This window comes from Physella acuta, unplaced genomic scaffold (assembly GCF_028476545.2).
Source record: "Physella acuta isolate Inbredline_101_S28 unplaced genomic scaffold, ASM2847654v3 ptg001317l, whole genome shotgun sequence".
Taxonomy (NCBI): Eukaryota; Metazoa; Mollusca; class Gastropoda; family Physidae; genus Physella; species Physella acuta.
In genome coordinates, this window is record NW_026732832.1 from 1 (window position 1) to 110,979 (window position 110,979).

At 39.0% G+C, this 110,979-nt stretch overlaps 4 protein-coding genes and 1 pseudogene across 6 annotated transcripts; 1 reads left to right on the forward strand and 4 right to left on the reverse strand.

Annotated features, from left to right (window-relative positions):
* Positions 1-5,588: 5,588 nt before the first annotated feature.
* On the reverse strand, positions 5,589-29,103 carry LOC131958320 (uncharacterized; the record flags this gene model as incomplete). The annotated part of the gene is made up of 3 exons (XM_059323287.1): positions 28,146-29,103; positions 8,777-10,233; positions 5,589-5,676 (listed from the first exon to the last, which is right to left on the reverse strand). Coding segments are annotated over exons 1-3 (2,503 nt in total), but the record flags the coding sequence as incomplete, so codon positions are not given.
* An 18,101-nt stretch (positions 29,104-47,204) lies between these two features.
* Positions 47,205-47,727, reverse strand: LOC131958321 (coatomer subunit zeta-1-like; annotated as a pseudogene).
* A 3,256-nt stretch (positions 47,728-50,983) lies between these two features.
* Positions 50,984-52,135, reverse strand: LOC131958322 (mucin-2-like). Its single transcript, XM_059323288.1, has 3 exons — positions 52,120-52,135; positions 51,622-52,031; positions 50,984-51,355 (listed from the first exon to the last, which is right to left on the reverse strand). The coding sequence occupies exons 1-3, from the start codon at positions 52,133-52,135 to the stop codon at positions 50,984-50,986; spliced, it is 798 nt and encodes a 265-aa protein (XP_059179271.1).
* A 13,215-nt stretch (positions 52,136-65,350) lies between these two features.
* On the forward strand, positions 65,351-72,989 carry LOC131958323 (uncharacterized). The gene is made up of 4 exons (XM_059323289.1): positions 65,351-65,359; positions 65,485-67,501; positions 67,729-68,445; positions 72,877-72,989. The coding sequence occupies exons 1-4, from the start codon at positions 65,351-65,353 to the stop codon at positions 72,987-72,989; spliced, it is 2,856 nt and encodes a 951-aa protein (XP_059179272.1).
* Positions 72,990-79,673: 6,684 nt separating this feature from the next.
* Positions 79,674-100,468, reverse strand: LOC131958332 (tyrosine-protein kinase TXK). 3 transcript variants are annotated; one of them, XM_059323299.1, is made up of 20 exons: positions 100,450-100,468; positions 97,597-97,669; positions 96,828-97,020; positions 96,610-96,708; positions 95,804-95,897; positions 95,031-95,153; positions 94,220-94,344; positions 93,284-93,348; positions 92,918-92,977; positions 92,623-92,757; positions 92,389-92,510; positions 91,949-92,017; positions 90,523-90,587; positions 90,249-90,361; positions 89,671-89,759; positions 83,262-83,341; positions 82,554-82,672; positions 82,024-82,145; positions 81,139-81,299; positions 79,674-80,058 (listed from the first exon to the last, which is right to left on the reverse strand). In XM_059323299.1, exons 3-20 carry the CDS (start codon positions 97,011-97,013, stop codon positions 79,966-79,968), a joined length of 1,920 nt encoding a protein of 639 aa, XP_059179282.1. In that variant the 5' UTR covers positions 97,014-97,020; positions 97,597-97,669; positions 100,450-100,468; the 3' UTR covers positions 79,674-79,965. The 3 variants fall into 3 exon arrangements, with proteins under 3 accessions (XP_059179282.1, XP_059179281.1, XP_059179283.1); XM_059323298.1 differs by lacking the exon at positions 100,450-100,468 and adding an exon at positions 100,342-100,443; XM_059323300.1 differs by lacking the exons at positions 97,597-97,669; positions 100,450-100,468 and adding an exon at positions 100,342-100,443.
* Between the last annotated feature and the right edge of the window lie 10,511 nt (positions 100,469-110,979).

The following is a 110,979-nucleotide window of genomic DNA, read 5'->3' on the forward strand; positions in this document are numbered from 1 at the left end:
CTAAAACAAATAAAGTTGGTAATATCTACTATATTTTAAAGGGAAATTTAATATAATTTTTTTTTTAATTTAAAAAAAAAAATTTAATTTTTATTTAAATTTTTAAATTTAATTTATTTTAAATTTATTTTTTATAATTCCTTTATTTGAAATTAAAACAAGTAGGCTACATCAACACCAATTGTTTTTTTTACATAATGCAAATGTACATAATAAATATTTACATGATGTTATGTATGTGATTATAAAAAAATCGAAAGGGATAACAGTAAAAGGGGTGAATTTCAAATGAAAGTGTCAGGACTCTAGGTGGGGAGTGGAAAGGAAATTGTTCAATGAGGGGGGGGGGGGGGGGTCAATGGGACAGTGAAGCTTTTTCTTTGTAGGGGAACAAAATATGTTGACCAGTTGAAAGAGTGTTTATTTGAATACTGGTCGCATTGTGTTTCAAATTTTTTTTTTTTTTTTTTTTTTTGCCTCTGACGCGTAATTTATAGCGCCAGTTGTGTGTTCGCTTTAGTATTACAGTTTTCATCATCGGCTTGTGAGGACTGATACAGATTTACAATAGTAATATTTCATTCTTACTTGTAGCCTGCTTTCATTCATTTAAGATGGTTTACTTATACATAGATACATACAAAACGTCTAAATATAAAGAAAAAAAAAAATAATAATAAAAAAAAAAACCCATCCTGAAACTGAAAATGCAAATGTGTAATTTGAGTTTCAAAAATTTTATATAAATTCTCAGAAACGTGCAACAAGTAGCGGTACAACTGCAACAATGTTAAAAGTAATGGGTGCTTATTTAAAACAAATAATTGTGTAACGTAGAAAATCTTTTCTCTTTTACATACAGTTGTATTTGTTTTCTAAGTAATACGGATTTTATTAAATAGCGTAGATTTGTTGATGATTTTTAATTAGCGAAATATTTTAACTGTTTAAATATGGATAAAAACAACTTTTAGTGTCCTTAAAAATATAGTTCTTGTCATTTTTTAATCGAGTTAGAAATACAATTAAAGTTATATCCCTTGTTTTTAAATGGGAACTAATTTATAATAATAATCCAATTCACCATTTAAAAAAGATAAAAAATTTCTATGCTCGAACTGAAGCTGAAATAATTTAACAATGCGTCGTATTACATTTACAAATACACTAGAAATTTTTAAAATTAAAACGTATGCATTATCCTTTAAAATGAAGTAAATTTGGACCAATTTATATTTTATTACGTATCAATGTACTCAAGCATGTACGTACTCACAGAAATGCATACGCAATGATATATATATATATATATATATATATATATATATATATATATATATATATATATATATATATGCTTTCTTTAAGTTTAACACATTCATTTTATTTTCAATTATTATGCGTAGAAAAGTGAACAAAGCCATATCGACAGTCAATTAAAAAAATTCAAATTAACTAAAATCGTGCATACTATTAACATTTTGCTGTGAGATATTTTTTGTCTGAGATATTTTGTCTGAGATCAATTGTCCGTGGTATCATTTGTCCTGATATTTTTTGTCCTGGTATCTTTTGTCCGTGAGATCATTTGTCCTTGAGATATTTTGTCCTGAAATCATTTGTCCTGAGATCATTTGTCCGTGAGATGTTTTGTCTGAGATATTTTGTCTGAGATCATTTGTCCTGAGATCATTTGTCCTGTCACCATATATATATGTTACGGTCAAAGCCCGAAGTCGGCCAATGCTAGGATTGGCCGGCCAATCCGCGCATTGGCCAATATCGCCTCCCATAGGTCGGTCAAAGTCCGAAACTTTGCTTGATTTCGGTCTTTGGCCGGCCAATCCGCAGACTGGCCATTGTGGACCGGCCAAAGTCTTAATTAGAAGATCATCTGGCTAGGGAAGACCGGCCAAAGTCCGAATTAGAAGATCGTGAGCAGATTTTTTTTTAAAATGCCGTATGGATCATGAAATTAAGTCTTTATTGATTATTAATAAAAGTAAATGACAGAAATATTCAAAGTTTTTATTGTACTATAGTCTCAATCTATCAATATCATCATTTGTTACAACAAGATGAACTTTTATGGCATTTAGAATTACACAGCAGCTTGTTATTTTTACACTTGAAGCGATTTGTTGTGCACTTAGTTGTGCAATTGCAGCGAGTGTAGCCTTGGCCCCCAGTCAATGATTGTGAAGATGCGATGGTTCTTAGAGATTTTTCCTCAGTGCCAACTGACGACTTTAAGAGCAGTTTTTCGTGAAGAATTGAAAACTCACTTCTAGAATATATTTGTTTTAGAACACTACGTTCCGTTCCTAGCTTGTAGAAAGCGATGTCGACGCTCATGACAACTGCAATCACGCTTCGGGGATCACCGTGACCTCTGTTAACATCTGGAAAAAGGATGCGTACATTGTCACCCACTTCACCATCTTTAAATTTTGTATTTGATGTTTTAAGCATCTTAGCACCTCGAGTTTGCAAGCCAGTATGAGCTGCTGATCTGTGTTCCATGATGTCTTGTTTGTTGTGACACAATCTGCAGATAATGTTCCCTCCGTACCCTTCGTCTGCTTCATTGGGTATTCCACACATAACATGGACATCGTTGCCACAGGATCCACAAGAATGAGCTGCACTACAGTGTTTTTCACAAACTATACAGAATCTGTTCTCCACATAATTGTCACGCAACTGGTCTGGACGTTCCGCCACGGCAGTAAATATGTTAGCTGAGGATGTCGTTGCAATTATGGCAACCTCCATTTCTTGTTCAATGTTCTCAAGATCTTCCTCAGTAACTATTTTATCAAGAGCCTGATATGGAAACTAACATGGATTTACATTTGTTTCTTTTGACAGCCATCTGCTATGTCTGTCTCATGGTCTGACGGCCCTTTTGATCCATGTCGCCTTGCATATAGAATGCTATACAAACAAGAGCTAAACAATACGATCTCAATGAAAACGCAACCAGAATAATGAAAATGCGATCACAACTTAGTCTAGATATAACATTGGCCAGGACATCCCGGCCAGTGCGCGCATTGGCCGGCCAATGTACAAAATACGCTGTCAAGTTTAAGCGCTTCGGACTTTGGCCAGTACGTCCTGGCCAGTCCGCGCATTGGCCGGCCAATGCACGAAATACGATCTTAATGCTAAGTTCTTCGGGCTTTGGCCAAGAGAGCCGGCCAATCCGCGGATTGGCCGGCCAATCCGCGCTTTGGCCGCACTTCGGGCTTTGACCGTAACATATACATACACACACACACACACATATATATATATGGTGCCCTGTCAAAACGGCCCGGGACAAATCGGCCCCGTCAAAACGGCCCCGTTAATACGACCCCGTCAAATCGACTCCCGACAAACCGACCCCGTCAAAATAGCCCCGTCAAAAGGGCCCCGACTTATTGGCTCCCGTCAAATAGGCTCCCGTCATATTGACTTGCGACATATAGGCTCCCGACAAATGGGCTCCCGATATTTAGGCTCCAGACAAATGGACTCCCGACATATTAACCCCTGACAAATAGGCTCAGGACATATTGGCTCCCGACAAAGCGGCTCCCGACATATTGGCTCCCGACATAAGGGCTAAAGACAAATGGGCTCCCGGCAAATGGGCTCACGACATTTTGGCTACCGACAAATGGGCTCCCGACATATTGGCTCCCGGCAATTGGGCTCCCGACATATAGGCTTTTGACAAAATGACTCCCGACATATTGGCTCCAGAAAAATGAATGATATGTCCACTATTGGCATAAAAGTAACCATTGTGTCCTACCTCCAATACCACCATAACCTCTTTTTAATGCCCGAATGAAATTATTTTTTTATGAACAAACATTAATTCACAAACAAATCGAGCCCTTAACAGCTAAATTCTACCAATTCTAAAGTTTTGATAATGTTTAATTTACAACAGAAAAGATCTGTTGCTTAAAAGCGAGCACAGAAGTGTAAATGTATGATATACATGATGTTAACATGATAACAGCATTTTGTTTTGATAACCTACAAGCACAGTGGCGTAGCGAGGTCGGGTGTCACCCGGTGCGGCACTTAATGGTGTCACCCCCCCCCCCCCCCCAGAGGCGTTGCGACCCTTCCCGGGGACAAACTTTCAAGTTTTCGATTTGCACCCCCCCCCCCCCCAAACTTTCGATTTGCACCCCCACCCCCTCAACTTTTTCTCTATATATTTTGCTATTTTTTGCCTTTGTGTCACCCCCCTAAATGGTGTCACCTGTTGCGGTCCGCACCCCCCGCCTCGCCTTCGCTACGCCTTTGCGTTAGGCTACAGAGGAGTTAAACGAAGAGATCAACTTCTACTTACGATGGATATTTTTTAATATATAAATATTCTGAAGGCAACATTTTGTATTTTATATGTCCTGATTTTGTATTTATACTATATTATCATGATTGCCTACTACTGCTAAAAAGTTTATTTATAGGCTGATTCTCTCAATGTCTTGCACGACAAAGTGATATAGCCTGTAGTGTTATTATAACGATTGGGCTCTGTTTGACCCGGGGGGGGCTTTTTGGAACTTTTAACCTTTTTCTTTTTTAAAATTATTTATATGTAACAAATATTAAAATTCCATTGTAAATGTTTTAATTTTTTATGAGGGAAAAGGGCCCCTATGTGCCTTGGGCCCCCATGCCTTGCTTACGCTAGCTTTACGGTAGCTACGCCACTGTGTCAGTGGTCCTTTTGTCTGGAGCCAAATTGACAGGAGCCTTTTTGTCGGGAGCCAAAATGACGCTAGCCTATTTGTCGGGAGTCGTAATGACGGGGGCCGTTTTGTGGAGAAACTAAATGGCGGGAGCCTATTTGTCGGTAGTCGTAATGACGGGGGCCGTTTTGTGGAAAAAACTAAATGACGGGAGACTATATGTCGGGAGCCAAAATGACGGGAGCCTATTTGTCAGGAGCCTTATTGACTGGAGCCCTTTTGTCGGGAGCCTATATAACGGGAGCCTATTTGTCGGTAGCCTAAATGACGGGAGCCTATTTGTCGGGAGCCTATATGACGGGGTCCATATGTCGCTGGCCCTTTTGACGGGGCCGATTTGACGGGGTCGTTTTGACGGAGTCGTTTTGTCGGGGTCGTTTTGACGGGGCCGTTTCGTCATTGGCCGAATTGACGCCGCACGATATATATATATATATATATATATATATATATATATATATATATATATATATATATATATATATATATATATATATAAATAATCCAAAATCCACATAATAGTTCATTTGAACTTTTGTTGCTCAATTCGCCCACCACGTAGGCTGGAACTGATTTAATTTCCAACACTTCAACCAAAATAGATGACTAATGAACAGAAAAATGCTATTCTTAACCTAACGATCACGTGAACACAATGACCCGGATTAACCAGCTGACCCACCGGCCACCTGATCACTTCGCGCCATTATTGAGGTCAACCACTTGAACGAGGGTTGGTTTAATGATTTAATTGCTACCCCCCGTTAAAGCTATTCTAGCTCCCGCTCAGCCGCGCACCATACACGCTGGGTAGAAAACACTTACCAAATTTATTGTTGGAGAACTCCAGGCTCAAAAGTGGGTTTTTAATGCCATTACCACTATTGATGAACTCCAGTTTCACATTGGCGTTCTGTCGAGAAAAAAAAGAACATTAAGTAGCGTTTCATTTCATTCTTCTTTTTTTGAATAACTAATTTATAAGACCTGTTATTATTTTTAATACTTCTTTATTAACTAGGGGCCACTTAGGTATAATTAGCAGAGATGTAATTATCTGAGGTGGTCTATACTTTAATTACGTAGTTTTTTTTTTTTGGGTAGACACTTATAACTGTTACTGAACAAAGGTTGTTACTCTAATATTTTGGTTGAGTTGATTGGTAGAACGCAGTTTTATTCGTCCTTATGGGTACACGCTAAAGGTGGGGGACTTTTTTTTTTTAACCCCTAAAGGTAATAGTTGATGGGTATAGAGCAGGGGTCTCCAAACTTTTCAGTCCGAGGGCCGCATTAACTATCAAATTTCAGTTCGGGGGCCAGTTTCTTCCAGGCATGTCGTGACTTTCTGAGCAAGTTCCTCTGCCAACTCCAACAAACGTTTTTTTCAGTGGACAAAAAGATCTCCGCGGGCCGGATGAGAGGACTTCGCGGGCCGCATCCGGCCCGCGGGCCGTAGTTTGGAGACCCCTGGTATAGAGGTTAGATTAGTGTTGGTGTTATGGTATTTTGTGTAGAGGTTTGTATGCTGTAATGTGTAAAGGTTAGTTCTGGTGTCTTTTTGTAGAGATTTTTATTGGTGTCTGGTATTTTGTGTAGAGATTTTTATTGGTGTCTGGTATTTTGTGTAGAGATTTTTATTGGTGTCTGGTATTTTGTGTAGAGATTTTTATTGGTGTCTGGTATTTTGTGTAGAGATTTGAATTGGTGTATGGTGTTTTGTGTAGAGATTTGTATTGGTGTATGGTGTTTTGTGTAGAGATTTGTAGTGGTGTATGGTGTTTTGTGTAGAGATTTGAATTGGTGTATGGTGTTTTGTGTAGAGATTTGAATTGGTGTATGGTGTTTTGTGTAGAGATTTGAATTGGTGTATGGTATTTTGTGTAGAGATTTTTATTGGTGTCTGGTATTTTGTGTAGAGATTTGTATTGGTGTATGGTGTTTTGTGTAGAGATTTGTACTGGTGTCTGGTGTTTTTGTGTAGAGATTTGTATTGGTTTATGGTGTTTTGTGTAGAGATTTGTATTGGTGTATGGTGTTTTGTGTAGAGATTTGTAGTGGTGTATGGTGTTTTGTGTAGAGATTTGAATTGGTGTATGGTGTTTTGTGTAGAGATTTGAATTGGTGTATGGTGTTTTGTGTAGAGATTTGAATTGGTGTATGGTATTTTGTGTAGAGATTTTTATTGGTGTCTGGTATTTTGTGTAGAGATTTGTATTGGTGTATGGTGTTTTGTGTAGAGATTTGTACTGGTGTCTGGTGTTTTTGTGTAGAGATTTGTATTGGTTTATGGTGTTTTGTGTAGAGATTTGTATTGGTGTATGGTGTTTTGTATAGAGATTTGTATTGGTGTCTGGTGTTTTTGTGTAGAGATTTGTATTGGTATATGGTGTTTTGTGTAGATATTTGAATTGGTGAATGGTGTTTTGGCCCACCCCTTTCCCCACACATAAAGTCTGTAGTATTTCTTCAAACAAATTGGGGAAACCACATGTTTTTATCACACAACACAGAAATGGTTCTCACGGGGAAACTTTTTTTTTCAAATAAAAAACTGTTCATGTTTAGTTGACTTAAACACGGAGATTTCTTTTCAAATAAAAAAAAAAGTAATTTTTTTTTTACAAATTACTAGTTAAACTTTATGTGTGTCCCCTTGTCCGTCCCTGCTCATGCTTGAAAATTTCCAACTTTAAGGGTTAATTTTTAAAGAAAGCTATTCAATCTCATTACGCCATCACTCATCTTCGTACATTAAAAAAAAACAATCCGCCTCCCAGTTTGATAAACACTATCGGAATTATACCCTGTTTGAGTAAGATTCATGATTTTAATAAATCTTCTAAAAAAAACAAACATTAAACATCTGATAAAATGAATAATAAACGTAGGCATACCATCAGATAAAGCATACGCCAATTAAAAACCCATTTCTACAATTGCTAACCGCACAAGTCGTTAAAGTAAAACGAACTATATCTCGAATCGGATGAAAACACAAGCGCACACATGCGGAATGATTTTTTTTTTCAAGATGTTATTTGTTTCGATATAAAAAAAGCCCGTCATTTGATTATTGATGCATTATATTGCTCTGATGATGTTTTATACTTCTGTACTTCAAAATAGGTTTTAAATGATATTATTTTTAAGAATTTGACTTGAAAGAACGACGAGGGTGGTCATTTAACATTGACTGCTTTAGTTAGTATGGCTTTATCCTCGGCTAAAGACACCTGGGGGTAGATGAAGTAGAGTTTACCTGTTTTAATGACCTCGGCATACAATGGAAAAGTGTGCTCAACACTATGCCCAATCGACTTTGTTTTCAAACGTGAGTCGGGTACCCATCAGAACTGGGTGGCGTAGCGAGGTCGGGTGTCACCTGGTGCGGAACTTAACGGTGTCACCCCCCCAGAGGCGTAGCGACTCTTCCCGGGGACAAACTTTCAATTTTCGATTTGCACCCCTTTCAAACTTTCGATTTGCACCCCCCCCCCCCCTCAAACTTTCGATTTGCATCACCCCCTCAAATTTTTTTCTCTATATATTTTACTATTTTTTGCCTTGGTGTCGACCCGCTAAATGGTGTCACCCGGTGCGATCCGCACCCCGCCCCCCCCCCCTCGCTACGCCTCTGACTGGGTGCACTATGAGAGCTGGGTGTACTTAGACTCCAGATTTCAGGTTTAGCAGACTTAATTAAGATCTACTGTTCGACCACGTCAAAGATGGCTTAAGAGGATTAAAAAAGCTTTGAACATGAGGAAAGATGGACAACAGCAGAAAGTATAGGTTTCCGCATTTTGCTGAGCATATACGTCCACATTTGACAGGAAAATAAAAGTGGCGAGAAAAATCTAAGGGAATCGTAGATGAAGTAGATTTTTTTTTTTGATGGATTTGATGGATCAGTGTTGAAATTTTGATAATATTGATAGACATTTAGGAAATTCATGTCACGCAAACAATAAAAGTGGGAGTGAAATGAGTTTAAAGCAACACAAAATTACCTCTAAAAATGTTTTAAAACTTTTGCGGTCATCGGTATCGTGTTTTCCGGTTGGTCCCTCGTCTTGGCTGTAGCCTGCAGTGCGCATGTCAGGATATGCTGGGTCAATGGGGTATCTGGGTAAGGGCGGCGACCGGAAGTTATGTTTACACGGGGAGGCGCTGCGGGCGGGGGACAGGGGGGAGGGGACGTTGGATGACGTCGGAGAACACGAGCCTGACATCACGCTGCCCACGTCACTGCCCGGTGACGTCATGCTGTGGCACGGGGCGCCGTGAGGGTCCTCGTAGTTCTCGGTCGGGTAAAACGGGAAAACACCTTTGGTGTAGAATCTCACTGGTGTTGGGTGACACACACCATTGGTGTTGAAGGTGGGGATGGGTCGAAAAGTGGGAATGCCCAGAGCCGGACTGTTGGAGGTGAGTTCCTGAGGAATATTGAGCTGGCAACCTGGCCGGATCAGCGGGTGAGTCATATGGGAAAGTACCGGGTCGTTGATGAAAGGGCGAATGCGAACCAGGGGAGGAAGCGGTTCCGTCTGGTTATTCTGGGGAGGGATGTTTATACCCGGTTCTTTAAGGTTATTTTTGTGGGTAAAAGATTCAGCCGGATCACGGTGTCTGTTTGTGTTCGAATTATGGGGCAAAGTGACGGTCGTCAAAGTGGGAAAATGATTTCCTGAGTTCGTTAAACGGGGCGGAAATAGGATCGGCTCAAGTCGCGTGTGGTCCTGATTGTCCAGCGTTGTATTCTTCGTGTGACCCTGATTGGTCACCGTTGTATTCTTCGTGTGATCCTGATTGGTCAGTTCAATTTCACGCGTGTACTCGTGGTTGGTTAGTTGTGTCCTAATCTCACGAGATCTCGAGGCTGGTTCAAGCGGACGAGACTTCGTATGGACAGTGCCTGTTTCATACGACCTCGCGCCCAATCGATCTTCTAACGTCGACTGATCGCCTCTCGGCAAAATTTCCAGCGGAGAAGTTTGAGGCGTCACCACATTGTCCTCGCCCTCGCTATCACTGCTGTCCTCCATGATACTCGAGATTGTGAACGATTTTTTCCTCCGGGTTTTCCTCGTCTTGTAAGTTTTTCTCGGGAACGGCGTGCCGGCAGTTTCGTTATGCGGCGTGTCGGCATACGTCACTTCCCGGTGCCTGGCGATTTCTGGGAAAATATCTCGAGCGTGCCAGATGGCTCTTGCACAAGAAGGACTTTGAACTTGGGTTTGGTTATGGGGAAGGAATTCAGTTTGTTTCACCGGAAGTGATGAAATTGCGGCGTCGTCTGGAAGATGGGTAAAAGTTGGACGCGTTTTTGGAGACTGGGAAGGTCTCGTAACTGACGGGACTGGGTTCAAATCCTGCTTGGAGGGGTGGGGCCAGTAGACGTTAGGGAACTCTGAAGCAGATGGAATTGTTACGTCATATGGTGTGTGCGACACATCTTGGGAGAGATCTGAAAATATAAACAAGACAATTTTTTAAACGATGGATGTATAAATTAGACGGTATATAGTGGAGGCGTGGTCGAGTCGGCAAAAAAAAGCACATGCTTGATAAATTCGAAAAAAGTCTCGAGTTCAACCCTCTGGCAGATAAGGCTTGATCCCTTCTAACACTAAAAATTAAAAACGAAGATGATGATGATGAGACGGTATATTTTTACAAGCTTTTATTTAACTCACTTCCTCGTCAGTCGTCAGTCGTCAGTCTAGACGGAAACGCAGGAGTGAAAATTCGGACAGTTCTACTTGACCGATACGATTCACAGTTGGCACGTGGGTCAAGACATGAAGACAATGCAATCTGAAACTAAATTTGACTTAATTGGATGCCTAATTAATTTTTTATGAATTAATAAATATTTGGACCGAATTAGTAGGCATGTCTAGCCAACCACACCACACGCGTCATCACCTTCAATAGCTGCGCCATCACGTAATGGCTGCGTTCAAAAACCATTGCGCGCCTACTGAACGTGATGTTCAGTAGGCGCGCAATGGTTTTTAGTCATGTAACTATATTGTAAATAAAACATGTAAAGTGCTGAAAAAAAAATTCATAAAAAACGTTTTAATAACAAGCTTTTATGTAATGATGCACTAAAAAGTAGAAAATAAATTATAGACTACTATTTAAATAACTATAAAGAAAAGCGTGGGTGTCTTCCTTAACATTAGTAAAGGTATCCAATAGATACTAAAGTGACCCACGCTTTTCTTTATAGTTATTTAAATAGTAGTCTATAATTTATTTTCTACTTTTTAGTGCATCATTACATAAAAGCTTGTTATTAAAACGTTTTTTATGAATTTTTTTTTAAAATACTTTATCATACAAACCAGTTGCAAAGAAACACCGGTATAAGATAATTATTGTAACATGCCAGGGAAACGGCGGTTGGAGAGGGGGGGGGGGTGGGGGTGGGGTGAGTAACAATAGGTCGCAGAGTCTACAATGAACTACCAGCTATGATTAGTAGAACGCGAGTCACTTTGAAATTTTGGCTGGCGAAAATCTACGAGCTATTATTAGCAGATCGCGCGTCGCGGAAGCGAGCGTGGGAAAATAAACCTGGGAAAGTTCAAGTTGGACTGTATAAATACAGTGTAATCAACCAATCAAATATTAGGATTAAAATTGTGGATTTTCTAAGAACGTTCCTTAAACACTGCAGTGGTAGAGCGAATTAAACAATTAAAGTCACGATGGAAAATATTGATTCAATAATTTTAACAGAGGCGTAGCGACCCTTCCCGGCGCCCGGGGACAAACTTTTCGATTTGCACCCCCCCTCAAGATTTTGATTTGCATCCCCCCCCCTGAAACTTTAGATTTGCACCCCCCCTCTTGAGATTTCCATTTGCACCCCCCTCAACCCTAAGGTCGGCGCCCGGGGACATATGTCCCCCTCTCCCGCCCCCCCCCCCCCTCGCTACGCTACTGAATTTTAATTACGTTTTTCTTTGAATTATTTGTATAACTTTAAATTTGGAAACAAAAATATGAAAAGTATTAGTAATGAAGACAATAACTCATTTGAATGCTGCCATCAATGACTACTTTTTACGCTTTTGTGCGATAAAAAAATTATATGTGTACAGAAGGGATTATCAGATTATCAACCAAATGTATTGCTTTAGATTTTTAAAAAATTTTGACAGAATATTCGAAAGATGTGTGGGAATCTCCTTCCCTTCCTTATATATATAAGTGTAAGTGCAATAACGTAGTTGCGACAGTGAGATAGTAAATATCTTTACAATCATCAGTGAATAGCCCTCTTTGATAAAGTGCGCTTCTTTTGAGCAGTTCCCCCTAACGGTTCATCGTTCTGCAAATAACAAAAGAGAAAGAAAACAATAACGGCCCAAATGGCGTTTTGTGCGGGCCAAGAACCGACAACAAGCTAAACAAACAGAAGAGTGCCCGCTGGCAGAAAGACTGAATTGAATCGCCGTGTCCCCCCAAGCGACATCCACCAGACGTCTGTCAGTGAAGATTTTCCAGAACTTTCTTACAACCGGCGTTGTGTTTTCTATCCTGACTGTTTGCTTTACCCATATTTAATTAATTCGTCGATAAAGGCGCGATTATCTTCCAAGGCACGCCCAGTATAGTCCCGTTTTTAAAGTTCGTGTTTACAAAAAATTTGTTGAACATAAAAATAATAAAATGTTCGACAACATTTCTCACGCTATGTCGTGTACGTGTTTTCCCCCTTGAAATTTTTGTCGCTAAAGTACTTTGTGTGTAGAGTCTATGTGTCTTTGTGTAGCTGTTTGGTTGATTGATGCGAGGATTTGTCCAATTGTCTGACTCGTTTGTCTGATAGTTAAAAAAAACTGTGAAGAATTCTTTCTAAACAAACTCTATAAATAATCCATTGTTGGTTTCAACACGCGATTGTTAGTTCTCCGTTGTTCTTGTTAGTTCGCCGTTGTTCTTGTTAGTTCGCCGTTGTTCTTGTTAGTTCACCGTTGTTCTTGTTAGTTCTCCGTTGTTCTTGTTAGTTCGCCGTTGTTCTTGTTAGTTCGCCGTTGTTCTTGTTAGTTCGCCGTTGTTCTTGTTAGTTCACCGTTGTTCTTGTTAGTTCTCCGTTGTTCTTGTTAGTTCGCCGTTGTTCTTGTTAGTTCGCCGTTGTTCTTGTTAGTTCACCGTTGTTCTTGTTAGTTCGCCGTTGTTCTTGTTAGTTCGCCGTTGTTCAGGTTTGAAGATCCTCAAACGGTTTTTCATAACGGTCCTCTTGGGGAATTTCTCAAATGTCCTGTGGTGGGTCCTGTTGTACATGTCTTGTGAAAGGCATTACGGGTATTTTCTTGAATGAATGTCCTCTTAAAATGTCCTAGCCTAATCCTGTTGTCTGATATAATGTAAAGCCAAATACAATTGTCTATTACATCGTTTCTTTCGTACCGTTTCTCCATTTAGCTTTTGGAGGGGATTCCCCCCCCCCCCCAACACAATTAAGTACAACGTGTCAACTTGTCATGCGCACTCCATTTAGCAAAAAAATGTAGCTGCTGAAAAAAGTTTCCTTTCGAACCTGACAGTTCATGGGTCAAATGAAATAGAGTTAACCTCTTTATTTTACCACGGTATATTAAGGGATAGTGTGGCCGACACTGTGCCCAGCCGCTTTTACTTTCCATAACATGAGTCAAGTACCCAAAAGTACCCAAAAGTACCATAAAGTACCCAAAAGTACCCAAAAAACCTGGTTGCACTCAGGCACGTACTACGGACTTTGACCCGGATATGAATTCAGAACTTTCGGGTTAGCAGTCTTATGCTCTAACATTTGACCAAGCTGTTCCATATTTTAGCTGCTAGTTAAAAACTTTTTCGTCTTCTAACTGACCACCCCACCCCACGGCCAAAACGTACCACAAAAAAAATAACCTCTACATCATATTTAAACTTTACAAGCGATCAAATCAAAACTAGTTTCTGTACAGATCTAACGTTGGTACATTTTGATTGCCCTGAAATTGGCCCTGGCTAGCTCCACCCAGCGCCCCACTATATACATTGTCCCAGGCTATCTCTACCCCTCGCCCCATACACCCATACAACAAAATTTAACCAAAAACTAGATTAATGTTTTACCAATACATAAGTCTAGCTAAAACTCAGTCAGCCGCCAGCGTTCTCCATAGATCCTGTTATGGATACGACCTAGTGTAACCCATAGTTCACCCCTAGCAATGGAATCTCCTATCAAATTCTCCCGACCCCTGGTGCCGAGTCTAGAACTCTGGTCACACCCGCTCTGCTCATGACGTTTCCCACCGTCTGCTTGACACCAGTCTCCACAACCCCCGGGCTGGAGTGTTGCTAAAAACGGCAACCCCACGACCTACATCCTCTGTTACCTAACAAACGACCACCCCCTGTTGCCTCACCCCCAACACAAGACAGCTGCACCCACGCCTCACCGCTGCACAGTTCATTCGTCACCAGTCCCTAATGTAAGTGGCTGTTGAACGTTTTGAAGCCAATACAGTTATAGAAATCATTTCTTCACACACTCTCACCGGAAGTGCTTTTGAGAAAATGTTCTATTTGTATCTGACGTTTTTGCCCTCAATTTACGCGTCTATTTCTATTTCTTTATCATTTAAAAAAAAATCGAGCAGGATTTTCGGGACAGATAATCCCGTCTCTAACAGCTGAAGGATATTTTCAGACTGTTGATACACTTCAACATAACAAGTGGTTTGGTTATAATAGTATGCAAGTCGAACTTGGTGAACTCTCAGTAGAAAGTTCCAGGGAGTTAAAATAGTGTGTTAATTGGGACATTTTATGAATCTCACCAGTGTAAAAATTTAAACGTTATAGGAATCTCCTCAATGTATGAATTTAAACATTGTAGGAATCTCCTCAGTATATGAATTTAAACATTTTAGGAATCTCCAAATTGTATACATTTAAACAATGTTGTAATCTCCTCAGTGTATAAATGGACACATTTTAGGAATCTCCTCCGTTTATAAATGGAAACATTTTTAGGAATCTTTTCGCAATCGCGAGAATAGTTGAGTTAAACAGTGGTCGAACACATCTTTAAATATTTAACGACAAATTAAGACAAATGTCAACAACCAGTAGCCCCCACAAAGCGGGTTGGGGGGGGGGTGTGGGGTGGGGGGGGGGTGTGGGGTGTGGAAGGAGAAGAAGCTGAGGTAGGCACTAGGCAACTGCTGGCACCCTCCGCCATAGTCTACAGGAGGTCGAGTCATATTAAAGCCAGACTTTATGGAATTTTCTGCGTCTACAAGAAACCATTGAAGTAATCCGCAGAACGGATTTTAGCGAGAAGCCGCCAACGATGTTCGAATGTCAAGTGTGAGGGGAAAAACGGAAGAAACTTGACAGACAGGGACCGTGTCAATCGGATGACTTGACATTTTGGCATCTTTAAATTTGTTGAGTAGGTGCGAACCGTTTTAGAATCTCACTTCTACATGGGTATGTTATAAAATGATTAGGCGGGAGGGAGGGAGGGGGGGGGGATACTGATCACCCCCTGTCAAGTTCTACGTGGGGATGTTAAAAAATTACTGGGGGATACTGGGAGAGACACAAATAAAGATATATTCTTAGACAAGATCTGTTCACGATGCCATATAAGGCAAGGGAAGGTAAATCCCTTGGCTCAGAAATTCTTTTGAGTTAATACAGCATAAGTTACGGTTCCTTAAGTGAACTGGTTTGTCGGGCAGTTCAATCATAAAATAACAAACAATTCGTGTAGAAAAGTTGTCTTAGTGTTTAGCCATCTCGCTGTGTTTAATTAGTTCAAACGGTTAACTCGAGCAGACGGCAGTGACGTAATTTCTGTATCAAAATGTTTAGCAGACGTAAAATCGCATTCTAAACCTGTTGAGTAAAACGTTAAGAAAGTCATTCAATAGCGGGGAGGTAATTCAAGAACAATAACTCTAAATACAACTTTTAAAAAAATCGTTTTCGTTTTTTGACGTGGTTGTGTTTTTTAACAGAGCCGGCAAATATTTCATTCATTTGATAGCACAAAGGTTAACGGCGGGAGATCAAGTAAGGGGTGGGGGGACCTCGGACAAGCGAAGCTGCTAATCAGGTTAGTCGTCAAGCGACTCATGCGGAATGGGAGAAAGTTCCACGCCCTGAGACCTGCTTCAGCTCAACGTTACACTCGATCAAGCAGAAAACCGTTAAACTTTCGATATATGAACACGAATTATGAAGTATGGCTCGAATATAAATTCAATTTGTAATCAATAACCAAATCAAATAACAGCCGAGGTTTATTTTCTTCCAGATACGCTTTCGCTATTGATTTAGACTGCGATCGTCGATAGGATTATCAGACAAGGCGATTCACCGGCTCGTTGCTATTGATAAAATTTTACGGAGCATAACTAATTGGACACCGGTTACCTTCCTAAACTCTATACAGGAGAGCTCGGTGTTGAGAATTAGCGGTTACCGCGCGGACAATCTGCGATAGAAATCGGACAAATAGGCTGCAATTTTGAGAGCGGATAATTTTTTTCAGCTTTACACACAGACCAGTCGACCGTTTGTAATTAGGTCTTTAGATATTAGACAAATTGCACGTGAAAATTAATAAAAATTGTAGCTTTTCTGTTAGGTATTTTTCAGAGTCTAAGCTATATATACATATGAAACAAGTTTTAATTCAAATTACTTAAAAAATAGTTGCTTTATAAAGTTTATGACTGGTGTTTTTGTGTGTGCTTTGATGATACAAATACTTTAAAATACATTTCATGAGCTTTGGAATAAAAAAGATAGCGAAGAGTAAATTTTTTAAAGACTTGAATCTCTGTGATGGGGAGCGTGTTCGGTGAAGTTATACACTTTTCGAGGGTATCATTCAAACCTCGGGTAGGGGATGGCTTTTGTAGCCCCAGTAGAAAGGTCGTTTTTATAGTCAATAAACTCGAGTGTTATGATATTCTAGTAGACCAGGTAAGCGCCGATACAACTGGGAGAGATGGGGAAGGAGGGGTTTTAAGGACACTTAGAAATGTTGAAGAGGAGGGATTGGAAATGTATATAATATATAAAAATTATATTTAAAATAATTTAAAATAGAGAAATAATGTATAGATATTTCATATAGGATATATATATATATATATATATATATATATATATATATATATACATACATATATATATACACATATATATATATATATATATATATATATATATATATATATATATATATATATATATATATATATATAAATATAAATAAATAAATAAATAAATAAATAAATAAATAAATAAATAAATAAATAAATAAATAAATATATATATATATATATATATATATATATATATATATATATATATATATATATATATATATATATATATAGCTTATCTTGTATGATACTGTAACTGATTTTTTAAATAGTTTATCTTGTATGAAACTGTAACTTGGTAGTAATATTTAAATGTTTATTAAATTGCTACCTTTTGTGTTGACGCTATTAAAATAGTTTACCTTGTATGGTAATCGGTTTTATTCACATAGTTTGTTCTATTAAAGTGCTACTTTTTATGTTGGATAAAAATAGCCAGCCACTTAGTCGCTGGATTAAGGGTTCAAATGTGTTTGGCATACCAGTAGTTAATGAACTCATGTTTCAGCTCAAGAACTCAAGACTGGCCTTGCCAGTTGAGATACCACCCCCACCTCGCCATTAGTTAAAATACCACCCACCCCCACATCACACCTCAATCCATCCCACATAAAGGTACACACACTTGCACTGGTGTAATGAATAGATGCAGATAGTTGCTATTGACGCGGCACCATGAAGGATTTTTTTTCTTAGCGACGCTACTGTGTGGAGAGGTTTACTAATACCTGCATGCGCAGTCAACCGGAAAGGCTACTTTTCGCACCTGCTTGGGGCTACCTTTTTTATATCTTTCTAAAGGCTACTGTTACTTGCTAATATCCAGGCTACTTCTCTACTCTACTCGTACTACCCGAATCTACTCATGTAGGATACTGTTGTAGGTTACTGCAGTAGGTTACTGAGGTGGGTTACTGTTGTAGGATACTTTTGTAGGATACTCATGCAGGATACTGTTGTAGGTTACTGCAGTAGGTTACTGCAGTAGGTTACTGAGGTGGGTTACTGTTGTAGGTTACTGTAGTAGGATACTGTTATAGGATACTATTGTAGGATACTATTGTAGGATACTATTGTGGGATACTGTAGTAGGATACTGTTGTAGGATACTGTTGTAGGTTACTGTAGTAGGTTACTGTTGTAGGTTACTGTAGTAGGTTACTGTTGTAGGTTACTGTAGTAGGTTACTGTTGTAGGTTACTGTTGTAGGATACTGTTGTAGGATACTGTTATAGGATACTATTGTAGGATACTGTTGTAGGATACTGTTATAGGATACTATTGTAGGATACTATTGTAGGATACTATTGTGGGATACTGTAGTAGGATACTGTTGTAGGATACTGTTGTAGGTTACTGTTGTAGGATACTGTTGTAGGTTACTGCAGTAGGTTACTGAGGTGGGTTACTGTTGTAGGATACTGTTGTAGGTTTCTGTTGTAGGATACTGTTGTAGGATACTGTTATAGGATACTATTGTAGGATACTATTGTAGGATACTATTGTGGGATACTGTAGTAGGATACTGTTGTAGGATACTGTTGTAGGTTACTGTTGTAGGATACTGTTGTAGGTTACTGCAGTAGGTTACTGAGGTGGGTTACTGTTGTAGGATACTGTTGTAGGATACTGTTGTAGGTTACTGTAGTAGGTTACTGTTGTAGGACATCTCGTAAAGTAACTTTCACAAGGACTCGACCTATACAAACATTCGTGTCTTACCGATTGTGATTAAAAATGCTAAACTAAGAAATCATTTCCTCGCTGTCATAAATGGTTGTTAGAAATACTACATATGTATCTACTGTTCTATAATGTAGAGTCTATGAATGTTTAAAATAAAAAAAAGAACAAAAAAAACCAACACAACTATTGTAGTTCATTAGCAAAGCCTTATCTACTTTCAACAGTTTTTAGCTAACCGTTACATGTCAACGATACGCTGTAACGACACAGTTGTCTCAATGATTTATACCCTACGTGCATTCTGTCTTTCAATTCCGTCCTATTTTATCGACTATTTCAAACTATAAATATCTCCCCACAATAAACTCAAAGGACTTTTTTTTTCAATTCCTCTGGACGATTTTGTTACTGAAACTTTTTTTTATAATAGCCTTAAAAGATCGTTGAAAAAAAATTGTAATAGCCTTATAAGATCGTTGAGAAAAGGCGAATCAAAGCCAAAGCTCATCAATCCTAATTGGACGTGGTACAATGCGAGCTCGCAGTCTACAGACGAGAGAGGAACGAAGGCCCTTTCAAGCGAGATCCCCTTCTGTCTGTCATATAAAGCTTCCCTTCAGCTGAAGACCCTCGCAAGACATATGCCCACAGATAAGAACCATTTAACGTTTGAAGAATAAAAAAAAAGAAAGATATTTTTTTTTTAGAATTCACTTTTATCCTTGTTTCAGTGGGCGCGAATTTCATAGACGATAGAGTCGACCTTTTGCGGGTTGTTGCACATGGGTGATTTCTTTCAGCCCGCTTGTAAACAGCTTGGGCCCAGCAATGCGAAGAATGATTCAAATTGAGTGAAATTAAACGAGTGAAACTTATTTTTTTTTTTATAGCGTTGACATTTTAATACATACAGACATATGTTATTCAGGTTGTTGAAGACGGGGCTTGGGTAAGGTGCGTTGGGGGAAGGGGCGGACACGGGGGGAAAAAAAGGGAAGAAAGCGCCACGCGTTTATGGCGAATTTTTCGACGGAAACGTCTTTGATCGGAATTTGTAGGGGAAACTCTTTAGAAAGAGAAACAGTTAATTTCAATGAACTTACGCATACAAGAGGTAGGGAAGGATAGGGGGCGACTCAAGGAAGCGGTAGGGGGGAGGGGAGGGAGGTGAATGCGCGGCGCTGGAAAAAAGGAGAAGGTGCCCCTCCTAGTGTTATGGCCTTAACAAACTGTCCCTCTCGGAGCCCTTTCAGCAACGTATGGGGCCCGCGGTGTAGAGATTGGCGCTACAAGTTTCATTTAGTTCTCGTCAGTCTGTGGACTCTATGTATTAAATCATAGAAAATAACTGGCTGTGAAAAGGAAACATAATAACGGTCTATGGGCTCGGCTAACATTCGTAACATTTCGCTCAATAATCTTGAGTGAACGCCAGATTTTTTAAAATTTAAAAGCTTTTCAGTCTAAATTTCTCCATATTTTTTTTACAAATATAATCAAGCAGTTTTTTTTGTGGGCAGTTTTAAAATTTTAACGAAATTGTTAAGATGCTTTCCAATCAGATCGCTTAGCTCAAGTTTCCCACGATTAGAGTTCTAACACCCACTTAACGCCCTCAATGGCACTGCGGTGTACAAACACCCACTCCAAGGTTCTCATCACATCAGGTCTCTACAACCCTGGTTCACATGACATCAGGTCTCTACAACCTGGTTCACATGACATCAGGTCTCTACAACCTGGTTCACATGACATCAGGTCTCTACAACCCTGGTTCTCATGACATCAGGTCTCTACAATCTGGTTCTCATGACATCAGGTCTCTACAATCTGGTTCTCATGACATCAGGTCTCTACAACCCTGGTTCACATGACATCAGTTCTCTACAACCCTGGTTCACATGACATCAGGTCTCTACAACCCTGGTTCACATGACATCAGGTCTCTACAACCCTGGTTCTCATGACATCAGATCTCTACAACCCTGGTTCTCATGACATCAGGTCTCTACAGCCCTGGTTCACATGACATCAGGTCTCTACAAGTTCACATGACATCAGATCTCTACAAGTTCACATGACATCAGTTCTCTACAACCCTGGTTCACATGACATCAGATCTCTACAACCCTGGTTCTCATGACATCAGGTCTCTACAACCCAGGTTCACATGACATCAGTTCTCTACAACCCTGGTTCACATGACATCAGTTCTCTACAACCCTGGTTCACATGACATCAGTTCTCTACAACCCTGGTTCACATGACATCAGTTCTCTACAACCCTGGTTCACATGACATCAGATCTCTACAACCCTGGTTCTCATGACATCAGGTCTCTACAACCCAGGTTCACATGACATCAGTTCTCTACAACCCTGGTTCACATGACATCAGTTCTCTACAACCCTGGTTCACATGACATCAGTTCTCTACAACCCTGGTTCACATGACATCAGTTCTCTACAACCCTGGTTCACATGACATCAGTTCTCTACAACCCTGGTTCACATGACATCAGTTCTCTACAACCCAGGTTCACATGACATCAGACCTAACCTCTAAACTATGTCATCTTGTATGAAGCCGACATTACTAGCTACACATATAGGGCCATCTAGATAACTTTATTGGGCCATCTAGCTACACACATAGGGCCATTTAACTACGCAAATAGGGCCATCTAGCTACACGCATAGGGACATCTAGCTAAGTATATAGGGCCATCTAGCTACACACATAGGGCCATCTAGCTAAGTATATAGGGCCATCTAGCTACACACATAGGGCCATCTAGCTAAGTATATAGGGCCATCTAGCTACACACATAGGGCCATCTAGCTAAGTATATAGGTACATCTAGCTACGCACCTTATTTTCACTTGCATACAGTGACCTCGAACCAAACATTTTACACAACTTTTATTTTGTCAGCACTAGTCGTTAAATATAAAACAAATCCATGCCTATGAGTCAAAAGGTTATGACCCCCCTGACTAGCACTTTACCCGTAGCTAGGGTACACCAACTGAAGCGATAAAAACCAAAGTACTCCTAACGGCATTCTTCAAAGTAAATTTTTGAAACATAAACATCCATTAAACGTCTTTTTTTATGGTAGAAGTATATGAGTTTTGTGACGATAATGGAATCGAAAATCATCGTCACTCGGGAACTGGCCTGTATTTAGGTCTAGGTTAGTACTCGTAGGTTCAGAAATTGAAATCGCGTTTCACGACTGTCAGGCAGTCCGAGCAGTAGGAAATACTAGACGGTGTCAACCAAGTACCAAAACGTCACGAAAAGTTCATGATAGCTTGTTACATTTTGTAAAGAGATGGGTGGTCTATTTTTTCTGAATCCCTACAAAAATGTCCTAGATTCTAAATTTATTTTTTGAAAAGAACGCTCCTTCCAGATCTAGCTGACGGCTATACTTAACAAAGCCGTTATTTCTGATGGCGAGGTTCCGCCAGTCTGCGAGGGGTAACTGATACCATGACACCAGCACCGGATGATCCCCACCAAGTGACAGCTCCACTAGCACCCAGCCTTTCTCCGATCGTAACGCGCGGCCAAAATATGGAGTATTAAATTACAACATATCTTCACTAAACAGGAGCCGCTTACTGAAATTGTAAATAACATTTAATGTCAAATGTCATATTTAAAAAAAACGAAACGACCAGGGAAACGTAAACATTGCGTAATTTCGTGTGTTCTGGGGATATAAAGTCTTGTGAGATAAGGCGAACTTTGCTTGATGGAACACTGACAAAACTCGTTGGTCTAAGCGTCAGTACTATTTATTTGTTGTTAAATACGCAGCGCTCACAGCAGCAGCCTTGCCTGCATCCAACTTAACCCATCGCTGTTTTCTTCCATCTCTTCTTCGTTCTTAATTGTAATGTTAAACGGGATTTAATCTAACACAATTAAGTATTACGAGTCAACAAGCTATGTGCCATATAAGACGACTACGATTTTAGTCTGCCTTTGTTTTTTGGATTTACTTCCATGATCTTTGTCAATCCAAGAACTCACAACAAGCCATCAATCAGTTTGATTTTGGAGTTGTCTATCCTAGATGGCCTACTGTTTCCATCTATCGAGCCTCATCTGCCCGACGGTTCGAACTCGGGACTTTTCTGTTTAGCAAACATGAGCTTTACCGACCCGACCAGATTGTTTTCATGCTAAAGACATTTAAGATTTTAAAATTTCAAATGACATTGACACAATTCTCCTATGTATTCCACTACGCCTTATAAGCAGATAAAGTCGTTGGAGTTTAATGAGCTTGCCCAGCTCTTTTGTGTACCCGGCTCTAGTCGGAAAAAGTTGAGGCTGCTTGGCCTAATGCTGACCACAACATCCCAGTACACGTCGATGTCAAAGAAATAGATGCACTCTACTTTACTTCTCTTCATAAGCCGTCATGTATGACATTAAAAAAAAAATTAATTCAGCAATTAATACCCAATTTAGCCTTTGAACTTTATGCAAAGAATATCTCGCGATAATGACAATACAACTTAATCACGCCACTGCTAGATAAGAAAGGGCACTCCAAATACCGAAACGCGGCCAAATTACCCAGCGCTCCCTCAAATTTCAACCCGCATTTAAATCAAGCAGCGGAATTTGAGCGACGTTCCCTCTCAAGGTTATCAGATGTCTATCTTTTGGTAATTTTTAATCATTTTCTTTCACGGTGGGATTATCATTGTTGATTCTTCCCCAGCTCTTCTTATTTCTCTTTTATTCCTGTGATAACATTATCTGCCTTAAGGAAGATGTAAGATGGTTGCGAGCTGGTAATATAAAGATGCCTTCAAAGATGATTTTAATTGGCCGTGATACGAGCTAGCAGTTTTTATGGATTGTTTCCTTGTGTTGCGGCGAAATTGGGCCAGTCGAGAAATTTAAACTTAAACGTCTATCTAAACATAACCTGTGGTTAAAAGATTAACCGATTCTTTTTGCAAGATTTGATTTCAGGCTAGAAATTGATGTTGCATTTTCCCTTTGTTGAGCCGGGGTTGATTCATGGTTGGGAACAAAGCGGCTCATGTTCCAGGCTCAGGCGATGGAGGAAGAGAAACAACAACCTGAGGATTTACCGTTTGGCTTCAAGTGTGAAAACGGATCTGGCCAGGATCAGTGTCTTCAGTCTGAGAGCCGCACAAGGCTAACCATTTGTACTATAGCCATTTATGCTCGCCAACTTGAAAAAAACACACTAGCTTATGTGGCAACCCTGTTCTCGCTAAATTTAGATGACTGACTTTAAAAAAAAAATAACTAAAAGAGAAACAACAAACGTATCTAGTAGATCACACACTGTAACTTTATATCAGTTTTAATAGGGTGGTGGGGTGGGGTGATGCAGAGCTTTGAAGCTGGTTCTAACCACATGTTTGAGTTTGTTTTCTTTTTAACCCCCCCCCCCCCCCCCTTTAACTTTTATAGAGTTGTTTCAAGTTAGGAGCAGAAGTAATAGTTTATTTATAGCTTGACACAGCCACAATACGGCAATAAATAAAAAAAAACAATAAAGATAGTTTCTGCTCAGACCATCATATTTTAAAGCCCTACAGACTCTCATCCTTTGATCTTGAACGATACTTACCTTGTTTAAACGAGAACGGAATAAAATTTCACCTTTCAACAATCACGATACCGTCTTCCACACGACGATGTTAAATCTTACTTTGTTTAAATAAGTAAAAAAGCACCTATACTAATTAAGATATTATCTTTAATAAGGGAGGTAAGTATATGTACACCTCGTTTGAAATAAAAAGTAGATCTTAGAATGTTTAAATAAGTAAAAAAAATCACTGTTTATTAATTAAGGTATTATCTTCTAATGAAGATAGATAAGTATAAGCACACTACGTTTTTAAAAAACAACAACCTAAAAAACAAAAACTGTTGTCTTAATGACTAATTACACCTGTTACATGATTCAGCGGTAGAATAAACGGCTGTATCTGGTGCTAAAATCTTTGACTACCGCTTTGGGGAAATTTTCTCGGTTGATTTTATCGTGATCAAATTTGTTGTTGGTGGCCAAAACTTGCATGCAGTTGTTGCGGTGTTCGTTTCGAGGTACGGCGTAAAATACCACCCAAGTTTGAATTGTGTTTTACCCGTTGTTTGTTCTTTCTCCGGGTAATGATAAAAACTTGCGTGTGTTTACAGGGCGAAATTGGTAGGTGGCACGCCAAGGGCGATAACTCAGAAATCGGCGAATAAAACGGAATCGTTGACAGGCAAGAAACGATGGGTCATTTTTACGGTGTTGTCACATAGTCGGGAGAAGATGTTGGGTGTACTCAGATCGTAGTTATGGGGAGAGTGTCGTGACTATCTTGGGTGGTCGGGGGTTTGTCAATGTTTAATGATGGTGGTAGGAGGAGGGGGGGGGCATTGTTTAATGATGGTAGGAGGGGGGCATTGTTTAATGATGGTAGGATGGGGAGCCATTGTTTATAATGATGGTAGGAGTGGGGCATTGTTTAATGATGGTAGGATGGGTAGCCATTGTTTATAATGATGGTAGGAGGGGGGCATTGTTTAATGATGGTAGGATGGGGAGCCGTTGTTTATAATGATGGTAGGAGGAGGCATTGTTTAATGATGGTAGGATGGTGAGCCGTTGTTTGGTGATGGTAGGAGGGGGGCATTGTTTAATGATGGTAGGATGGGGAGCCATTGTTTATAATGATGGTAGGAGGGGGGTATTGTTTAATGATGGTAGGAGGGGGGCATTGTTTAATGATGGTAGGATGGGGAGCCATTGTTTATAATGATGGTAGGAGGGGGGCATTGTTTAATGATGGTAGGACGGGGAGCCATTGTTTATAATGATGGTAGGAGGGGGGCATTGTTTAATGATGGTAGGATGGGTAGCCATTGTTTATAATGATGGTAGGAGGGGGGCATTGTTTAATGATGGTAGGATGGGGAGCCATTGTTTATAATGATGGTAGGAGGGGGGCATTGTTTAATGATGGTAGGAGGGGGGCATTGTTTAATGATGGTAGGATAGGGAGCCATTATTTATAATGATGGTAGGAGGGGGGCATTGTTTAATGATGGTAGGATGGGGAGCCGTTGTTTAATGATGGTAGGAGGGGGGCATTGTTTAATGATGGTAGGATGGGGTCAATGTTTAACGATGGTAGGAGGAGGGGGCATTTTTTAATAATGGTAGGATGGGGATATCAATTGTTAATGCTGGTAGGGTGTGGGTCAATTTATAATTGTAGATGGGGGTCAGTGTTTAATGATAGTAAGACAAGGTCAATATTTAATGATGGTAGATATGGGTCAATGTTTACTGATGGTATGATTGCAGGTGGGGTGGGGGGGGGGTCAATGTTTAACGATGGCAGGATTGTGGGTGGGGGGGGGGCAATGTTTAATGATTGGGTGGGGTTTGAGATATAAGGCAAAACTTTAAGCGAATGGTAACGATTGTGTAGCATGATATTAAATATTTGTTTTTAATACGTCAAGCGAACATACATTTTTTTAAAGAAGTAAAGGCTACATTTTTGTCTCAATTTTTATATAATATCCAGTTATACGCAGGGCTTTGTTTTCTCTGGGCAATTCCTCAGCCATCACCAACAAACGATTTTTCCTTGGACAAAAAAATCGCGGGCCGGATGAGAGGACTTCGCGGCCGCATCCGGCCCGCGGGCCGTGGTTTCGAGACCCCTGAGTTAGAGCATAGAGGCTGGGTAAGATATTTTGCTTTACAAAACACGAACAGTTTTATTGTTAAGTGAAAACCATATATGCTTATATTACAAACAGGCAGGAAAAGTAAACGAATTTTAAGTTTCGAACGGTGTTGATGCAGTGTTTCTTCCAGACTTTTTTCTCCGGGGGGGCACTTGAAATTTTCGGGGGGGGGGGGGGGGGGGGGGGCGGTAGACTTTCTTCGAGGGGGGGGGGGGCTTCCCGAAGAGATGCCTGGAAGGAACTTTGTGTTGATGTTATCGCTTCTTGCCCAAACGTTTCGGATACGATAAAAAAAAAATCTTTAATGTGTATATACATATACATATATATATATATATATATATATATATATATATATATATATATATATATATATATATATATATATATATATATATATAAACAAATAAAGTATATATAGGTATATGGGCCTTTCCTTTTTAATAAGATCATGCAAAGAAGTTACTAATGACTAAAACTCAGCGCCCCTTTCCCTTCCCTCAAACTATTTGGTGCTTTCGTTCCGACTATTGACATTTTTTAAAGAAACCAGTTTTTAGTAAGACGCAGTTTAGAAATCTCAAGACCTCAGTTTTCAAATTCAAACCAGGACAGTGATTTAAATGACGTACTTTTAAAACGAGATGAACGCTTCAAACTGTGTACGATGCGTCAAAAAAATTAGCGTCAGTAAAAAAAAGGTTTTTTTTTTACACTTATAAGGACTTGAAGAAAAACAAGGGCACTAGATATTTTTGTCTTCACATTGGAGCATTCAAATCTCCACTGTTCTCATGCCTGAGCAGAGATCCCTATCCAAAGTGCACTTGATAAAAATGTCTATATTATATCCGAGGATGTTTCTTTGAATGTAGGCAACATATATTCTACATATCGAAAACTAGGTAAGTGGTAAATATTATTTCAGACATGAAAGTTAAGATAAGTGGAGTACATCTGTTTTAAAAAAAAATCTGAGGGTCTAGAGATTACATGCGCAATCGCCCAATTAGAACCAGGTACATAGACCACACCATCCCGTTTAATTTTGGAACCTTCTCAATAGACATGATGCGGTGGGAAGAAGGAGAGTGATAACTATCATACACGCATGAGTTAACACCACTGTATCAGAAATAACTTTGTGCCGAACATTATTACAACCATGGAGTCACGTAACTACAGTCGTGAATCAATTTGTGACGTTTAAACTAAACAAAAACATCTTCCCACACCCGTTATAAAAATATATGTATGTATGGTTGTGATGAAGGGCATCATATACTCTATATGCATAACTAGTTGATCGATAACAATGTTAAAACTGGTAGGAAAATAAAAAGCCGACGACTAACTAATTAAGTCATGTTTTAAAGGAATAATTCTGTCAACTTAGACTAATTAAGGGCCATCTTCCCCTCCTCTCCCCTGTAAATGCGTAAACTGGAATACAGTATGGAATAACAGTGACCTGTGAACTTTTTCTGTTACATTAAGTTGTGGGATCGGATCCCTGTAGGAAAGGAACACAATTTACAGAACAAATACAAGCCAGTCTTTGGGGAAGAGCTGGGAGGGGGTGGGGTGGGGGGGGGGGGGGAGGTGGGGCAGGAGGGTCAATGTTATAATTTTATCAAGAAATTAAATTATTCACGCAGATTGTCAAACCTGTGTATAATTAATAACCGCCCTCAAAAGGACTGCGGCTAAAAATGCCCACACAGCCAACAGAAAGTGGAGACAACTATTAGCTACTCACCGATAGCTTGGCACCCATTGGCCGCACGCGCCGGTGAGCTGAGACGTGTCTCGCGCGGCTCACGTGGCGCGTGCACTTCCTGCGAGCTCCGGCCGTCCGTCCCGCGCTGTCCACATGACGTCACGCCCGTGAGTACACAACCACCCGCCGCACCAAGTTGGGAACGTCCAAGATCCACACCACCGAATTCACGTGAAATATCGTCCATTTTACCCGGCTTTTTAACAGACAAATCAATGACGTCATTTTTTGTTTTTAAGTCGACGGATCTTTCAACCGGAAGTCCAGACTTGTCTGGGGAACGAGTACAAGCCGCCTGGAGGTAGCGTGAGTCGTATTTCGGCTTCCAGAAAGCGGCATCTGTTTGTAGGTTTTCCTGCGGGTCGGCTCGAGGACACACGGCGGTGCCGGAAGACGGACTGGAGCCGGACAGCTGGTACGGCCGGAAGATGTCTGGCACGGGGAGACAACACGAGGAAGATTTCAAGGCTGAGGTATTTCTGTTTTCGTCCTTACTCTCGCTGTTGTTGTTGTTGTCGTCTGGGCGGTAGCTCACGTGAGTCTCACGTGACCTCGCTTCACGTGAGAAATTTAACTCACGCTTGACACTTTTGTTTCTGTCCGCACTCACGGCATCCCGCGAACATAGGTCAAGGTCGGAGTTCGACGAAAAAGCGGATGACGTCACGCCAAGATTGACGTCACAGTTCCCAGTTTTGGTTGGCTGGTTAGAAGTAAACCGGTTTATCCACGAATTATCCACCACAGAGTTATCCATCTCTCGTCTGATGCTACTTATAAAATCCTGTGATGTAATCCCAACTTTTGCACGCTGATCACTAGTTGGTGCGGGCGGGTTTAGAACCCGCGCTGTCTTGGTCTGTGGGGCTGAAGCTTCCCCCATCATCTCCAGTAAAGCGATTTTCCTCTTGCGGGAAATGAGGAACGATTTAGGCATCTTCAAGGTGCTGTTTGTAAGTCTGTTCGTTTATTTATTTGTTGTTTTAGTCCGTTTGGGTAGTTATCTGATAAAAACAAATAGGAGAATTAATAACTGAATAAAATTATTATGCGTGACAAAAATGATACCATAGCAAAACGACAGTCAATTTACGATACAAGTAAGGATCATAATGTCATTAACCTTTAGTTTTGCTATCCATACCCCACCCCTTAATAATCATCCGTTATAACTCACCTAGACCGTACCCTAATTCTTAACAAAAATTAAATCACACACACACACACACACACACACACACACACACACACATATATATATATATATATATATATATATATATATATATATATATATATATATATATATATATATATATAGGCTATAAAAAGATTATATATGTTATGTATGAATATTTAAATTTGTAAAATTAAAACTTAAAAAAAAATTAATTTAATGCTTTTAAAAAAACTTGCCTCTAGGAATGCCTCCTGTTTGTCCACCAAGTCAAGCCCACATAAAAGCCCACATGAAGCCCACACGAAGCCTACATGAATCCTCCGAATGCGACAAGTCCGCTAGCCATCCCCCCAAATACCAGCGACTAACGGAGGTAACGGTGAGTTCCTGACGGGCACGGATCAACTTTCTTCTGTCACCTCTCAGATGCACGACGGCGTCACGGTTCATGACCCCCCCCCCCCCAACCACCCACTCCCTCCCCCACCCTCTTGCCGCCGATCGCACTACTTTTCCTTTTCACAACCACGTCACGACGGCACCGAAGCGTGTTACGTTACCCATCGTTCAAAGCCTGGCCCCGCCCACATCGCAGCCGACCAATGGGACTGGGGAGGATATTAAAATTTTGGGCATTAGAGTCCCCATGCCACAAGTGGTTAGGGTATCTCTGTCGCGTCGTTTCCCATTAAAAAACCCAGTTAACATTAACAAGGGACACTACTCCGTTTTAAAAATACTTTTTTTTCCGCATCACCGGAGTTATCTTTCTTTAGTAGCTGATTAAATATTCTTAACAGTACGTACCCGGAATTGGGCAATCTCGATTTTCAACAGGGCAGTATCGAAGTATTTTGTGTGTGTTGGTATCGCTGTCGATAACCAACAACCCAAGCGTTAACCATATCTCGAACTTTATATTTACACCTCACCTGTACCCCTACCTTAAATCTTACTCTAACCCCAACGCTCTTGCTAACACAATTGTCGATACCGATATGAAAAAAAGTTGTGACGATTCTTTAAATTGCCCGACCATGTAACCGAATACATGTAACCCCGAATCGCTCAAGTGATGAAACAAGACGGAACTTCTAGCGATTAAATCTAGTTCAAGATCTAAACTTATCATCGGAAATTTTCCATTTTTAGTGGGATTTTTCTCCCGAGTTTTATACAACTAAAAATGGCCAAGAAAGACGGATCAAACACATCATAAAAAAATCTAAAAATAAAATTGAGTTACAAGATTAGTCCCAAAACTAACAGACGTTTTGAACTAAAGAAAGGCTAATAAAAATAAAAGTAGGTTATTAAATTTTCTCAATAAATATTATCATATCTTCATAAAGTATTACTTCCGCATTAAATAAAACCTAAATATTTTTTTTTTCGAAAAAAGAAAGGACATTTATTTTCATGAAAAGATAAACCAAAATCCCACTCATAATGACGTCCGGCGGATGCGTACATAGTGGGTCAAACACTCGTCATCAAGAACCCGGATGTAGGTTGGTTCTATTTTTAGCACAAAATACGTCCGCCAACATTAACATTTTTTTTTAGTTTACACCTCAGTATGAGCAGTTGCAATCAACTAATTAGATCTCAATAAATTAGTATACGTGTGAAAAATTCTCACGTATTTGACTTATCGTGACTGCTGCGTTCCGCTTGATTGAATGCAATGGTCAGGTGATAAAAATAGTTAAAAAAACCCAATTTAAAAAAGCACATTAAAACAGTGTGGCGCGGTAGGGTTCTCATAAATTAATTGTCTTGTAAAAACAACAACAACATCTTTAACAACAAGTAACCCGTGTGGTACCCAACAGGTGTGATGCACCTAATGACACCTGTACCACTGCTTGACTAAACACACTGAGATAAGATCTAAGCTTAAGTCTTCAGGTGATGGTTCATGTCTTCAGGTGATGATTCATGTCTTCAGGTGATGGTTCATGTCTTCAGGTGATGGTTCATGTCTTCAGGTGATGGTTCATGTCTTCAGATGATGTGATGGTTCATGTCTTCAGGTGATGGTTCATGTCTTCAGGTGATGTGATGGTTCATGTCTTCAGGTGATGTGATGGTTCATGTCTTCAGGTGATGGTTCATGTCTTCAGGTGATGGTTCATGTCTTCAGGTGATGGTTCATGTCTTCAGGTGGTGGTTCATGTCTTCAGGTGATGTGATGGTTCACGTCTTCATGTGATGGTTCATGTCTTCAGGTGATGGTTCATGTCTTCAGGTGATGGTTCATGTCTTCAGGTGATGGTTCATGTCTTCAGGTGATGGTTCATGTCTTCAGGTGATGGTTCATGTCTTCATGTGATGGTTCATGTCTTCAGGTGATGGTTCATGTCTTCAGGTGATGTGATGGTTCATGTCTTCAGGTGATGGTTCATGTCTTCAGGTGATGTGATGGTTCATGTCTTCAGGTGATGTGATGGTTCATGTCTTCATGTGATGGTTCATGTCTTCAGGTGATGGTTCATGTCTTCAGGTGATGGTTCATGTCTTCATGTGATGGTTCATGTCTTCAGGTGATGTAATGGTTCATGTCTTCAGGTGATGTGATGGTTCATGTCTTCATGTGATGGTTCATGTCTTCAGGTGATGGTTCATGTCTTCAGGTGATGTAATGGTTCATGTCTTCAGGTGATGTAATGGTTCATGTCTTCAGGTGATGTGATGGTTCATGTCTTCATGTGATGGTTCATGTATTCAGGTGATGGTTCATGTCTTCAGGTGATGGTTCATGTCTTCAGGTGATGGTTCATGTCTTCAGGTGATGGTTCATGTCTTCAGGTGATGGTTCATGTCTTCAGGTGATGGTTCACGTCTTCAGGTGATGTGATGGTTCATGTATTCAGGTGATGGTTCATGTCTTCAGGTGATGGTTCACGTCTTCAGGTGATGGTTCACGTCTTCAGGTGATGTGATGGTTCATGTATTCAGGTGATGGTTCATGTCTTCAGGTGATGGTTCATGTCTTCAGGTGATGGTTCATGTCTTCAGGTGATGGTTCATGTCTTCAGGTGATGGTTCATGTCTTCAGGTGATGGTTCATGTCTTCAGGTGATGGTTGAAGTTGTTGTTTTGGGTCGGGGCTAAGTCAGAACTAGGGTCAGGGACAAGGTTAGGGTTGGGATTAAGGTCAGGATTAGGTTCAGGTTTGGGGTCAGGGTTAGGGTCAAGGTTAGTTAATGTTTAGTGACAGGGTTAAAATCATTGGTAAGGTTAAGACTGTGATAAGAGGCAGGTTTAGAGTTAGGGGCTCAGCAGGGATAGGTTCAGCATGTTGTCAGGATCAAGGTTAGGATCAAGGTTAGAACCAAAGTTAGGACCAAGGTTAGGACCAAGGTTAGGACCAAGGTTAGGACCAAGGTTAGGACCAAGGCTAGGACCAAGGTTAGGACCAAGGTTAGGATCAAGCTTAGGATCAGGGTTAGAACCAAGGTTAGGACCAAGGTTAGGACCAAGGTTAGGACCAAGGTTAGGACCAAGGTTAGGACCAAGGTTAGGACCAAGGTTAGGACCAAGGTTAGGACCAAGGTTAGGATTAAGGTTAAAAAGCTTAAAAACATTTTTTTTCGTATTTGTCTGTTTGTGTGCGAAGATGTGCAGCTTTGCAAAATTTCGACTTATTATATAACAAATCCAGAAATCATATATTCCCACACACAAGGCACCATAAACAACACAAACTTTGTAAGGAATATTTTTAATTTTTTTATTAAAGATTCATTTCTGCTAACGAAAATTTAAAAGATCTGCGTCAACTAAACTTGTATTTAAGCTTCAATTCGTATATTTCAATGTAAGTAGAAAAAAAACCCCGAATCTTTATTGAAGAAAACCCCCCAAAAGGCTGCAGTTTGTTGTGATTGTACTTGCAGACGATACCTAGTTTAATGGTTTCAAGTGGGCCGCGGTGATGGGGGAATGCGTGGCGCGCCCAGGGAGCACGGCGAGGGCGGCACCCCGTGGCGCGTCACTCTTACCCGCGGGGTAGGGTAATGAAAAGACCCGGGTTTCTTTGGCGCGGTGACCCGGAAGGGGGAGTAAAAGTTGTCGTCTGCCGAGGTCTCCGGTTTCATCGGCCGTTTGTTGCCGGTTTAACGGTTGGGGCCGTTCTGGAGTATTGTTGTGTATATGATGTCAATCTTCATACATGGGGTGGGGGTTGGGGGTGGGGAGGGGGGTGTACATTAAAAAAAAATATTGGCTTTCACCATTTCGGGATTCCCCTCTGGTTTGCTATAATATCTTTTTTTTAAAGCATTCAGGAAAATAGAAATGTGGTTATAATAGTGACACTAGCGTTACCGTCAGTTACCGATGGCAGATGATCGCACTGACTGACATAGACACGAACAACATTAATGTTTATGTGTTTTATCACATTTATCAAGTAGAGAAGCTTATTTTCATTTTAAACTAGCAGAGCGCAACCCTTTCTTTAAAAACTTATGTAGCGTTTAAGGCTGATGTATTTTAAAGGTAGCAGCCTTTGACGAGATGTAGCATAAGACTAGCTAATATATGCAGCTGTGACGTACTGCATACTTGTGAAGCTTCATTTGTTCATAAGTTTGATGTAACCTCATATGGAGTGATAATTTACAACATATAAAAATGATTTTGATATAAAATAAAACCAAAGCCAAATATCTTGTCTAATATTCACAGTTTTTCGTCCCACCAATAAACGCTAGTCTATGTGATATACTGGAGTTTTCTTTTACGTCTTATAGAACTGTAAACACTTGGGTTTGGCAGAAATCGTTTACACCTATGTATGGGAGCTCTGGATGGTAGAACACGTCTACGACTATTATAATACGAGCAAGGCCTTTGAATGCAAATACATAATAGCAGAAGTAATGTTCCGACAAGGTCGAAATTCTTTAACGTTTTTCATAATTCTCAACTAGTCTAAAAAGTATTATACTTTAAAGAGAGCTAAACATAATTCTCAACTAGTCTATAGATTATTATACTTTAAAGAGAAGTAAACATAATCCCCAACTAGCTTATATATTATTATATTTTAAAGAGAAGTAAACATACTTCTGTAATATAATATGTAACTAATCCCCCCTCCTCATTTTGGTTTAAACAAGATTTAAATATACGTAAATGTTTTTTTTTTTATCACAGCTAACAGTTACACATTTTTAGCAACATTCAGACGTCATTAGAAACAGCGACTTGCACAGCTATGCCATGTTGAAGCAAGCGGCGAGATGTTCCCATCCAACTTTTTCACAAGCTGTCGTGGAAATGTTTTCCGCTGTCATCTCCTGAGTGGATTAGGTTACCATCATAACAAGAACACAGATAACGGGTACACCCCTCCCCCCCTCAACTGTACTCCCCTAACCCTCACCACTGTACTCCCCTACCCCTCACCCCTGTACTCCCATACCCCTCACCCCTGTACTCCCCTACCCCTTACCCATGTACTCTACTCCGCTAACCCCTGTACTCCCCTACCCCTCACCCCTATACTCCCCTACTCCTCACCCCTATACTCCCCTACCCCTCACCCCTGTACTCCCCTACTCCTCAACCCTGTACTCCCCTACCCCTCACCCCTATACTCCCCTACCCCTCACCCCTATACTCCCCTACCCCTCACCCCTTCACCCCTATACTCCCCTACCCCTCACCCGTATACTCCCCTACCCCTAACCCCTATACTCCCCTACCCCTCACCCCTGTGCTCCCCTACCCCTCACCCCTATACTCCCCTACCCCTCACCCGTATACTCCCCTACCCCTAACCCCTATACTTACCTACCCCTCACCCCTGTGCTCCCCTACCCCTCACCCCTATACTCCCTTACCCCTCACCCCTATACTCCCCTACCCCTCACCCCTGTGCTCCCCTACCCCTCACCCCTATACTCCCCTACCCCTCACCCCTGTACTCCCCTACCCCTCACCCCTATACTCCCCTAACCCTCACCCTTATACTCCCCTACTCCTGTACTCCCCTACCCCTCACCCCTATACACCCTTACCCCTCACCCCTGTACTCCCCTACCCCTCACCCCTATACACCCCTACCCCTCACCCCTGTACTCCCCTACCCCTCACCCCTATACACCCCTACCCCTCACCCCTGTACTCCCCTACCCCCTCACCCATGTACCCCTCTCCAGCTTGCTAATAACATCACTGATGTGATATTTTCTGCCCTGCGGCGTCTTTGTGACTCCATATATTAAACCATGTCCTTTGCTGACTCTTTGACTTTAGGTATCAAATCCTATTCTGTACTCAATGACTCCAGATATTAAATCCTGTCCCTCAGTGACTCAAGATATTAAATTGTACCCCGCGCTGACTCAATGACTCCAGATATTAAATTCTATCCTGTGCAGACTATGACGCCATTTATTAAATTCTACACTTGGCGTCTATGTGACTCCAGATAGTAAATCCTGTCCCTTAGTGTCTATCTGACTCCACATATTAAATTCTACCCCCTGCTGACTCAGTGACTCCAGATATTCAAATTCGCCCAAGACGTCCCGCTTTCATAAAGTTACTTCTCTTTGTCCTACAGGATTAGCTCCCCTACGAGTACCGCTAGAGTTGTCCGTATAATCCCCTTGAGTTGTTTGCCATGGTTTTCTTAGGTTCTACTTTAGTCACTGTGTAAGTGGATCGATTACATTTTGAAATATATCAACGAAAAGTCGCAGCAAAAATGAAATGCCAGATTTATTTAAAAAAAAACAACTAAAGACAAACGGCAAAAAAAAAAAAAAAAAAAAAAAAAAAAAAAAAAAAAAAAAACAACAACAACCCAATTCTGACAAGTCTGACAATACATCACATTAGTATATTGATACCATATTCATTAACCACATGGTTGGTACAGAGCTAAAGTCGGCCGATTTCTTATAGCTATGACGATGGTTTTGCTTTTTATAAATATTTTCCAGTCGGAGAATTCTCTGACTTGACGTTTCTAAAATTGTGAGCCTAAGATTTGATACATTTAGAAACATACAAAATTGTCTTGTACAAAGTTGTTCATAAAATAGTTCGATCTTTTGAGATCCCTAAAAAGTTTCATATGTACCAAATACATTAAAAAAAACCCCTCAAGTTTGAGATCCCTAGAGACATCTAAAGTACAAAAATCTCAAGTTAGAGATCCCTAGAGTCATCTAAAGTACAAAAATCTCAAGTTTGAGATCCCTAGAATCATCTAAAGTACAAAAATCTCAAGTTTGAGATCCCTAGAGTCATCTAAAGTACAAAAATCTCAAGGTTGAGATCCCTAAAACGTTGCTTTCAAAAAGTCGTCAAACAGACGGCGTTGAATGCTGTGATTAGCTAACTGTACTGAGGACACGGTATCAATTTACTCTCTTACAAACGTCCCCAGCAGGAACATACGGGGGACCTATGTATCGGATCTCTGGGGTACAGGGCGACCTTGAGCGTCCAACAGGGAGGGGGGTGATGGAGGATGGTTGGCCAAGGACGCTGGGTTGGCAGGGAGGATGGGTTGGCTGGGAAAATATATAAAAGTCTCTCGAAGATAACAGTTGAATAAAGATCGGTGTCAATGCCGCCTTCATATTTGGTATGCTTATCTAACTATACAGACACTACACATACACACACACACACACAATCACACACAAATATATATATGTATGTATATATATATATATATATATATATATATATATATATATATATATATATATATATATATACAAAATATATTAAATAAGCATATGCCATACATATGTAAATTATACATATGTTTAAATATTATGCATGACAACAGTGTAAAAAAAAACAACAACAAACGGCTGTGACGTCAAAGAGAGACATGGTCACAATAGAAAACTTCACAATCCAAATGTTCACGAACAGCCTTGTGAAACTGTTGATTGTCCGATAACAAGAAAACAATGACATTTGATTGGTTGATACATCACACGTGACCTAAATGAAAAGCGCTGGGTCTGCCGGTTGTTAAGGAAGGGTAGTGATGTATGGAGCCCTCAGATGTAGCAGTTAGCGACATACAAGCCCCCCTATGATGTAGCAGGTAGCGACATACAAGCCCCCTTATGATGTAGCAGGTAGCGACATACAAGCCCCCTTATGATGTAGCAGGTAGCGACATACAAGCCCCCTTATGATGTAGCAGGTAGCGACATACAAGCCCCCCTATGATGTAGCAGGTAGCGACATACAAGCCCCCTTATGATGTAGCAGGTAGCGACATACAAGTTCCCTATGTTGTAGCAGGTAGCGACATACAAGCCCCGTCAGATGTAGCAGGTAGCGACATACAATACCCTCAGATGTAGCAGGTAGCGACATACAAGACCCTCATATGTAGCAGGTAGCAACAAACAAGCCCCCTATGATGTAGCAGGTAGCGACATACACGCCCCTCAGATATAGCAGGTAGCAACATACAAGCCTCTAGGATGTAGCAGGAAGGTAGCGACATACAACCCTCTCAGATGTAGCAGGTAGCAACATACAAGCTCCTCAGATGTAGCAGGTAGAGACATGCAAGCCCCCACAGATGTAGCAGTAGCTAGCGACATGTGCTAACACAATCCCCTGATGTCGTGATGTACTTGCTACAAATGTTGTTTGCACTACTGCTATTGTTCATTTGGAAACCCAAACGTCAATTTAAACAGCAACAACGTGGGGGACGGGGGATGGGGGGGGGGGGGCGGGGGGGGGGGGGAGAGGGTGGGGGTAGATGTATCACGTTAATTGAAAACCTGTGGGTTATTTTACATTTAAATTACAAGTTTATTTCAGAGACTTTTTTTTGGAACTAGACGTCAAGGCAAGGCCATTAACTCTGCACTTGTTGCCGGCAGATTAAAAAACAACAAATCTCTTGGAATAATCTCTTCGAACTGAAAACTTTAACGGAACAAATACAATTATTGCGTCATCGTACTTAAAGTCGTACAGCCGGGAAGCAATTACAGAAGTTTTTATAAGCATACATATGTTAAATCTCCCGTAGAGACTTTATGGCAGGTGAAGTAGAGATGGCCTCATGGAGAGATTGTGTGTTCAGCACTACGCACACCCGACTCATGTTAGGTACCCATTAGAGCTGGGTGGTCTCTGGGAAGTTTTAAGTCGAATGCCGTGTTTTGAACGCCAGATTTTCTGGCTAGTGTGCCTTAACACGACCACATTATCCCATTTAATCAGTAAATTATGTAAATTTAGATTAAAAATATACCAAACATATTTCCGGAAATTTCTTTTTTTTTTTTACCTCATAAGGTTTCTAAACCACCGTCACTCCCCTTCCCCTACTAAGATGATGTCGTCTGCTAGTTTGTGGCCTCACGATTTATAGCCATCCGTCACCGACCTAGATCAGTGCTCACCTCCCCCCTTTACACAGTTAAAAGGTCGAATAAATAAAGCCCTAGCCCTATGCTGGAAAGCCATAAAAGGCATTTTCTCCTAAACATGGGTGGACACACCCAAAGCTGTCCGCTTATATATTTTGGTCGATATGTTTTTGATGCAGTCATCTAGGCTCACTCAGAAATAACATTCCCTCAAACATTCCCTCAAACATTCTCTCAAACATTCCCTCAAACATTCCCTCAAACATTCCCTCAAACATTCTCTTAAACATTCCCTCAAACATTCCCTCAAACATTTCCTCAAACATTCCCTCAAACATTCCCTCAAACATTCCCTCAAACATTCCCTCAAACATTCCCTCAAACATTCCCTCAAACATTCCCTCAAACATTCCCTCAAACATTCCCTCAAACATTCCCTCAAACGGGAAAAAACTAAGGCGCAACGTGTATTTTGTGTGCATTTTACAAAATAACTGCACAAACGTGCACTTAGAGGGAGCACTTCTCAGAAATTAATTTTTCTTTACCGCAGCTAAACAGTGTGTCTGGAAGTCAAATATTTTAACCGCACCTACCAATTTTAAAAACGATATTGCCAATCAATCTAACAGTCTTCATCAAAGAAACGCTTTTCAAATATATCGTCTCATCGATTTCATGTACACCATGAACTCTCTACACCATATACCACATGTATCGTCTGGCTATTGCTGAGTTTCCCTTGCCACCCCAGTTGCCCCCCCCCCCCCCCGCCATAATTTCCCCACCCATGACCCGACCATAAAACCCCCGGTGTCCGGCTATCCTAGCTCTACACCCCAGGATACCACCCCCGCTGTCCGAATGTCCAAACACCAAATTTACACCCCCTGTCTCCATCATTAAACCAAGCCTCACGCAGTGCCCATGTACTAACATTCCCCCCCCCCCCACAACAATCTGTCCCCACCCTAACATATGTCCCTATCTATTGTTGAGTATCAAGTTTAGATTTGCGGCCATGAAAAAAAGATGACTGTAGTCTCTTGTCAAATCTATTCTTGGCTGTCAAGTTTTGTCTCGCCAGTGACAAAAAAAAAAAACGTACTTAGATGGAGGGGAGCCTATCAGGCAAGGCATCAGTATACCAGCTCTGGACGCAGAAACCTGGCACACACAGCAGAAAGTAGTCGATAATACTGTTGAATTTCACTCCCACCTATGGGCGAATAAAGGGAGTATACCCGGGATTAATTTGCCGTATTGAGTGATCTAACATAATAAAAGGGCCGCTACCGGGGTACGGTTACCGGATCAGGTACGGGGTCCGGCCACGGCGAAAGTTTGACCTTGGCAAGTTGTGTGGGCGGTGTCACGTGATCTCTACAACTTTCACGGGCTAATTAAAATTTCTGGGTAAAGTTTATGTCCCCCGATATGCCGAGGGAAGCTTGGTGGGTGTGGGGGGGGGGGGGGGGGGGGAGATGTGAAGTAAGAATGTACCATAGAGGTGTGAATTGAGAAGGTAACATAGGGGTGGGTGGGGGATGTGAAGCGAGAAGTTTCTAGCGGGGTGGGTGGGGTGTGAATTAAGAAGGTACCAGAGGGGTGGGTGGGGTGTGAATTAAGAAGGTACCAGAGGGGTGGGTGGGGTGTGAATTAAGAAGGTACAAGAGGGGTGGGTGGGGTGTGAATTAAGAAGGTACCAGAGGGGTGGGTGGGGTGTGAATTAAGAAGGTACCAGCGGGGTGGGTGGGGTGTGAATTAAGAAGGTACTAGAGGGGTGGGTGGGGTGTGAATTAAGAAGGTACAAGAGGGGTGGGTGGGGTGTGAATTAAGAAGGTACCAGAGGGGTGGGTGGGGTGTGAATGAAGAATTTAGAGGTGTGGGTGTGGCGGGGGAGAGTAAAGGAGGGGGTGGGTTTTGAACTGACCGTGTATAAGATGTGGCAAAATGTGAACGGAGAGAGTACAAAAAACGGTTGGATGTTGGAAAAGTGTGAAAAAAATTGGGATTGCTAATGGTGTAAATTAAAATAAAATACCCATTCCTTTAACCACCTGTAGTTTTAGAGAAGGCGGAAAAGGGAGGTGGGGAGGGGGTTCAGTTTTGTATTATAAAATAAAACCACTTGTTTGGAATGTCTTTATGCATAACTGAACAAACGGCATCAATGATTGAGATCTCAAACCCCATGTTGGGCTGTAAACTAAACACCCATAAAACAGGATGCGCACCGCCTTCCTCGTAACACTGCAATGCAACACACCCAACATTTCACAATACTGCATCATAAACGTTTTATCAGCAGAAAGTTTATAACGCGTGAAGAGATTTAAAAAAATCCCCGTCAAATCACGAATCAAGTTTGATCATTAGTTCCTCCTGCCAGGTGGCTCGATGGTGTACAGGTTAATTAGTAATTGCGGTAATTAAAGGTAGCATTTGTTGTCTGCCCTTAACGTTGAGGGTGAGAGAACGGGGACAATGCGGGGTATAAATAGAACAGTGACGTGAATCAAAGTCGGCTGTTCGTGTAGGGAGATGAAAAGGCTGAGGTTTTATAGATGACGGGTTTTTTTTATGACCCCTGAAAGTTGGGAGTTTGTTGGTGGTCGTGTTTGTTGGTCTATGTTGGTGGGGGGTCATGTGGTGGGGGTTATTTTTGTGGGGGTGATGTTGGTAGGGGATATGGCAGATTGGCTGTAGGGGGTGGGTCATTTTAATGCGGTACAAACTATTTGCTGTTTATAAATTTTTGAGTCTATTTAAATATAAGGGCGCAGTTGATGATATCCATGTTTGTGGATGCTTTGATAGGGGTCTATTTAATGGTGTCTGTATTGATGAGGTGCATGTGAATGGGGTCCATGTCTTGGTGACCATTATATATATATATATATATATATATATATATATATATATATATATATATATATATATATATATATATATATATATATCAGGATCAGGTTTATACTTATCTTTAATAGATCCCTATCAGTTTTGGAGAAAGCTAGGACCACTGTACAATGTTGACCACTGCAGATGTCACACTCTCTTTAGAAGGACGAACTAACAGAACAACTTCAGTTCATCTGACCTACAGTTCGTAAACTTTGAAAGAAATCAGTACGTGACAAAACTCGAACCTAATTTTTTAACACGTTTTTATTAACTCAGCTTCGCGTTTGTGTGTTTGTTGTTAAAATTGACATCGAAAATTAGCCCACTTCTGATTGCTCTATAGTTCTGAAATTTGGCATGCAGGCTACTTTCGCCTAACAATTTCAGATGCAATCATAAAAACTAGCAATTAGAGACCGTAATTAGCTTAATTTAATTACGCCCAAAGGACCATAAAATTGAGGACATGATTTCTAAAGATACCGACAAGACTGGAGGCTTATTGACACAGTTACTTCGGCCCCAATCGATGTGAGCGCGCTGGCCGTGATCGTATAGTGGTTAGTACTTCGCGTTGTGGCCGCGACAACCCAGGTTCGAATCCTGGTCGCTCAAGATTTTTTTAGTCCGTGTATTTATAAACACTTAGTCAATTCATACTTAATCAAGTCATTAGATAAAGTAGAAAATAAACTATATAAAAAACTTTTTTAAAAACCACGTTTTTCATGTGTAGCAATGGACTAAAAAGGAGAAAATAAAATACTTAAAAAAAAACTTTTAAAAAAACCACGTTTTTCTTGTGGACTAAAAAGTAGAAAATAACTATTTACATACATTTGATGACAAAAAACGTGGGTCGGGCAGATGGGTCGGGAAATTTGATGGTGAACGTACCCACGTTTTTTGTCATCAAATGTATGTAAATAGTTATTTTCTACTTTTTAGTCCACAAGAAAAACGTGGTTTTTTTAAAAGTTTTTTTTTAAGTATTTTATTCTTCAAGTCGAGACAAAAGTTATTGTGCTTTCTGAATGGGAAAATCCGAAACTATTTCCGTCAGAACGTGGAGAGCGCGAAGTGTTGAAGGAATGACGTCTGCTGGTTGTGACAGGGACACGTTCCTTGCTCATCAACATTAGGGTTGTAGTCATCTATTTCGTGCACACAAATACCTGGGTGTTGTTTTTTTTTTACGTTCTGACAGATAGATTTGGAAGAAGAAAAAAGATAAAGAAGAATGCAGTCAAGGTTAGGGGAAACGGTTGACTTATGGGTGAGCCGGTTGTGCATTTTGGTGGGCTGATGGGTTGTCATGTGTGTGGGTGGTTGTTGCATCTTGGTGGGTTGTCGGGTTATCATATAGATTATAGGAGGTTGCTGCATCTTTGTGGGTTGTTAAGTTGCCATGTGGTTGATCGCTGCATCTTGGTGGGCTGTTGGTCTGTCATGTGTGAGGGTGGTTGTTGCATCTTGGTGGGCTGTTGGGTTGTCATGTGTGAGGGTGGTTGCTGCATCTTCATGGGTTGTTGGGTTGTCAAATGGGCGGGTGGTTGTTGCATCTTGGTGGGCTGTCTACTTGATTACTTAACTGGACAGCCTTGACCTTTAAAGAATTCCACATTCATCCAGAGCACAAACATCCTTTAATACACCACACGTAAATTACGAGGGATACAGGGCCGGCATGGTTGGAGGCAGTATTGTACTGACCACATTATCCTTCTATAAACTGGGATAAAATAAAACAACTGCTAGATGGACTCTACTTCAACTGCTCTAATGTCTTTCAATCCTTAAAGGGCACCTAGCTTTAGTCACTTAAATAAACTATTCTATTATTAATGTGAGCGACACATCTTTAACTTCGGATATTTTATGAGAAGTCTGAAATGTGTAGGCCTATATGTCACTATATGATGAACAATTTTGTCAAGAAAACCCCCCCTCAAAAAAACCCTGAAAATTACAGACTAAGAAAGATGGCGTCAAAACACGTGCAGACTCATGGCATCACGTCTGGTCGACTCTGTCGCGGTTAGAACAGTTCATCTCCTGCGCGTGTTGTTCAACTTTACTTCAGAAACTTACGCAACACATAATTGATGAGAAAAAATATGAGTTATGAGATATTCTTTTAACATATTTTTGTTACCCAGCCATATTTTTTGCTGCTTAAATAAATAAGAAATATTGATTCTTAGAAATTTCCAGGCACCTTTTAAAGATATATTTAAATTCTTTGAACATTTTTCTCTTTGAAACAGATATTCATTCTTTTTCTGGAAGATTTCTAGATTGGAATAGAAAATTACGACATGAATGTAACTAGTATGCGGACAATTTCTGTTTTGACGCATGCAGCCTTCAGTGTCCTGAGTGATCTCGCTTCGAATCGAGAACCGGAAGTGTGGTGTTTCAAACCATTTTTTCCGGGAATTACCTTTTTTCAAATGTTTAAATAACTGATTTTGTCAACACACATCATCGGTGAGGGGAAGACTTGGGTGAGATGGGTCAAGTGGGTCAGGTGAGTGGGTTTGTAGGGGGGTTTTAAGATCAAAGAGAAATGCTGCTTCTTGACACCTTGAATGGCTTGTTGGAAAAAATAATGTAAAGTAAGATACAATATGTAAAGTAAAGGCAAAGGGCGAGCAGTGAAAAAAACAAGTTAATAAAAAGTCTAGTGACAATTTAAGCGCAATTTCCTTATGTTATCCATAACAATTTTAATTCGAGATAAATCATATATTCAGCAAATAAATAATGCAACACAAGTAGTTTCAATAATTCAAAAAAAAATAGAAAAAATCCTTTCGAACCTCCGCGCTTTGCGCTAAATCATCCTAGGCCTACAGGACGCTCAGTTTAAAAATTCTCAATTAATTTTTTGTGGCCGAACGAAAGGATATTTTTGAAAACTTTCTTCGACAATATTGTTCTAAATTATGGCAGGAATCGATTGGTAAATGTTTCAAGTCGCAAAGTGGTCTGGTTGCCGAGATATGGGCCAAAAACTGCATTTTTTCGAGGTTTTTTTTGGCTTTTCCGGGAAATCCAGGAAGGAATTCCGGGAATTTTTTTGGCCCATCTTCATCCTCGGAACTTGCTTAACATATTTGCTTTTGGAACTAGTCCTCGATATTGCTTCGTTGAGGAGAAGATACGACTTAAAGACGACTTAAAGCTGCGGACACACATCCATACATCCATTCCCAGAAATGACGATTTAATAAACGCAATTCTCCAGAATGGAAATTGCGCTAAAAAGGACAACGGAGGAAACAAGAATCTAGCGTAGTTGGTAGGGGTGGGGGTGTCTCTGCTGCGTCTTTATGAAGAAGTGCGTGTGTATTTAAATGTGGATAATGAATTGTATTTTCTGGAATTCATTGCATTCATGTAAGTGTTGTATGCATGGGAATAGGACTGTACGCCGTCAGCACATAAGTTGCTTTAAATTATCACAACATAAATTTTGTTGTCAAATAATTCGAACTCCCTCCCCCCCCCCCCTTCTTCCCCCCCCCCCCCCCCCCCCCCCGAAAATTATTAGGGAAACCTGTTAAAAAAATAAAATAAGAATCTTACCCTGCCAAAGGAGATCAATCTAAAAAAATATAACCCAGGCCAACCTGTTGGAGAGAAAACACCCGACCAAAAATACCTCCTCCATCACCACCTTCACCCCCCCCCCCCCCCCCCCCCAGCTCTCAATTTTAATTCGTTCTTCGTTTCACCTCTGACGTAGAGAGACGTATAACCTTTTTAACAGACATCGTAAAACAGACACGGAGACGGCTTAGTCTAGAGATATAACAAATGATTGATTATTCCATAAGTCCCGAGTTCTTTTTTTTTTTGTTTGTTTGTTTGTTCATACTTTAATTAATTTTATATATAAATTATCTCCCATACTAACATGGGAGGCAACACTATTCATTGAAATGAGCAATCACTTCGCTTTTAAAAAGGACAGACATCATTTCCAGGCATTTTTTCCTCAGGATGCCTTGTAACATGAACTTATTCTGGCAGTAAAGAGCAATGTTGGATGACAAACTCCCCCAACACAATTTTCACATTTCAAACATTTACACCGAGAGCAGGGCTGGGTAGCAAGGAGAAAACAATCCATGGCCCCAAACTTTGTTTCTATTACATTCATAAAAATGTATAGCAAGTCAGTCAAGTGAATGTCAGTCCCAAACTTTGTTTCTATTGCATTCATAGAAATGTATAGCAAGTCAGTCAAGTCAGTTATATTAATAGTGAGATGATTTAAAATGTTTGAACCTTGCCACACAGTCCACATACAGTCAAACTCTACACAAAATGGTCCAGTGACTTACACACAGTCCCATACAGTCAAACTCTACACAAAATGGTCCAGTGACTTGCATATAGTCCCCATACAGTCAAACTCTACACAAAATGGTCCAGTGACTTACACACAGTCCCCATACAAACTCTACACAAAATGGTCCAGTGACTTACACATAGTCCCCATACAAACTCTACACAAAATGGTCCAGTGACTTGCATATAGTCCCCATACAGTCAAACTCTACACAAAATGGTCCAGTGACTTGCATATAGTCCCCATACAAACTCTACACAAAATGGTCCAGTGACTTGCATATAGTCCCCATACAAACTCTACACAAAATGGTCCAGTGACTTGCATATAGTCCCCATACAAACTCTACACAAAATGGTCCAGTGACTTACACACAGTCCCCATACAGTCAAACTCTACACAAAATGGTCCAGTGACTTACACACAGTCCCCATACAAACTCTACACAAAATGGTCCAGTGACTTACACACAGTCCCCATACAAACTCTACACAAAATGGTCCAGTGACTTACACACAGTCCCCATACAAACTCTACACAAAATGGTCCAGTGACTTACACACAGTCCCCATACAAACTCTACACAAAATGGTCCAGTGACTTGCATATAGTCCCCATACAAACTCTACACAAAATGGTCCAGTGACTTACACACAGTCCACATACAGTCAAACTCTACACAAAATGGTCCAGTGACTTACACACAGTCCCCATACAGTCAAACTCCACACAAAATGGTCCAGTGACTTACACACAGTCCCCATACAAACTCTACACAAAATGGTCCAGTGACTTACACACAGTCCCCATACAGTCAAACTCTACACAAAATGGTCCAGTGACTTACACACAGTCCCCATACAGTCAAACTCTACACAAAATGGTCCAGTGACTTACACACAGTCCCCATACAGTCAAACTCTACACAAAATGGTCCAGTGACTTACACACAGTCCCCATACAAACTCTACACAAAATGGTCCAGTGACTTACACACAGTCCCCATACAAACTCTACACAAAATGGTCCAGTGACTTACACACAGTCCCCATACAAACTCTACACAAAATGGTCCAGTGACTTACACACAGTCCCCATACAGTCAAACTCTACACAAAATGGTCCAGTGACTTACACACAGTCCCCATACAAACTCTACACAAAATGGTCCAGTGACTTACACATAGTCCCTATACAGTCAAACTCTACACAAAATGGTCCAGTGACTTAGATACAAAAACTCATTTCAGTAGAGACTATTGATCTGGTCTTTGGCAGACTGCAACACTTGTGCCATCGTCTGTTCTCCCAGTGGAATATCTTCATTTCTTATTGCAACTTTCTGTACAATGGCGTTACTGTCTGCCTCTAATACAATCCCCCCATCACAGAGTTCATCAGCTGCCAAGAACACAGCATCTAAATTGTCAAGCAGTGCCCTGTTCTCAACATTCTTCCGCAATATTTGGCTGATTGAGTCATAGAATGCATTCAGAACACTGGCTAGAATGAGCTCATTCTCCATGGAGGAGCCCACAACATAGAAGAAAAGATCCACATTGCTCTTGTACACACAAGTCAGGCCTTTAAACATGATGATTTCAGCATTTGCTCTCTGTGTCTTGTTGAACAAATTCTTTTCAAAAGCTTTTGATCTTTTGCAGTTGGAAATGTTTCATAATAGTACTTTGCCAAGAGTCTAACAGACTCTTGGCAAAGTACTATTGCCATTTTTGACAATGACGGTAACACCGTCATTGTCAAAAATGGCAATAGCTTTGATAGAGTAATGTGACGGTTAAGAATACCACCGTCCATGTTGATTGTTGTTAGTTTTTGACGTGTTTTTTTTTTTACTTTTCTTTCTTTTTTTTTTTTTGATTTTTACTTTCTCGTATATACGAAGTATAGAGAAAGTATTGTAATCGTGCACAAAAATCACTTGAAATTTTAACAATTTTCACCGTATTACACCTCAGTCCTTCATCACATCCGAAGTACAGAGGACTTATTTTAATCGGGCAAAAATTATCAATCCAGATTTATCAAAATTAAGAGGTTTTATGCGTAATCCATTCTGAAAAACTGGGCTTTGCAATTCTGTCCGTATGTCTGTGTGTCTGTGTGTGTGTGTGTCCGTGTGTAAACACGATAACTTGAGTACCGTTACAGCTAGGTTGATGAAATTTCATATATAAGTATTTCATCGAAATCGTAGATCCGTATCAACTTTTGAGCGATTTCCGATAACCGGAAGTGGTACTTTTTCTACTTTGAATTTTTCAAAAGCCTATAACTTGAGTACTATTTCAGATAGATAAATGAAATTTCACAAGTAAATAACAGATCTAATTCTCTACCTTCTCTCAAATTTTGAGTAATTTCCGTTGAACGGAAGTAGTAATTTACGCTACTTCCGATTTCTCAAAAACCTAATGAAAATTTTTAAAGTACTAATAATATTGCGCACTATTATGCACTTTTTTATTTGGCGTTCAATTGGTGTGCAATTATTTTGTCTACGAGATTTTATTCTATTTTTAAAACTTTAAGTCTTTAAAATGAATTAAAAATCATGTCTATAGCCCGAGTTCCCATCCCCTGTTGTTTTATATAAGAATATTCGAGAAAGTTTAGGGGAGATCACTCCCGGTTTATTTTGGTTGTGACGTGTAAGTACAGAAATGAATTTAGTTACTACAAACATGACGCTATTTAAATACAACAACTGCTTACTTGTAGATTTTCCTTTGATTGATAAATGCTGTTAGTGCATACCATCATGTCACGTAAATAATAATTGTATTGGAAGAAATTCTCTGCAATTCTACAATTAAGCACGAAGAAAAATTTAAACAATATGAAACTATGAAAGATAAATTGAAACTAGAAGTTTATCAATTAGCTTTTAACGTTTTGAACAAATAGGTTCATTAATAGCTGCTTATTTCCCTTGAAAAAAACTAAACAAGGTGGACAGAAAAATGGGTTATCTCGCGGCCAAATGAATTATTTTCTTGGCGGGTTATAGATGAAGGGTAGCCCCAAAGCTTGGTCACCGCGTAAGCTGACCAATAGAAAGTAAGCATAAAATAACAAAAGTCGCGTGAACAATTCTATTTTAGTCCTGTAACTATTTTTAACTTTGAGGTCGCGAGTTTTTCCCATAACTTTACACCTCAATGTCGAGGTCAAATAATTACGTTGTTGAGGAACACTAGGAGGTGAGTGTTCTGTAGGTGAAGTGTGTATGTGTGTGTAGGTTGGTGAGTAAGTGGGGCATAAGTCAAAGATTGTTTTCCCAACTGTGAGAACGTGAGTAGTTTGTTGATAAGATGCAAGTAGGGCGAAGAAAACAATGTCTATTTTTAGATCAGTCACACCTATTTGTTTGTAATACTTGCATCGCTGGGGCAAATTTAGCTTGAGAGGGGCTGACAATTAGCCTCATCTTTTGACATGGATTGTCATATATTGTGATAGTATTATATATAGTGACAGTATGTTATATATTGTGACAGTATGTTATATATTGTGATAGTATGTTATATATTGTGATAGTATGTTATATATTGTGACAGTATGTTATATATTGTGACAGTATGTTATATATTGTGACAGTAAGTTATATATTGTGACAGTAAGTTATATATTGTGACAGTATGTTATATATTGTGACAGTATGTTATATATTGTGACAGTATGTCATATCTTGTGACAGTATGTTATATCTTGTGACAGTATGTTATATCTTGTGACAGTATGTTATATATTGTGACAGTATGTTATATATAGTGACAGTATGTTATATATTGTGACAGTATGTTATATATAGTGACAGTATGTTATATATTGTGACAGTATGTTATATATTGTGATAGTATGTTATATATTGTGATAGTATGTTATATATTGTGACAGTATGTTATATATTGTGACAGTATGTTATATATTGTGACAGTAAGTTATATATTGTGACAGTAAGTTATATATTGTGACAGTATGTTATATATTGTGACAGTATGTTATATATTGTGACAGTATGTCATATCTTGTGACAGTATGTTATATCTTGTGACAGTATGTTATATCTTGTGACAGTATGTTATATATTGTGACAGTATGTTATATATAGTGACAGTATGTTATATATTGTGACAGTATGTTATATATAGTGACAGTATGTTATATATTGTGACAGTATGTTATATATTGTGATAGTATGTTATATATTGTGACAGTATGTTATATATTGTGACAGTATGTTATATATTGTGACAGTAAGTTATATATTGTGACAGTAAGTTATATATTGTGACAGTATGTTATATATTGTGACAGTATGTTATATATTGTGACAGTATGTCATATCTTGTGACAGTATGTTATATCTTGTGACAGTATGTTATATCTTGTGACAGTATGTTATATATTGTGACAGTATGTTATATCTTGTGACAGTATGTTATATCTTGTGACAGTATGTTATATCTTGTGACAGTATGTTATATATTGTGACAGTATGTTATATATTGTGACAGTAAGTTATATATTGTGATAGTATGTTATATCTTGTGACAGTATGTTATATCTTGTGACAGTATGTTATATCTTGTGACAGTATGTTATATATTGTGACAGTATGTTATATATTGTGACAGTAAGTTATATATTGTGATAGTATGTTATATCTTGTGACAGTATGTTATATCTTGTGACAGTAAGTTATATATTGTGACAGTATGTTATATCTTGTGACAGTATGTTATATCTTCTGACAGTATGAGCCAGTATATACCAGACCCCTATCTAAAGGCACAAGACTCACTGGGTCCACTGAAGCGACAAGACCTCATTGAATCCACTAGTTAAATTGATAAAACGCCATCAGAAATTCTGAGCCTGAAAGTAACGCTAGACTTAAACCAAAGTTGGTGGTCCTTGTTGTCGAATTAGGTGAGCCTGGAATTTGGTGGTTATTGTAAGATTAGTGGTCCAGTTTGTGTTTGTTGGACCTGGTGTAGTTTGGTAGTCCTGGTGGAGTTTGGTGGACCTGGTGGAGTTTGGTGGTCCTGGTGGAGTTTAGTGGTCTTGGTGGAGTTTGGTTGTCCTGGTGGAGTTTGTTGGTCTTGGTGGAGTTTGGTGGTCCCGGTGGAGTTTGGTGGTCTTGGTGGAGTTTGGTGGAGTTTGGTGGTCTTGGTGGAGTTTGGTGGAGTTTGGTTGTCCTGATGGAGTTTAGTGGACCTGGTGGAGTTTGGTGGAGTTTGGTGGTCCTGGTGGAATTTGGTGGTCCTGGTGGAGTTTGGTGGAGTTTGGTTGTCCTGGTGGAGTTAGGTAGTCCTGGTGGAGTTTGGTGGTCCTGGTGGAGTTAGGTAGTCCTGGTGGAGTTTGGTAGTCCTGGTGGAGTTTGGTGGTCCTGGTGGAGTTAGGTAGTCCTGGTGGAGTTTGGTGGAGTTTGGTTGTCCTGGTGGAGTTTGGTGGTCCTGGTGGAGTTTGTAGTCCTGGTGGAGTTTGGTGGAGTTTGGTTGTCCTGGTGGAGTTAGGTAGTCCTGGTGGAGTTTGGTGGTCCTGGTGGAGTTAGGTAGTCCTGGTGGATTTTGGTGGTCCTGGTGGAGTTTGGTGGACCTGGTAGAGTTTGGTGGAGTTTGGTTGTCCTGGTGGAGTTAGGTAGTCCTGGTGGAGTTTGGTGGAGTTTGGTTGTCCTGGTGGAGTTTGGTGGTCCTGGTGGAGTTTGTAGTCCTGGTGGAGTTTGGTGGAGTTTGGTTGTCCTGGTGGAGTTAGGTAGTCCTGGTGGAGTTTGGTGGAGTTTGGTTGTCCTGGTGGAGTTTGGTGGTCCTGGTGGAGTTTGTAGTCCTGGTGGAGTTTGGTGGAGTTTGGTTGTCCTGGTGGAGTTTGGTGGTCCTGGTGGAGTTTGGTGGACCTGGTGGAGTTTGGTGGAGTTTGGTTGTCCTGGTGGAGTTTGGTGGTCCTGGTGGAGTTTGGTGGAGTTTGGTTGTCCTGGTGGAGTTTGGTGGTCCTGGTGGAGTTTGGTGGACCTGGTGGAGTTTCACGATATATTTTTTTTTACTTTTTTTTTAATTACCTGCTGCTTTAGATAAATAATGTTTTTCCAAACATCATTACCAATGTATTGCAACATCATTCACAACAATCCTATGTCTTTACCGTATCTTATTTTTGTTACTCTTCACTCAGTCAACCGGATCAAGGTGTGTGCGAATCCCACCAAGAGCTAAATTAAAACCTTAATTCCATTCATAAGCTACGTCGCAAAAAGGTCTATTTTAAATCAAAACCTTAATTACACCGTGTGACAAAAACATGCAAGAATGGCGATAAACCCACGTCGCTTATGGCACACCGAGTGCTAAAAATAAAGCCACAACTATGGAACACCGAATGACCTTGTTTGACGAATGGGAAAACAATTATTGCATTGAAAAATATTTACGTTACAAAAGAGCCGCCTCGTTTTGGCTGAGAGCGACGCGGCTAATGGTCTGAAGAATGCACGAGAGATGGGAGAAATTGTGCTCGCTTCACCAGCAAAAATACGTTGTTTTTTTCTACAAATTAAAATGAGGTGAAAGCGTACCAGCGAATGGGAAATAAAAATCTCAATTTAACTCGTTAATAACAAATAACATACGGTTTCTTTCTCGATGGGGATTGTAATCTTGAGAAAAAAAAATCGAAAATGAAAGCTTGACAAAAGTCGACGTTTTACACCATACTGAATCGGGAAAACCCAATTCTGCAATTTCGTCTGTGTGTGTGTGTCTTTGTATCTCTCTCTCTCTCTCCCTCCCTTACCCCCCCCCCCTTCTTTGTGTAAAAACATGATAACTTGAATGCCGTTTCAGTTTGGTGGATGAAATTCCATACATAAATATTGGATCCTATACGCAGTTTTCTATCGATTTTCCAGTAATTTCCGGTTACCGGAAGTGGTCCTTTCAATCTTTTCTTTGTTTCTCAAAAAAATTTAAAAAAAAAAAAAAAAAAAAAAAAAAAAAAAAAAAAAAAACAACGATGACACGAGTACCGTTTCAGTTAGGTGGACGAATTTCATATTAGACACTATCGACGTATGAGCGATTTTCGGTAAACAGAGTTTGATAATTGCATATCGTGTTCTCTTAAAGCAATATATATTATTTCAACATTCCACCTCTGGATATTTTATCGAAAGCCAAGCGGTTTTGTTAAAAACTTACCTACCATTAGTATAGCCCGATCCCACTGGAGGTGCCCCCCCCCCCCAACCCGTACAGTTATATACCAAGATTTAATAACCATCGTTTCTTTAGCTATGATACGAGAGAATTTATAAGCAAAAACCGAGCTAAAATAGTAGGGCTTAACATTAGGCAAGAACTTAAACCCGTCAAAATAAAACCGTCACAACCGTGTCACAAATATCACGCATGTCACAAGTGTAACTCGTACATACTGTCATAAGTAGAGTTTCTACATCAAGCCCCACTCCCATATCAATAAACTTATACTATAACACTTTCATCTCCTCCTCCCACCCCCGCCCTACACCCCCTCCAATACACCACACTTTCCTCCAATTCGCTACATTGTGTTCAACAGATCCCAACAAACAAATGATTCTTGTAAGTGAGCACTGTGACCGCCCGCCGTGCACCTGCAGTATAGACAATGTGTGCTCTGACATGACGGGGGTGAGCAGGAAAAAATTATGACGTAGTTCAACCCGGCTCTACGCTATAAGCTCGCGCGTCTGATGCATCTTTCTACTCACCAGTTTCAACACTCAACGTGACTGACTCGACCTTGAGTTGCTTAGACTTTTTTCACTCAAGACTTGCTGAATTTCTTTCGCATTTTAACTTTTCGCCTAGATTGGTTGATAAAGCAGGAAATACGAATTTTATTTAAAATAAAAAACAACGCAATGTAAGTTGATAAGTTTTTGCATGCTTTTTACTAAAACTGCAAGCATGCAAGTTTCGTTTTTTTTTCCCCAGAATAAGCACAAACGAAATTTATAATTAAACTTACATATATGTATTACGCTAACGAAAGTTAGTATCTATGTCGCTGATTTTAATAATACGGAATAAGGCTTTGAGTTTATATCTGTTTATATTTAAACGAAACAATTTTAGAACTAATAAAAAAAAAACCAGTTGTTTATCAACATAATTTCAGTCAAGTAAATTTAACGGTTTCCTGACTACAGTTATCTCAGAGTTATCTGGCATTCAGCCAAGCGTTACCCGTCAGATCCTGTTCTGCCAATTCTGTTTACTGTCATGGCATAGAGGTTTATTGCGGATTTCTAGTCACATATAACCATTTGTTTTAACCACGTGATAGAAAAAGCCAGTCTCTTGAAAACATTGACGTCACGATCTCATAATTTGTATAAGATTTAAATAAACAAAATATCATTTCCCAGTATGTTGTTAAAATTTAATATATAACGGCCAGTATAAATAAAAATAACACTATATGTTTGGACCCAAATTTAAGAATACGTTTGTAAATTTTCGGTTGTTCAATGGAAAACCTTCATTGCAAAAATACATTAAAAAGATTTACATTATATGATAATATTTCGAGTTTTATTTTCTTTAAATGGCAATTATAAATTAAATTTTTTTTTTTTAATTTAAATTTTACTTTATTGATGTGGTGGTGTGGCTTAGCTGTTGAGAGCTAGATTGCTAACCCGATAGTCTAGAGTTCGAATCCGGGTTCAAGTCAGTAGAATGTCACTGGGTCTAAAGGCGGTTGGGCATAGTTTAAATGCTGAGTTCTATGTAACAGATGAACACTACTTCATCTGCCCAAATGTCTTGGGCACGAACGGGAAAAAAATATAAATTGTTTTAGATTGTCGTTGTTCAAAATATTTTTTATGAGAGGTCAATACATTCTTGACGTCACAAAACAACGCCAGAGGAGTGTTTACTTAGTGACACCACGCTGAGTAAAATGTGCTGATTAATAATATTCACTTGTTTTGCAAATACGCAGCTTTTGTTATCGTAAAAAGATACATTTTAAAAAAATGTAATTATTTTTTTTTTAACATTGCAGGACGCGCCTAAACAAAACGTGTGCAACAAACAAGAATCTGATGCGACTTTTCTGGCAACTGCTTCCGGTGATGACGCTGTGCGTCTTGTCTCTGGCCACTTCCTTGTCGGCTGCTCCCGTCACGACGCGGGAACCCACGGAACTAGACACGTGCATGTACCAGTGCCACGGCGAGTTCAGCGTCTGCTACTTCAACGTCACCAACCGCTACCTGCTCGACACCTGCATCGACAACTACAACGCCTGCTTCACCGACTGCTACGGCCTGCTGGATACGTACTACTGACGTCACCGTCGTCTGCCACTTCTGCTTAAGTCCGCGGCTTTATGAAATTAGCGAACAGGTAAAGCCATTTAAAAAAATGAAACAACGAAAAAAAAAATTGTAGGAGGCGATGCTTTAAAAATCAGACATGAATAGTATCTGATTTCAAGCGCAGTGATAGTTTTGCCATCTAGGAATTATTTCTCAATTAGAAAAAAAATTCTGTTCCCTTTTACAGGATTATATTTCTTATAGGAACCGTTTATAACGACAAGGAGTAGTTTTACCGTAAAGTTTATTTTAAATAGCACATATTAGCATATTTTTTTTTTATATTAGCACATGTTAAAATTTTGTTTATATATATAATTATGTATACATATTTTTAACTTTTTATTATCATATTTATGTGTTATCATATTTATATGTTAACATATAAAAATGTTATTATGTTATCACCATATGTGTATGTTAGGATATCTATGCGGTGGTATATTTATATATTACTATATTTATACGTTAGCATATTGATGTTTGCGCATTTATAAATTAACATATTTTATGCTAATATATTTGTTACATGTCTGCATTTTATATGTAAGCATATTTATATATTAACATACTTATATGTTAGTGCATATATGTTACGATGTATGTGTGTTGCATATGGTGGTACAAAAATGTAAATTAAATGTTTGTTTTGTCCAATAGTGTGGTCCGCATTTTAAAATTTTACAACACTCAACACACAATAGGTCATTTACATATTTGATTCACAAACACACACCTACACCCACACCCACCCACCCACACCACACAATGCTGTGACACGATACCTCATTTACTATTTGACAAGACTTGCCCTTGCCGTTTACTTGGAAGGCACACACACACACACACACCTACACCCACACCCACCCACCCACCCACACAACACAATGCTGTGACACGATACCTCATTTACTATTTGACAAGACTTGCCCCAACCGTTTACTTGGTAGGCGCACACACACACACACACACTACACACACATACGGCACACTACACACACGACACACACGCGCTTACGTGATTGACACAGCACACACGCACATTCGTCATACCACACGTCACACTATACCACACTCCGCACCACAAACCACACACGACACACTATACCACACTCTGCGCATCATACCACCCCCCCCCCCACACACACACATACGACACACCACACTTCACATGTTTTTTTTGCCGTCTAAGAAGGCCTCGTGTTTACAATAAATATTTCTCTCAGACAATGTAAAATTAGTCTCTATCATTGTTGCGTTTCGAAAGTGGTATCCTTAATTAAGTGTGGCTAATTGGGTAACCACAGGCAGTTAACCGATATTTGAAAGATGGAGAGGAGACACAGGTGAGAAACTGCAGACGTGGGTGTTTGGCTTTACCTGAGCCGAAGTTTATTTGAAAACATTTTGTATTAAAGGTGTGTGGGGTGTGTGTGTGTGTGTGTGTGTGTGTGTGTGTGTGTGTGTGGTTGGGGAGTTGTTTCCCGTTTTGCTGTGTTGTATCCTCCCCCTCCTCTCCACACAAAATACGAGGGTTGTAGATCTGGGGGGTTCAAAGGTTTTTAAATAACATATACTCAAACTTAAATTTCATCCAACAAAATTTATCGTTGTTAACTCAAGCATATCTTCTAACTTATGTTGAGTACCAATTAGAGCTGAGAGTGCTCATTGATAAATGTTAAATTATTTGGATTTCAGTCTGTGTGAAGGGTCTAGATAGGAAATAATGAATAAATAGGCAGTAGTTTGTTTATTCCAACTAACGCTGAGTACTACTTAGTACTGAGTGAGCTCATTCAAATCCCAACACAAAAATAAACACACTGTTTCGTGTTTAAAGAAACAGACAAAACCAACTTCACCAGCCACTTGTTAAATCTTAAAATGTTTATAATTTTAAATAGAATTATATTCCGTTTCCACGTAAATATTGTTGCAAAAGAGCTACAACACGAATATTCAGGTACATTTTAGCACATCTTCGTTCAGTGCAGTTTTGCTTTGCTTTGATTTTTGATTCGTTAATTTTTTTTTTATTAAAGCCGACACTTAGACTCAACGAATTCATCCTCGCATTCAGATATTTGAGCGACGATCGCAGCTACTTAATTCTGCATTGGTAAAGCTAAATGCCGCGACTGAACAAAAACTACCCTATTGATACATAAACGTATGAACATGACTCCTTTAGATCAACCAAGCAGACAAATCTTTTCATTATACCGATTATAAAAATCATTCTATTTTAAAACTGTAACACACACCCATGTAACACACGCACACACACACACACAATTACTGTAACACACACCCCTGTAACGCACGCACACACACACAGTTTCACCCCTAGCGGCAATCTTTTAAGCCAGCCTCTCGGTAGTCCGCGGTTATCCGAAAGTTTAGCACCAGGTGACCTCACGCCTGCAGAGATCTGATGCCTCATTTTTTGGGTGACCTGTCGGGCAAGTTTGTTAAAAAAAAAAACAGGAGAGCTGATTCAACTGTCGCGATAATATCAGCCATAACATTGGCGTCCGCAGCGAGGGGGTAACAAAACTCGGACACAAATTTCTTTTGAACTCACCCCGTCTTTGTCAGAAATTTACCCTCTATATCAACAGTAAAAAAACAACATTTTTTTGCTCAATCTGATAACGTAAAGCATTTTTAAGTAAAAATTCTGCAAAGATGCAAAAATATCTCATTTTTTTTAGGAAAATTACACCCGAGCATATTTCAAGAGTAAAAATAAAAGTACATAACTGAGATTTAAAAATAAAATGGAATTTAAAATCCCATGAATAGCACCGAAGAAAGCTCATACAATTAAGGGGAGATAACTCTAAGAAATCTGAACCGGTGACAAGTGACAGATGAATTTTTATTCTTCACCGCAGCGTTATTTAACTTTCTAAGTGGCTCCGCATACACGTCTCACACAAGTGATCCATGCACGCTTTACAGCTTTAGAGCCGGAGATCACTTGTGTTTAGAACTGACTGTGCAACGATTGACTGAACAGAACGGAGGGAACAACGCGGTGAGGTGGGAAGAAGGGGGTGTGTGGGGTGTGGGGGATGTTTGACAGGATTGAAGGTGAGGATGGATGGGGGGGGGGGGGGGGTGTTCAACGGGTTCGATTCAAATGTCGAGATGTTGTCTTGACATGATCAAGTCAGATGTTAAATGACAGTTGTCATTTACATGGCGTGTAAACAAGAGGGGAAGATTTTTTTTTAAAACTACATCGGGAGGGGAGGGGGAGGGATTCATCAGACCATCTTCGCTGGTGGCTTTTATGCCGAAGATCTAGATATAAAAAAACCATAGCTTAGTACCATCGGATCCCCTACACAGTCTGGTCAACTGTGTTCATATGTCAGGTGTAACACAGGCCAAGTTCAATGAGCTCTATCTAGTCCCATGAGATTTATCTAGTCCCATGAGATTTATCTAGTCCCATGAGATTTATCTAGTCCCATGAGATTTATCTAGTCCCATGAGATTTATCTAGTCCCATGAGATTTATCTAGTCCCGTGAGATTTATCTAGTCCCATGAGATTTATCTAGTCCCATGAGATTTATCTAGTCCCATGAGATTTATCTAGTCCCATGAGATTTATCTAGTCCCATGAGATTTATCTAGTCCCATGAGATTTATCTAGTCCCATGAAATCTATCTAGTCCCATAAACTCTATCTAGTCCCATGAGATTTATCTAGTCCCATGAGATATATCTAGTCCCATAAACTCTATCTAGTCCCATGAGATTTATCTAGTCCCATGAAATCTATCTAGTCCCATAAACTCTATCTAGTCCCATGAGATTTATCTAGTCCCATGAGATTTATCTAGTCCTATGAGATTTATCTAGTCCCATGAGATTTATCTAGTCCCATGAGATTTATCTAGTCCCATAAACTCTATCTAGTCCCATGAGATTTATCTAGTCCCATGATATTTATCTAGCCCCATGAGATTTATCTAGTCCCATGAGATTTATCTAGTCCCATGAGATTTATCTAGTCACATGACCTCTATCTAGTCCCATGATATTTATCTAGTTCCATGAGATTTATCTAGTCCCATGAGATTTATCTAGTCCCATAAGCTCTATCTAGTCCCATGAAATTTATCTAGTCCCATAAGCTATATCTAGTCCCATGAGATTTATCTAGTCCCATAAGCTCTATCTAGTCCCATGAGATTTATCTAGTCCCATAAGCTCTATCTAGTCCCATGAGATTTATCTAGTCCCATAAGCTCTATCTAGTCCCATCAAATTTATCTAGTCCCATAAGCTCTATCTAGTCCCATGAGATTTATCTAGTCCCATAAGCTCTATCTAGTCCCATGAAATTTATCTAGTCCCATAAGCTCTATCTAGTCCCATGAAATTTATCTAGTCCCATGAGCTCTATCTAGTTCCATGAGATTTATCTAGTCCCATGAGATTTATCTAGTCCCATAAGCTCTATCTAGTCCCATGAAATTTATCTAGTCCCATGAGCTCTATCTAGTTCCATGAGATTTATCTAGTCCCATGAGATTTATCTAGTCCCATAAGCTCTATCTAGTCCCATGAAATTTATCTAGTCCCATGAGCTCTATCTAGTCCCATGAGATTTATCTAGACCCATGAGATCTATCTACAAGTTGAATCTGTCTAAACCTTCATTCCAGCCCATCATGGCGCAGTTTAGTAAAGACTGAACCCAATCGTGGGGCGTAAAAAAAACGACGTTACTCGAATTACTGCTAAGGGTCTGACGATCTATTGGAACTTTACTTTCTCTAACATAAGTTAGGTATCCATCAGAGCTGGGTGGACTCAAGGACCGGGATCCGAACTCGAGACTTTCGTATTAGCAGTGGTAGGCTCTACCAACCGACGTCCCATACAGAAAGTAAACTTGACGTGCAAATGCCCAAGTGGTGTGCGTATGGGTATGTGTGTGCGTGTGTGTGTGTGTGTACGTGCTGGTGCATCGAATAAACCACAGTATCATCGATACTGTTATTGTACCCATTATTCATACCACTCTTGAAACCACACACCGATTCTGAAACAACATACCACCATTATACGTCATATCGCTCACTTTAATAAACACTACTAGTTAAAAATAAAACAATTTTATAAACGAAACAAAATACTCCTGCTGTATTTGTGCTCAGTGAGCATGTTTTTAAATAGACTAGAAGATTCAGTGCACGTTTTCTACCCTTTTAAAAAAATCTTTGTAATAAATTGCAAGACAGACATCAATTTCTGCTCAACATTTGTGACGCTAACGCACACTATCTTGATTTAAATCTGGGTAGAACGCAGCTAATGGAAGATTTATTTTGGATGTAAACGTTCCAGATTTTGGCCGTAAAATTAAATGGATGTATGGGCGTGGTCAGTCAGGTAGTGAACTGCAGGGTTGGGCAATAGCTGGCATGGGTTCAAATCTTCAGGAATTGGGTCAGCTCTGTATGTTGTCGGTGTTGGACAAACTACTGACATGCAGTATGACAAACTACTGACATGCAGCATGACAGTATGACAAACTACTGACATGCAGCATGACAAACTACTGACATACAGCATGACATTATGACAAACTACTGACATACAGCATGACAGTATGGCAAACTACTGACATGCAGCATGACATTATAACAAACTACTGACATACAGCATGACATTATAACAAACTACTGACATGCAACATGACAGTATGACAAACTACTGACATACAGCATGACATTATAACAAACTACTGACATGCAGCATGACAAAGTACTGACATGCAACATGACAGTATGACAAACTACTGACATACAGCATGACAGTATGACAAACTACTGACATACAGCATGACATTATAACAAACTACTGACATGCAGCATGACAAACTACTGACATGCAACATGACAGTATGACAAACTACTGACATACAGCATGACATTATAACAAACTACTGACATGCAGCATGACAAACTACTGACATGAAGCATGACAGTATGACAAACTACTGTCATTCTGCATATCCGATTATACAAATAAATATCGTAAACATTATCTAAATAATTCATATAGCCAAAGACAGCGTAGAGCGCTAGACTGCTAACCCGTAAGTCTCGAGTTCGAATCCGGGTTCAAGTCAGTAGACTGTCCCTGAGTCCACCCAACTCTGGTGGGTACCTAACTCACGTTAGGGTAAGTAAAGGCGGCTGTGCGTAGTGCTGACCACACTATTTCTTCATATGCCGAGGTCACAGAAACAGTTGAACTCTACTTCACTTGTCCGATGGACCGTCAGATTCGAAAAGGGAACTTTTGAAGACGTAAAATAATTACAAAATAAAATAGAATTCTTTATGTCGACTTGAGAAACAGCGACTTTCAAAGTCCAATACTAATTTTTTTACTGTCTGATTACTTTTTACGTGTACAAGAATGTAAAATAGTAGATTAAAACGCATCTATAGGGAATACAAATAAAATAATTATAAAATAATTATCTTAACTCATTCCGTCTTACGATGATAGCACTGTAAATTGTAGCTTTCCTGATTTTAAAATTACTCCACTTTAGTAACTTGATGTTTTAAACAAACTTTTAATAAAAAATATAATATAATATAAATGCTATTACAATTTATTGTATCGTGTAATCTATTTCTTTAGATTTCTAAAAACTAGAAAAAAGAATATGTAAAAAACCAGCAAACAAAACGAGATCCATTTCTGTTTTTTATGTGCCTACAAATATAAACTTGGCAGCCCTCGAGTTACCCCACTTTAATGACTAGATGTAATTAAAGTTTTAAAAAATTATCACAGTGTTGGCCAACTTGAAATGATTGAAGTTAACGAAAAGATTAAATTCAGAACCGCTTCTGTTGTTTCAATTGTAGGCTGGGCCTAAACAATCCCATTGTTTGGGTGGGGCAGAATGATTAATTAAACTGGCGTAGATCGTAACCCACACAGATACATTTAAATGATCACACATACCTGTATTTATTAATATATATTGATATATTATTTATTTATTTATGTATTTATTAATATATATTCATGAAGTAGTGGTACATACAGATAAAAACAACGTATTCATAATATTAAATAGCTAACAGGATATATACTTAAGACTTATAAAATACATATTTGACCTTTAGTCATATATATATATATATATATATATATATATATATATATATATATATATATATATATATATATATATATATATAAATATATATATTTCAAAGTATCTCCACTTTAACCCTAAACCCAACATAACTCTGCCTTTATCCTAGGCTAACACTAGCCTAAACCAGCGTGTTAGCCTAAGGAACAAGGACGTCAGCCAGCCTGCTGTGAGCTACCAGTTGCCCAACCCCAGCCCACCAGCCGAGGCCTTGTCCTGTCAATATGTCTTATTGTGTGTTAAAAGAAGGCTAAATATTCATGATTTAATACCCCACATATTTAACCAAACCAGGCGAGACCAGTCCTTTAACATCAAGTGCTTTCCATCCGATTGTACCATCTGCCAAATTTTTCTCTTTAAAACCACGTTGTTCGTTCTCCGACTCGAGATCTCCTATTCAGATCTCGGCTCTTATGAAGCGTGCAAAAAGCTGTAAAGAAAGTGACGTTAAAAGTTCGCTCTCGCCTTGTGCCGATCCGTTGTTTCCTTTGGGCGGATGGACTTAGTTATAAACAGTTAGTCCGCTGATAAAATGGAGTAACGGCCCTTTGAGCACTGGGCCGTCTATAGCCATGGCCGCCAACATAAAGGGCGGTAATTTGTTAAGTGCATTAAAAATCTCGCTTTCGCATCACTTTTGTCAGCGTTCATTCAATCGTTTGAACCCGGAGCTTCGGGGAATGACAGGCATTGAAGACCTAGAGGGTCCTAAACTTTTTAACCCCCTCCCTCCCCCTACACATTTCAATATTTTGTGAAAAGCCCCCATTAGCAAAGGACATGAAATCATCAAACGTAGCAGAGCATTAGCAGACGATAAGACACAAGCTAAAGGTGATAAGACACAAGTTAAAAGTGATAAGATACAAGCTAAAAGTAATAAGTAACAAGCCACAAGTCATAAGGCACAAGCTAAAAGTGATATTGATAAGACACAAGCTAAAAGTGATAAGACACAAGCTAAAAGTGATAAGACACAAGCTAAAAGTGATAAGACTCAAGCTAAAAGTGATAAAACACAAGTTAAAAGTGATAAGACACAAGCTAAAAGTGATGAAACACAAGCTAAAAGTGATAAGACACAAGTATAAGACACAAGCTAAAGGTGATAAGACTCAAACTAAAAGCATCTGACATCCATTTGTATAGCAGTCTAAAACTAATGTAGTCGTTTAAAGAGCACTGACCACTTTTAAAACTGTATGTTAGTGAATTTACCCCCCCCCCCCAACCCAACCTTACCACTCCCCCCTCCCTATAGAAACCAACCTGTTAATTTTTGCGGCACTTTAGGAACGGTATAGTGATCATATTCGGTGTAGGGGAAGTTATTCTTTTGTTTTATATGTCTCTATCTATTTACACACACATAATATACACACACATATACACACACATATACACACACACACACACCCATATATATATATGAATATATATATATATATATATATATATATATATATATATATATATATATATATATATATATATATATATATATATATATGTATATATATATATATATATATATATATATATAATTCCTGTATATTTGGGCCACCTGTATTGAAGGATTGCCATACCACCTGGTAGCAAATATTTTCTCTCTACCTTTACTAGCCCTGGGGCAAACTTTTCAATTAGTTACACCTGTAGTTGGTGATTTCAAACACAGCGTCTTATGTTCAACCACCGAACAACAACTTCACCCCATTGAAATAAACCACAGTAACGTTTGCCTCTAAACTAATGACCACGTCCACACCTCGCTCGAATTGTATCGTTTCTAAAACACGGCGCACTTTGGCTTTAAGACTGGCTAGACATTGTATGCGCCATTTACTGAAAGTTCTCGACCTTACGCACAAAATGGAAGCTTTTGGCAGCAAATTTAATATAAATAAAGGAACAAAATTCCCGTTTTATATAGGACTTTTTAAGGACGTTGTAGCCAACATTTCGCGATTTCATGGCCTGAAGAGTGCTTTAAGATTGAATACCGTACTTGTTCACTATTTTGGCGAGGCAGGCCAAAGCTCTCCATTGGCGGTGGAGCCGTAGGGATGGATGATGGATGATGGATGCCTTCTTACCTGAAGGTGACATCCGTACTGTTGAAGGTAGATGACATGAAGGTTCTTGTATTTAAATGACATCCATGCTTTTGTATTGGGATATTCATCCGTAATGATACAGGTAAATGACGTGAAGGGTTCTAGTTGTTAGATGTCATCCGTAATGATACAGGTAAATGACGTGAAGGGTTCTAGTTGTTAGATGTCATCCGTAATGATACAGGTAAATGACGTGAAGGGTTCTAGTTGTTAGATGTCATCCGTAATGATACAGGTAAATGACGTGAAGGGTTCTAGTTGTTAGATGTCATCCGTAATGATACAGTTAAATGACGTGAAGGGTTCTAGTTGTTAGATGTCATCCGTAATGATACAGTTAAATGACGTGAAGGGTTCTAGTTGTTAGATGTCATCCGTAATGATACAGTTAAATGACGTGAAGGGTTCTAGTTGTTAGATGTCATCCGTAATGATACAGTTAAATGACGTGAAGGGTTCTAGTTGTTAGATGTCATCCGTAATGATACAGGTAAATGACGTGAAGGGTTCTAGTTGTTAGATGTCATCCGTAATGATACAGTTAAATGACGTGAAGGGTTCTGGTTGTTAGATGTCATCCGTAATGATACAGGTAAATGACGTGAAGGGTTCTAGTTGTTAGATGTCATCCGTAATGATACAGGTAAATGACGTGAAGGGTTCTAGTTGTTAGATGTCATCCGTAATGATACAGGTAAATGACGTGAAGGGTTCTAGTTGTTAGATGACATCCATGCCATTGTATTTGAATGACATTCGGGCTCCCAGCCGATACTTCAGCTCCGAGGTACACCTCAGCCTACACCCCAGCTCACATCTACACCTCAGCTCCCAGTACACTCCAGCTCCCAGCCTACACCCCATCTCCCAGCCTACACCTCATCTCCCAGCCTACACCCCAGCTCCCAGCCTACACCACAGCTCCCAGCCTACATCCCAGCTCCCACCTACACCCCAGCTCCCAGCCTACACCCCAGCTCCCAGCCTACACCCCAGCTCCCAGCCTACACCCCAGCTCCCAGCCTACACCCCAGCTCCCAGCCTACACCCCAGCTCCCAGCCTACACCACAGCTCCCAGCCAACATCCCAGCTCCCAGCCTACACCCCAGCTCCCAGCCTACACCCCAGCTCCCACCTACACCCCAGCTCCCAGCCTACACCCCAGCTCCCAGCCTACACCCCAGCTCCCAGCCTACACCCCAGCTCCCAGCCTACACCACAGCTCCCAGCCTACACCCCAGCTCCCAGCCTACACCCCAGCTCCCAGCCTACACCGCAGCTCCCAGCCTACATCCCAGCTCCCAGCCTACACCCCAGCTCCCAGCCTACACCACAGTTCTCAGCCTACATCCCAGCTCCCAGCCTACACGTCAGCTCCCAGCCTACACCCCAGCTCCCAGCCTACACCACAGCTCCCAGCCTACACCCCAGCCTACACCCCATCTTCCAGCCTACAACCCAGCCTACACCCCAGCTCCCAGCCTACATCCCAGCTCCCAGCCTACACCCCAGCTCCCAACCTACACCCCAGCTCCCAGCCTACATCCCAGCTCCCAGCCTACATCCCAGCTCCCAGCCTACACCCCAGCTCCCAGCCTACACCACAGCTCCCAGCCTACACCCCAGCTCCCAGCCTACACCACAGCTCTCAGCCTACATCCCAGCTCCCAGCCTACCCGCCAGCTCCCAGCCTACACCACAGCTCCCAGCCTACATCCCAGCTCCCAGCCTACACCCCAGCTCCCAGCCTACACCACAGCTCCCAGCCTACACCCCAGCCTACACCCCATCTTCCAGCCTACAACCCAGCCTACACCCCAGCTCCCAGCCTACACCCCAGCTCCCAACCTACACCGCAGCTCCCAGCCTACATCCCAGCTCCCAGCCTACACGCCAGCTCCCAGCCTACACCACAGCTCCCAGCCTACACCCCAGCTCCCAGCCTACATCCCAGCTCCCAGCCTACACCACAGCTCCCAGCCTACACCCCAGCCTACACCCCATCTTCCAGCCTACAACCCAGCCTACACCCCAGCTCCCAGCCTACACCCCAGCTCCCAACCTACACCGCAGCTCCCAGCCTACATCCCAGCTCCCAGCCTACACCCCAGCTCCCAGCCTACACCACAGCTCCCAGCCTACACCCCAGCTCCCAGCCTACATCCCAGCTCCCAGCCTACACCCCAGCTCCCAGCCTACACCACAGCTCCCAGCCTACACCCCAGCTCCCAGCCTACATCCCAGCTCCCAGCCTACACCCCAGCTCCCAGCCTACACCACAGCTCCCAGCCTACATCCCAGCTCCCAGCCTACACCCCAGCTCCCAGCCTACACCACAGCTCCCAGCCTACACCCCAGCTCCCAGCCCACACCCCAGCTCCCAGCCTACATCCCAGCTCCCAGCCTACACCCCAGCTCCCAGCCTACATCCCAGCTCCCAGCCTACACCACAGCTCCCAGCCTACACCCCAGCCTACACCCCATCTTCCAGCCTACAACCCAGCCTACACCCCAGCTCCCAGCCTACACCCCAGCTCCCAACCTACACCCCAGCTCCCAGCCTACACCCCAGCTCCCAGCCTACACCCCAGCTCCCAGCCTACACGCCAGCTCCCAGCCTACAACCCCAGCTCCCAGCCTACACCCCAACCTACACCCCAGCCCACACCCCAGCCTACACCCCAGCCTACACCCCATCTTCCAGCCTACAACCCAGCCTACACCCCAGCTCCCAGCCTACACCCCAGCTCCCAACCTACACCCCAGCTCCCAGCCTACATCCCAGCTCCCAGCCTACACCCCAACCTACACCCCAGCCCACACCCCAGCCTACACCCTAGCTCCCAGCCTAAACCCCATCTCCCAGCCTACACCCCAGCTCCCAGCCTACACCCCAGCTCCCAGCCAACACCCCAGCTCCTAGTCTACACTCCAGCTCCCAGCCTACACCCCATCTCCCAACCTACACCCCAGCTCCCAGCCTACACCCCATCTCCCAACCTAAACCCCAGCTCCCAGCCTACACCCCAGCTCCCAGCCAATACCCCATCTCCCAGCCAACACCCCAGCTCCTAGTCTACACTCCAGCTCCCAGCCTATACCCCAGCTCCCAGCCTACACCCCCAGCTCGAAGCGTACACCCCAGCTCCCAGCCTACACCCCAGCTCCTAGTCTACACTCCAGCTCCCAGCCTATACCCCAGCTCCCAGCCTACACCCCCAGCTCCCAGCGTACACCCCAGCTCCCAGCCTACACCCCAGCTCCTAGTCTACACTCCAGCTCCCAGCCTATACCCCAGCTCCCAGCCTGCACCCCAGCTCCCAGCCTACACCCCAGCTCCCAGCCTACAACCCAGCCTACACCCCAGCTCCCAGCCTACACCCGATCTCCCAGTCAACACCCCAGCTCCCAGACTACACCCCAGCTCCCAGCCTACACCCCAGCTCCCAGCCTACATCCCAGCTCCCAGCTATCAGCCTACACCCCAGCTCCCAACCTACACTCCAGCTCCAAACCTACACCCCAGCTCCCAGTCTACACCCCAGCTCCCAACCTACAACCCAGCTCCCAGCTATCAGCCTACACCCCAGCTCCCAACCTACACCCCAGCTCCCAGTCTACACCCCAGCTCCCAACCTACACCCCAGCTCCCACCTACACCCCAGCCTACACCCCAGCTCCCAGCTATCAGCCTACAGCCCAGCTCCAAACCTACACCCCAGCTTCCAGTCTACACCCCAGCTCCCAACCTACACCCCAGCTCCCACCTACACCCCAGCTATCAGCCTACACCCCAGCTCCCAACCTACACCCCAGCTCCCAGTCTACACCCCAGCTCCCAACCTACACCCCAGCCTACACCCCAGCCTACACCCCAGCACCCACCTACTCCCCAGCTCCCAGCCAACACTTTAGCGCCCCCCTGCACCCCAGCCTACACCCTAGCTCCCAGCCAACACCCCAGCCTACACCCTAGCTCCCACCCTAACCTACACCCAGCTCCCAGCCTTAAGCTGACACTAGGCGAAAAGATCCGTGTCGGGTAGTTTAAGATCTATCGAGAACAGCTTTCAATTTGTTCTGCTCGTCTCAGGCAGGACTGTCTGGTGTTGGAACAAAATATGCTCAGCGAACGTCTGGGAGTTCCTTACAATCGGCGCCACGAGAACAAAGTCCACAGTCACTGCCGGAGTGCTCAATTCAAATTTAAGTTTGGCCGACAAATTCCGAGTGGCTGGGTAAAAAAAAATCTGGGGAACATTGAGATTGGACACCAGCGAGAAAAGTCTCAAAGGTATTTGAGAGGTGTATAAATTCATTTAAAAATCATGCACAGCGTAGTTACAATTAATATGGTTATAAAATCCTGCCTGTCTGGTTTTTTTCGGACTTTACTAAAGATTGGATGTATTTGATGTTTATAATATTTTCGGTAACTAAATAAAAATTTAAAAAAAAAAAGCAAAAACAATTTGGTTTTCACGTGTAATGGCGACATAAACAATGGCATCCTGCTATTGGATAGGCCGCCATTGATCCTATTGTACACATTGTAAGCTAAAAATAGAAAACTAGGTCATGGGGTTTTAAATTTGCATTGTTATTTAAAAACTTGACCTGCAAAGTTTTGTAAACAAATAGTTATCGATCACTAAGTTACTGTGCAGCAAATCAATATTTGTTTTACGAAAGTGAAACATCCGGTTATAACTTAGGCTTGATGAAAATAAATAGAAATGTAGCCTTAAACTCAACAAATTATTTTCAAGTTCTCTGGATTTGCAACTTTTATAGCATTTATTCTAAAAATATAAAATTTCTAAATTAATTTTAGGCTTAAGTTTTTATTTTTTATTTTTTTTTTACGGTCTAAATCTAAAAAGCACATTTTTATTCCATGTCAACAACATTATGGAAGGAATCTCGTCAACTCGCTCGCCTCCATTAGTTTTTAGTTGATAGTGGTAACTTTCAGCCACCAGCCATTAAATAGTCGTTACAGTAGTATTTTTAAAAATAATTTGCTACCTTGAATTCATATTCAAACAGTGGCATAAGGGGGGGGGGGGAGTTCTAATAATTAGCACAGTTTTTGTAAAGGTTTCCGTTTTCTATGTTCCAATATTTTAAAGAAATCACAGTACTACTAAACCTATTAAAATGTGATGATTAGTAATCTATCTTATTAGATTAATATGGTAATTCACCACATACACAAATTGAACGATATCACTAAAACTGACAAACACATCCACTAAACCACCAAATCTACTATTGACTATTTGGTTCGAATTAACGAATTTTATCGATTTTCTAAAACTTATTAAAACTTATTAAAAATATCTAAAGCGTGTCCTTCCTAACTCCCGCATATAAAAAAAACTACCTTAAAATACTACTTTTTTAACATTACTAAGCAATAAACTGGCATTTTAAAAAGTCCAAATTTTAGACACGGCAAAAGATTAAATGGCATTTAATGTTTACTAAGCCCAAGAAACCGCCATTCTATTATTTCTCGAGTTATATCCCTTGATTAGAAAAAACTGCCTGGCAGAAATTTATGATGATCACCAACATTGAAGAGCTCAGCTTTAGACGCCTTTTCGCGACAACTGAGCAGACGGCTAATCTTTTTAAGCGACATACTAGTAGCAGGGGGAACAACTTTGGCTATTTGGAGGTAAGTCGGCGACAATGTGACACAGACACTGGATACACGGAATGCAGGATAAACGATACTAATGTCGCAGGGTAGGGTTAAACGTGGAGTGGGTTACCTTGGAAGGAGAAGACACGAGAGATGGTGATGAAGTTGATGAAATACGGGGAGAGGATAAGCGGGATAACTCTGGGGGTTCATGAACGTTGGCTTCTCTCCCTTGGGGCAATTTGATATCCGGTTTTAGGTGCGTTAGTGTTAAAAAAAATCCTAGAGGGGTGAAGGAGGGGTGATGTTCGGGGTAAAGGCGAAAACACAAGGGAATATTTTTTAAAAGTATGTTGTCTAGGTGTATACATTATTAAAGTAAACCAAAGTCTCGCTAGACAAAACATAAAAATAGATGTGAAGACGTTATAATGTTAGGGGAATATACAGTTAAAGGTAATATATAGTATTGGCGAAAATCCAGTAAAGGGGTCTTCATTAAATGACGTCACGCTTTTTTTTTACGATTTTTACCCCCCCCCCCCCTCTCTGTCACACACCGTCACAAAAAGCCAGACCCTCCCCTAAAATGACGTCACACCTCAGCCTACAACCCCCCACCCCCCCTATTCCTATTACAGTTTATTAAAACAGTGTGACGTCATTAATGGACGACCCCCAAAGGTAAAAAGGTAATGGCGAAAATACATTAAAGGTTAAAATATAATGGGAATGTGATAAGGTGAATAATTATGTGGGGGATATGTTTGTAAGTGGGAACATAATGAATAAATTTGGGATTCATTTTCTATTTTTAAAGATTGTAACATCTTACATATATATATATATATATATATATATATATATATATATATATATATATATATATATATATATATATATATATATATATATGTTGCATGTTCAAACATTTTCATGTTTATAAGTGGCCAGTGTGGCAAAGAATGGTCACATAATAGTTTTTGTAACTAAAATGGTCCTTGAAAAAATGGTGTATTAGATTCTGGATCTATGTGGACACATATCGTGGACACACAGGGTGGACACAAATGATAGACATAATGTAGACACATAAGATAGACATAATGTAGACACATACGATAGACATAAAGTAGCAGAGGCGTAGCGACCCTACCCGGCGCCCGGGGATAAACTTTCAATTTGGCGCCCCCCTCGGGAGAAAATTTTCACCCCCCCCCCCTTCAAACTTTCGATTTGCACCCTCCCCCTCAAACTTTCGATTTGCACCCCCCCCCCCCCTTCCCCTCAAACTATTTATAATGCAAAAATGCAGGTAAAATGACATTTTAATTTGTTTCTACAACCCATTTTTGCGCCCCCTAAGGTCGGCGCCCGGGGACATATGTACCCCCTGCCCCCCCCCCCCCCCCCCCATCGCTACGCCTCTGTAAAGTAGACACACATGATAGACATAATGTAGAAACATAAGATAGACATAATGTAGACACATAAGATACACATAATGTAGACACAAAAGATAGACATAATGTAGACACATAAGATAGATACACAAGTTGAAAACACACTTGTTAAATAATAGATACATTTTCATTTTAAACCAATCTTGTTTCAAATATGGCCAGCCCCTAAAATCTATGTTAAATTTGTGAACAAATTCCTATTCATATAATAAAGCCTATAAAAAATTTAATTTTAAACAAACATTCTTGAGTTTTGTATAGAAGCCTAAGCCTATCGAGTTTTATAAAAAGAAAATAAACAATTGGGGATTTTAAAAAACTTTTTTTTTAAAGTATTGTTCGACATTTTGACAAATATCTTTCAAGCAAATAAAAGCTTTTAAAATAATTGTCTCTTATTTTCAAGTGACACTTTGATCTCCCAGTAAACTCAAGTACAACAATACTGGCATTACCGCATTCCCATAGCGCGAGGAGTTGCATCCCCTGTCTCTTAGACAGGTGCGGTCTCTTGAAATGTCTATTGTTTGAAAACATTCCCATGTCAACAAGGGCGATAACTCATTTTAACTATGGTTTCTGTTTACACCGTGTTTTTTTTAAAAGCGAAATTTTGTTTCGTTTATTTTTTCTAAATAAAAAACTTAACCGATTTATGCAGTAAAAAGCTACGCTGCTGCATATTTTGCGCATAGGACGAGATCTCCCGTTTGCCATTAATCATACATATTTTCACACAAAGAACAAATCCCCCCCCCCCCCCCGGACCAGCCCTTGCTACGCCAGTTGTAGTGAAATGTTTTATTTTTAATCAAGTAGATCTCTCGAGTCTATAAAAATTTAAGAAAAAGTCTTTACAACAAATATCCTGCTGTACCATTGAATGCCGCTATTTAAGAAATGTAAAGGCTAGTCTCTGCTGAGCGTCCCATCTCTTTAGGTAGCTAGAAGTATGAGATAGTACCCAAGCTTAACCTTTGAACAAGACGAATATCATCTCTTATCTTAAGGACTAACAGTCAGTTCTGTGCCTTTTTCTTTGTCAGCTGGCCAATGTGGAAAAAAAAAAAAACAAAAAAAAACAACAACAACTCTTTTAGCCATTAAATTACAAACACTGATTCAGGAAGCTTGGGGAAAAAATGAAAACATCCCTTAAACAAAACCCTTATTACGCCACTACAAATGTAGTCCTCGGGGGTGGGGAAAATAGGCGGACTTGAAAAACCTAGAGATCAATTGACAAGCCTAACCTAAGCTTACCTAACCTAACCTAACCTAACCTGACCTGACTTGACCTGACCTGACCTAACATGACCTAACCTAACATGACCTGACATAACCTAACATGACCTAACCTAACACGACGTGACCTGATATAACCTAACATGACCTGGCCTTACCTAACATGACCTAACCTAACATGACCTAACCTAACATGACCTGACTAACCTAACATGACCTAACCTAACACGACGTGACCTGATATAACCTAACATGACCTGGCCTTACCTAACATGACCTAACCTAACATGACCTAACCTAACATGACCTGACTAACCTAACATGACCTGACCTCACCAAACATGACCTGACCTGACCTTACCTAGCCTTACATAACCTAACATGATCTGACCTCACCTAACATGACCTAACCTAACATGATCTGACCTAACATGACCTGACCTTACCTAACATGACCTGACCTGACATAACCTAACATGACCTGACCTAAGATGACCTGGCATAACCTAACCTATGCTAACCTTTTCTAACCTAACATAACCTGAGCTAACCTAACCTAACCTAACTACCTAACCTAACCTGACCTAACCTAACCTTCACTTCCCAATAAATTGCGAGAACTGTACGTTCAATAGTTAAACCATCTCAATGTCGACAACAGTTGTGTATTATGTGATGTTGTGATCTATGAACTGGTTATAGGTTGAAGGCGAGATATATTGTCAAAATAACATTTTTACCTCATATTATTTTTCTAACCTCACCAAAAAGATCTAGTCGAAATATAAAATACATAATAAATTTGATAGCCATTTTGGCGCCATATAAGATTAGCATACGATGAAGCAAGGATTAGCGATTTCACACAAATCTGCCAAATCTTGTGCTTAAAAAAACAAGGTCTAAAAAAAAAGTTTAAAATTTTTTTTATTAGTCAGGGTCACTAGATCTAAGCTACTAACTTGGGTGGTAGGGCATAGAAAATCGGACGAAAAATAAACGCTACGCTATTTTCAGTGAATGATTTACACTGACTATATCAAAAAGTGGATTACTTCCATCCTGTGCGATCCCGTTAAATGGAGACATTAAACGGAAACATTTTCCGTGGCTGTTTTTACTGTTTTTCGACAACTGTAAAACTAAACCTTAAACGAACGGTTTGACTCTAATCCCGCCTTTCATTGCGCGGAGAAACGCTAGGTCTGACGAAATTCTCGATTATTATTTGTTTCAATAAAAAGATAATCCGTCTTTTGTCGTGGCGACAGTCTGGTGGCACAAGATGGTGGTAAAAATATTTTTTATGGGATAATCCGTAATTTTATTAGAGTATGTGAATGAAATGAAAATTTTATCGTTGGAACTTGACGCAGCCGACGCCACAAATTTGTGAGAAGTTCAACACGAACTAAAATTTAATGTTTGTGTTTTATAGTTGGACTGAGAGAAAAGATTTCCACATCCGTTTATTGCAGGACTGACTAAAAAAATCTATTTTAAATCTAGGACACGGATCTAGCCGGGTGCAACGTAAAGTGAGGGGGGGGGGGGGGGGGTTAATGGTCAAATAAATGGTGGGTTTTTACTGATTCAATTGGATGGCGGGTTTCATTCTAGGGGTTTCATGCTAGGTCAAAAAAAAAAAAAAGGGGCAGGGGTCTCATGCATCCTGGCAAGGTGTTTGTTTCTGTGATGTTTATAGTTGGTCATTGTTTTTAACTAAATTGAAACAACAAAAAAAAAATGATTTTGCTTGGACTAACACTGCCTAATCCTAATAGACCTGTTAAAAAGATAAACACAGTACACAAAAACCACCTCTATGAAAAAATACTAAAACAGTAAACAAAACGACCACAGTAAAATGGACCAACACAATTAATACGACAAGATAAATAGTTTATTGTGAAATGAAGAATTAAAAATCATTACAGAACTATTTATACAAACAAAAAATGTCCACAATAAAATTCTGTACAGTTCTCTAATTTTATGTACATGCCAACTTGAGCTATCAATGAATGCTTCATTAAATTGTGGTTTGTTTTTTTACAAATTATTTTAGTATATATTCATAAAAACAGAACTAGCCAAGGCCGCATCACATAAAAAAAAAATATTTTAAGAACAAGAATAATCAGGTGCATAGGAGTTTTAAAAACATTAATAAAAAACATTTAACTTTATGCATAGTTAGTATTTATAAAACTTGATCAGAATTTATTTTGGTGCCTATCAGCACCTGTACAACAGAAGATACACCCTTAGATTAAATGACAGAGCTATACATTTTCATCCCAGGGACAGTTTTATTGATTTCAACAAAAATACATCCACTGAATAAGTTTGAATTTGTTATACTAATATTGCTACTAAATAAAAATGTCTGCCAAGATTACCCCCCCTCCCCCCTCCTCGACTTAGCTTACATTGGCAATCAGTGACACAAATATTTTTAAAGCCATCACAGAACTAACCAGTACATTCAAATCTTACATTCACACAAAATATTCCACCTTGTATAAAAAAAAATATGAAAATATTTTAAAAGTTTTTAAAAGGAATCTTTCAATAATTTTATGGATGACAAAAAAGGAAGTCCACAAAAAAAATGTAACAATCTAATGTGGGAAAATAAAATTAGTTAAGGGTTCAAATAGTAAAACATATAGGGGAGGTAACAAATGAGCTAAAAAAAACCATGGATATTACTGCGATTATTATATGAAAAGTAGAAATTATGACTAATTAAAAACATAAAAATGTTTTATTTTAAAATTCTGTGGCATGCTGCATTATGTTAGAAAGATATAAAAATATTTAATATTGAATTAGGTACCACAAATAAAACTTGGATTTGAACATGAAAATTGAAAAATCAAATATACTTTAAAAATATGATTACTTGAAAAAAATTATTATATAAGTAGGTTTATAAGTAAAATAAACATTTAAAAAAAAAATCATGCCTTGATACACACTGATTATTTTTAGGTGATGATCTGAAGATTTTAGCATCACATATTTAAGCAGGCTTCAAGGGTGATCAATTAAAATAAGTATTATATTTTCTAACATATCTTTCAACTTGGTATGGTAACTATTTTAACGAGTTTGCATAAGGGAAATAATTTAAAACATTTTCCACCTTTCTATAACAGGTGAACAGTCTATTGTCTGAAATTTGGTATTCACATAAAATAATAAACGCATCCTAAAAAGGGAAAACAGTGTTGTCCTATAATTAAAAATATAAAAAAAAACTTTTCTTTTGAAAAAATATATACTGGAAATACCTTAAATCCTGTTGTTTTTTTTTGTGATTTAAAAAAAATATTAAAATTTCCAACATTATGACAAGCTGGAGTATGTTTCTATTATGGTGTTACAACAGGCTCTCAAAAGTATTTTAATAAAACATCATTTAGAAATAACAAGCACTAAAGTATCACAAACTATTATTATTTGGATAGTCAGTCAAAACGTGACAAAAACATGCAGCATTGTTATACCTTAGAATAAGAAAAAACTCACAAACACAACAGCATCTTGTTTAGGTACAAAGGTATTATTAAATACAACGTGATCAGAGAAATAAATGCTGCTGGCGTATTCAAGGCCTTAGGAACTGTATAAAAAAATAACATGTCAGGAAATGTAAGAACATTTTTTTGTAAACAGATTATGAAAGACTACAACAGTACTGATGGAAGACGTGAACTCATTAACCATGGTAATTAAAAAAGTTAAAGATAACAAATACCAGTTGATGAATGTGAGAAAGCTAACAACATGACAATCTGTTCTAGTGATCCACATGTAGGAATGTTAGGAGAACTCTGTAGCAGAAGTTTTTACTAAGTGAAACAAAAAGCTCAACACCAAGAATTGTTGTAGGAGACTTTTTTAAAATTAATTTTTACCTGTTTCTTTTTATTTTTAAAAATTATACTGCTAGCAACCTATTTTAAATCATGATATTTGTGTTAATTATTTTCCCCAAAAAACTATATTTGACTACCAGACCACATTAAAATGATATAATAATTCTTATTAAAATATATTTTATGCTTATATTTTTTAAAACAATTTCTTATTAGTATTAGACATTTTTTTATTTGATGATTTGAGACACAAGTTACAGTAATATGAAACATTAATAGACTTATCAAAGTGTATTAAAAAACTTACAAGAATAAATCCTAAACAAAGCTACACAAAGTTGAAGTGCACAAAATATCCAAACAATTTTAGCACAAAAAAAAACAGTTGATGTCAGCATTTTTCTATTTAAAAATCATGCAAATTTAAATAACCAGTGTAAATGGAGACCCAACATTTCCTTTTTTTTTCTTAATCTACAAACATTTCATAATCGCTGAACAATGGCTATTCAGAGCTAATTTTTATCAATATATTTCACATCAAAGGAAAAAGTGCTGTGCATGAACAACAATAAACCCAACACTTGTAAATAAACAACAGCCAACAGTACACAACAATTCTTTGGTCAAATCCTCCTTAATAAAAAACAAATGGAAAGTATATGGCACAAAACAATATGGTTATTGAAAAATGTAAATAAAATATAATTTCACACTTCAAGTTGGCTGAGGAAGCTGTGTAAAAAGTGTTGAAGGCCTTTTTTAAGCATCTAAAATATATTTTAATTTATTATTATAGATAATCTTTTACATAAGTAAATATCTTTAAAAAAATCTTTTCTTACTTAACCCTATAAAGCCCAATGTACTAATTATACCAGATTGATAACCAAATTTTGTAGCCAAATTTGGTTTGCTTACTACCTTAAAAGTAACTAATTACTTTCTATAACCAACTATTAACTTTAACAGCTTGGAGATTGTTTTTTTTTCAAGAAATGTTATTCCAGATTTGGGATTTAATTCAACTGAATGTGTTCCAAAATTGTTCTGGATAAAAGGAAGGAAATAATGAAAATAATTTAAGCTTGCCTTTATGTAAAATAATTTTCAAAACAATTTTATATAAAAAAATATTTGATAAAACAAAGATAAAAAATATTCAATTTTTTGTTGTAAAAAATTTGGTAGACAGTTGTTAAAAATAAAGCTGGGCTATAGAGTGTTAAGCCTGACAAGTGTCTTATGAAAAATTAAAAACACTTGAATGAAGCATGCAATAAGTCACCATGATCCGAACTGATATCCCAAGACAGATGGGCCAGGTACGAGAGTGGGATGAGCACAGGTAAGAGCCACAGGTGGAAGAAAGAAATTATATTTTATTTAACACATTTTTTTCTTCATGGACCTATACATTAACCCTTTAATTTAAAAGCTTTAATGGGGATCACAGAATGTATGCCAAAGCAGAGAAAACCTTTCTATCAAGGCTTTAGTAATAATGAACAACTTGAGAGGGACAGCACTCCAAACTGTATCTTTAGTTTACATAATGATAAAAAGGGAAGTAACTATCTTCAAAGAGCAATTATATTCATTTATGACAGTATCTGTTTCACAATTAGACTGTTGTCTTCAATCACACCTAATGAAGAAAATATTGTACTAGCCCTCAAATGACAGAATTTTGTGAAAATCAGCCATTACTTGGTATAATTTGAAATCCAGAAACAAAGCATTATGTACAAACATCAGAATCACCTGTAGTTTAAAACTATATATAAATGTTTGGCAGATGTATGGGAAAAATATATTGACAATAAACACATAAGTAATTTACATTGTTACACTTGAAGAACAAAATATACAACAGCTGTAGAAGTAATAATATTGACTGTACTGTACCCATGAGTTTTTATAAAGCTGTTTACGTTTGGAAGCGCGTAAAGTGAAAACATTTTTTTTTCTTCAAGTTTTGTCTTTCAACATTTTCCCTGGTTTAAAACACCAAGTGAGTCAAAAGACAATTAAAAAAAACAACATTCAGCTGAAAAGTGGTACCCAGCATGAAAAAATGTCAATCTATGGAACATCATGAGTTAGCATTTACAGCGTAATATACATCAGCTTTGCTTATATGACTATGAAGAATTAAATACACCTGCTTGATACACGTACGGCTGTTTAAAACACTCAGGGGTGGTAAAATAGCAAGACAGCTGAGTCAGGCTGTGGTGTAATAGGAGGTGGGGAATGGAAGGAGTGACTGCCCAGGTGAGATGTTGTTTGAAGCTACCAATAAGTAGGCCAGCTCTCTAGTTTTAAAGACTGAGGCGGGTCAGGTTGCTGACCCCCTGACCAATAGAGGAATCAATAGAGGAATGACATAGCTGTGTAGTCTACCCTTGCTAACAGGATTATAGGAGAATTGTAGCTTTAGTCTCTCCTTGCACACAATACTATGATAGAATTTTAGGTAGTTTCTCTTTGCACACAATATTAGGATAGAATTTTAGGTATAGTCTCTCCTTGCACACAATATTATGGTAGAATTTTAGGTAAAGTCTCTCCTTGCACACAATATTATGGTACAATTTTAGGTAAAGTCTCTCTTTGCACACAATACTATGATAGAATTTTAGGTAAAGTCTCTCCTTGCACACGATATTATGGTAGAATTTTAGGTAAAGTCTCTCTTTGCACACAATACTATGGTAGAATTTTAGGTAAAGTCTCTCTTTGCACACAATACTATGGTAGAATTTTAGGTAAAGTCTCTCTTTGCACACAATATTATGGTAGAATTTTAATACTCTCCTGCTCACTCAGGCTCAGGGTAAAATTGTAGATAGTCTCCCCTTTGACACAGGCTAAATGTAGAATCAGCATAGTCCTCCCTTGCATGCTAGGTTATGGTAGATTTGTGGGTGGTCTCCCCTTGCACAAAGGCTAACCGTTTAAATGTAGTTATATTGTCTCGCTTTATATCCAGACTAGCCATTATGGCAGAACTGTAGGTATATAGTCTCCCCTTGCATTCAGGCTCTCCAAATTGCTTCTGAGCTGAGTAAATGTAGGTCTGTCATAAGCATTCTGAAACACAAAAACGTTAGCTATAGAAGTCCCTTAACACAACAACATAAGCTATATAAGTACCTAAACACAAGAACATAAGTTATAGAAGTGCCATTCAAACACCACAACATAAACTATACAAGTACCATTTAAACACAGCAGTACCCTTTGGTTCAATTTTATTTTTAGTGTTACCATTGAAAAAAATCTCAAATCTGGTCTAAATCATCAAGATTTTTAACAAATTAACTTCCAATATCTACTACTAGTACACAATCAAATTCTGAATTATTGACAATACCATTCATCATTAGCCATTCTAGAAAAGCAAATGCCATGTGGCTGAAGACAAACCACTACTTTTTTTTTTAAATTGAAAGCAGTATAAAATAAAATAAAACATATGGCTAATAAACAGGAACCAAAATTACTTAAAAGTAGATTGAGACTTCCAGTTTTTTAATAGGCATTTCAAAACTCCTTTAAAAGAAAAGTTCTGTCCACTAAGTGACACTGAAAATGGTATGTTATTTATGGTAGGATTTTGTCACAAAATGACATAGGCCTACGGGTGGGAAAGAGAGACTAAGAGAGTTAAAATGCTACTACTATTTTTATCTGTTGTAAAACTTCCAATAATTAAAACAGATGAATAGGGGTCGGCGTGGTCGAGTAACTAAAGCTCATGGTTGCTAAACCAAAAAGTCTCGAGTTCGAACCCTCGGGCAGATGAGGCTCGTTAGCTGGGGAAAGCCTCTCTTCTAGGAGAGAAAACTCCAAAATCAAACAACTGCTGCCTTGTAGTTTGTTCTTGGTTGGACAAAGGCTATGAAAGCAAATCCAAAAGGAAAAGCAGGCTGAAATCGAAGTCAATGGCCTCAATAGCGCATAACCAGTTGACACGTATCCTTAATTGTGATGGAAGCGTGGTCGAGTCGACAAAAGCTCATGGTTGATAAATTCGAAAAAAGTCTCGAGTTCAAACCCTCTGGCAGAAAAGGCTCGATTCCTTCCAACACTAAAAAAAATTAAGAACAAAGAAGAAGAAGAAAAAACAGATGAATAACTACACATAACCCAACAAAACTGTCTTCTTACCGTGGCCCAGCATCTTTTCATGACTTCAAATACTGGCACAGGAGCTGCTCTAGGCATCTCTAACCTCTTGCCTTCCTCAGCCACGTATTTCAGGACTTCGGGATTTGTCATGCCACTGTAAGGCATCTCTCCACAGGAATAGATCTCCCAAAGTAAAATGCCTGTTAAATTAATACGATAATTAACTGATTACAGTCTGGGGTATAAAAACCTACTTCTAAGGCCAGGCAAAAAGACAACGCATTTTCAACAACTAGATTTTGAAAAAACAATTATTAAAAAATAGCTAAATTTGTAAAAATAATAAAAAGCATGTTATACAAAATTGGTAAAGCCTGATTCAACAGCAGCGGCATTTAAATTAGTTTTGATTTCACTAATTATAATTTATATTGCCTGCAATTTTGAAAAAGAAATTCTCTAAAATTTAGAAAAATTGTAGAAAATGAACTACTGATAGTACAAGAAAACAGGGTAAAAAAAAACAAACAACTGATTATTTCCCAAATTCCACCAGTATCATAAAAAAATCTTGTTACTAAGTTTAAATAAATGTACTATACATAGTTTGGGTAAATACAGACTGTACCACAAAAATAAATTTTTGGGTGATTGATGACGCATTAGACTGTAAAGGGTTAATATGAAAACATTTCTCCACCTCATGTCCTTTGACATGATCAATGAATAAATTAGATAAACATTATTAATAAAAATTCCGGGATTAAAAAATAATTTTTTTAAATTAAATTTCCAGCTTAGCACTTAAAAAAAGTTAGTTCTAGGTAAAAAACAACTATGTGTTATAATTTTTAACTTTAGTTTTTTAGATCTTTAATTCAACAAGTTACAAAACTTTATTTTCCGAGTGTCCCATCAACTCACCAAAAGCCCAAACATCAGATTTACTGCTGAACCTCCGATGGTAAAGGACTTCAGGGGGAGCCCACTTGAAGGGGAATTTTGTTCCTTCAGACATTTGGTAGTCATCATCTTCTAATACAATCCTGAAAATAACATAGAGATTTGCTTCAAGAATGTTCAGAATACTAAGAAATTGAAATTTTAAAAGGGTAAATTATTTACAATACTAAGATGAAAACATTGTATTAAACTAAGACAAGAAAAATGTTCTTCATTAAATATTACAGTGTCAACATTACTAAAATAAAACATTACAATTTACATTATTAACAAATGAACTAAATCATTACTTATTATTTAACTAAACATAAACATTAATTACTTAACCAAAATAAATTTAAAAAAAACGATCATATTTATTTAAAAAAAAAATTAATAACCTAGGTAAGCTAAAATATGACTTATTTCTTGCTAGATTATTACTAAAATATTACTATAACACAACTGAGACATGACTAATTAAGTAGCTAATTAGAAAGTTTACTAATTACCTAGCTAAACCAAAGTCCCCAACTTTGACGACACCTTCATTACCAACCAAACAGTTTCTCGCTGCTAAATCTCTGTGAATGATGCTCTTCCTATCTAAATACTCCATACCACAACAGACCTACAGATAGTACAAAGAAAAAGTCAAAATATAATTTTAAATAAAACCTCTTCAATAATGTTTTGCTTACTTTTAATTACTTTCAACACTAAAATGATAGATTTCTTTTTGGCGCCTTACTGGTTTTATTAACATGGTAAAGTTTAAGTCTAACCAGTGTTTTATTTACAGAGAAAACAGTGGTAAAACCTGGTTAAAGAGATGAACAAACAGAGAGAACAAAAATGTAGTTCTATAAAATACTTGGAGGTTCTTGAGTAAGAATATTATACTGAAGCTTAAGCTGAAGAAAGAAATATAGCAGGAATTGAAGCTAAACAGTAGTTTAACTAAACAAGAAACCATTACAAAACCTGTATTCTCCCTCAGTCTCAACCCAGTCACCCCCTCATATACAGGCAGCTGACAGATAACTCTATCATGGGCTATCAAATCTGCTCATTGTAGTAACCATGGTAACCCATCAGTGTCACCATAACCAAACAACAGCACCACATTTTAAAACTAGTGCTGATGAGGGCGAAGTTAACTGCCAATAGCCCAATATGGAGTACACAAGAACAGTCAGCTGATGGAAGAAAAATGTTACCTGCAGTCCAAAGTCCAGCAGCTTGCTCTGGTTATAGAACAACTTCTGTCTGTGGCGCTGCAAGTATCCATTCAAGGCCCCTAAAACATTACAAAAAAATAAATTTGTTACAAAAATGTGAATCGTGTTAAACTGGGTTCAGTTCTGGGCTGCAAGTTTCCATTAAATTTCAAGGCCCCTAAAATGTTACAAGAAAATAAATTTGTTACAAAAATGTGATTGTGTTAAACTGGGCTGCAAATATTTATTCAAGGCTCCTAAAATGTTACAGGAAAATGTTACAAAAATGTGATTGTGTTAAACTGGGTTCAGTTCTGAGCTGCATGTTTCCATTCAAGGCCCCTAAAATGTTACAGGAAAAGGTTACAAAAATGTGATTGTGTTAAACTGGGCTGCAAATATATAAGGCTCCTAAAATGTTACAGGAAAATGTTACAAAAATGTGATTGTGTTAAACTGGGTTCAGTTCTGAGCTGCATGTTTCCATTCAAGGCCCCTAAAATGTTACAAGAAAATAAATTTGTTACAAAAATGAGTTTGTGTTAAACTGAGGTCAGTTCGGGGACTGGATGGCCACTCTAGAAAAATAAAACAGAGAACAAATGTCTCTATAGCCAGTATAACAAGCTTTATATGTAACCATTACATATTATCCCAACCCAACATATGTCAGGTACCTGAATAAACTGAGTAACCTTATCAGGAATTATCTACAGACCCAGACAGAGTGCCAACTTACTATCAGAATGAATAATCTGAACCCAGGATGGCAGGCAAGTATTCTACCACTACATCCCACTGTGTGTTTTAATGACTTTGTGACCCCCCCCCCCCCCCACACACACACACTTTAAATACAGTTGTTGTTAGGTTACATTTGCATCCATGTTTAGTCAATACTAACTGATGAGAGGACATTAAGTGCTAAAGGACTGCTATGGAATTAAGTGATAGAACTACTATGGAATCAAGTGCTAAAGGACTGCTATGGAATTAAGTGATAGAACTACTATGGAATCAAGTGCTAAAGGACTGCTATGGAATTAAGTGATAGAACTACTATGGAATCAAGTGCTAAAGGACTGCTATGGAATTTAGTGATAGAACTACTATGGAATCAAGTGCTAAAGGACTGCTATGGAATTAAGTGATAGAACTACTATGGACTCAAGTGCAATGGGATTAAGTGCTATAGAACTGCTATGGGCTTAATTAAGTTATGAAGGACTGCTATAGAATTACTGCTATGGAATGATGTGCTATGGCATTGCTATAAAACTACTATGGGATTAAGAGCTATAGAACTGCTTTGGAATTATATGCTATAGAAATTCATTAAGAAGACTTCAGTAGAAGAAACTTGCTGAGATTTTCCTTTTAACTTAAGACAAGTATCACAAAGGTCATGAGACATGCAAGATTCATCCTCGTAAAATCTATTTGATTTCAAGTGTTTCTAAGTAGAACATCCTATTATAAAACACACGATGCTCAGTACTAGGAAGTAAACATAAACAGTGAATGGAGAGTTGTAGCCAGCCCTCATATTCCCACTGTTGAAATCATCACAGATATCTGTTCCCATACTACTTGAGCCAAGACTAGACAAGCCAGGCTCAGAGCTGCAAATGTTGGGGTGACTTGAACGTTCAGGAGTGGCTTCTGTTACAAGTGTCACTTCAGACAACAGACAAGCTGGGTCACTGGTTTAGTGCTGATGTTTATCTCTATACCACACCCCGACTGTGCCCGATGTGGTGTGTTGTCATGCCCTCCACTATAACGACATAGCTTTTAGGCTACAGCTGTAGCAACACCATGTTGGTAGTTAGTTATAATATCAGTATATTTCTAATTGGGGGCAATGACAAAATACTATTGTATATACATTGTACACATTGATGCATGTGGGCCACTTAACCTACACAACATCCAACATGGAAACTCACACAACAAAGTATGGCCACTCCAACAACCAACATGGCCACTCAGACAACCAACATGGCATTTCACACAACCAACATGGCATTTCACACAACCAACATGGCCCCTCACACAACCAACATGCACTCACACATGGCCCCTCACACAACCAACATGGCCCCTCACACAACCAACATGGCCACTCACACAACCAACATGGCCACTCACACAACCAACATGGCCCCTCACACAACCAACATGGCCACTCACACAACCAACATGGCCACTCACACAACCAACATGGCCACTCACACAACCAACATGGCCACTCACACATGGCCCCTCACACAACCAACATGGCCACTCACACAACCAACATGGCCACTCACACAACCAACATGGCCACTCACACAACCAACATGGCCACTCACACAACCAACATGGCCACTCACACAACCAACATGGCTCCTCACACAACCAACATGGCTCCTCACACAACCAACATGGCCACTCACACAACCAACATGGCCACTCACACAACCAACATGGCCACTCACACAACCAACATGGCCACTCACACAACCAACATGGCTCCTCACACAACCAACATGGCCACTCACACAACCAACATGGCCACTCACACAACCAACATGGCCACTCACACAACCAACATGGCCACTCACACAACCAACATGGCCACTCACACAACCAACATGACCACTCACACATCCAACATGCACTCACACATGGCTCCTCACACAACCAACATGGCCACTCACACATGGCTCCTCACACAACCAACATGGCAACTCACACAACCAACATGGCCACTCACACAACCAACATGGCCACTCACACAACCAACATGGCTCCTCACACAACCAACATGGCCACTCACACAACCAACATGGCCACTCACACAACCAACATGGCCACTCACACAACCAACATGGCCACTCACACATCCAACATGCACTCACACATGGCTCCTCACACAACCAACATGGCCACTCACACAACCAACATGGCCACTCACACAACCAACATGGCCACTCACACAACCAACATGGCTCCTCACACAACCAACATGGCCACTCACACAACCAACATGGCCACTCACACAACCAACATGGCCACTCACACAACCAACATGGCCACTCACACAACCAACATGGCCACTCACACAACCAACATGACCACTCACACAACCAACATGACCACTCACACAACCAACATGGCCACTCACACATCCAACATGCACTCACACATGGCCCCTCACACAACCAACATGGCCACTCACACAACCAACATGACCACTCACACAACCAACATGGCCACTCACACAACCAACATGGCCCCTCACACAACCAACATGGCCACTCACACAACCAACATGGCCACTCACACAACCAACATGGCCACTCACACAACCAACATGGCCCCTCACACAACCAACATGGCCACTCACACAACCAACATGGCCACTCACACAACATGGTCACTCAAACATGGCCCCCTCACACAACCAACATGGCCCCTCACACAACCAACATGCACTCACACATGGCCCCTCACACAACCAACATGCACTCACACATGGCTCCTCACACAACCAACATGCACTCACACATGGCCCCTCACACAACCAACATGCACTCACACATGGCCCCCTCTCACAACCAACATGGCCACTCACACAACCAACATGGCCACTCACACATGGCTCCTCACACAACCAACATGGCCACTCACACATGGCCCCCTCTCACAACCAACATGCACTCACACATGGCTCCTCACACAACCAACATGCACTCACACATGGCTCCTCACACAACCAACATGCACTCACACATGGCCCCTCACACAACCAACATGCACTCACACATGGCCCCCTCTCACAACCAACATGCACTCACACATGGCTCCTCACACAACCAACATGCACTCACACATGGCTCCTCACACAACCAACATGCACTCACACATGGCCCCCTCTCACAACCAACATGGCCACTCACACAACCAACATGGCCACTCACACATGGCTCCTCACACAACCAACATGCACTCACACATGGCTCCTCACACAACCAACATGCACTCACACATGGCTCCTCACACAACCAACATGCACTCACACATGGCCCCTCACACAACCAACATGCACTCACACATGGCTCCTCACACAACCAACATGCACTCACACATGGCTCCTCACACAACCAACATGCACTCACACATGGCCCCTCACACAACCAACATGCACTCACACATGGCTCCTCACACAACCAACATGCACTCACACATGGCCCCTCACACAACCAACATGCACTCACACATGGCTCCTCACACAACCAACATGCACTCACACATGGCCCCTCACACAACCAACATGCACTCACACATGGCTCCTCACACAACCAACATGCACTCACACATGGCCCCTCACACAACCAACATGGCCCCTCTCACAACCAACATGCACTCACACATGGCTCCTCACACAACCAACATGCACTCACACATGGCCCCTCACACAACCAACATGGCCACTCACACAACCAACATGACCACTCACACAACATGGTCACTCAAACATGGCCCCCTCACACAACCAACATGGCCCCTCACACAACCAACATGCACTCACACATGGCCCCTCACACAACCAACATGCACTCACACATGGCTCCTCACACAACCAACATGCACTCACACATGGCCCCTCACACAACCAACATGCACTCACACATGGCCCCCTCTCACAACCAACATGGCCACTCACACAACCAACATGGCCACTCACACATGGCTCCTCACACAACCAACATGCACTCACACATGGCCCCTCACACAACCAACATGGCCACTCACACAACCAACATGGCCACTCACACATGGCTCCTCACACAACCAACATGCACTCACACATGGCTCCTCACACAACCAACATGCACTCACACATGGCCCCTCACACAACCAACATGCACTCACACATGGCTCCTCACACAACCAACATGGCCACTCACACATGGCTCCTCACACAACCAACACACACTCACACATGGCTCCTCACACAACCAACATGCACTCACACATGGCTCCTCACACAACCAACATGCACTCACACATGGCTCCTCACACAACCAACACACACTCACACATGGCTCCTCACACAACCAACATGCACTCACACATGGCTCCTCACACAACCAACACACACTCACACATGGCTCCTCACACAACCAACACACACTCACACATGGCTCCTCACACAACCAACACACACTCACACATGGACCCTCTTACACCCAACATGGCCACTCACACTGACATAATTGGGCCAAGCTAGTTCAACACCTACTGACACCTGTCTACATTAACAGCTGATTCTGTTTCACAACTCCATTAAGGATAGAAGTAGATAGACCAGGAAAATATCTGCATGCTACTTCATGCTGTATATTTCACTTCCTGGTTTGAATACCAATTAAAATCCTTGACCCTGGCTAAGTACACGGACAGGCATCAAGGATTTAAAAGTCTAGGATATAATTACACAAACTCTTACAAATAATTTAGAACATGTGAAGCTCTAGTTTTTTGGAATAGAAGGCCTTCGTCAGAAGAGCGATAAAATGAACAGCTTTTGTATTGTAAGGAGGCTTTGTTGGCTTGATACAGGATGTAAGGATGTCCTGTTTGTGAGGATTTTATTGTTTAACAATATCCATATTACAAAGTTGTCATGTTTAGAGATTTAAGGATTTTGTTAACAAGATCATTACAATCACCGTTAGAGGGGGAGAGGGGGGGGGGGGGGGGGGTTAAAATTTAGTGGTGTGTGACAAAGATCAGGAGAAAACTTAATTAAATTCAAAAAGGCGTCACTGTCACATGAATTAAAAATTCAAATTTTCAAGCATAAATTAGACCAGGTTAATGATGTATGCTGACAGTTTGATGGACAGGTAGAGCAGTAAAAAATCTCAGCCTTGTGTTCCTCCACTCTTGTCTAATAAACACATTCAGTTTTATAATTTGTATGGGGGGGGGGGGGGGGGGGAAGAAGATAAAGAGAAGGAGTAAGTGTGGCCCTACATCCACCATTTATCCTTAAAGAGACAGACCCTGTCTCCCAACCCCCCTTATCCAAGTACGGTTGATATTTATAAGCAAAATTGTATTTTAAAAAACTAGATTTTTACAGTAATCAATATAGATAAAGGCATGTTTTTTAATCATGTTGACATCAGATTTATATATATTATTTACATCAGATAATGAGCATATAGATATTTTAAAATTTAATCAGCTTACATCTAAAGATATTTTTAATCCTTTTGTGAGTCTACTATTAAAAAGTATTTTATATCTTGCGAGTGCTATCTACTTTAGACAGCCACACCAACAAAGTATGAACCTAATCTGTGATGAGTGAATATCTACTGAAGTATGAAGCACCAACAAAGTAAGAACTTACCATGTTTTAATAATTCTGTGATGATCATCTGAGGCTCCTGGTTTAAGATGACCCCATAGAGTTGGACTAGATTTGGGTGACTAAGCTGCCTGAAACATAGAAATATGTACATATATATTTACATATTCACAATGGTTACACATCACATACATGACGAGTGTGGCAGTTCAGGTACAGCTCACAAAACAACTGAGCTAACAGACAATGTCCGAGGTACACAATTTTTTAAGTCAGTACATAGATGAACTGAACTAGGTACAGCTCACAAAACAACTGAACTAACAGACAATGTCCGAGGTACATAGATTAACTGAACCAACTGGCACCTGGACAATTTACCCTACACAGCTTATGATAGCAGTGTACTAATACAAGACACCCCCTACACATAGCTGAACTAAACCACACCTTCGGAACCATTTCCCATACACAGCTAAATGATAATAGTGCAGTAACAATACAAGAGCTCCCCCCTACTTAGGTGAACTAAACTAAACAACTCCATACTGACAACAGATGAAACAATCAAATCCCCTCAATATAGATGAAATAATAATTAGCTTTTTGAAACATCTTACGTCATTGTCTTGAATTCCTGAAACACCTCATCTGATGATGGTTTGACTGTCATTTCTTTAATAGCTACTGGCATAGCGATGTTTCCATTTTTATATATACCCTCATATACAACCTAGAAGAAGCAACAGTACGGTTATCAGGGTGATTTTCATAACTAACCAAGGAATACCACAGAAAGTTAACACACAGAAAAGTATCTACAATGAATTTCTGATTAACTTCTTGTGTAGGTTACAGATGAGGTGTAGAAAAAGATCTGTTAAAAAATATTACCCCAAAACAACCCCGTCCTAATTCTCGTCCACGTGTCAACAAGCTTGGATCCAGATCCCATTTGCCTGGGTGAGAGAAAAAATTATCAAGGATGGAGTGTAGATGGAGGTAGAAAGTTATTGTTGTTTCACTTTGAATGATGTGGAGTGTAGATGGAGGTAGAAAGTTATTGTTATTTCACTTTGAATGATGTGGAGTGTAGATGGAGGTAGAAAGTTATTGTTGTTTCACTTTGAATGATGTGGAGTGTAGATGGAGGTAGAAAGTTATTGTTGTTTCACTTTGAATGATGTGGAGTGTAGATGGAGGTAGAAAGTTATTGTTGTTTCACTTTGAATGATGTGGAGTGTAGATGGAGGTAGAAAGTTATTGTTGTTTCACTTTGAATGATGTGGAGTGTAGATGGAGGTAGAAAGTTATTGTTATTTCACTTTGAATGATGTGGAGTGTAGATGGAGGTAGAAAGTTATTGTTGTTTCACTTTGAATGATGTGGAGTGTAGATGGAGGTAGAAAGTTATTGTTGTTTCACTTTGAATGATGGAGTGTAGATGGAGGTAGAAAGTTTATCATTGTTTCACTTTGAATGATGTGGAGTGTAGATGGAGGTAGAAAGTTATTGTTGTTTCACTTTGAATGATGGAGTGTAGATGGAGGTAGAAAGTTTATCATTGTTTCACTTTGAATGATGGAGTGTAGATGGAGGTAAAAAGTTTATCATTGTTTCACTTTGAATGATGGAGTGTAGATGGAGGTAGAAAGTTTATCATTGTTTCACTTTGAATGATGTGGAGTGTAGATGGAGGTAGAAAGTTTATCATTGTTTCACTTTGAATGATGGAGTGTAGATGGAGGTAGAAAGTTTATCATTGTTTCACTTTGAATGATGTGGAGTGTAGATGGAGGTAGAAAGTTTATCATTGTTTCACTTTGAATGATGGAAACATTGAAAGATGTTGAATGTAGATGGAGGTAGAAAGTTTATCATTGTTTCACTTTGAATGATGGAGTGTAGATGGAAGTAGAAAGTTTATCATTGTTTCACTTTGAATGATGTGGAGTGTAGATGGAGGTAGAAAGTTTATCATTGTTTCACTTTGAATGATGGAAACATTGAAAGATGTTGAATGTAGATGGAGGTAGAAAGTTTATCATTGTTTCACTTTGAATGATAGAAACATTGAAGATGTGGAGTGTAGATGGATGTTGATAGTTTATTGTTGTTTCATGTATTTATTGTTGTGTGAGAAAGATAATTTATCATTTTTATGCTCTCAATGATGGATTATAACATTGAGTGTGAGAAGACAATAGTTTATCACTGTTAAACTCTGATTACAGGATTATAATATTATTAAGAAGAAAAGGCATCTATGTATTCTTTCAATGATGGATTTTTCAAATAATTAAGATTAAATGCAACTCACTGCGACTGAAACCAGCGGTGGATGGTGCATCACCTCGTGGTGGAGGATCTCGCAGTCTGGTGTAGATACCTGGAGAAAGTAATTCTGTCAGTTAATTACAGGATGATACAGATACAATCACGTTATATGTAGGATAAATGAATTAATAATAGATTTGTGTGAGTTAATGGTTTCTTGTATGAAGTGGCTAGATATAATAACATGCAAATTGTGTCAGTGAAATGAATTTAAAAGGAAACAATGACTATAATTACACACACACACACACACACACACATATATATATATATATATATATATATATATATATATATATATATATATATATATATATATATATACATATATATATATATATATACATATATATATATATATATATATATATATATATATACACACACACACACATATGTAGTTTTCTGCTGTAGCCATCCTACCTCCAGCATTGTACTTGTGGTAATGCACAAGCTCCTGAATACTGTTATGTGGGTAGTTAATAGATATATAATACTGGCCGATCTCATTGCGCTTTATTTGATAATGCCTCACATTACCACCGCTATGAAAAAAAAAATACCAGATTATTATTATTTTTCAAATGTAGGACACAAACAAGTTGAATACATCAAAGACAATAAAACAGACTTAGTGTTTATATAGAGTTGACATACTTTTCTGTTGTAAAAATAGAGAGTGAGTATTCTCCTGGACTACTAATTGATTCCCTCACTAGAAAACAACCTTCTTTTCCTGCTGCTGTCAGCAAACTTTTGCTGCGCTCCCGAGAGCAATCTTTATAATACCATCTGAAAGACAGATAAAACTTGTATTTCAACACCAAAATGCTGTATTATTTCTTAAAGATTATAGAAGTTTTAACTAAATTTACTGAAAGTTTCAGATATTAGATTTGCTATTATATTACAGTTAAATGCATAATATCTATATAAAATATACAAAACTTACTCAAATACTTCAAGACCACAATTTTTCTTGATATAATTGGAGGGAATATAACCTTCTTTTCTATTTAAAAATAAACACATTTTATTTGCTTTGTCCAAATTTTTAAGGTTACATTTTTAAACATTTTCATAGTTATATTTAAAGTTAAATTATTTTTGTTTACAAAAAAGGTGACCATGTTAGGTGGATAATTTTGATGCATAGATATTGTGAACAATAAAATGTGTGTCTGATGTTTGATGAACAAAAAAATAAATTCAGTATTGATGTTTGGTGAATAAGATGGTATAATCTTGATATTTAGTGAACAATAAAATAACATAATTTTATGATGTAAACAAAGTAATGAAACCAGTACAATCTTACCCTTCTCTATTCTTGGCAAACCACCAATTTTCTGCTGAGTCTTCTAAAATTATGTACTGTTCACCCTAAGAAAACAAACTTGATGCTTTAGTACACTTAAGCTAGATCTAACAGATTTTACACAAACTTTATAGTACACTTTAGCTAGATCTAACTGATTTTACACAAACTTTATGCTGCAATACACTTAAGCTAGATCTAACAGATTTTACACAAACTTTATAGTACACTTAAGCTAGATCTAACAGATTTTACACAAACTTTATAGTACACTTAAGCTAGATCTAACTGATTTTACACAAACTGTATGCTTCAATACACAGCTAGATCTAACAGATTTTACACAAACTTTATGCTTCAATACACTTAAACTAGATCTTATAGATTTTATACAAACTTTATGCTTCAATACACTTAAGCTAGATCTAACAGATTTTACATTTGACACAAACATGATGCCTCAGTACACTTAAGCTAGATCTTACAGATTTTATACAAACTTTATGCTTTAGTACACTTAAACTAGATCTAACAGATTTTACACAAACATTATAGTACACTTTAGCTAGATCTAACAGATTTTACACAAACATTATAGTACACTTAAGCTAGATCTTACAGATTTTATACAAACTTTATGCTTTAGTACACTTAAACTAGATCTAACAGATTTTATACAAACTTTCTACTACACTTAAGCTAGATCTAACAGATTTTACACACTTGACACATTTAACACAACTTTTAAGATAAGCAAGATATGTTTCCGCATGGTGTATCTTATTACGAAATTTTGTCAACAGTGAAATGTACATTATGTCTAAAATCAACAATAAAAATTGTTAACATATCACCATAAATTATGGTGATTTAGCAAAAAAAAAAACCCACCAAAAACAAAGCAGTATATAAATTGATATAGGTTTTATGACTTACTGCAATCAGCTCTAAGCCCCAGTCATCTGTGGGCTGATAGTCATACACAGCTATGTATATTCTGTCGTTGGGGCGTGGAGGGGGAGTAGGGGGTGGTACAAGACTGTTAGAGGATGGAAGGGTATCTGAAATAAACAATAGGCATTATAAGTACACAGTGGGTCAAAAAACATTGTAAGCACACAGTATGATTGAGTATGTCTGAAAGTTCTAGTTATTGTAAGAAGACAGTAGTGATTGTAAGCACACAGTATGTCTGAAGATTCTAGTTATTGTAAGAAGACAGTAGTGATTGTAAGCACACAGTATGTCTAAAGACACAAGTTATTGTAAGCACAGTGTGCTAAAAGAGTGTTCTCATCCAAAGTAATTTGAGTGATTTCTATAGAACAGTTTTATACTTTTGAGGTTACTGAAACAGCTCACAAGTGAACTAGGATACAATGAGCTGAGAACAGTTTTATACTTTTGAGGTTACTGAAACAGCTCACAAGTGAACTAGGATACAATGAGCTGAGAACAGTTTTATACTTTTCAGGTTACTGAAACAGCTCACAAGGGAACTAGGATACACCGAGCTGGTAACACCTGAATACACCAGTCTGAAACCAGGCAGGATAGATCAGAGCCAACTGTCAACAAGGGGAATAACTATTTGTACATCAATTGAATAAGCCAGCCAGGATATAATCAAAGTTTTCATGACAATAAGGGGAATAACCATTTGTACATGTGATGAATTAGTTTCATCTTCAAAAGACCTACCCAGCTGTCAGAGTCTATAACTGAGCCTACCAACACAAAGACCTACCTGTAAGTTTGCACCCTATGGCATTGCGATTTGACTGATCACAGCAATTATAATAGGAAAGTTTTTTAGTCCACACCCCAGGATGGTATTTGTTGAAGAACTGGGCGTTAGCTTTTAAGGCCCCTGAAACAGTGTAACACAAGAAAGATGAAGTTACATTGTGTTATTATGACAGCTTTGTATCATGCAAGTGTAAGATGACTGTTCAATTTTGAAAAATATTTACATTTTAAAATGATATATTCAATGTATTCATGTATTTTGCGTTTTAAAAAAGTGGCGAAAAGTAATTTTGTTTTCTAATTTAGAAACCATATCGAGACGAGTACATGATACTAAAACAAAATTCCCCAGCTTTAATCACAAGCTGTAGCACTTAGTTCACTCTGCTATAATAAGCACTTGATTCAAGAAGAGTATAGAAAGGGTATCTCGGCATTCTGATGATAACACTATCCTTTTCAAATGTTGAGGTCAGAGAAACAGATGAACTCTACTCCATCTATCCCATGGACCGCCCAGTCTAAAAGGGTTCTTTACTTTTTGTCTGGCTAAATATGTTGTTGTATGTAAATTATCTTAATGACAAACTCTGGAACAAGCCAGGTTTTCTGAAGATACAATTGACTGCTGACCACAGTTTAAAAAAAAAGATTGCGCAATGTCTTATGAATCAACCTATGTTATTTTGTCTTAAGAATCAACCTGTTATTTTGTCTTATGAATCAACCTGTTATTTATGATTGTGAAGTCTGCCGATTACATTTTATTACCTGTTCTAATAGCATCTAACCATGCATACCGCTCAGCATTACTACTCGCAACTATGTACAGGGTACAGTAATCCTGCTTCTCAGAATACACAATCTGTAAGAAAGAAACATTAACCTTAGACTTCATATTGCTCCATCAATGAGTACAGTAAAACCTATAGAGCGCATTTTTTAATTATGTAAATTTTCCCTTACAGGCAAAAATCAATTATGCTTATTTCAAATAAACAACGTGACATATGTTTTACATGTTTAATAAAAAAAAATATGTACATATGTCACATATTGATGGTGTAACATATTGTTCACACAGACAGTGCAGTTTTTAACCTCAGAGGCAGGTAGGTAAGAAAATAACAAGTCTCATGGAGCTAATGAGCTACTTGATACACAGCGCAGGCACGAGACACTGACATGCTATCTACAGTAGTCAGCAAACTTCCCATGGTCAGTTTAAGGGGCGTGATGAAGTGGCAGCTTCATAGCATAAGTGTGTCAATGTGTCATTTACATGGTGTATTTTATTTAAATAATTAAGCCCACCTTCTGCCTCAGAGTAAAACACTTTACAAAAAAACAACACAAACATGTAACAGGTTATTAACGAAATTCAGTGAAGACACTAATGACAGTATTAACACAATTCAGAGAGCATTAACAAAATTCAGTGTATGATGGCAAGATATCAATGACAGTACTAAAATAATTCAGAGTGTACTAAAAAAAAATCAGTGCTGAATGCCAAGCGATGGTATAAATATAGCGATGGTATAAACACAATATAGAATTAATCATCTGAGCCAAACCTGAAAAACATTGTCCTTCTCCTCTAGTTTCTTGTCCTCAACCTCCATTACAACTTTCATTAAATCAAGTGGTATTTTACCTTTGATTTTACCTGAATTCTGTGGTAAATAAGATACATTTTTTTAATACATGAAATATAAAGATTAAAAGTATCTTGACTAAACAATCAACATCAGTATTTTTAATTAAAAAAAAACAAGGAAATTAAAAATTTTACCTGTAAGTCGCCCTCATAGTATGACAAGCTGGATTTAGTTAACTTAAAGAGTCTATTTTTGTAGTTCTGTACGCATAATGTTTTTCTTTTTATTACTGCTCTTTTGGATAGAACCCCTTCTTTTATAACAGGGTCTGACAATCCATTGGTCAATTTGGAAGCCATTTTCCAGCAACTTAATTGCATCGAAGCTCTGGAAAAATTTAAAAGTTTTATAATCTGAAAAGACCAATACAAAGTAGTAAAAAATTATTAAAAAATGTCAATATATTAATTTACTTCAACTGTGTATCTAATCTAAAAAATGCAAGCGTTAGGTCTAAAACCTTCTGATATATTGCATTTGCTATATAGGTGTAACAGGATTATGAACAGACTACAGAGACAAATAAACAACTACAGTTTTGATATGCAAAAGTAAATGAGATACATGGGTATGCATCAAAGCAGCTACACTACTACAAGCACTACAGTACAAACAATAAGCAAAAATTAAAGGAATAATTTTGTGATTTGACTTATTCTTATACCGAATAATATCCAATTTCGGGCTTTTATTTTAATTTAAAACAAAGTTTTATAAAGCTATTTCATATTAAAATAGTGTTGTTCAATTTGTTTTGAAATAAGGGGTTAAATATTTTAAGAAAATCTGTGCTTATTAAAACTTAAATACTATTTATAATGAAAGTTATAACAATGCACAATCATCAAATACGATTTTTTTTTCTTGAAAACACTCAGCAGAGAAAATAATGTTTAGAATTACCACAAATCCATTAGGAAGAGTAGTTGGTCATCCAAGTCTGTGACTAGCCTCAAGTTGACCATCAAACTAACAACTGTTGTAAATAAAAATAAATACAAACCCTCAGGAGAAGTAATGCCTATAATAAACTAACAATGTTACTTCAATTTTCAAAAGCAACTTTTAAACATTATCCTTCATGAATGAAAGATAACTTTAAAATTTAAACTTATGGCTACATATTATTCTTCATTTGGCAATGTTGCTAGATCTAGTAAAGGGGAGATACAGAAATTGGTGAACTATCAATTTGAAAATAAATAAATTTGGCATACATTTTTTAAATATTATAAAATTGGTTGATACAATTGAAACCAAAGGCCACCAACAAATTTTCTTATATTAGGTGGTATGTACTTCAGTATTACTTATATAGAATTTACTGGTATTTTGTAGCATGGTGTTTGTAAAATGTTGCACAATGTGACAATAGAAGTAGGTAGATATGGGGGTAAACGTGTGCCTTATTAAACCAAAATAACATGTTCATTGCATAAAAAATTGTTTAAAATATTATAGTGTATGGCTCCTAAATATTATCCCTAACAATTAGAATTAGTAAAACAGTTTTAAAAAAAAAATTAAAGGGTATACAGAGATTTTTTTTTTATAATCATGGGCTAAAGGACATTGTATAAACAGTGAAACATGATGCAGTTAGAAAATACTAATGGCTGTAATATGTTGGTTTATATACTGCATTATCCTAGTGGTCAGTTGTTTTTTGGGGGGTTAGCTCTGTATAATAGTTTATAGACTCACTGACAAAGGTTATTTTGACACAGTTAACTTAGTGACATAAAACATGGGTTAGCTAATGTAGGCTAATGGCAATTATGGTGAGTGGTTTTGTTTTAAATTTAATGTAGACACACAGGCAGTTAGTGTTTTATTAAACATTTTTAAAATGATGTTATGGTTATTCTGTTCAAGCTAAATTAATCCACACCCAGAGTAAAGAAGGAGATGCATGCCAAGGAAAGAATAGAAAATATAAAGAAAATAAACATAATACAATGTAAATGAATGATATGACATATCATTAAAATTATAAAAGGAAATTTATGTATGTATGTATGTATATATATATATATATATATATATATATATATATATATATATATATATATATATATATATATATATATATATATATAATAAATAGAGTAATAGAGGTCCTGGTAAATGTTTCCCACATGAGAATTATACAATTAACAATATCTCCAAACAGTTTTTTTAATGATATAATTTTTGCAGAGGCGTAGCGACCCCTCCCAGCGCCCAGGGAAAAACTTTCAATTTGGCTAAAATGAGCTTTTAATTTTTTTCAATATATTTTGGCACCCCTAGCATTGGCACCCGGGGACATATGTGTACCCCCCCCTCACTACGCCTCTGAATTTTTTAGTGAAAATGCCAGACTATGTTCCACCTAAGCTTTGTGCGCAGTGCTGTGCAAAATTTTTTAACCTGCCACGCAGTCATTTTGTAAAATACAAATATCCTTTTATAAGACTTTAAGAACACTTCGCACATACATGTTGCAACTCAAGTTTTGTAGATTGTAAAGTAATTTAATTTTAAGACAAAATTTAATTAAGTTTAATAAAAAAAGTTCCTTGCTGATAATAAAACTAACCTATTCTCGTCCAGTTCAAGTGCTGCCTCATAATGACTCAGATAATGTCTCACCTAGCTACTAGTAATGTTATTTGAGGGGCTGTGGTCAACTTTCCCTCTAAGGGGAAAAAGCTAGAGTGCAACTTGTTTTTTGTGTGAGTCGTGTTCTAAAAGTCTCATAGAAAGATATCAGCCTAGGTTTTTTAAAAATGTCTGTGCGGCAGGTACACGGCAGCGCAGCTTAGAGGGAACATAGGTTGTGGTCTATGGAAATGTTATAGGCTACCATCGTTACTGGGTATGGATAAAATGGGTTTGAGTGAGATTCTGTTAACTTTAATTTTAAACATATTAACATAGATTCATACAAATTAAAGGGGCTACTAAAAACTAAAAATAAATATTAAATAGGGACTTGATTTAAATCCAAAATTGACCAAAAAAATCCTAATCAGACAGATGTGTAGCCTGGTAAAAACTATATTTGGCCTAAAATGTGATTAAAAGTAACAACAGGAGTAGTAGATCTAACTAGATCTCTAGACCTAGCTAGTAATCTGGATATGATTAGTTCTATTGATCTATTCTTAATATTTTAGATCTAGATCCTAATACTTAATAGTAGTAAATAGTAAATTACTAAAATTAGTAAATAGGTTGTTAAGAGTTAAGTCAAGTAGTAAAAAGTAGATCTAACTTCTAAGAATAAGATCTGGATTCTAGATCTAGATTCTACTAGATTCCACTTTAAAATTTAAATGTCCAAATGATCAAAACACAAATTTCTAGTAGCCAGAACTAGATCTAGAGGATCTAGATAAATCTAGATCTAGTTATGATAAGGGCAAGGGGCAGAAGTTTAGATAGCTTCGATACTCTAGTTATATAACGTAATCTGTAGCGAGCTAAATAAAGTAAAGGGAAGCGGTAGATAAGTACACTTGACATAACTACTGAGTTGACGGGACGACACACCAACCACACACGTAACTTTTTAAATTCACAAAATTAATTTATAAATAATTAATTTGTAAAATATGAGGTTTTAATACAAGTTGCCAAACAGCGAACACAAAGCTCACTTACAAATTTCGTTAGTGTACCCAAATTAATCAAAAGACGAAAAACATCACCGTTGTTAACAAATGACTTTTTGGATAACCAAAACCAAACACATTTCAATAAGTTACTAACCAGGAAGGAAAGCGATGTTGATTCTTCCTTCTGCAAAGTAAAAAATTATAACCGGAGAGTTTATTTTTTTGTAACGAAATGTGTTCAGGTCTTCATAGCAAACTCAGAAGTTTTTGTCATGACATTGTAGGTCAAAGATAAGATCTAGTTTAAAATACCCGATTACATAACTTTTACTAAGTAGGGGTTCAATTTTAATTATCAATGGCTAAAATGTTCATAGTCTATTACATAACTCTAAATGGAATTTATGGTTTAAATTAGTTTAAAACGCGTTGGCTTTATTTTTATTATGACTAGTCTAACCTGCTGCAGATATGGGTGGAATCTAGTTTTAAAATGAGTCTAACAAATAGGCGAGTCAGGGCCCCACCAAGTTCCACCACTAAACACTCATACCATAAAATTAAGTGCCCGGAGAAATTTTTTTTCTCAATGATAGCCCAAGGGCTATTTTTCTCTTGTGGAAGGGGGGGGGGTTGTCAAGATAACCCACTTTTTACCAGAAACGGACGCCCATTCTCACACTTTAAAATTAACCAAACTTCTCCAAAAGTCCAACAGATTTTAATTTCCGATAAGTACAAAAACTACAAGGCCATGTTGTCCCATTTGTCAACACACTACTACACCCCCCCCCCCCCCCACACTCCCTTCCAAGACCGTCTCGCATCAGCAATAACAAGTGTTTTAAAATGTAACTAAAAATTAAGTCTAAAAATTATATTTAAAATGTATACATGTGACGGCACGCTTTTTAACCCCCCCCCCTCCCCCAAACATCTCCACACATCGTCACCAAAGTTCGAACTCTCTCCCAGGAGTGTGACGTCCAGTGTTTCTTCCAGACTTTTTTCTCCGGGGAGGGGGGCGGTAGAATTTCTTCGGGACGGGGGCGGACACTGTTAAAAGTATATATTTTCTATATAAATTTCATTTCGTTCGGGGGGGGGGGGGGCGGTAGATTTTCTTCGGGGGGGGGGGGTCTTCCCAAAGCTAAATTTTAAATGACGGTTTTATCGTGTGTGTTTTAATGTTTACACTTCCATCATAGTGACAGGGGCGCCGCTTTATACCGATATTTATGCCGTATGTCGGTACGAAAAGAACTCCCCTAGTACAAGTGGGCGTCTTGGGCTAGAGACTGCAGGTTTTCTTCTAAAAGAGCGTCTCTCATTTTTTTTTACCCCACCCATGTCTCGGCTATTTCAGGCCAAGCTAGAAAAATGGCTGCAATTTATAGCTGTGTTGCCGGATAACAAAAATATCAAATTGTCCTGGCAACTTTCAGTGGCGTCGCAGGAGCAGGTAAAAACCGGTACTTTAGTTAAGTGTGTCACCCCAACGGAAAATACATGTTGAATTGCATGCCATACCATACAAATTGATTAATCCTTAATCTGAATCTGATTATCGTTAAAATCATCATTTATTAATGCAAATATATCACGTAAACTTGGTAATTTGGTCTACTTGGTATCACCCCGCAAGATGGTGTCACCATTGAGCATAGTTTCTTCCAGGCATCTCTTCGGGGTGGGGGTGGGGGGGGGGGGCGGAGCCCCTCCGAAAAAAGTCCCTCCCCCCACCCCCGAATGAAATGGAATATATATAGAGAACATATACTTTTACCGGTGTCTGCACCCACTCCCCGGAAAATGTCCACCCTCCCCCGAAAATATATGCGAGGTCTCCCCCAGCCTCCTTTACCCCATGGTACTTACTGCTTCTAGTTACTTCGTTGTTACACCTAATAAAACTGTTTTCTTCGTGTGAAATGATCCATGACAAAATGATCATCGGTTGAATAGCTAGTAGATTAGCTACGGATCACGAATCACGGGCACACATTGAAATTTTCTTTCAACGATAGAACCATTGTAAATTTAGATTTGTGTGCAGGTATATTTTATAGATAAGGAGACTACGGGATGCATCAATAAAAATACAAAGCCCCACGAAACAAATGGATGGGGGATAGTGTTATCATATGTACAATTTTGTTAGCATTCAGTGTCCAGCCTAAATGGGGCATCCGTAACTGGCGTCACATCCCAGATGTGAGAGTTTGACCATTGCTGCAACCGCCTGAACTAATCTTTGTGTTGTCTGCTTGTCGAGGATGAAGTTACAGGTGATAGTAGAGTCTAGGTGAGTACATTCCTACACGGCCGTGAGCCTGTCATTGCCTATGCTAATTTCGGGAGTTAAAAAACTTTCCAGTACTAAAAATTCTGTTTTTCTTAAAATAATTTTAGTCTCAACTAGTGTTTATCATATATATATATATATATATATATATATATATATATATATATATATATATATATATATATACTGCACACACATACACACGCACGCACGCTAACTCATGCGCATGGTAATGGGTCTTGAACAAAACAAACAAAAAAAAACGCTGCTGTTGTTTTGATTTGAATTCGAACCTAGATCAGCTGGTCTATTAAATAGCTATAAAATCTCTTTGAAACAAATTGAGAAACATGACGCCAGATGGTACAAAATCGATTTTTAAAACAGTTTTCAAAATCCGTTGATCTTAAATCTGTAGTGAATTTGTTAAAAATCAGTCAATTGTGCTTAGTAGGGCAAGAAGAAAAATTCATATCTTAATAAATAGTTGTTATTATAGCATGAAAATTGGATGAACTATTAGGCCAAGCTTGATCTTTAATTAGAATATCTTAGTGTTAGTTAGGAGCAAGCCGATATTAGGGAAATCTACTTTAATTAGGTGTATTTGATGATATTTTTACAATATTTGCATGTTTGAAGTATTATTGTTGAAGAACAACTTATTGATGTTTATTGTAATTTGTATCATTGTAAAGGGAATTGTCTGTGGTTTCAGAGGAGATGCTTATTAGAATTTTAGGAGATCGCGTTAAGTTTTTATATAGGGTTATTTGGGGTCGGTTTGCACAAAAGCGGGGGAAATTTTCACAGGTAAGCGTTAGAATTCGTGCCAAGAGCAAGGTGTCATCCGAGACGCTCGCGGGTGGGGTATATAAGCCGGTGCGTTAGCCTTAGAGGGGATGGAGAAACGACGGCCCTAGCCAGTAATTTATGCAGCACACGTATTGGCGCTATAGTCTTGTTAGATGCGCGCTACACAGACAATTCCCGCTCAAGAAAGATAGTCAAATAAAGATTTGTAGAAGACGGCTTATTCTTCATTCTTGATCGTCTGTGACTGTGACTGAGAGTGAGAAATAGAAGAGAAGAAGAACGTTGCTATTGATAGAAGCAAGAATATTACAATAGAACAGCATATTTTGAGAGCAGTAAAAACGTTACATTTGGTGGCAGCGAAAGAAACGATCTTTAACACGCAACCAGAGAGACTGACAGCAGGCCAGTAGTACAGAGGAAAAAAATGGCAGATATTGAACTACAGGCTCAAATAAGAAACCTGCAAGAAACGATTAAAGAACTCAGAGTCGCTAGACAAGATGAGCGACCATTAAGTATGAACCAGGCGTTACCACAATACGACGGGTCAGCACCATTCCAAGTGTTTTGGAACAAGTTTCAAGCGATATCTCGCATTAACAGCTGGGATGAAGATAGACAGCTACTGCATCTACCAGCTTGTTTGGAGGGGAGTGCGGCCAACATTGCATTTCTTGAACTCACTCAAGTTGACCGAGCAACACTTGGAACGTTTGTCGCAGCACTGAGCGCTAGATTTGACACCAGGGTGGGCACCGCTACACATCTGACCAAGTTAGAAAATAGAAAGATGTCAGCAAGGGAGACAACCGCTGAATATACGTCCGATGTGAAACGACTGACGGCCATGGCTTTCCCGTCAGCTGACCAAGCGACTAAATCAACAGTTGCACTGCGCTATTTTCTCAAGGGGCTACAAGATCCTCACCTCGCAGGTATCATTGCCGCCCAGCGCCCAGTTAGCACAGATGAGGCCAGAAACATTCTGGACGAATACCTCAGTGCTAGAGACTGCACAACAAAAACGAAAATGTGTTCGGTGCAGGAGCAGAGCCAGATAGATAGCCTACAGCAGGAGGTGAAAAGACTACAAGAAATGGTCAGTAATCAACGTAGGCCCAGCGACTCGGGATGCTACACTTGTGGGGGCAGACATTTGGCTAGGAATTGCCCAAGAAATAGTAGATTTCAAGAAATGAACCAACGTCGGTCAACTAATAGAAACAATTATCAAGCCCGGCCGACCCAATCTACAGCCAGAATAAATGAAATCCGACGGAATGATACAGATAACAATGATGAAAATCTTTTAGGCCTTAACTTTCTGAAAGTAAAAGCCGCGGCAAGCAACAAGCAAGTGGACGTGCCAACAGAGATTTCAATCCGTAGTGTTGCCCCTGGGTGTTCAGTAGTGGTGACTGTAATGGTAGCAAGACACAATATGATGTTTCTGGTAGACACGGGCGCTGCTGTCACTGTCATGTCCACAAGAGCCTTCAACAAGTTACCACAAGCCATTAGAAACAAACTTCAACCCATGGACAAGAAGGTCACACTGCAATCTGCAGGGGGTGACAGAATAAACTGTCTAGGCACATGTACAGTAGATATGAGAGCTGGCAATGTTGTCACAAAGTGGACAACAGCCATAGCTGACATTGAGGAAGATGGTTTCTTAGGGATGGACTTCCTAATGAAATATGAGTTTCAATTTTCGGCTAAAAATGGCTTATACCTCAATGGTAGAAGAGTCCCAACACAGACCAGAGGCAGAGAAAAGATGTTCAAAGTACAAGAACATCGATGGCGGTCCAACTTCTACAACTTTAATGACGCAGTTCCAAGAAGCACACAAAATACACATAGAGTGGCACCAGTTGCCGCAATATTGAAAGCTTCTATTACAGACCAGAAACATGATCGATTCTATCTGCGTAAGGGTCTACTGTTTTCCCAGCAGGAAATTCGGAAGGCACAAAATGGTGATCATATTTTGAAGAAGTGTATTTCCTGGGTGCAGAACGAACAGAGACCTGAACAGAGGGAGTTAACCGAAGAAGGCCGGGAACTCCGCTATTACTGGCTGAATTTTAACAGACTGACACTTGCAGATGGCATATTATGCTGGAAGTGGATGACAAAAGAACGGAAGACAGAACTAAAGGTGATAGTGCCACATCTCCTAATGTCTAAGGTTCTAGACAAGTGTCACAATAACAAGGGCGCCAGACATGTTGACATTCAAAACACATTAGCCAAGGTACAAGAATATTATTTTTGGTTTAGAATGAAACATGAGGTCACCAGCTGGGTGAACTGTTGCGAGAGATGTCAAGTTAGGCAACAACCTGTCGAGAATACAGGAGGCATACACGAGAGGAACAAAAGATACTACGACCTCAACATTGTCTCCAATGACTACAATGTTGGAGATGTAGTGTTGTGTCTGGAGGAGGCAAGGAAAGTAGGCGTGAGTAGGAAGCTTGCTCCCAGACACTGGAAAGGTCCATACGTCATCATAAGGAAACTGAGTGACCTTCTCTTTGAGATAGAGAACAAGGACAAAAAGACAAAAGTCGTGCACCACGACAAATTAAAACCATTTCACCAACGGGAACCAACGAAATGGATCGTTGACTTACAACTCAAACTTCATCACGATGGTGTTTCACCTCCACTGTCGGAATACTCAACGGACGATGAGACGGGCGACGAAGGTCAAGACACAGAGAGTCAGGTGTCGGAGAGAGGAAATGATCACGGGGCTGATGAAACAAGCCCAAAACTAACTGTTACTACACACAACGACGCAAGGGGAAATACAAGACCCCGACGAGAAATCAAACGACCTCGTCGACTGTTGGATTAACAAAAATAGAGCCTGTTAAATTGATAAGTATAGACTGTGTTCTGGATTATTAGGATACCGAGTGAATTCTTAAAATAGTGTTCAAAATTACTTAAATATCGTGTGAATTCTTAAATAATGATCTGGATTATAAAGATACCTTGTGAATCTTTAAAGTCGGGTGTGTTTTTCATTACATTCCTGGATGTGAATGTATTCCAACGAAATGTAAGTAGATACAGTTTAACTTTGTGCTAGGACCAATATAGAAGCTTTAGAACCATTACAATTATGCTCATGGTGAGTCATGGTTCGGTCCGTGAACATACCACAGGAACATTCAAATTATAAGATGTACAGATCTAACCAGAAGGAACGTAGACATTACAAATGCAAAACAAGACTGTATAATAACTTCATGTTAATCGATATTACAATGGAGCCAGTTTCTGATTGTTTTTTTGTTTAATTTGAACATTATGTTGCATTTTGATAATTATAATGGATGTTTATGATGTATCACATTTATGAAGATGTGATTTAAGATGTTGAATATACAAAACCTTTAATAAATTAAATCAATTTTGAGGACAAAATTCTTAACTTTGGTAGGGTCAAATGTAGTGAATTTGTTAGAAATCAGTCAATTGTGCTTAGTAGGGCAAGAAGAAAAATTCATATCTTAATAAATAGTTGTTATTATAGCATGAAAATTGGATGAACTATTAGGCCAAGCTTGATCTTTAATTAGAATATCTTAGTGTTAGTTAGGAGCAAGCCGATATTAGGGAAATCTACTTTAATTAGGTGTATTTGATGATATTTTTACAATATTTGCATGTTTGAAGTATTATTGTTGAAGAACAACTTATTGATGTTTATTGTAATTTGTATCATTGTAAAGGGAATTGTCTGTGGTTTCAGAGGAGATGCTTATTAGAATTTTAGGAGATCGCGTTAAGTTTTTATATAGGGTTATTTGGGGTCGGTTTGCACAAAAGCGGGGGAAATTTTCACAGGTAAGCGTTAGAATTCGTGCCAAGAGCAAGGTGTCATCCGAGACGCTCGCGGGTGGGGTATATAAGCCGGTGCGTTAGCCTTAGAGGGGATGGAGAAACGACGGCCCTAGCCAGTAATTTATGCAGCACACGTATTGGCGCTATAGTCTTGTTAGATGCGCGCTACACAGACAATTCCCGCTCAAGAAAGATAGTCAAATAAAGATTTGCAGAAGACGGCTTATTCTTCATTCTTGATCGTCTGTGACTGTGACTGAGAGTGAGAAATAGAAGAGAAGAAGAACGTTGCTATTGATAGAAGCAAGAATATTACAATAGAACAGCATATTTTGAGAGCAGTAAAAACGTTACAAATCTTACATTTAAGTAGCCTACAACCCTGTAATAAATATTGATCTAGATACAGCGATACAATTGACTTGACTTGACTTAGTCCTCTTTGCTCCTTATGGAACATAGGGCCTCCACCATTGTCTTCCATTTCTTCTGATCCCCGGCTATTATTTTTGCCATCTCCCAAGACATCCCTGTTGGCTTCAGTTCTTCGAGAAGACTCCGCCTCCAGGTCTGTCTTGGGCGCCCTCTCTTCCGCTTTCCCTGGGGGTTCCACTCAAGCGCTTGGCGTGTAACATTTTGGTGAGCCTTTCGCAGTGTGTGACCCACCCAGCGCCACTTCCTCCTTCTTATTTGCACACCTATAGGCTCCTGCCTTGCTTTCCTCCACAACTCTATGTTCGGCACTTTGTCCTGCCATCTCAATTTCAATATCTGTCTAAGGCATCTATTCATGAAGGTCTGTATCTTTGCCGTGCTTGCTTTGGAGACTCTCCATGTCTCTGCTCCATACATCCGAACTGCCTTGAAATTTGAGATAAATATTCTAATTTTTGTGGTAATGGAGAGAGATGGCAGAACTTGTTCATATGGGTCGCAGAACCGTGAAAGCGTGATACAGCGATACAATACTTTGCATTTATCATTCGTGTACGATTGTTTGTATACTCGCTAAAGAAATGGACTGACTTCCAGTGGACCAACCTTGACTGGAAGAAACGGGCAAAAATGGACCAGTGCCTCTAAGGAGGATTGTTTCTTCTTTGTTTTCAGGAGAAATTTAATATGGCCGACATTGTCATTGATCAGGCCCACCATTCTATTCACTTTTTTCTTTTTTGTTGCCACTTTTAAGCAACTGTCACATTTCTTGAGGAGTGAAAGGCTCCTCGCCCCTCCACATAGGCGTATACAGGTTTTCGGGTAATAGGGGGAGCGGCGATTAGAGAAAAAGGCGCCATATATATATATATATATATATATATATATATATATATATATATATATATATATATATATAGGCCTATAAATATATATATATATATATATATATATATATATATATATATATATAGGCCTATATATATATATATATATATATAGGCCTATATATATATATATATATATATATATATATATATATATATATATATATATATATATATATATATATATATATATATATATATATATATATATATATATATAAATAAATTTATAAATTTATATAAATAAATAAATAAATAAATAAATAAATAAATAAATAAATAAATAAATAAATATATATATATATATATATATATATATATATATATATATATATATATATAAATAAATAAATAAATTTATATATATAAATAAATAAATAAATAAATAAATAAATAAATATATATATATATATATATATATATATATATATATATATATATATATATATATATATATATATATATATATATATATATATGAAATCTAAAAGGTGGAACATTTTTAATAATAGTCCACAATATATTTAATTTTAACTAAATTATTGGTCTTGCATTTCAGATCTTTACATTTTCGAATTAGCTACTGCATTAGGCGTTCTCTAAAGATTATTTTTTAACATAATAAATAATAAGGAATGGGTTAGATCACTGTATTGCTCACACACCTCTTAACTGGTAATTGCAAAAACCATATTCACATAGGTTTACCTGTTTCAAAAGCTATGATTCTAATAGTAAAATAAACAACTTATTTTTATTCGAAATTTGCTTATTAACCTATTAGAGTCAGTTTTACTCTTATCCACAATGTTTTTATATAGTTTTAGTTTTAGCTAAATTTACCCAAGGTATTTAACTATATATTCGTTAAGTAGGCTATATTTGTACATGCTGATCATCTTGACTCATACTAACGATCTTGAAGTTGTGCGAGAATGTGTTTATTTTTCGGCACATTTATTCAGCTTCCTCCTTCCACCCGACCCCTTCCACCACATATAGTTGGATAGAGTTTTTTAACACAATCCACCTAAAAATATGTGCATTTGTACAAAAAGCCTTTGGAACATGTTCTAGACCAGCTGGCAGGCAAGGGACCTGCAGTTTCCATTCTTGCTAGTGCTGACAAATCAAAGATAAGAAAAATCGTATTCCACGAGGCACAATGTTCCATATACACTTGTAAGTATGTGTATACGCGTGTGTATATGTATTCAAATATTTTTTATCTTCTGGATGTATTTAGTTTTTTTACCCCCCCCCCCCCCCACCCAAAACCGTTTTCCTCAGGCATATATATTGCAACGTTGAGTTGATGTAACTCCCCCCCCCCCCCCCCCGTCACCCCCATGTTGATTGCTTTAAACGGTGCGCAGATAATACTAACGATTTGTTTTTATTTTCGGTTATGAATTCATCTAGATGTTGCATGTTTTCTTTATCAGGTTTACGTCATGGTGTCACCCCCCCCCCCCCCCCCTCCACCCGTTTCGGGATTGGTCAACTTTGCTCTTAAAAGACTATTTAATTCACTCTAATGAATCGTTTAATTAAAGGAAATTATAATTTTTCTGTATATATTTTGCTACTTTTTCCCTTGGTGTCACCCCCCTAAATGGTGTCACCCGGTGCACGCTACTGCCCCTCCACCACTAGGTATTATTTCTACTGTAATTTGCACAACTGTTTTAAATATTAGACAATAGACGGAGGCATTTACAAAAATAAACAGTTCCAGGCAGATAACTGCGTTTTATCGAGCGTTTAACTTCGTAGCATGATTTATTTCCCTTATATTAATACAACTCCAATTTTGTTTTCGTCTCCGCTGTACCGGCGGTTTCAAAAGTGTGATGCACGAAAAGGTTTAATGTACTATCAAAATACACCTACACATAAACAGACAACAGGCACACATCATTGCAACGTTGTAAAAATGAAATATTTTACACTGAATATAATTTTACATTATTTACTTCCCATAAAATAATCACAAAAACCAAGGGAAACAAACCATAATTTATTCCCTAAATTCGTTCAAAATAGATTTAATAACAACAACATGAAAGTGAGCGTCACAATTTGTTAATTTTTCAAAGATTACAATTTTAATGTTAATGTTGACAACCTTATGCTGCATGCTTTTTAATATTATCATTTATTTGTAAAAAGTATTGATTTTATTAAACCATTTGACTATATAATATAGTCTCATGGAAGATAAAGTTTCTAATTCAATCAGGTTAGTACTATTGAGTGGATAAATTTCTCTATCAATTTAATTCAGCTGATTCACTGACATGGTGGTGGGGGTCGGCAACCTGCGGCTTGCGAGCCGCATGCGACTCTATTGATGTGCAGATGCACTTCA

Bases quoted from the DNA above. Each gene is read 5' to 3' on its own strand.
- LOC131958322 (XM_059323288.1), bottom strand. The intron at 51,356-51,621 runs GTCCACCAAACT...TAACTCCACCAG, and splicing joins ACTCCACCAAACTCTACCAG to GACCACCAAACTCCACCAGG.
- LOC131958323 (XM_059323289.1), top strand. The intron at 67,502-67,728 runs GCTCCCAGCCTA...CCTAAACCCCAG, and splicing joins AGCTCCCAGCCTACATCCCA to CTCCCAGCCTACACCCCAGC. The intron at 68,446-72,876 runs GTCTACACCCCA...TTTCTTTGTCAG, and splicing joins AACCTACACCCCAGCTTCCA to CTGGCCAATGTGGAAAAAAA.
- LOC131958332 (XM_059323299.1), bottom strand. From the start codon at position 97,013: ATGCAATTAAGTTGCTGGAAAATGGCTTCCAAATTGACCAATGGATTG. The intron at 92,018-92,388 runs GTAGGATGGCTA...TACTTTCTCCAG, and splicing joins CCACAAGTACAATGCTGGAG to GTATCTACACCAGACTGCGA. The intron at 81,300-82,023 runs GTGAGTTGATGG...TTAATTTAACAG, and splicing joins ATCTGATGTTTGGGCTTTTG to GCATTTTACTTTGGGAGATC.